Raw genomic sequence first — 144,179 nt, forward strand, 5'->3', positions numbered from 1 at the left:
CAACGTGACTTGGAATTCTATAAAAGCGAAAAAGCACTTAAACCGATTCTCTTTTTCCTGTAACAGAGTGATTTAATTAGCGCTGTGTTAGTGATGCGGAAAATGCGCTCGACGATGCGGAAATGGCCATATAGTCCATTTTCGTATTTTATATCTCATTTGGAGATATTTTTGTGTTTTCTATAAGAAGAAAACTGCTTTTACTGTTCTGTCGAGTTGAAAAGTCTTAATATCCATAAACTGAAATGTTATATTCAATTCAGTTCTTTAAATATATTTGATTGTTTTAAAGGTTATAAGGTATTTTGTCCCTCCTTCCAGCATGCCTTCGTGGTGTAACTGCAAAAACACTCGTCGCGTATTCGAGAGCTCCTGACGAAAACATTGCGAATTTTTTCAGTTTCCGAAAAATTCTGAATTACTCTAAAGTGGTGCTCGAACTAAAAGGTTGTGGACAATAATTTTTCACCACCGTGATTTAGCGATTGGGCTCCCTAATCCTCAGTCGCCCTTTAAAAGAGGCATATGTAAAGTATTTTCTCCCTCTTTCTAGCTTGCCGTCGTGATGCACACTGGGAGCGTATTCGATAGGTCCAGGTTTGAATCCCGGCGAGACACTGCGCATTTTCTCTTTCAAAAATATCTAATTTAAAAAATACCTAGTTTAATTCAAAAGAATATTAGAAAGCTGACATCGTAAAATAAATTCAACTTCCCAGACGCCGTGAATCGACAGCAACAGAACAATATGGCCGCTCATTCTTTCTGACTAGAGGAGTTCAAAGTTTGTCCCCTACTCAGCAGGTCTAATGACGCTAGAATCAAGGTACCCAGTTTCATTCATGTACTACAAAAATGTATAAAAGAAACAAAAACTTATTCAGAATGATTTTTATGCTCTTTAGATTCTGAAACTCACTGGAATTGTGTGCTGGCATTTTTAGAAATTTCTGGAGAATGACGTATTATGTTAGGAAAATATCTCACCGATTTAAATTTTCATGATATAAATTTTACAGGCAATAACCTTATATTACTGCTTGATACAGTACTAACGTTGCGACCGATAAACTCTGCTGTTGAAATGCTTTGCTGTAAAAATGCTTTATAATGTTGCTGACTTTACTTTGAAATACTATATGCTTGACGAACTAAGAAAGAAATGCATTGGATTTCTATTAGTGAATTTTAAAGTATTTTAATGCAGGCATTGGCAATCTTTTTTGGCTGTTGGTCAAAATCAGCCAAAATGGTATTAAGAAGACGTTTCGGATCTGTGGTATTTTCATTTTAAAACAGTCTTTTTTTTGTTGAATGATATGAAAATTTTATTGCGAAAATAATTGCAGTAGGCTTTAAACATAAAAACTAAAATTATTATTCTAATTATCATAAAAACAATAATTAAATTGAATGAACTTTATTTTTCTTTTTTACATCAATGGCTCTCTTGATGCTAAATTTCTGACGTCACTTTAGTCAAGTATAGCTTATAGTTAGCCGTCTTGGGACGAATACAAAGGAGCTGAAATTTCGGTAGTTAAGCTTCTCATGTTCTTACTTAAAGTAAGTGAAAACATTTGCTCGCATTTATAAGTCGAATCTAGTGTAGATAAAAGAAAAAATCCAGATTTTTTCAGAAATGAAAACTTCGTAGAAAGTGGTGCCCAACATTTTGATTTAATGGAAAGATCATAATATTTTGATTTTCTAAATATTTCTAAAGTATCTTGAATTTTTGCATCCATAATTCTGAACTATTAAAATCAATTATTTCTAAACTAAAATTGTCAGCTTTAAGCTATTGAAAGTACTGCAAATTTAAAGCATTTTCATGTACATATCGTTGGCTCCTATTATAAAAGTAAACATTTCGCCGTGCTTCTTAAGATTTAAAATCGACTTTCAGATTCACTTTTAATACACTAAATCCAATTTTCGAACATATTAAAATTGCTCTTATCGATATTTTCTTTTTTTATATTGTCCTCTTAACCAGGGAAAGAAAGGAAATTTTTTCTTTTTTATGTCTGTTTCAAGTAGCATTAATTTTGTAGAAAAGCTCTTCCATTTCTCGTACATTTAAAATTTGTGTGGTTATTTCCGTGGAGTCGTAGTTTGAACCATCGTATTTCCAGATGTGACAGCAAATCCTCATATTTCGATTAACGTTCCGTCAAAAAAGCTTTAAAGTGCTTGCGTACTAATGCTGATCATGCCACTAATCATGTTATGATCTTACGAACCTTTTCAAAGATATCTTTATGTTGTTACGTAAGATGCCATTACAAATACATTTTATTCGTGTTTGATACAGTAAAACGATAAAAATTAGAGGACAAATTAATTTTCTATTACTTTCACGAATTCAACAATTTTCCATCTCATAGCTGGTGTAGACGCCATCACTTCTTATGTGCCAGTACTGGATTTAAAATGTAATCCATTACATTTTAAATCCAGTACTGGCACATTTTGGAAATTAGTAAACTCTTGTAGTTGACAAAAAATGTCAACGCCTGTGGTCGTGTCATTTATAGAAGCAAGAATGCAAAGTTCTTGATTGACTTCTGAACTATTTATTGATACAAATGCAATAACAATTGCAAGCCTACCCACAATATTTGCATCAGTACTTTCATCGAGTGCCATGTTAGTTACGTCATTACATAACAAATAATTTTTCTCTTGTGCATTAATATTTTCGGCCATTTCTTCAGTGCGACATGTCTTTAATACTCTCAATGATTTGTTTTCGTTTGCAAAGTCATTAAATAAATAAATATTCGAAAAAATTATGAATGTATTTATCAAAAATTCGTTGCATGTAAGCAGTTTTCCTTTGATACTAAAGCTAGGAGCTGCAACAAAGCTGGCAGATGTAGCGTGATTGTTGCTGGCAAGAAATTTTTTTACCAAGTTATTTTGCTTTCCAAAATTTAATACGCGCTTAGCAGTTATGTCCAGGTTTTTCTTCTTTGGCATTTTCCTCCCATTTCTATGATTTGAAGAAACATGTCGCTCGATATTGTAAGTTTTGGCGGTAACTATATCTCTGCATAAAGTACATACCAGTTTGTCGCCACGCTCGACTTTTCTTTCTGCACATTTTGAAGTAATCTCTTTTTTCCTTTTTATTTGATCATGGTAATAATTTATTTTAAATAATGATAATATTTCTCTGCGCAATTACAGCTGCGTCACTATTCTCACGCTATTGAACAACGAGGTAACTGAAAGTGAACTGAGAGAACGACACCGGTGAATGTGAAGGAATTATGAATTAGCGTTGCTTAACTTATCGATATCTTCTTGAAATTGCGTTGCAACCTAGTAACTACAACTTTTTAATAAAACAAAAATGTTATTACTTACTTTTAGTTTTATTTTTTTCATGTATTCTTCAAAGTGAACATTTTATATATATGTTTAACAATTTATTTTTATATAATATACTTAATTTTCGGAACTCAAGTGTGTCACTCGAGTGACCCGCTGTTTGCCGAGGCCTGGTATAAAACACATTGCATGAAAGAAAAATGGCGAATGTCTTATTTTAATGCTGTGTAATAGCTTTATGATTGCTATATCAAAAACTGAAACGACGATTATTACGATAATTTTAATAAAAGTGTACAGTACGTTAACTGCAATTATATAGAAAATCCTGAAATTTATTGGATTCATAAAATACACGAATATGCAAAAACAAAACAGATGCTGGTATATTACCAAAAATAATCCATGACCTATATTCCGTAAATTCTGTTCTTTATCATTCATTTCTACTTTGTCAGTGAAGGGAAAATTTTAATTTCTTATTCAGATAAAAACGAAGCAATCCGCGATGAAACAATTTTAATTAAAAGAAATAAAAAAATTCAGATTACGTCGAACCCCACAGGGTTTATTTATTTTTATACTTTCGCTGAGCTTGTAGTTTATTCAGTCTACTCTTACTCCTGCTGACTCAACATTTTGTCTTTTTAAAACATTGCAGTTATCAAACATTGCCTTCTTTGCATTAACATTATGAAAACTTCAACAGTAAAATTATAAACTTTTAAAAAGCAGCTTATTTTTGGAATTTTCCATAGAGTGCTAAATGTCACCGTACACTATTATATTTTTTTTCAGTCCTTTCTTAGTTCATTATATGAATCTTCGGTTTTCTTAATAAAATGACCTACACAGCATCGTTTTTACTTCCTTGTAAGAAGTAAAGGAAGTATTGTAATCGCGAAAAATTCCGGGTTTCATATTTCAACGAAAATATCGAGTTTGACCGCTATCGAATGCAATTTAAAGATGTTTTTGCTAATTACTAAGGACAGAATAAAGGACTCTTTTCCCCCAAACGCATTATAAAACTGATTTAAAATGGATTCAAAAGAGATTTTTTTCGTGGCGTCTATGTACATAAACTAACTGAAAAACGCATAACTGAAAAACGAATAGCCTGAGAACGTTGAAATTTTGTGTGTGGGACTGCTATACCATGCACATGTGCACCTCCCTTTTTGGTTGCAATCGGCTACACCAAAGGTAAGTGATAAGTGACGGAGGACGCGAGCACCACCTCTCTACCATAGCGGTTAATTGGTATAGCGCCACGTCCCCCTTGTCTATAGCACCACAAGATGGTATGGGGAAGGGTGAGGGGCCACATGAACCCCTGACACCAGTCACCGATTTAAAATACAGTGCCATACAAGGTCCTTGGCAGATAGATATATATATAAATATATATATATACACCCACTCTGTTACTCGGCTCTGTGAGATCATTTTTTTTTATTCTTATATGTTAGTAAATAATTGCATTATGTTATTCTTATCTTCCAGTTAAGGTTTTTCATTCCTTAAGTTAATCTGCATGCAATAATTGCAGAATTATCAGGAATTTAAAAGTTGTTTAAGTGCGGCTAAGCCTAATTTTTTTATCATAGCAGCCATATTTGTTTAGATTTGAAACTTAGCAATGTAGTGGTTTTGTTGCCAATTTGGCGAAACTAAGTTTCGCAACAACAAAGATAACGTCTTCTTTTAATATTGCGAATTAAATAATGCTTAACCCATTTTGGAATTATCATTTAAATTGTTAAATTATCCCATATGTTGATTCAGCATAACGTCCACTACAAATTAAGTCAGCTTCTACGCCTTTTTGTGTCTTTTTTCCGAGTGGGGCCAAAAGGAAACTGTTAGTTTTGTGCATCGAAAAACCTGCCTTCTTTGCTTGCTGGCCGAATTCCTTGTTTGAAGTTTTTGAAAATCTAATTTTAATTGTAAAAATTGTTTTTGAAGTGTTTTATGTTTTTCTATAGCTTTCAATTTTTAATGAAGATATTCTGAGTTTTCATGTATTTTGCCCTTGCCGCGAAATGAAAACTGAATTAATTGAATTGGAAATATATCTCTACAGAAATTTGAGGAAATAAGTGTTTGTATTAGCGGCAAATATTGTCGCCAGTCTGACTCGGACAATATTTGCCGCTAATACAAACGAGTAGCGCAAGCGCATTAGGTAAGCGGCGCTGAATCATCTGTGAAAAACTTTTTCTTTTTTATTTGTTTAATTTTTTTTATATATCGTTTTAGATTCATTATAGTATTTGAAAAGAACATGTGGCAACGATTAGATAATTCTTCAGGTGATATAATTTTGTGCAGTCTGAGTTAAAATAAATGAGATGTAACGCTGTTAAGCGAACCTAGCGCCAGAGTGTCGCTATGTTAAATAAATATGGTGAATTTTACAGAGCGCATTTATTCTATTGTGGTTTATGCGCTATCAACGAAGTATAATTCAATAAGTTTAAAAGAAGTGCAGGAAAAATTGCGCATAATTTAATATTCCGGAAGGTAGACCACACTCTATTTTTTATCCTTTAAATACTATCTTCTTTCTACCATATTTGAATATCATGCGAGCTAAAAAGTTACATTCTGAGAGAAAAATGGAAATTAGGAGGATAGGAAAGTTCATCCATATAACATAAGTGAATAAAAATTAAACCGATGATGCAAACAGTAATATTGTGAGCATATTAAATTAATCTTTAAACGAAGATATGCGTAAAATTCATTTCAACATTAGATTTAAGAAATGATCTAAATCGAGTTTAGAGGGGGGGGGAAATGCTTCACCACTTTATATTGCCATCCACAAAGAGTATGTGTGCAAAATCTGAGCGCAATAGCTTGTAAATAAACGGTTTAAAAATTGACGGCAAAGTTTTATCCTCAGTGGACCACCATGAATGAGTTAAATAACAGCTTATAAAATAAAATAAAAAATAGTGAGTAACGTTGAGATAGGTTTCTGTCAGGGTTAAAAAGGTTAAAAAGAAGGGCTAATGTCATTCCTTTGAGTGACCTCTCGCCGACGCGATCATCGTAAGGGGGTTAATAGGAAGTAGTCTGACGTCACTATGTTGCATCAGCTCTGACTTCGCCTGTTTAAAACAGTAGTCATTCTGCTGCGAAGCAATATTTTAGCAAAGTAGACATCTCAAATTAATTTTAATGACATACATTTGTTTTTTAGTAAAGCAGTAAGTCAAACTGGCGGTCCATGGGCTGCATGCGACCTTTGAAATAATTTTGTACGGCCCGCGAATGCATTTCCAGTAAATTAATTAGCATTATTATGACAAGAATATGAAGAAAACGTTTAAGATTTTAATGGTTTTATGTCCAGGTTTACATTATTTTCATTACCAAAAAGGAATGTACCTCATCGGGAAATCTAGAAATAGAGCTAATTAATTTGCAATGTGATATACATCTTATTCAAAGATCTGCAGATAAAAATTTGATTAACTTTTATTTAACTTTTATTAGCACTTGTAAAAAGATAAGTATCTTCGTTAAGAATTTTTGCTATATGAACACTTGCTTTGCTTTTCAGTATGTATACATAAGAACAGTTTTTTTTTTTTTTTTTTTTTTTTTTTTCCCGTAGTTAAAAATTAAAAGAACCGATGAGTATCTCCAGTTTGTGTTTATACTTTCTAGTAATTTACATCCAAGATTATAAATTTCATCAAAATCAAAACGTCGTGAAGTGTTGTAGTTGAAAGTTGCAGTAAAAAACAAAGGATGTTTACAATAATTTACATACAAATATTTTTTTTCTGTTTGTGTCATAGAAAAATCTAATAAATATAAGGAAGAAAATAGATTGTCGTTATTTATTCTCAAGTTTTATCCCTGCTGGGAAGCCTCCGTATATTTCTTTTTAGTTTAAATTAAAAGTTATTTAGTAGTTACAGCAATCTATTAAAAATAGTCTGAATCTTTAATTAATCTAAATTAATCTGAATATTTTAATATTTAGCTGTCTGTTTGAATTCCAAATTGTGATCAACAGAAATTCCTTGCAGATTCCAACCTCTAGATTTCAGCAAAATATAAGTATAAATTTGATATTTTTCTCAGCGTTATTTTAATTTGTATGTTTTAATAACTATCTAGTAAAACGTTTTTAGTCACCCAGACGGTATAGTGGTTAGGGAAGCCTACTACGGTACCGAAGGGCCCGGGTAAGATATGTTATATGGATGTTTGTAAATCTATAGTGTCGTTGCGGCATGGCGGCACTCTGAATATGCGGCGAGCCGAAAATCCTCTCGTGTGGATTGGTGGGTTGGGAGACCCCTGGATACCCCCGCCCGTGATGCTTTTCCTCAAAATTGGGGATGGAAAAGTCTAACTTCTCTTCGCAGTAGTCTAACTTCTAGAAGAAGTCTAACTTCTCTTCGCAGTAGACTCTGACAATCATTGTTCCATGAAATATGTGAACACGACAACAACAACTACAAAAAGTTTTTAATTTATTGAAAAACCTTGTTTTGTTAAAAAAAAAGATCTCACCACTTCTTTTTTTAATAATTGATGCCCCTCAGCAACTTTCAAATTGTGCATTGGCCCGTGTGCAATGTCAGTTTGAAACTGCTATTGTAAAATATCGTTTATGTAATACGTCTTCTTGTATTCTAGCAAAGTGCCATAAAAGTTTTTGGAAATGAGAAAGATAGAGACAATGTGTTTCATATTTTTCCAAAGGACAATTTGCTTTTGGGAAAAATAATGGATACATCTGTCGAAGACAGGATTTGATTAATACGAAGAACGCAAGAATTGTCAGGAAACATATTCTATGCAGTGATTGTGAAGATAAAATGAAAAATCGCTTACTTGGATTACCGCAAAAGAAACTCTTAAAATCCAATATTGTGCCGAAAAAAGAAAAATAATGAACAGTGCTTTTTAAAGACTACAGTAATTAAATTTAAAGAAAATTAATTTTGAAGCCGATTACGGAATGGAGGATAGAAAAAATAAATCAAATATGAATGATTTTAAATAGAACTCGCAAATGACGATGTAAATATATTGCTGAATGCCCTAAATGTAAAAATAATTAAAAATAAAGCTGGCTCAGCATTGTAGGTAATTCATAATCGTAAAAAAAAAAAAAAAAAAACCACTATCCTTTCTCTTGTCTCTCTTTTGAAAGATTAAGTAATTCTCTTTAGATACTGTGAGCAAAGTTCTTTAGTCAAACTTAAGACAACGATCTTGTATTTATTTGTCTAGAAGTGAGTATAAGTTAGGCAATTATTTAAAAAATATCTGTTATTATATTAAATCGGAAGGGAAACACGCCAATGTAAAACTTATAATTAGGTCAAAAGAGTAATCTTAGATTAGATTAAATTTTGAATAAAACTATCGATTTCAAAGGCAATCAAACATAAGTTCCTCTTCTTTAGCTGCAGAAATGAAAAAACTGACATATGTATTCAAAACTACAGCAATCTAGATCGTCTTTTTTCCCTAATTTTAAAAAAAAGCTGTTATGATTATTTTAGAAAGAGTAATAGAACTCACTCAGTATGCAGATGAAGAAAAGACAGTGAATCCCATAGTTTTTTCCTTTCACGACTTAATGATAAATATACAGGGAAGAAAACCTATAACTTTTTAAAAAAACGAAGCTGTAGTCTATTTCTATCTGTTATTTTAAAATTAAAATAAGTATTACTAACTTTTTAAATGTTACAAATTTATGCAGAATAACATCTTCTTTACTAAATTGTGGCTATTTTATAAGGTACAGTTTTTTAAGACTTTTTTTCAAATTTAAAACGATAATTTCTTTGTTTTTTGTAGGACTACGTCATCACTCCATACTTCCTATTTCAGGGGCAAAAGCTCTATGAACCAGTCCTTCTCTTCTAAGTCCTGGTTTTCAGTATTTAAGCATCTAACAGAGTACTCGATACTACTTACATAGATAAAAAATCATATATAAATATTTATAAGCAAAGGAGAATTTTAAAATTGGATTTTCCTCGCTATATTTTTTTCACAAGACCATCTAAAGAAACACCCCCTTTTCTTCGAGTATCCTTGCATTAATTCGTATAAAAGCGTTCTTTTATTGTTGATTTAATGATATTAAACTTTAGCATCTAATCGACTGCCATCACATTTATTGATATGTTTTGTTTCTAAAAGCTTCTGTGTCAGTAATTGTACAGTAGCTGACCTTCGAGTGGCCTTCGTTCGCTATCGCGTTTGCCGTCACACGCTCGCATAGTTAGAGATAATTGAACGCATGCTGAAGTTCTGTTTTTCATACTTGTTGCTTTCAGTAGATTGTGAACAGAGGGATAAATAGAAAGTCCTCTTCTAAGTGTTGTTGTGAACATGGAGGCGACAAATTTCATACTCGGGCCTCTCATAGCCACATTTTTGGCTGCATTTGCAGTCATATTTTTTTTGTATAGGTAAGTAAATCTAAGTTTTTATTAAATGCAACAGCTTTTTTACATTTTGCATAAAGCGATTCAATATTGAGTGCTTAAATCTTGAATAAACATGACAGTAAACTGCCGAATAAATATCGCTTAACAACATTCTGCAATAACAAAAGCGAGAAACAATTGTTTTCTCCTAACATGTGGAATTTTCGTTTAAAGGGAAAATGCATTGAAATATGTTAAGTGTACTTTACTTTGAAGTACGGTATGTTTCGCTAAAAGCGAAAAATACGTTACTTAATTATTAATTTATTAACTTACGTAAGGCGTTTTGAATTAAATTATTAAGTAAAGTATTGATAAAAGATAGCTTAATTATGAATTAAGTAACGTATCAGTAATTTTTTAAAGAATATAAATTGAATCTTTTAGTTAGAACGCTTAATTCTAAAATAGAAAAAAATTAAAATGCGCCCACATTCAAAATTTTCCTAATTTTAAATTCCTAAATCTATTGTATCTAATATGGGCAGCCACTTTGTTATATCCAAAACCACGTATAAAACCCAGCTTTATAACCGAGGCTTACTTTATTGCATTTTGCAAAAAGAATTAAGGACTTTGAAATTAAAAAATCTGATGTGTACACCACATGACTTCCTTGTACGGAATATTACATTATACCCATTTTTTACTTCATTTCGTTTAAACTTAATTTCTAGAATTTCATTAGAGATATATTTCTCATTCAATTAATTCAGTTCTCACTTTGCGGCAAAGAAAAAATACATGAAACCTCAAAATATCTTTATTTTAAATTAAATATAGAAAACATAAAAAGTTGAAAAATGTGATTTTATAAAATTACGCCCAAGGGGGCTTTTTTAACGTTTTGTGTGTTACCTTTATTTATTAAATATCATGTTCTTCGCACTTAAAATATAAAATTCAATTTAACAGCAAAATCCCCCCCCCCCAAAGGAAAAAATATGTCACATAAAAGAATTAAATGTGAGTCTCGCATGAAGACCACGTCGTCCAAGTTTTTCTAATTTTTATTCACAACACATCTCATACATAAACATATTAGATTGATATTGAAATATAAGTCAAGTATAATTAATCAGATAATCCCAGAAAAAGAATTAACTAACCTAGTAAGCAAAAAATATCCGTTATGTTCCGAATTTCAAATATCTGTTTGCATAAACATTTATCGCAAGGCCTATGGAGAAAAAGATATACTATTGCAAACGCACAATCGCCAAAGCTCATATGATCATGTTATTTTCAACAAATTCAGAAGTGAATCGGTGCAAAATGCCAAAATTATATTAATACCCTTCTGGGCAAATTGCCCCTTTGGGCTAACGCAAAAACAAGCAATTCGGCCAGCGGGCAAGAAGGTAGATTTTTCGGTGCACAAAATTAAAAGTTTGCTTTTGGTCACACTCGGCAGAAAGACACTGAATGTACCATCACTATTCTGCTAAGTTTCAAATGTAAACAAATATGGCCGTTATAGTAAAAAAAAAAATTAGGCTTAGCTGCACTTAAACAATTTTTACATTGTCGATAATTCTACAACTATTGCATGCAGATTAACTAAAGGTATAAAAACCTTAACTGGCAGATAAGAACAATATAATTAAATCATTTGTAAAGCAATAAATGCAATGCAGTATTAACCAATATATAAGAATAAAAAAAAAATCTGATGTGTACACCACATTGACTTCCTTGCACAGAATGTTAAATTATACGCATTTTTTCTTGCATTTCATTTAAACTTATTGAACTGAATTAAATCTACTTCTTAGATTAAATGCATTCTTTAAAATTCTCTGTATTTATTTACCATAGCGACACTCTAAGCGCGAGGTTCAACTAACGGCGTTACATTGAATTCATTTTATAACTCAGAATACCCAAAAATTATATCATCTGTAGAATAAACAACTAAAAAAGAAACAGTTTTTCACAGACGATTCAGCGCCGCTTACCTAATGCGCATGCGCTATTCGTAAACATTCTCCTCTGTCCGAGACAGACTGGCGACAATGATTGCTGCTAATATGAATTTCATTAGCGATATATTTCTCATTAAATAAATGCAATTCTTACTTCGCGGCAAGGCAAAAATACATCAAAATTCAAAATATTTTCATTAAATTTGAAAGCTATAGAAAAACAGAAAACACCAAATACGGCTAAAACAATTAAAAAATCAATTTTTACTATTAAAATTAGAGATTCTGTGCAAAAACAAACAATTCGGCCAGCAGCAAGAAGGCAGATTTTTCGGTGCCGAAACTAAAAGTTAACTCTTGGTCTCACTCGGCCAAAAAGACACTGAAGGTGCAGAAAGACTTAAATCACTTCACTATTCTGCTAAGTTTCAAATGTTAAAAAATATGTCTGCTATGGTAAGAAAAATTGGGCTTAGCCGCATGCAACTTCTAAATTGTTGATAATTCTACAACTATTGCATGCAAATTATTTAAAGGCATAAAAACTTTATCAGGAAGATAAGAACAACATAATTCAATCATTTTTAAAGCAAAAAAATGCACAATTTACAAGCATATAAGAATAAAGAAACTGAGCTCACTCAGCCGAGTTACAGAGTGGATAATATATGTATATGTATATATATATATATATATACATATCATTTATATGCTTTTGGTTACAGAGTGGATACAGAGTGGATAATATATATATATATACATATCATTTATATGCTTTTGGTTACAGAGTGGATAATATATATATATATATATATATATATATATATCATTTATATGCTTTTGGTGCGGCCGATTGCAACCAAAATGGGAGGTGCACATCTACACGTTATAGCAGGCTTATATACAAAATTTCAACGCTATGGGGCTACTCTTTTTTGAGTTATGTGATACATACATACGTACGTACAGGGGCCACTAAAAAGTTACTTCTGAATCCATTTTAAATTAGTTTTATAATTCTTTAAAAGAGTCCTTTATTATGTCCTTGCGCACAAATGTTACGCAAAAACATTGTTAAATTGTGTTCAATAGCGGGAGAAAAAAAAAAAAAAAAAATGAATATTTTCGTTGGAATATGATACCTGGAATTTTGCGTTTACTTATTACAAGAAAGTAAAAATGAAATAATTTTTTTGAACTAAATATCACCTTTTGAATACGAATGTATAATTTGAATTCTAATATTTTCTTTTGTTTAAAAGTTACGGCAGAATTAGTGTTACTTCTAAGAAGTTTAACCAATGTTTTTCGCATACTTTTAGGATTCAGCATAATTGAAGTGAAGAAATAAAATAAGTTTTTTCTAACTTTCACTTTCCGAACGTGGTCATGCGTTTTGTTTTCTAAGATTTGCTCTTGCTTAAATGTTAAAGCAAAAGTCGTGTTACATTTTAACACCCATAAGGAATGTTTTTGTTCTAATTTTGAGAGTAGTTCGGGATTCATATTTTTCTGCAATAAAAATCTTGTCTGCAAACGAGGTATTGTCTGCGAACGAGATGTTGTCTGCAAAGAGTTGTAAGACTGTGGGGTAAATGAACTGCTTGAACTGCTTGTTGGTGAAGAGGAGTGGTGCCAGCGAGGATCTTTAATGCTGCTTTTGGACGTTGTGCGGTACAAAGATTTGATATTACGGTACACCAACCTACTTTAAGGCTGGAACTCTTTCTGATTTGGTGTAAAACTACCATAGCTCTTATTTGGCTTGACATGTATTTTTACAACATTCATAATACGCTCATTAATGCATGGAAATCGGTAAAGACTACGCTAGAAGATATAGAAAAGTTTAAAACGCAGAATGTGAATAAAATATACATGTTATTGAACATTAATGGATAAGTACAGTATTAGTATGAGGGAAGGTGTTGGTCTTGTGATTGTCTCTTCAAAATAGCACTGTGTATTTAATTATGGCAAAGCACACTAGGGCTATCTGCCTAAGGGGAGGGATGCCTTCGTAGAGTACTTTCTAAGGAAAACTGGCTCGTATACACGTTACACATGGGGAAAACCACGAAAACACCCATGCAGCCAGCCCGTTCGCGGGATTCAAACCTCGACCCGAACTACCAGTGTTCAGCGACTTTACCGCTCGGCCGCTGGTGGGCCCAGCTCTGAAAGAAAGTTCAGGCACACGAAATCCACAAATCGGCCAATGGGCAGAAAGACTAGCAAGCGATGCACCCCCAAACAGGCAGAGCTTCTTTTTCCAACGTGCTTGAAGTCCTGATGCAGAAAACCTTCAAGCTCAGAGTTGATGCAAATCACACACTAAGGCTATATGCAATACAAAAGCGTTAATTATGTTTCCAGTTTCACTAAAAATCAAAAATACTAAGTCAGACTAAATGGAATATCACTTAAATTACATTTAACGCACAATATTCTAACTCAAATAAACTTAGAAGTACAGAATAAGAGCATAAACTAAAAAGCTCTTGCATGCAACACCCACCGCGTCATATACAGAACTCGACACATTTTATGTAGCTGGGCACCCCTGCACTTTATCCCTCCCTGTGCGACAGTTGTTGCAGGGGCGCTCTTTTTGCCTTCTGATTGCACTAATCTTAGCGAATGATTATTCCAAAAATTTTTCAACTAAAGTAGCGGGAGAAGAATCGAGAAGTCGCAAAAAGTAGCACATGACGTCACGCATGTTGTTTTTGTGACGTCATAGTTACGTTTATTCAGATGACCTCTGACGTCATCCCAATTCGGTCCCCATTGGTTTAAATCGATTCTTAGTAGTTTTAATTATATATCTTAATTTGACGAATATTTTAAAACTATATTGCTAATTTTCCATTTTTTAAATAACTTTAATTTTTTAAAATTAAATCTCAGTTAAATTAGGTTTTCTTTGAAGGTAACGGAAATTTTCCGCAAAGAAAACATTTTTAATTAATTTAGGAAAAAAAATGAAAGCAGTAACTTTAGTGCGGGAAGTAATCACCACAAAAATCTATGATTTTCTGCCAACGTTTTGGGAGTTTTTCAAAGGCTTCGGCCTAGAAACTTGGTGTCTACGAGTCCCAAAACAGATCAAACGCATTTCGGATATTCTGTGCAGAATCGGAGATAGCACCAGCAAGATGTAGCTTTGTGAAAAAAGGTAGAAGTCCGAAGGCGCGTTGTCGGGGCTATGGTGGATGTGGTAAAAGATCCCATTCGAGTCCATAAAGGGCAGCCTGTGAATGCAGACACATGTGGTCTTACATTATCTTGATGGAACTTTAACGTTTTGCGCAGGAACTCATTTCGACGTTTTTCCTTGATAGCAACGTGAACACGGACTAGCATCTCGCTGTACACCTTACTGTCGAGGGTTTTACCTTTTCCCAGGTATTCTTTGTGGATAATACCGCGGCAATCCCGCCAGGTACAAACCACGATTCTTTTGTTAGTCAAATTGCGCTTTGCGACGCAGTTGACGGGCTCACTGGGCGAAGAACAACTCCTTTTTTCGGTCTGTGTTTTGAAGTAAGCCTACTTTTTATCACAAGTGAAGATCAGGTCAATAATTTTGTCCTTGTGTTGATTTTTGAGCAGATTAGTGCAGGCTCGAACACGTCTGTCCTTATCTGCTGGAGCCGGCTCTTGGGCAACCAGCGACTGAACTTGTACGTCATGTTTATGAGAGGCATAGCGCGACTAATGGACAAATCACTAACGTCTAACTCCTTAGCAAGATCTCGAATGGTTGCATACTGATATTCTTCTGCAAGTTCTCGCAAGCGGTCCTCTTTAACATCAGTAGGCCGGCCAGAGCGCTTTGCTTCTTGATTGTCATCAATGGCATCCGGGACCCTGAAATACAGAAAGCACTGCGAATGGCGGATGTTAAAGATCTGAAAAGCGTTTTAGTGTACGCCATGAAATTCGAGGCAGCCCAGCAAGCCACCCGTCGAGACCGCCATTCAGTCAGAGCTGCTCAGGTCCAGGAGCCAGGGGATCAAGTCACTGCTCGTCTAGTCGATTTAACTAGACAACTGAACGCTCTGAGACGGAATATTGGTGACAAGAAACCTACCGTAAAGTGCTGGAACTGCGGTGCTGAAGGACACATACGACGAAACTGCAGAACACCCCAGGGTACGGATGTTAACACCGCTCCTAACAAACAGCAGGGAAACTAATTAGTGGCCATCTCGCGGAGCGGAGGTTGCCAGATAATGAAAAGCCCCAGTTTAAAGCGCTTCAGATTTCTGCAGTGAGAGGCGGCAGTAATGGACTTTTCATAATAGGACATATTAATAGAGTTCCCTGCAATATGACGATAGATACAGGAGCCAGCGTTACCATCATCCGAAAAGATTTGGCTGAACAACTGGGAAACAAACTTATCTGGACGCCGCCCTGCGTTACCCTACAGACTGTGTCCGGTGAGAAGATCGACATCGATGGAAAAGTAAATGTTAACATCACGTTTGAAGTGTCGCTTACCATCACACCGCATATGTAGCAGAGATCACTGATTTTTGCATACTCGGATTAGACTTTCTAAGGAAATACAATTTTCCCTTGGACTTTAAAAATAACGAATTGCATTCTACATCTGAGGACATAGCGTTATTTGGAGTTAATGATGAAGAAGTTAAATCTGTTCATAAAATCATAGCACAAGACAATATCACAATACCGGCAAGAATAGAAATTTTACTTCCTGGATCCATAGCCGAAAACAGAAATTTCCGCTACGGCATCATAGAATATCCCAATAACTGTAATAGCCCAAAAGGAGTACTACTTCCTGGATCCATAGCCGAAAACAGAAATTTCCGCTACGGCATCATAGAATATCCCAATAACTGTAATAGCCCAAAAGGAGTACTAGAGCCTCAACACTCGTCGACCTATCCAGAACGGTTATTTCGGTGAGAGTCGCCAATGTAACTGAGAAGGGGAGAATTATTAAGAAAGGTGAAGTGGTTGCAGCATGTACTCCAATAACCAGCGTTGAAAGAAAAAGTAACATCCCAGAACCCGTGTCCTCAGAGAGCATTACATCGGAGTTATTGCAGAATGCACAATTAAACGATAAAGAGAGAAATGTTGCCGATCGCGTCATTAAAGATCTTCAAGTTGTTTTCTCCCGCTCGTCTTCTGACGTGGGTCGAACTAGTTTAGATAGCGGCGATCATCCCCCGATCAAGCAACATTCAAGATGTCTACCGTTTGCTAAACAGGAAGAGGTGCGAACACTGTTAAAAGATATGGAAGAAGGCGATGTCATCGAGCCTTCAGTAAGTCCATGGTCATCTCCCATCGTCCTAGTCAGAAAGAAAGACGGCTCAACAAGATTTTGCGTTGACTATAGCCGGTTGAATGAGGTTACGAAGAAAGACAGTTAACCTCTTCCTAGAATTGACGACATTCTAGACACTCTTTTTGGAAGCAAGTGGTTCTCAACACTTGATTTAAAGAGTGGGTATTGGCAGGTAGAAATACAGCCTGAAGACCGAGAAAAGACGGCATTTACTACGGGACAAGGGCTTTGGCAATTCAAGGTGATGCCGTTTGGACTGTGTAATGCGCCGGCAACATTCGAACGTCTTATGGAGACTGTTTTGAAAGGCCTTTCCTACGAAGCCTGCCTGATATACCTGGACGACATCATCATCGTCGAAAAGAGTTTTGAAGAACATTTAGAAAATCTTAGGAAGGTGCTTCAGAAACTGAAAGAAGCCAATCTGAAGCTGAGTCCCGCTAAATGCAAATTGTTCCAAAAGGAAGTGACTTACCTGGGACATGTCATCTCTGCAGAAGGTGTACGCACGGATCCTGATAAGGTATCAGCGGTTAAATGCTGGAAACGTCCCGAAAATGTCCATCAGCTGAGAAGCTTCCTAGGGCTTTGCACCTACTATAGGAGATTCGTGAAGGACTTTTTTTCCATCGCAAGACCCCTTCACAAGCTGACAGAGAGCAACCAAAAGTTCTTGTGGACAAAAGAATGCGAGGATGCATTTAACAACTTAAAGGAGGCTTTAACATCTGCTCCAATCCTGACGTATCCTCAGCTCGACCGACAATTTATTCTCGACACCGACGCGAGCAATGAAAGTGTCGGTGCTGTTTTGTCCCAAGAAATAGACGGCCAAGAACGTGTAGTGGCGTGCTGGAGCAAGTGCCTGTCTAAACCGGAGAGGAATTATTGTGTCACCAGGAAAGTGTTGCTCGCCTTAGTTAAAGCTGTAGAACAGTTCCATCACTATCTATACGGCAGAAAATTTTTGCTCCGCACGGATCATGCATCATTGACCTGGCTTTTAAATTTCAAGAATCCTGAGGTTCAAATAGCCAGGTGGATACAGAGACTCCAAAAATATGACATCACTATCCGTCATCGTAAGGGATCATCACACGGAAACGCCGACGCCCTGTCTAGAAGACCTTGCAAGAAAGCTGCCGATATTGTTCCAAGGTGGAAGTGAAATACGAGCTGCTGACTCCGGTCGCAAGACAAATTACAACATCAACATCGGCTGATCGAGAACCGTGGAGTGATGTTGAAGTCAGGAAAGACCAACTGGAAGACCGCGACATTAAACCCATAATTGATTTAATGGAGTCATCAACCAGAAAACCTACCTGGCAGGACATTTCTATCTCTAGTCCTACAACCAAACAGTATTGGGCAATCTGGGATTCACTTCACATTCCAAACGGCGTCTTATACCGGAAATTCGAATCGGATGATGGGAAGACGTTCCGATGGCAGCTGATACTTCCAAGATCCCGCATTCCTGATGTCCTTAAAGAACTACATAACAGCCCTACAGGAAGTCACTTTGGAATAATAAAGACCTTACAGAGAGTTCGTGAACGCTTTTACTGGAATAATGCAAAGGATGACGTGCAAAAGTGGTGCCGATCCTGCCATGCCTGTGCAGGTCGGAAAGGACCGAAGAGACGCAGCCGAGGCAAGCTGCAACGTTACAACGTAGGGGCGCCTTTTGAACGTATCGCCTTTGACATCTTGGGACCTCCGCCACGAATTGCTGATGGCAACAAATACATACTCGTTGTCATTGATTACTTCACCAAGTGGCCTGAAGCGTACCCTGTTCCTGATCAAGAGTGTCACAGTAGCTGAGGTAATGATACAGCACTGGATTTCCAGGTTCGGAGTGCCTCTTCAGTTACATTCCGATCAGGGAAGGAATTTTGCCTCGGCAGTAATCAAAGAACTATGCAAACTACTCGGCATTGACAAAACTCAAACGACGCCATTGCATCCCCAGTCGGACGGCATGGTAGAGAGGTTCAATCGAACCATCCTTAATAACCTCTCATTAGTGGTTTCCAGAAACCATCAGGACTGGGACAAGAAATTACCACTCTTTTTACTGGCTTACCGCAGTGCTGTCCACGAGACTACCGGCTATTCTCCATCACAGATGCTCTTCGGTCGTGATCTTCGTCTGCCTTGTGATCTACTGTTTGGCCGCCTTCCGGATGCTCCTTCTTCGTCTGAGGAATATATTGAAGATCTCCAGGCCCGGTTTGAAGTGATGCGCAACTTTGCACGAGAGCGAGTCAACTTGGCAACGGAGAAGATGAAGACCCGATACGACACAAGAGCTACTGAACATCAATTCCACGAAGGAGACAAGGTGTGGTTGTGGAATCCGACTCGACGGAAAGGACTTTGTCCGAAATTACAGTCACCTTGGGATGGCCCGTACACAGTCCTAAACAGGCTGAATGACGTCGTGGTTCGGATCCGTAAGTCTTCGAACTCTAAACCTAAAGTTGTTCATTACGACAGGTTAGCTCATTACTATGGCCATAGTACATAATGTAAATAATTGTAAATAGTATAAGACCATGGTCCATTTTGTTTTAAAATGTGTATTTGATTTGTATTTGATAGCATTTGATTTGTTTATGTATTGCATTTATTGTTCATGTTGTTTATTATTGTAATGTAATGCTTATTAATGCCACAGTTGTAAGTTTAGCTTCCTGTCCAGGGATTGTACTGCCTGGGACGTGCAGTCCTTGGGAAGGGGGCAGTGTTACGAATTTGGTATTTAAAAAGCTAATGTTAGTTCAATTATAAATTAAATGGTTTTATTTCTCGCGCAGTGCAGCGCGTGACGAATATTAAAAGAAAGCTAAGCCGGAAAATTGAAAATACAAGTGCGCGTGCATTAAATAAATAAATATCTCTTTTTGATTTCGAGAAAGTACTGGAAAATTCTAGCGCGTGATTTTAAAATCTTATAAAAGGAGGAAAACATCTCAGTTTGTAGTAGTTGCTTAGTTTGTTGTTTAGAAAACTGCTCTTGTTGATTGTAGCGAATTCGCGGATTAGCTTTCTTTAGCTGTTTTGAATTACGTTCTATTGAACATTTGAGTAGTTAAAAGATTACTACTGTGAGATATTGTAATACTGCATGATAATTTGAGAAATTTTAAGCATTATTGTTGTGATAATAATAAATTTTTGTTCATTTTTTTCATCGGACTTGTGCATTCATTTCATAACGAACCCGTACGCACGCAACAATATATTATTATTATAAATTAATTTTAATAGGTGCATTTATTTAACACATAAGCATTTTATGGTATATTTACCAATGTTTCAAGTCTCAAAACGTAACACAAAAATATGATGGAGTAGCAAAAATTTCGCAAAATCACAGATTTGTCAAAAGTAGCAAATTTGCGAAAAATCAGACGATGTGGATGACAGGTTACATTGTCAGAAGCTCAACAGTACTTCCTTGCATAGTCAGTTTACATAAGAACTGAACACCCATTTCCTCATGTGTTGCACTGAAACGAGAGCCATTCAAACTTTTTTAATGTAATTTTCGTGAGCAGCGCCTTCAAATTAATAAAGTTGGACACTTTCACTCATTTAACAAAATGGGCATGTCAGAATCAGAAAAACATTTATACATGACATTAAAACGATGTCATACGTATATGCCTCATTAAATATGACACATAATAAAAATGCCCAAATAAATATTAAGGTTATACATGGCGTAATACTGGAACCTGAATCCTTTAACCTTACTAGACAGATAGCGAGTTATCACTATGTCTAAAATAGCATGGCAAAGATTTACAATGGTTTATACAACTTTCTATTAAATTGAACTTTTAACAAAATGCAGCAAGTCGTGGTTGTTTTGTAGCACTAGAACACCACGATTTGTTGCGATGCAAAAATTAACAACACATTGTAGGTATAGGTAGAAGTTGGCGAGACTATAGAAATTTACTATTGGTCATACAGATATAGACCCACTTCATTAACTGTGCAGTTCAGCTTCATTAACTGTGCTTCTGTTTTGAGGAAGAACATCCGGGAGACGGCCCCGAGGGTCATCCACCCCCTTTCCCTACCTTCAGCCTCTCAAGAGGACTTTCGCATCGTCATATGTTTTGAGTACCCTTGCCGCACAAACACTATTAAGTTTAAAAACATTCGTACTTTTTCCGGGATTCGAACACGGGCCCATCGGTACGGCAGTCAGCGTCCCTAACCACTGTACTGACTGGGCGGTTAATATATATTAACTGTCAAATAAATTTAAACATTGATATGTAGTCTTAGATTATACAGTTATATATTAAGCTAAAAGCTGGCTTAAATAATTTACCAGCGCGTAAGTTTAAAGTATTGGCGCTGCGGTAGCATGCAAAGTAATTGCTGATGTAATTATATTTAGCTAGACCTGTCAGAATTTTAACAAGCAGCGCGAATGCCAGAAATACTCTCTCTCCCAAGATCCAAAAGCCCTTGGCTTCAATACACAACTTAATTTGTTTTCTGGTGAAGAATACGGAAAGAAGAAGTTGAAGTAAAGATCAAAATCATAATAGCTATTTAGTTTTACATAAGCATTACAAATATTATAATGAATTCAGCAAGCTTTGACATTAGAACGCTCAATGGTTTTGTATGCCTTGATTGCAATGATTACTTTGAAGTTTCGGTTTTTTTTCAGTTTGTTTTTAAAGGGTTACGGCAACTTTATTGACTTTTTTATCATTATTTTAGCTAACAAACAGGGATTCTGGTAATGATCAAAGTGCGTTGTATATGGTTTGTCTGCAGCTGTCCTAAACGCTTTGAGTACTCTGTCCCGAATAAATATAGCTTCATTAAAGTGTGTAACTATATCTGCCACTTTAGTTTACAACAAATTTCTACCCTGAAGTGTATTTTTTGCATTTATGGAAGCATCATTAAATGCAGTTAAAGCAACATTCTTCTGAACATTTCCTAAACATTGTATCTAAGAGATCTAATTCTGTAAGGAAAGATCTAAATGCATATTTTTCTCGTATATCAAATTTTATAATTATAAAAATATTGAGAGAATCCTTCTAATTTACCCATATAAAAATGGTCATGGTGTCGTTTGTTTACATCCCAACACTTTTCGTGGAGTAGGAGTTCCAAACGTATTAATTTTAAGAGCGCTCGTTTTTCTAAATCAAAACTGAAAACAGATATTTAAAATGTGTATGACTGTGAAATCTAAAATAACTATGATGTTATTTTAAAAATCTAAAACATTTTCCAGTTAGATGAAAATAATATCGAGAATTGTGATCAAATCTTTAATTATTAAAATAAAATTTGAAAGTTTAAAAAAATTATTTAATTAAAATAAAATTTAATATAAAGGCAGACGCTGAGAAACAATTTCCATTTGTTGATGAATTTAAAATAATTGTTATGCATATAAAGACTTTCTTGTTAATGCAAAAAAATTAAGAATTCGCTAATTCAGATCCGTAAATCACGCTAAGAATAATGTATATAATCATAATATCATCATTTTGTAATTAAAATTAAAGCTCTGTTTGAACTCTTAGTTATTTTGGTGGGTGTAACCAATATCTGGGTAAAGAAAGGGTAAATAAACTTACACTGAAAGAATGACTGGAGGCGGATTCGAGTTTAAATATTAAAATAATAATAATAAAAAAATAAATAAATAAAATAAAAAAAAATCTGAAATGTTTCAGATTTTAAATTACGTCCAAAGGGGCGTTTTTTAACATTTTGTGTGTTACCTTTCTTTATTAAATATCATGTTCCTCGCACTTAAACCATAAGATCCAGTGCAACAGCAATATCGCAAAATAGTTTTAAAACGAGCATATCTTTAGAATTTCCGATACAGAGACTCACGCGCTGGAGATAAAAATGTTTTTTCTGCACAGCGTTGCCATTGCTCGCTTTGAAATCCTTGAGTTTGTTAATCAAAAATTCGTCAAAGTTTTAAAAAATAGGAAATCGATCATAAAACAAATTTCAAATTTCAAATTTGGTCTTCCACATGCTCATATTCGTTGGAGGATTACGTTATTCAAAATTCGATGACTCTGTGTACCGTTATTTTATGACAATGTGAGAAATATACATACATTTACGCAGATTTTCATTATTTAATTTCTTCAAATATAATGCAGGACTCTAACATTTTATGGCAACAGTTTGAAAAGTGAACCGACATTTATCCGTCCGACGCAAAATGCCAAAACGAAACTAATAGTCCTTCGGGATTCAAATCCCTTTGGACTAAAAAAATCTGAAATTTTTCAGATTTTAAATTACGTCCAAAGGGGCGTTTTTTTAACGTTTTGAGTGTTACCTTTATTTATTAAATATCATGTTCTTTACACTTAAACCATAAAATTCAGTTCAAGAGCAATATCGCAAAATAATGTTAAATTAAGCATATCTTTAGAATTTCCGATATACACAGTCTCGCGAGCTGGAGATAAAAGTATTTTTTTTCTATATAACGTTGCCATTTCTCGCTTTTAAAGCATTGAGTTTGTAAATCAAAAATTCGTTAAAGTTTTACAAAATATAAAATCTATAATAAAACAAATTCCAAATTTGGGATTTCAAATGCCCATATTCGCAGTAGGATTTCGTCATTCAAAATTCGATGGCTCTATGTACCATTGTTTTATCACAATGCGAGAAATAGACAATCATTTATGCAGATTTTTCATTATTTAATTTCTTCAAATATAATGCAGGACTCTAACATTTTGTGGCAACAGTTTGAAAAGTGAACCGACATTTATGAGTCCGACGCAAAATGCCAAAACGAAAGCAATAGTCCTTCGGGACTGAAATCCCTTTGGACTAATGACATTATGTACATAAGCCTGAGCAGACATTTGTTTACGGTTGAAAACTGGAAGAAATGGCTAAACAGATTATTGCGAAAATACGTTTATTTTAAATTAATATTCAATATTTTTTTTCACTATGATACATTTTCTTCTATTTGTGCTAAAACATTTTAGACCGAGGTTACTTTGCTAATTCTAGGCTTTCTTTAAAGAGCTTTCTATGCTTATTTTATATATATACAACGCCCCATTCAAATGATTATTTCTGACTGCTGCGAGTAATCAAGTTTTTACTTCGTGCAATGCACTAAACGAACGCTCAATGGTACTCGTTGTACCTGATTTGGACGGATATATCTCGCTGAAAATTGACTCTTTTACTAATTCTTCTATTTTTCTTTCATATTATCGTATTACGCTTTTCTCTTTCTTCAAAATGTTTCTCAAAGTCCTACTTGACTTTCAAAATTCTAAAGATCTTAGAAACACTACCATTTTCTGCATATTTCTGTAATTTACATTTTCAGTAAAATAACAAGGAATCTACGCCATGAAGTGATAAAATGTGCTTTAAATTCTAATAACAATCCAACGTGTGTCATGAATATGTTAAGAAATGTGTGGGGTTTAACCTTTTAACTGTCATGCCCGAGATTATCTCGGGCACAGCACTGGTGTTCAAAAATGTCACGCCCGAGTATTTCTCGGGGTAATTTTTTTTTGAGTGCATTGTATTGTCATACCCGATTATATATCGGGAGATGTTTATTTCGGCTACATTTGGTTTTTCCAATAAAAAAATTTGACAATTTGTGTACCCAAATCATCAAAATAACTTGACAGTTAAAGGGTTAATTTGTATTTGATATAACAAAAAGTTTCCGATAAATTTTGTAACAGGATTTTTCTATTCAAAAGGCTCATTTTTTATTTGAGAAAAAGAATGATTAAGTTTAAAAAAAACTTTATTTTATAGTTTCAAATTAATGCATTGAAAACTGTGACGTTATTTTAGAAAACTAAAAGAATCCCTTGATTTTAGCTTTTTTGTTACCTTTCTACCCTTTTAATATTTCACCACGTTCTTCGTTTCTTACAAGATTAAATCTTGAAAATTGTTTTTGATTTTGAGGAAAGATCATAATATCGTTATGGAAATTATTGATAATAGCACTTTTATTTAGCGGGATGAATTTACTCGCTCCTGTCCGTTTCACTAGCTACGCCATGATTATTTTTTCAACCATTTATTACGCTTATTGATAAAGAAATTCAGTTTCTATATCATTATGATGTACTGAAAATTACAAAAGTAGTAGATATAATGAATTTAAATGCATCCATTGCTGCTGATTGTTTATTTTGATACTTTCTTCAGATACTCGACTAGGAGCCACTCTTACTGGAAGAAGAAAGATATTCCATTCGTAAAGCCTTTTCCCATATTTGGTTCGGTTCTTGAAAATATGTCAAAGGTAAACTCATTTATTTACTAGTGAAATACTTTAAAATTCACGAAATTTATTTGTTAAATTTAAATTATTCTAATCTGCATTAAATCCAATGTATTAAAAAGCATTATGATTACGACATTCCTTAAGTATTATTTTGACTGAAATCCATTGCGTAAGTACAAAGAACTAAAAAATTACATCTCAGAAATGTGATGCATTAAAAATGCATCACATTTCTGAGATTTTCTTGGTTGCTGATGTTTCTTTTTCTGCGTATACAGAAATTCCGATTATTTGAATAAAGTTATCCGGACTGTTTAACTCTTCGATTATTCCAATATTAAACCGCAAATCAGAAAAATTTAGAAATGGTACGGTAAAATATCTAAATTAAAGAAATTGTGAAGTTAGTTTTAAGTAGGAAAAAAAGTCATAATGAAATAGAGGAATATTAGAAATGAAAAATCTATGATATTATTGTAAATTTCAATAAATATTAAAATAAATTTGCTTGCATTGTTGATTTTGTGCATTGTATTATTTAGTTATTGTTTATTTGTTAATACTCTCAGCGTTTATTTTATTTTTAATTGAATTTGAGACCATATGCTTTATATATAAATGTGTATTTCTTGGAAAGAATTGTAGATCTTAAAAGCCAACGACGTTTAAACTGTAAAAATAGCTTAAGTAAACCACAATATGGATAAATACACTACTTAGTTAGTCTTAAAGGCAATATTTATTGCCAAGTTGGCAACATCTGGAAAATTCTTTTCAACTTAGCGACTTTAAGAAAAGATTTGGGGGAACATATTTTGGAACTCCTGCGATCGATTTTTCTTGAAGCTTCCAGAAGCTCTTGCTACATTATATAAACGTTGCTCCGAGAGATGAAAGAGTTAATTCACAGAGAATTAAGTTTTAGCCTTCACTTTGTGAGTCATTTGGGGATTTCAAGATATTTCTCATGCGCTGAGGAGGAATTATTTAAAACCACGTTCTCCTTGAACTATTTACAACTATTTATTTTGTAGTGCACCAGTAATTACTTTTATAATAAATTTATGGCTTTTTTCCCTGCTAACCCCGAGTGATAATCCGGAGACACAGCCACGAACCCGTAGACAATATGAAGGAGATTTTAAGAAAGCTAAATTCTAATGAAAATGATGTTAATGAATTGTTAAATGTCAGTGCAAATGATACCAAATTTCAAATGTCGATCGAGTCATATTATCTGCAAACAAGATACGCAGAAAAATAAAATATTTTGTTATCATAATGATTCAGAGGGGTCAAATACTGAAAAGTTTTAAATGTTTAGGAAGACTTACGGAGTGACTGGTGAGGTCAGAGATGTAAAATTTCCCACCAGGAATCTCTCTGTAAGTAAATTTCTCACCATTTCATAATTGAGCCTGTAAATTCCGAACCAGAAATATTCGACTGGTTTTTGAAGTTTTCTTTACAGTTTTTGCGATATTTTCTTCTGATTCGTGGTTCCATTTGCTTTCCTAAGAGTAGCGACCAATCGCGTTATATTTTTCACTGGTATTTTTAATTGATTTCTTGTTGTTAAAATTTTAATTTACAATGAGTTTCGAAATTTGAGCTTGGAATATCTGAAAAATGCTTACTAAATCTAATGGTCTTTATTTATTTCTATTTATATGTATGTAAGATATAACAAAACACGATGGCTGCTTTAAGAATGATTGGCGACCTCAAAATTAACGATTCTGGATTTTATTCTCTCCCCCTAAATTCATCTGTTCTCCCAAATTTGAGATCTTTCCATGTTACATAACGCTGCTTCAAAAAGGTAACTAAAATTAACCAATCACAGATTAACTGTACTTATGAACCTATCTAGTGTAAATAACTACTAACTGCGTAGTCTCTCTCTCTATTTCAGCTTACAATTCCTTACCAGAATGAGGTTTTAGAATCGCGTTAAATGCAAATGAGAATTTGAAAGTATTTAAGTCAAAGTTCCACTGATTTCGAGAGAGAGAGAGTTATTCCTGGAATAGCGCAAGTTTGTCTTTCGGCTACGTCTCTCTAACTGCTGCTACGTTCGGCTGTATTACGTGCCTTTTGATAGTTTCGTTGGCTAATTTAATACTACGGCAAACTAGCTTAGAACTGTGTGAACTTCGGCTAAATGTCTTTAGTTAGTTCTTATGTTTTACATTTTGAGTTTAAGCCCAAGTGGAGGCTTATTGTACACTTTGATAAAGGGGTCAACTGTAAATCTTTATTTTGAGCAAATAAAGGGTAACAACCCTTCTGGAATTTACGTTCCTGTTCTCGGACTTAAGCGATTATTCGCTTAAGTAGTTCACTAGGTTCCTCAACACTTAGTTTAGTAGAATAAAAGGAAGGAGCGCTACAAGTTAAAAGAAAAAACTTCTCTAACTTTATAAATTAATTCGTAGAGATATTCAAAAGCGAATTTATTGACTTCGATTATTTTCTCATGTTTGTTACGGACTTAAATCTAAATCTTTTGATAGCAAACTTTAGTAGCTGCAAAATAAAAGGAAAAACAAAGAAACATAATCTACACTGTAAAAATTAAAACAAAATATGTTTGTGCAAAACCGTAACCTGTTCTGTAAATTCTTCTGCTGAAAGAAAACAGAAAGTTACTTTTATTCTTCTAATATGTCTCTTTGCAGCCTTTATCCGAAGTCGAATTGGATAGATACAAGAAATATGGTCTTGTTTATGGGTAAGTTTATTCTATTCCTATTGCAGTAATTTTATATAATTTAAGTAATTCTTTTTGCAGACGGCATGCATACAGTAAATGTTTGGTAATAAACATATTATATGCATAATAAATTAACGAAAGAAATTCCATCATTTGGTATAAAATCAGTACAATCAGTATCAGCTCAACACAAAACATAATGCGTAATTATATGCATAGTAATAATTTTATTTGAAAGCTTTCGAGGTTGTGAAAACAGGCCAATTATATTCCCACCATAGACTCCGCTTATTACGATCGCGGTTAGTGTTATCATGCATATATTGCTATTGAGTTGCATATGCCCCGCCCATTTGTATAATAAAACACCGAAAATACTTCGCTCATTGTTTTCAACAGTTCGGTTAATATGATAAAACTGAAGTAAAGTCGTCACATAAGGTCGAAATAGATTATAAAAACTGCCAAGTGTTAGAGAAATATCATCAAGTAAAGGATTAAGTTTCCAACGGCTTGATTTCGATTTCAATCAAATATTTAAAATAAGGCAAAAAAGTAATCTCAGTCTGACATACATATGCGTTAACTCTATCGATTTTGAGGAGCGTTGAGACACAGGTCTCTCTTCAAGAGTAAAAAACAATTATGCAGAATTTTTTTTCCATCTAAAAACTTCTATTCAAAAGTAAAATTCCTTTTTTGCCTAATTTTAAATTTTATCCTGGTATGTTTTCTTTTAATGAATGATGCCGTCCGAGTATTACGATTAGGGTTGCAGCATTTTTCAAATTATTTCCAGAAATGTTATGAACAGTTCGTAAATGAACTTTTGCATGAAAGACATTATGAATAATTCATAAATAATTATCTAATCTTTCTAATTAAAATGCTGTGGAAATACTTATTTAGATGTTTCTAATTGTATTTATATTAAATTAGTTAAATTCCGCTGCTATTTTGAAGGATAATTTTTCTCATCATTTAATGTTATCATTCGATTACTGTTATCGAAATAGGTGAATAAACGCGATTACATTAGTTACTGTCATAGTTATTTTCTAAAATGTTGACAAAATCATGTGTCTGGAAGAGAGATTTTTCAAGTACCGACAAATCTACGATTAGATTTTTTTGATAAAAAAAATCGATAAAAAACCCCTTTAAAAACAATAAAATAAATTGATTATTGTAATTATCGTATTTAAATGAAAAATGGTCGGCATAAGTTCTAATAATGATAACAGACTAAATCGTTGTCTGTTTATCTAAGCACTATTTCCTTTTGCTATGTTCTAATCCTTTATCAGGCAAGGTCACCTTTTGTTTGCTTAGGGGCGTTACTTAAAAAAATGGATGAATTTTTTTAAATAAAGTATTTATATATGAATTGCACACATATTCATCTTGCGTGGAAAATATTTTTACAGATATTTGCAAATTATCTTAACCTACCTAACTATTGCCCTTCATTTTGATTTTATGTAACATGTATGTCATATTTCAAAGCAAATTTATTGACTTCGTATATGTTTTCATCTAGAGTATTATAAACTGTTTTAAAAGTATAATATTTTTTTATTTGATCGGCATTAGGAAATTATCTGAATTAATTTCATCACAGTAAGTACAAGTCTATGAACTTAATAACTAAATACTTACGATCTTTTGTTTATTCGTCAGAATGTATAAAATCATCAAGTTCTTAAGTTTTAAATTAAGTTAAACCATAAGTTATTACGCTAGTGTACAGATTATATTAGGCTGTTAGATTCGAAACATTCTGATGAATAGTGAATTTAAGACTGGAAGTATTCGTTTGTTGACATAACCAGTTAAAAGATACTGGAATTATACGTTTGTTGACATAATCAGTTAAAAGATGCAAAGTATCAAATTTTAGAATGAATAATGTCTGAACTTTGATTATTATCGCTTATACGTTGTTCATGTGACACATAGCGTTCACACTGAATGCGTGTACAAATTTGTCTATGAATAAAATTAAATTGCGAAAAATAGTACCATTTATATTAGAGACGTTATGATAATTTAAAATTGCCTTAACTCTTTTCTGGAACATAAAACATTGAACAATAAATATAAAGAATTATTATTATAGTACGAGCTACTGTATTTACAGTACTCCAAGACCAACCCTTTTGACTCAACTCTTTTTTCGGCAAGGCGTTATTATATTATTTATACGTTATGTTTTCATGTTACGTTTATCACATATCTTGTTAGCCTGGGACAGGGCTCCGGACCAGGAATTCGTGTTTCATGGTCTGCGGCCACCTGAGAAGGTTCGCATATAAATTATAAAGAGCAACTTATAAATTCTGGCAGATTGATTGTTGGCCTTAACCCAGTCTTGGATGGACACGCTATCTCAATAGCTAAGGATAGATGGAGGCTACCATACGTACTGTCGTCATCGCACTGAACTGCCCCGTGAGATCATAAATAGGACTCCGGTTCATCTATCTTATGCTCCCACAGCTGATACTGTTAGAGTAGAAATCTCATTTGTACATCAGTACATTAGACGACCACAGGAGGCAACATTATGTAAAGATAACCATCTATTTTGCTTACCATTTAGGGTGAATTATATTATTCGGAGATCTCTTTATGCAGTGATAAATTTGATTTTATATGTTGGAAACATTATGCAGTCAGATAAATTCTTGTCTTTCAGGCATTACGAAGGTAACAGAGCCGTGCTTTCAGTTGCGGATCCAGCTCTATTAAGAGACATATTTGTGAAAGATTTTCAGTTTTTTACCGGGAGACGAGTGAGTGTTCGCTTTGTTATTTCAAATCATGATCGCAAGAAAAGCAAACTGTCTTTCTTATTTTGTAAGTGTATTCTATATATATTTACTGCGTATGGAGTGAGAGAATTAGTTATACCTTTATTTCTCATAGAAGGACTTGAATAACATGAATTTAGATATTTTTTGAATCAGTTACTTATAATGTCCTATCATGCTGGTGGTAAACCAGTTGCAACGGTATTATAAATAGTGTTACGAAATACAATTTTTGATTTGATCGTGATAAACAGCCAGAAAAAAGGACAAACAGATTTAAATACTTTTCTCGAGCTATCACTACATGTGAAGCCCCAGATCGTGGTAGTCAGTGCCACAATCTGGATCAGTAAATGGAATATATGGCAACAAACCTTCTGAGTAAAACGAAATTGGCAATAATGTTTTGCAGCTATAAATTTTTGTTTCGTTTTGCTTTTGAATATATGATCACAAGGAGTCTAAAGACATCAATTGACATCTGAAGACATCAAAAGGAAATGGGAAATCACTCATTTCGTTTTGAGCTTCAAATCCAGATTTTCATAACAGCATCAAGGGGAATCTTGATTTCTTACTTTTAATTTATAGTACTAGATTATAATAACTTAGCGAGAATGGAGTTACATTTTGGGAGCTCACGTAAAGCTTGAACGTGGTGAAAATTTCATGTCATCATCAATTGGTTAGGTAAGTAAAGAACGAAATTCAATCTAAAATTCAATATAAATAAGCAAAACTGATTAGAAACTTCTAGTCGATCGACGTTTTATTGAAGTACAGCGTAGCTTTATCGCAATGCTATTCCTAAGACGAAAGCAGTGGAAATTATACTGACTCATGCGGAATTTGTAGGGCTTGCTCCAAGTAAGAGAGTTTGGTTTTGGAACTAGCTATAAATGCCTTCGACAGGAATGAAGATGAAGCAAAAGCTGAATCACTTACGAGATTCTACGAGGTAAAATTTTGAAAGCCTCTAAGAAATCCAAACTGAGCGCGAATAAATGACATTAATAATTTTGGCCGGCGGAAACGAAAGTAATTGTTTTCATCCCAATAATGAGATGCTTCTGTAATCATTTTATTTCTTTGTATATATTCTTAAATATATTTTATTCTTAATGTAGCCTTCTTTTAACCTGGAGTTAAAAAAAAATCTGAAGGTTTGTTATTATATACGCAAAGCTCCATTCACAAGTAAGTTTCGAAACTTTCTAATGAATGAAGGTCCGATATTAAGTCTTTTTAATTAAGGTACAAGGCAACCAAAAACATTCTTGCCGTTTTCGACAGTCAAAAAGAAAAAGTCATAAAACAAATAATAATCACCGCTAATCCTCAAAGTAATCACCATCGGCATCCAATGCCTTATGGCAACGAGTGGTTAATTGTGCGATCCCATCGCGGTAACACTCAGGAATCTTGGACGCAAAGACGTCCGTGAGAGCCTTTTCGAGGTCTGGTCGACTGATGAAGGATCTACCACAAAGGTGGTTGTTCAAGGAATGGAAAAGGTGGTAGTCTGTTGGCCTGGGGAGTATGGTGGATGGGGTAGTGTCTCACAGCCCAGTCGCTGGCCCAGACCCTGGCCTGCCGAGCACATGCTGCCTCGCATTGTCATGGAGGAGGAGTACACCCTTACGATTGACCAATGCTGCCTCTTTATGCATCAGTGCCAGATGCACACGTTCCAACTGCTGCGAGTACGGGCCTACCGTGATGGTTTGTCCTACTGGGAGGAGCTCATAGTGCACCACTTGGCGACTAATCTACCAGATACAGAGCATGATCTTGCGTGGGTGAAGAGACGGTCTCGCAATGTGAGGAACATGGTCCCGTGATGACATGGAACGCTTGAGTGTATCATACTGGACAGACTTTTCATCGCTGGTGAGTACTCGATCAAATATGGATGCATTGCAGTGCTGAGTAAGCAATGACAAACAGGCAGCGACACACTGTTGCTTGTTTGCATCGGACAATGAGCGGGGCACCCACTTTCTCAGCTTGCATGCCTTTCGCGGTGCAAATGGAGTCTGATCATTTCATCCGATACCTGGGATGTGTGCAGCAAGCTCACCACATGTTTGGCTACTGTCACTCTTTATGGCTGCTCTCAGGGCCTCATCGTCCAGCGCTTTATTACCCTTGTAACCTTTCGTTTTTTTAGATCTACCCTTTTAGTGTTAAAAAGGAGCGAATATATAGACAGTACGCTACATGTTTTTATAAGCCTATCAGTGGCGAAAAGGTAAAATCCCTGAACACTATCCTAGTTCAAATCTTAGCGAACGGGCCGTCTGCGTAGCAGATTTTATTGCTTTTCCAGTATGTAACGTGATTACGAGCTTTTTTCCCTTAAAACATGCTCTGCGAAGATATCCCTCCTCATGAGGCAGATAGACCTGGCGTGCTTTGTCATAATTCAAATAAGCTAATCATCAATCATATTTGCTGTAAAAATTTTTAATATTATTAAATATCATTTTAGATAGAGGTAATAGTGTTAAATGGGAGAGAGAAATTTTACAGTGGAATTATATTATGTGCTTATATTATAAACGTTTTTGATTAGTTATCAAAATACTGAAAGGTTTTTATTACTTCTTAAATAATAATAATGAACATATTTTTTTTTTAGTATTTCACATTTAACACTTCGGTCTGAGATTTGGAAACAAAACCCCGTGAAAACTCTTTCAGATGTGAATTAAAATTCAGAGGGAAAAACTTTAATCCGAGTGAATTTAAAGTTAGGTACTTTTTATTAACTATTACACAGGTCCTCTGCCAGGTTAATTACCGACCTAGACCTTTTTTTCAGCAACAATTCTTTATTTTAGCAGACTGGTTAACTGGTTACTTTTACAGAATATTATTATGAAACGTTTGAATAGTGATTTGTTGGAAATGATATAATAAGTATAAAATTACTAAAACCTAATATAAGTAAAATTTATTCCATTTATATTAAGTTTTATGAGGAAATGTTGTAACTTTGTAACACAAAAATGGTCTTTTTCCTCTCTCTAGCCCATTGGTACTGGCAACCCAGTTACAGAAAATATGATGTCTACTTTGCGAGGAGAAGACTGGAAGAGGGTTCGAACTATCGTTACACCAACTTTCACTACAGGGAAAATTAAGAGAGTAAGAATTATTGTTTATTTCTTTAAATTACTTAAAAAAATTTTGTTAAAAATTATGAGTTTCTAAATTTGGTCATAAAGATGTATGCAAGATATTTTGACTTTTTGATTTATTTTTACATTTTGTTGTGATTATTGGTGATGCTTTTCTGTTGAACAGAACTGGTATTTGTATTAAACACAAATACCAAAATAGCCAAGTGGAAATAATTACTGAATGTTGGCAAATTTGTTCTAAGAGCGGTTTTCTGCAGCTGAAGAAGTTAGCTGTATGGTATTTCATAATTTGAATGTGATTCCATGCTCTTAGAATATTCTCCTTAAAGACCTTTTTTAAGATAAACAGCTCTTGCATGCTTCCCCTAATTACTAATACAATAAAAATAGTATTGATTAGGAACTAGAAGACGTCAAAAAGTAACAAACGACAGTAAATCATTTCAGTAAGAGACATTAGAGATGGGGCAAAGCACTAAAACTACATGCATGGCTGAGTGCGAGAAGTCTCGAAAGTTTACAGAAATAAAAATGAATAGTGAAACGATCGACTACTCTTTTGTCTGTGCAATGGGAAGACGCAGGAAATTTCCGAATCTTTTGGGCTTATGTATGAATCTAAGATGAGGCTCGGATATTTGCAACATTCGTTGCTAAAAATCGACTCGGACATTTAAATGTATGCATCTGCCATGAAAGATGATTACAAAACCCTGAGACATCCAAGCTAGAGGGGGATATATTTTCCTTGCGTCTATACAAAATGAGACAGGAGTAAAAACTTGTTGCTTTTGAATGCGTCTGGAAATTGCGCGCAATTTTTTTTTTTTCAATTTGTTTCATTCCATTTCTGATTAAGCTTCCTTATTTCTAGTAACTCTCTTCTACTACGTTTCCCCAATGAGCGATTTAAACCAATGTTAAGAGTTTAAATTCTCTTCGCTATATTATCATATGTATCAAAATATATTTATAAAATTGTTTTCTAAAATAAATGAAGCTGTACTGCGTAAATATGTGTTCGAATGTCATTAAGGTTGTAAGGTTTATCCTAAGTTCATAACAGTTATTTTTAAGCTCCTTTCATATCTCTCCTAGTTTCAGCTTACAAATTCCTTACAAGAATGTGTTTTTAGTATCGTGTTTAATGCAGATGAGAAGGTGTAGTGCTTAAGTCGAAGTTCCACTGACTTCGAGAGAGAGTATCAAAGTTTCTGACTAGCGCTCGTTTGCCTTTGTGCCACGGCTCTCTAAGGTGTTACTACGCTCGGCCGTATTACCGGCCCTAGATAGCTTCGCTAGCTAATTGGACATTTAGGGGCCAACTAATTTAGAATTGTGTTGGCTTCGAATAAATCTCTTAGTTAGTCATTAGTTAAGTTCTTATATTTTTAAGTTTAAGCCGAAGTGGAGGCATTGTTGTACATGCTGAGAAAGGGAATGTCTGTACAACTTTAGTTTGAGTAGTAAATCGTAATTAACCCTTCTTGAGTTTTACGCTTCTGTTTCTGGACTTTTCGATTATTCGCTTAGTAGTCCACAAGGCTCCTCCACACTTAGTTAATAGGTAAAAGGGAGAAAGACTACAAGGTAATGAAAAATTGATAATAAGTCATTGAACTTTTAAGCACTTTTAATTTTGACCCACTTCTAAGTGAGGGAATTTTCCGGATCAAAAAATTTCGTTTGAGAATTTTAATTGTTGTAAGATAACTCTGGTAAATGAATGTGTAAATTTTGTTACAATTAATTTACATCGTTGTAAACTAATATTAATATTTGCTTGAATTTTCTATGTACTATTTTTTATTTGTCCGTAATATTGTGAATCAGTGACTATCATTTGTTTTGTTACCTGCATTTTTATAAACGTGTATCGATAGTAGAGCTTAATTGTGATTCATTTTCGGAATTCTATGTATAAAATTTAGTTTTTAGAGGTATTAAAGTATTTTACTTCATGTGTTCGTAGATGCTTGCTCTATGTCTTAATTAAAGAACCTTATAGTTTTATTTTAGATTTATTGGATTTTTGAATTCAAAATTTTATTCTCATTAAAGATGTACATTTTTAGATGATGAGCATCCTTAAAGATTGCTCTAAAACGTTAGTGGAAAATTTTAGAAAATTTGCCGAAAAAGGAGAACCCGTGGAAGCTAAAACGTAAATATTATTCTTTTACTTGTGCATTTCAATTTTAAACAAAATATGATTCTAAATTGTTGAAAATATTTGCTTAACCATTTAATACAATGTTTAAATGCTAATACCACATAAGGAATTTGAAAGGACACCCGAAGAAATTTTAAATGCTTTTTTTTTTCACTTTAGTATAATATAAACCATCTTCAAAACAGATTTGACGCTTATACCGCCGGCGCGAAATCAGTTGTTTCGTTTCAAACATTTGTTATAAAATATAGGAATGGGGGAAAATATGTGCTACCGAATTACAAACTAATATTTTGAAAATTACTTTAGGCAGATGGCCTAATGCACGGAAAATTAACATACCCCAGTTTTACAGGTCGTCAACAATAACCGTAATTGACGACAAACTTTTTCTACTAACTTTTTCACTTTTGACCTATAACTGGATTTAGATAGCATCTAGGCCAAAAGGTCCTACTTCTTGAGAACTATCTTTACTTCTTGTTTTGCATTTTTAGATTTCACTACTAAAATGAGAGAGTCGTGGTGCGCTGGAAGTCTAGCCATATTCATAAGTATTTTTCGCTCTCAGAAGCCTTTCTTGTATTCGCAAAGTTCGTGAATTCATTGCTTCGTATCGCACCCATTTCGAGTGTTTTCACCGAATCCAATGCAGCATTTTGAGAATGTACATAATCATGTTTACTAATGATGAATTGACGTCAAAAGAAACGTTGCACTTCCGTCATAGACTTCACTTTGTAATAACTACTAACATTGGTGACACATTGTTATATGGAACATTTACAATGCTTCATTTCAAATAACTGTATAAAATAGCGTTTTCTCCTATATCGTTTCCCTTTTTGTCAACAATTAGATATTGTGTCGATGTAATATTTAAATTTGAAATGGATCAATTTCCTCCGAATTCAAATCACAGCCACTTAGGAAGTTGATTGATGGGAAGAAGCTTACAAGATATTCAGATTTCGGATGTGAGCAAAATCCATCCTGTAGAACTCTCTCAGTCACAATTGTGATGGTAAAGGCAGACAATCCCTCTATGTTTTCCCTTAATTAAATAATCCAGTTTCTAAAAGATGATCTTCAAGCTGCTCGAATGAATACTTTTAACATATTATTTTTGACAGCTGCAATCATTCTTGAGAGAGTATACTTTAAAGTAGAAAATTTTTTTTCCCATTCATGTTTAGTTCTCATTCACTGGAGTCAAGGCTAATTAATGCTGTTTATTCCCATATAATAAAATGAAATCATGTGTGTTAGTTTAATTTTTATTTTTAGACTTTATGGAGCTTTTACAATGGATGTTATTGCTAGTTCAGCCTTTTCGACTAAAATTGATTCACACAATGACCCAAATAATAAATTTGTACAAACTGCCAGAAGTGTATTCAGAAGTACTGTTAGTTGGAGATTAGCACTTTTTGGTGAGTATCATTCGTTTCATCTACGATATTTCAATATAAATTAAGCCCCTTTAGTTCTTAGGACTTTAAGCTTCTGTTCTGAGTAATAGTGTTTGAAAAATATTTTAATATTTCACAAATTCTGTTATATCTTTTTCTTATTTAAGTATACCACTGTTCTATAATAAATCAGATTAAAAGAAGGAAGATGAACTGAAAGTTCAATTAATTGCTCAATTCAATTAACCATATTTTTTGGAAAAATGTATTTCTCATTAAATGCAAATAAAGAAAAGGAAAAGAAAAATACCTTCGCAATGTACTACTGCAAATAATTTACAAGAAGTAAATCTAAAAATTTATTAATTTCTCACTTCTCTGTAAGATGATTCTTTTAATGTTATAGTTATTCTTGCAAAGTTATTTGCACATAAACTAAATGCACATTTTTTTTTTTTGCTGTCAATAAAAATATATTGATTTAAGTTTGTTCTTTTGCTTCAAAAATGTGAACCGTTCTAAAATACAGACATGCATATACACATAGATATATGTGTTTCATTCTATTATTATATGCATAACAGTTAAATGATTTAACAAGACAAATGCTTGAGGAAGCGTACTAGTGAATATTTAAATTTGTTTATTAGTTAAATTATTTTTTGCTTTGTGAAGGCTGTAGCGTTTTAATCTCATTTTTGAAAATTCATAGCGAATTTATAAATTTCATACTATGAAAGGCCTAGAGCCATACTAATAGCATAGATGGAAGATCTGTGACATTTTGAAAAGCAACAGTGATTTCAATGACATGCACTATGAAAGCAATACCCAAAACATCAAAACTTCATTTCTGCCTGATTGTTGATTCAAAATGGATTCATGCGGAGACCAATTTTGAATATGGTATGGTTATTAGTCATAATTTTCTCTATAGGTTTCTGTGAGTCTCTGCAACGCTCTAAAAAGTGCTCTTTGTGGTGAGATTTTACTTTTCGCATAAGAAAACGTATCTCCACAAGCTAGATGTTGGAAATGTTTGAAAGCAAAGCTTTGTGCGACTTGGCCAGTGTGAACGTATCTATTTTTGTGAAATGTAGACTGCTGTTTTAATTACTAAATTGAACTAATTAACTATTAGTTAACTTGTAAGCCTCATGCTGTACATTTGTGGTGCACGAGAAGTTTATATGTGTACGAAGCAAATAAAGATTTAATTCGGAAAGCTTTGATTCTGCATGTATTTTGAACCCAAATTCTCAGTTTCGTAAAAGAGGGTGTAGAAGTTAGAAATATTAAATTTATTAGCAAAATATTTGGCGATATGAATAAGTTCAGTAAAACATTTAAAAAGTTCTAACACCATCGCGCATTTTATGTATACAATGTACTTATAAACACTGTGTCAAGAGGAAATTTAATTTCATCCTTTATCGTGAAATAACCATTCTGAACCAACGCATGTATAAAAGAAACTTGCGACGGAAAGAAGTTTAGCTCCTTTTCAAATTTATCAACTAAAAAAAAAAAATGACGAAGATGTATTTGAATATTGCCAACATTTGGAAGCATGGAACTTCAAGAATTTTTCAAGGTATTTTAAAACCGGATGTACCAGACTGTCTTTTGGATTCATGTTCCTATGTAATTTTGGAAGCATCTTCAAATTTAGAAGATGAATTTGTTATGAGCAAATGAATAGCTGAATTTAAATTTAAAATCTCGATATCAACAATTTTGACTGCAGAAACAGATATCTGAATGCACTTCTTAATGAAATGCTGCTCAGATATTTCTCATAGTCCCTTCGCTCGTCGCAGGACGCGGGTTCAGTATAGTAGCACATTATATATTCAGAAAAGAAATTGGCTGCAAATAACTAATCGTAGAGATCTGGGAACGTCATTAACCAAAGTGAAGCCGAATATTCGAAAACTGGTAGAAGCAAAACAAGCTCATCCTTTTCATTAAATTTATTTTGTTAGAATTTTTAGATTGTATTCTTGTGTGACAGTGTAACTCATTTTAATATGGTGCATTTACTGTTAAATTCATTAATATAGAAATAACACAACCTCTTCATTATTGTTTTACTATTTTCTCACATATTTTTAAAAAACATATTAGACAAGCATTCAGTTGCTTTCAGATTAGGAATTAAACAGCTTGAGAAACACCTTTTTAGGACGTCAGGTAAACATTTATTTGTGAATTATATCAAGAAAATGAAAAGCTATTAGCAGAATGCTCTTTACTTGAGACTTCTGTGACCAACGAAAATAATTTCTTCCATGCAGATGATTATCGTTTTGTTTCAGGGTCATAAATAAAATGCTTATTTTCGTCTTCATTTGAGATGTATTAAATAATTGGAATTGTTATTACATTTCGTTGTACGGTTTAAATTCATGGTCATATCATTGCGCGGTTTGAGTATATATCAACTACATAAAATTAAAAAAAAAGAATCGCAAGCAGATATTTTATAAAGAAAGCTAGTTCAGGTGTTTTAGTTATCATTATCGCGGATTAATAAACGGCATCTTAACAGGAAATAGTTAAAAAAGGTTTTAGTTTTAAAATTTTGTAGTTTGAAAATGATTCAGTATTAAAACTTTGCAGGTACACATAATCACCATGTGTATACATGCATTTCGTATTTACACTGAATATGTATGCTATTCTTGATAATAGTGCGGTCTATTATATTGTAAATTGCTTTTGAAATCAGGAACTTGAGCACTGAAATCAATGATTTCTTTATTGCAGCTTTATGGCCCAGCATTATGAGATTGTTCAAAATATCCGTCATTTCGCCAACTGGCTTAGCTTTCTTTAAGAATGTGACACTCCAAATAATTGAAGAAAGAAAAAAGACTGGACAGGTATTGTTTAAATATTTTTAATTAGCTTTATTTTAAATTTTTGTATATGATATAAGCATTTATGATGATTTGATAAAGTCTTTTAATAGGCATGGTAAAGAAGGAAAACATGAGGTGACTATAGAAATTGCTTCTCAGATTTTCAGCTTTGTTACGCAGTTATTAAAAATCAACTTCCATATTTGCATACAGTAATTCCATAAAATAAAGTAACAGAAGAATAATACATAAATAAATACATTCATTATAACCAAGAGGTAATAATAAACATTACAAAAGTAAAAAAGTTTAAAACTTTCCAAAGTTCACCAAAATGTTTTCCCAGAGACCGTTCAGTTTGGAAACTACTGTCATTGTGTAGAAAGTGAAACTTTTAGTAGAGAAAGTTTTCATCGAATTAAAAAATGTAATTGCATATAACTGCAGTAAAATTCAGTAATTATTTAAGATATATCAATATTGAAACTGACTGCTGAGAGCGAATATACTACCTAACTGGATATAGGTTAAAATAAATTGACGTGTACCTAGTTCTAAGGTAAGGAGAGCATACTGTTGTTCAGAAAATTACAAACCATTATGGATATGAGTTATAACAAAGAATTTATTGAATATCAAATAGTGTAAAATATGAATGCTTATAATTTCAAAACAGTAAGTGACATGATAAATTTAATAATTTGTTTCCTTTTAACATTTATAGCTGATTGCACACGGTGTGTTAGTATTGATACTGTGATACTTCTTTGGCAATATGAAGCAACTCCAATGATGGAACACCGGAAAAACTTTATTTAGCACTCAAAATGGCGACATACAAAACAAGAAGGAGAAAGAATTCTAACATTTTAAAAATAAATTACATTCTTCGTACGAGAGTCGCACGTGGCACTGGAGCCTGGTTTCAAATACTGCCATTCACAAATACCTTAATATTCATCTAATTAAATTATTTATTTTAAACTACAAGATTTTAATAATATTTAAAGCTGTTACAGCCCCTTCCCCAACGGAGAGACTTCTACCGAATGGTGATAACGCTGCATTGCAAAATGATTCTCAATATTAATTTCTTTATCGTTTTTCAAATTTTCGTGAACATCTTCCACGTTTAATTCCGGTGATTTAACTTCTTCTTCAAAGATATCTCTGGATGCTTTATTTTCTTCCTTCGTCGGTTCCAAGATCTTTTCTTCAGCTATTTTTCTTTTCCTTAGAGCTCTAGTAGAGACGGCATTAACCTGGTGAGGATGACTATCAGGTTCCTTTCTTTGTTTATTCAACAGTGCAAAAGTTCGATTGCCTAATAAATACCCATTTCTAATAATGGTAGCCCTAGTTATTACTCGCCCAAGATCGCAATGTAGGTCGATCTCAGCCAATGGCAAACAGGTTGGATTCAAATCTAATGGCTGTTGCACTCACACATTTTTACCTGTCAGCATTTCCGGCGTGATGTATTTGCGACAAACTACACTGGTGTGCAAAAATTAAGGACGAGACGGTTTTTTCAATATAACTTTGTACAAAAGCTTTCCACATCAACACATTTAATACCGTAAGATCCCCAATACGTAAGGACATGAGTAATGTAAGCAACACTTACTAAAAGAGAAATCAGAGGGATAAAAAGAAGCTTTATTGAAAAAGTAGCATGGAGCGCCATGCAACTGAAGGCCGAAAAATCCCTGTGATGGGTGTCCAGCAAGAAACATCCGGTCTTTAATAGGGGATATGATCTTCCCTGACTGTTAGGCAGGTTTCACAGCGTCTGCCCATGCTGAGAATGAGGGTGTCAATGAGTTGTTGAGGCATTGCTGCCCATTCGTCTTGCAGCGCCAATCGAAGCTCCAGAATCGTTACTGGTGGTAAGGTACGAGCTGCCAAGCGTCTGCCTAGAAAATCCCATACATGCTCGATGGGATCGAGATCCGGAGATTGTGCCGGCCAATCCATACGTTCAATATCCTCACTCTCTAAGAGCTGTTCGGCAGCTACTGTGCGATGACATGATGCATTGTCGTCGATGAAAAGGAACTGCGGACCCATAGCGCCTCTGAAAAGACGCACATATGGAAGAAGAATCTCGTTACAATAACGGGTCCCGTTGACTGAATCTGCGTCGAAGATGTGAAGGTCTGTACGACTACCAAGCATGATGCCTCCCCAAACGAGAACACCGCCACCTCCATACCTGTCCCTTTCAATGATGTTCGAGGGATGATTGCGGCTTTCCCGCTCTCTCCAGATGAGTATGCGATGAGAATCGCTACTCAGACTGAATCTGCTCTCATCTGTAAAGAGTACTCGTCCCCATTCATTGTCTCTCCAATTCCGGTGTTCCCGGCACCACAGAGAACGCCTTCTCCGATGGGCAGGCGTTAGAGGTACACACCGTACAGGGCGTCGTGCAAACAGACCACCACTGTGCAGTCTTCTGGCCACGGTAAAAAGCGATATCGGTCGTCATGTCGCCTGTGTCATGTATCTAGCGATTTCTCCCGCTGTCTGCCGCCTGTTTCTTCTGGCCTGTAAGGCAATATACCGGTCATCTGCGGGTGTGGTTCCTCGTGGACGACCACTACTAAACCCCCGGATAGCTGTTCCTGTAGTTTGAAATTCTCTCCAAAGTCGTGAAACGATGCTCTGAGCAATTCCGAACTTTGCAGCCACACTTGTCACACTGCGGCCTTCCTCCAACTTCCCAATGATTCAACCTCGGGTAAAAGCATCCAGATGTCGTCTAACAGATTGATTATTTGCCATTTCTTGCTGAGGCAGCATCTCGGTGTGATTTTAACTGCTATACGGCGTGCAATCTCTTTGCCAGAAATACTGATCTTACACCGACAGCATGCTTTATACTACTCAGACACTCCCTCATTACGTCTACCTGCATATCTGCGCATGTTCTACCGTACATCACCTTACTTAATCTCCTGATTGGTCTTTCTGTCCACTCTGCCTCTTCGTTCAGCTGATATGCTAATTTTTCGAATTCGTCCTTAATTTTTGCACACCAGCGTATATCAATACTAGCACTTGAATCCCTTATTTTGCGTGCGTACGGGTTCGTTATGAAATGAATGCACAAGTCCGATGAAAAACGAACAAAAATTTATTATTATCACAACAAAAAATTCTTAAATTTTCTCAAATTATCATGCAGTATTACAATATCTCACAGTAGTTATCTTTTAACTACTCAAATGTCTAATAGAACGTAATTCAAAACAGCTAAAGAACGCTAATCCGCGAATTCGCTACAATCAACAAGAGCAGTTTTTCTAAACAACAACAAACTAAGCAACTACTACAAACTGAGATGTTTTCCTCCTTTTATAAGATTTTAAAATCACGCGCTAGAATTTTCCAGTACTTTCTCGAAATCAAAAAGAGATATTTATTTATTTAATGCACGCGCTCTGGTATTTTCAATTTTCCGGCTTAGCTTTCTTTTAATATTCGTCACGCGCTGCACTGCGCGAGAAATAAAACCATTTAATTTATAATTGCACTAACATTAGCTTTTTAAATACCAAATTCGTAACACTGCCCCCTTCCCAAGGACTGCACGTCCCGGGCAGTACAATCCCTGGACAGGAAGCTAAACTTACAACTGTGGCATAAATGCATTAATAAGCATTACATTACAATAATAAACAACATGAACAATAAATGCAATAAATAAAACAAATCAAATGCTATCAAATACAAATCAAATACTAAATACAAATCAAATCAAATACACATTTAAAAACAAAAAGGACCATGGTTTTATACTATTTACAATTATTTACATTACGTACTATGGCCATAGTAATGAGCTAATCTGTCGTAATGAACGACTTTAGGTTTAGAGTTCGAAGACTTACTGATCCGAACCACGACGTCATTCAGCCTGTTTAGGACCGTGTACGGACCATCCCAAGGTGCCTGTAATTTCTTACAGAGTCCCTTCCGTCGAGTCGGATTCCACAAGCACACCTTGTCTCCTTCGTGGAATTGATGTTCAGTAGCTCTTGTGTCGTATCGGGTCTTCATCTTCTCCGTCGCCAAGTTGACTCGCTCTCGTGCAAAGTTGTGCATCACTTCAAACCGGGCCTGTAGATCTTGAATATATTCCTCATACGATGAAGGAGCATCCGGAGGGCGACCAAACAAGAGATCAGAAGGCAGACGAAGGTCACGACCGAAGAGCATCTGTGATGGAGTATAGCCGGTAGTCTCGTGGACAGCACTGCGGTAAGCCAGTAAAAAGAGTGGTAATTTCTTGTCCCAGTCCTGTTGGTTTCTGGAAACCACTAATGAGAGGTTATTAAGGATGGTTCGATTGAACCTTTCTACCATGCCGTCCGACTGGGGATGCAATTGCGTCGTGTGAGTTTTGTCAATGCCGAGTAGTTTGCATAGTTCTTTGATTACTGCCGAGGCAAAATTCCTTCCCTGATCGGAATGTAACTGAAGAGGGACTCCGAACCTGGAAATCCAGTGCTGTATCATTACCTCAGCTACTGTGACAGCCTCTTGATCAGGAATAGGATAAGCTTCAGGCCACTTGGTGAAGTAATCAATGACAACGAGTATGTATTTGTGGCCATCATCTGTTCGTGGCAGAGGTCCCAAGATGTCAAAGGCGATACGTTCAAACGGCGCACCTACGTTGTAACGTTGCAGCTTGCCTCGGCTGCGTTTCGTCGTTCCTTTCCGACCTGCACAGGCATCGCAAGATCGGCACCACTTTTGCACGTCATCCTTTGCATTATTCCAGTAAAAGCGCTCACGAACTCTCTGTAAGGTCTTCATAATTCCAAAGTGACCTCCTGTAGGGCTGTTATGTAGTTCTTTAAGGACATCAGGAATCCGGGATCTTGGAAATATCAGTTGCCATCGGAACGTCTTCCCATCATCCGATTCGAATTTCCGGTATAAGACGCCGTTTTGAATGTGAAGTGAATCCCAGAGTGCCCAGTATTGTTTTGTTGTAGGACTACAGATAGAAATGTCCTGCCAAGTAGGTTTTCTGTTTGATGACTCCATTAAATCAATTATGGGTTTAATGTCGCGGTCTTCCAGTTGGTCTTTCCTGACTTCATGATCACTCCACGGGTCTCGATCAGCCGATGTTGATGTTGTAATTTGTCTTGCGACCGGAGTCAGCAGCTCGTATTTCGCTTCCACCCTGGAACAATATCGGCAGCTTTCTGGGTAAGGTCGTCTAGACAGGGCGTCGGCGTTCCCGTGTGATGATTCCTTACGATGACGGATAGCTGATGTCATATTCTTGGAGTCTCTGTATCCACCTGGCTATTTGACCCTCAGGATTCTTGAAATTTAAAAACCAGGCCAATGAGGCATGGTCCGTGCGGAGGAGGAATTTTCTGCCGTATAGATAATGATGGAAATGTTCTACAGCTTTGACTATGGCGAGCAATTCTTTCCTGGTGACACAGTAATTCCTCTCCGGTTTAGACAGGCATTTGCTCCAGTACGCTACTACACGTTCTTGTCCGTCTATTTCTTGGGACAAAACCGCACCGGCACTTTCATTGCTCGCCTCCGTGTCGAGAATAAATGGTCTGTCGAGCTGAGGATACGTCAGGATTGGAGCAGATGTTAAAGATTCCTTTAAGTCGCTAAATGCATCCTCGCATTCTTTTGTCCACAAAAACGTTTGCTTGCTCTCTGTCAGCTTGTGAAGGGGTCTTGCGATGGAAGAAAAGTCCTTCACGAATCTCCTATAGTAGGTGCAAAGCCCTAGGAAGCTTCTCAGCTGATGGACATTTTCGGGACGTTTCCAGGATTTAACCGCTGATACCTTTTCAGGATCCGTGCGTACACCTTCTGCAGAGATGACATGTCCCAGGTAAGTCACTTCCTTTCGGAACAATTTGCATTTAGCGGGACTCAGCTTCAGATTGGCTTCTCTCAGTTTCTGAAGCACCTTCCTAAGATTTTCTAAATGTTCTTCAAAACTCTTTCCGACGATGATGATGTCGTCCAGGTATATCAGGCAGGCTTCGTAGGAAAGGCCTTTCAAAACAGTCTCCATGAGGCGTTCGAATGTTGCCGGCGCATTACACAGTCCAAACGGCATCACCTTGAATTGCCAAAGCCCTTGTCCCGTAGTAAATGCCGTCTTTTCTCGGTCATCAGGATGGATTTCTACCTGCCAATACCCACTCTTTAAATCAAGTGTTGAGAACCACTTGCTTCCAGAAAGAGTGTCTAGAATGTTATCAATTCTAGGAAGAGGGTAACTGTCTTTCTTCGTAACCTCATTCAACCGGCGATAGTCAACGCAAAATCTTGTTGAGCCGTCTTTCTTTCTGACGAGAACGATGGGAGATGCCCATGAACTCGCTGAAGGCTCGATGACATCGCCTTCTTCCATATCTTTTAACAGTGTTCGCACCTCTTCCTGTTTAACAAACGGTAGACGTCTTGGATGTTGCTTGATCGGGGGATGATCGCCGGTATCGATTCTATGTTGTGTCAAACTAGTTCGACCCACGTCAGAAGACGAGCGGGAGAAAACAACTTGAAGATCTTTAATGAAACGATCGGCAACATTTCTCTCTTTATCGTTTAATTGTGCATTCTGCAATAACTCCGATGTAATGCTCTCTGAGGACACGGGTTCTGGGATGTTACTCTTTCTTTCAACGCTGGTTATTGGAGTACATGCTGCAACCACTTCACCTTTCTTAATAATTCTCCCCTTCTCAGTTACATTGGCGACTCTCACCGAAATAACCGTTCTGGATAGGTCGACGAGTGTTGAGGCTCTAGTACTCCTTTTGGGCTATTACAGTTATTGGGATATTCTATGATGCCGTAGCGGAAATTTCTGTTTTCGGCTATGGATCCAGGAAGTAGTACTCCTTTTGGGTTATTACAGTTATTGGGATATTCTATGATGCCGTAGCGGAAATTTCTGTTTCCGGCTATGGATCCAGGAAGTAAAATTTCTGTTCTTGCCGGTATTGTGATATTGTCTTGTGCAATGATTTTATGGACAGATTTAACTTCTTCATCATTATCTAGAAATAACGCTATGTCCTCAGATGTAGAATGCAATTCGTTATTTTTAAAATCCAAGGAAAAATTGTATTTACTTAGAAAGTCAAATCCGAGTATGCAAGAATCAGTGATCTCTGCTACATATGCGGTGTGATGGTAAGCGGTACTTCCAAACGTGATGTTAACATTTACTTTTCCGTCGATGTCGATCTTCTCACCGGAAACAGTCTGGAGGGTAACGCAGGGCGGCGTCTAGATAAGTTTGTTTCCTAGTGGTTGAGCCAAATCTTTTCGGATGATGGTAACGTTGGCTCCTGTATCTATAGTCATATTGCACGGAATTCCATTAATATGTCCTATTATGAAAAGTTCATTACTGCCGCCTCTCACTGCAGAAATCTGAAGCGCTTTAAACGGGGGCTTTTCATTATCTGGAAACCTCCGCCCCGCGAGATGGCCAATAATTAGTTTCCCTGCTGCTTGTTAGAAGCGGTCTTAACATCCGTACCCTGGGTTATTCTGCAGTTTCGTCGCATGTGTCCTTCAGCACCGCAGTTCCAGCACTTAACGGTCGGTTTCTTCTCACCAATATTCCATCTCAAGGCGTTCAGTTGTCTAGTTAAATCGTCTAGACGAGCGGTGACTTGATCCCCTGGCTCTTGGACTTGAGCAGCTCTGACTGGGTGGCGGTCTCGACGAGTGGCTTGCTGGGCTGCCTCGAATTTCATGGCGTATACTAGAGCGCTTTTTAATTCTTTTACATCCGCCATTCGTAGAGCTTTCTGTATTTCAGTATCCTGGATGCCGTCGATAAAGTATTGCAAGGACAGGATTTCCCTTGTTTCTGTCGGGCATTCCGAAAAGGCGAGATGGGACAGCCTTTCAACATCCGTGGCGAGCTCCTGAAGTGTTTCGGTAGTCTTCTGTTGACGAGATTTTAATTGGAGCCTGCTGTAGTCTTTTAAACACTTCTCCCCAAAGCGCAGCTCCAAGGCGCCGGACAGAGCTTCGAAATCTGACCTTTTGTTTTCGGGAAGAGTCTGAAGGATATCCGCTGCGTCTGCTCTCAAAGAAGCGGCGAGATGACAGGCCTTAGTTTGGGAATCCTATCCATTCGCATCCGCCACTATAGCAAATTGTGTTTTATACACTTGCCAGGATGTCTTCCCATCATATGTGGATAGCTTCAGAGATGGACGAGTAGGCATCGGTAAGAATTTAAAACCATCACTATTATTCTCTGCCGTCGCTACGAATTTCTTTAAAATATCCACTTCTTTGGCTACTGCAGAAACCCTATCATCAATTTGTTGTTCGATTTGGTGTTGGACGGCACAAACTCTTCCTTCAATTCGTTCCTCCACAGCAGAAACTCTCCCTTCTATATGTTCTTTTACAGAAGAAACTTTTTCTTCTATTTCTTCTTTCACCGAAGAAACTCTTTCTTCAATTTGATCTCTTACGGAAGAAACTTTTTTTTTCAATTTGTCCAACTTTATTTTCAACTGTGTCAATTCTGCCTTCTATAGCTTCAAATTTATTTTCTATTATGCAGGTAATTTCTCTTTTCATTTCTTCTTGACCAGCTTGAACGGCTTTTATTTCGTCCTTAACGGATTCCTGGCCTCTTCCATCTTTTCTTGGAAAGCAGCAAATGCAGTCATCATTTGCCTGAATTGTTCTTCCATCGCTCTTGTTATTGGCATTCAAACCCCACTCCTGACACCAAAAATTGTTGCGTGCGTACGGGTTCGTTATGAAATGAATGCACAAGTCCGATGAAAAACGAACAAAAATTTATTATTATCACAACAAAAAAATGCTTAAATTTTCTCAAATTATCATGCAGTATTACAATATCTCAAAGTAGTTATCTTTTAACTACTCAAATGTCTAATAGAACGTAATTCAAAACAGCTAAAGAACGCTAATCCGCGAATTCGCTACAATCAACAAGAGCAGTTTTTCTAAACAACAACAAACTAAGCAACTACTACAAACTGAGATGTTTTCCTCCTTTTATAAGATTTTAAAATCACGCGCTAGAATTTTCCAGTACTTTCTCGAAATCAAAAAGAGATATTTATTTATTTAATGCACGCGCTCTTGTATTTTCAATTTTCCGGCTTAGCTTTCTTTTAATATTCGTCACGCGCTGCAATGCGCGAGAAATAAAACCATTTAATTTATAATTGCACTAACATTAGCTTTTTAAATACCAAATTCGTAACACTTAATATAGAAATTTTATGACCATTAACGTAATTCATACTAGTATAAGGTAATAGAAATTTATCCTCTGGTTTTGCACTAATTCTGTTAAGATTAGCAGGAGATTCAGCACTATTCTTAAGTTTTGGACATTGGAGTCTTAAATGTTGATAGGACCCACACTGATAGCATTGTGGCGTCTTTCGTTTTTCATATTTATCGTCTGGATGTGGACTTCTAGGACTATGAAACCAGCTTTGAGAATTAAATCCTGATGACAATTTTTTTCAGTTTTATTTCTATTATCTGAACTTAATTTACCTTGATTTAGTGCATTGTATCTTTCTTTCTGCCGATCCACTACAGGCGTTTTTTGAAAGTTTCCGCAAATGTTTTCATAGGCATCAAGGTTTTTAGTTAATTTTTTAGATGAAATCATCTCTACCCACTCATCAAGAAAATGATCTCGAATTTCAGGAGGAACTCGACGTTTAAGTAGGTCAATCACCATCAAATCTAGCAATTGATCAAAAGTCTTAACTCCTAGACTAGTCACCCATTCCTTGCAATAATTTTATATTTCATAATTGAAATCCAACCATGTGGATTCGGTACTCTTTTGATGTTTCATAAATTTCTGCCTAAACTTTTCCGGGCTTAGTTTAAACCGTCTTAACAATAAAGTTTTCACGTGTTCATAGTCTTTAGCTTTATCGGAGGGTTCTCTAGCTATTAACTGGGTTACTTCGTAAGGAAGTAGTCCTAGTAAATGAGATACAAATTCTTCTTTATCGATTTGATCCCATTCTGCTTGCCTTTCAAACAATAGTAAATATAGACTGATATCTCCTTTCTTCTCATCGAATTTCTGCATAAGGTGACGCAGCTCCGTTTTCGGCTGGATCTGTCCGTTATTTTGAGACTTTGTCTCTGCTTCAAGTCTTAATCTCTCTAATTCATACTGTTCGTTCCTTCTCCGCTCTTCTGCTTCTTCCTGTCTTCTACGTTCTTCTCTTTCCTCCCTCTCTTTCCGTTCTTTTTTTTCCTCCCTCTCTTTCCGTTCTTCTATTATTGTGTCTAAAATTCCTTTGACGAATACTTCATCATAATCTCTACTTTCAACAATTCTCTGTTTTAAATCGACTATTTTTAAATCTGCAGTCACATGAACTCCCAGTTCAGCCGCGAGATTTTGCAAATCTTCCTTACGAGCTCTTCCTAAGTAAGACATTGTTTCTATTAATACAGAAGTCAAACAACAACAGTACACTAATACAGTACACTAATACAACTAATGCAGTGTGTCTTAACGTTGTTTCTATGTTTAAAATTAACGAACACTGTGTTCTTTATACTTCCTCAAAATAGCTCAATTCAAGGTGCTACTTTGGTAGACGGTTGCACGAATTTTGGCAATTTTTCTTTTGGCGAGTAATACGACTTATGGTAAACCCATTGCTGGATAAGTTATTTATGGTAACCGATACTTTGTTGTCATTTTATTTAAAAAATAATGCGTTTTATTATGCATAAATTCCGTGTTTTAAATATTATTTATGGCTTTTAAATATTAAAAATTAATTTAATTTTGCATTTTTATTTGAAATAAAAATTTTGTTGTTTATAATATTTTATATAATTTTATGTTGTGGATGATGTAATCAATGACGTCACTTTACTTAAAACGTAATTGGTTTTATTAATATCTATAAATTTAATCTAATGTTTTAAACATTATTTATGGCTGTTAAATATTAAAATACAATTTAATTTTGCGTTTGTTTTAAAAATGATTTTATTATGAATGAATATTTAAATAATTTTAATTCTATGCGTAATGTAATCAGCCCTCTTATTGGTTACTGAATATTTGTGCATTACCGCGCCATTTTAAAATTTTATTATTCATCTCTTCGAATTCCTCAGATTTCAAATGGAATGAATATGTTCGTTTCGAAGATGAATGTTGTTATTGGTAATTACCAAAAATTATTAGTATCGGAATAAAAAAAAATTGTCCTTTGAGACCTTATTTTGTCCAACATGGCTTTCCTAATCAAAGATTTATTTATAAATTATTAATAGCATCAGAGGAAATTTATTTTAAATTTTTGGAGAAAACCTCGCTAATTGCTTCTCCAATGAAGTGCGAGAGATGTGGATCACACATGAAGATCGTTTTTTTTTCTGGTACTTATCAATATACGACACGTAAAATACTTTAAAAAAATCTAAGTACATAATTTTCTTTTACTTTGTAATTGCATACTTCAACTTTTATTAAAAAATGAATACAATATTTTCAAAAATTCCTGAGTTATTTAATGCCTCATATGTTTTAATGTTTAATAATTAAATCCTATAAAACTTATTTAAGTAATATTTTAATTCTTTTAAGCGTTGGTATGATGTTTTTAATTCGATATTCAATTTAAGCAATATTTTACTCCCGTTAAATGTTGGGCACTGTTTTTATAACGGTGTTTTTATTCTATTATATGAAAGTAATAATTTAACCTTGCTTTAGCATTTTATACTCTTAGTAAATGTATTTATTTACATTTGCCAGCCATCTTAAAAAACAACGTTTTCAACAAAAAATTAATCCATTATTTTTAACGATATTTATTTTTTTAAAGTTTCTAATACTTTACTATATGCGCAAAATGCGTAAAAACAGCATTTTTCAAGATGGCTGATGACTATTAAAACCGCGCCTATGTAAATCGCCAAAAATCTGTGCAACCGTCTACCAAAGTAGCACCCAATTCAAATACTTTAATTAATTAATGCAGTCAGTAATCACGAAATTAAATGCACTCTGTTAAATACGTATACCTCAAAAAAGAAATATTTAATTATATGAAGTTCATTCTCTCTACCACATTAATTGTCACTAAAATAAGAATAACAACATAGAGCAATATATATATCTACTGTCTGGACAACTAAAATGAATATTAAAAATAATATCCGATACGGTAGTAAAATAACACAATTCAATATTAACAGGAAGTAATAATCTGGTATCGCTAATATTATGTTCAGTGATGAACTAATAAAATAAAAATACGCACGATTATTCGATCTCGCCGGTGCCTCCAAAATAATTATGACTGTGATACTTCTTTGGCAATATGAAGCAACTCCAATGATGGAACACAGAAAAAACTTTATTTAGCACTCAAAATGGCGACATACAAAACAAGAAGAAGAAAGAATTCTAACATTTTAAAAATAAATTATATTCTTCGTGCGACAGTCGCACGTGGCACTGGAGCCTGGTTTCAAATATTGCCATTCACAAATACCTTAATGTTCATCGAATTAAATTATTTATTTTAAATTACAAGATTTTAATAATATTTAAAGCTGTTGCAATACGGATTTAGGTTGGTTGTATATGGAATTTCATTCAGTGAAAAATTAATACATATCGATGTCTCGTCAGTTGGGCGAAATGATTTACGGATCAAACCTTTAGCAAACATATCTAGCATGTCCTATAGGAAATTAACAGGGGCCCGAAAAATATTGATGATTGATGGTCACCCAAGAAATGACGCACAGTAACTATAGGAAGTATAGGATTTTCTTCCTGAAATGTAGCTCTAGGATGATTTTTGTAGCAATGTTGAAACTTTTGCTTTCAACACTTTACGAATGTATGCTATCCATTCGCAGAGCATGCAGTTCTTAGAAAACGAAAGTGGAAATGAAATGTGATAGCATCCCACACCATGTCTTTGGTAGCCATTATGATGCTTTGCAATGGATTAAAGGTGAAAACATCGCGGAGAAAACAACGGAAGAGGAAAATATTGCTGTAAACAAAACATTGTGGGTGGAAAAAAAAACAAGGAAAAAACATCGTCGTATAAAATACTTTGGTAAAAAGTAAAACACCTACGTTTTTTGCCTGAAAAAATTAAAGTGAATTTTTGTGCTTTCATTTGGGAGCACAAAAAATAAGTAGTATTTTTGCCTCTATATTTCGTATTTTTATATTAACTAAAAATGTTCATTGAAAAAGCAAGAAGGAAACTTAAGCATTCAAATCTGGAAATTAGTAAAAATGAATGCTATGTACAGCAGAAAATATAATTTTGAATTTTATATTTGTATGCCTGCAGTTTTCTAATCATTTTATACTACATTGTTTCATGAAAATCTACTTTATAAAGACATACGTCTTTATAAAGACTTTGTAACATTAATTAAGTAATGACTTTGTAACATAAGTTTGCTAGTCTATTAACTGCTATACATAACATTAATTTTAATTAATTTCCAGGTTTCGAATGCTTTAGCGTTTTCTTTATTTTTCAGAAAACATTTATTAGTTAAAAATATGAAATATACAAGTAAAAATATTAATTACTTCTTGTGATGACAAATCTTATGCGCAAATTCACTAAACATTTTGGTAATCAGTAAACGCATGCTATAATTTTATCATCACGCGATGATTGAGGTGCTTTATTTCTTACCACGATGTTTTGTGATGTTTTAAAGCTGAAATTTTTGCATCACTTTATTTTCTACCGTGATGATTTACATCACAATATTTTAGAACTGAGATGTTTTGTATTACAATGATTTCTTCCGCAATGCTTTGTATGACGCTATTTAAGTCTTGCTTTGTTTTTTGCGCTATATTTTTGTCCGCCATGTTTTCGGCGAATACCCTGCAGCAATGGTCTCAAATTCAAACTGCACGCACGTTATGAAAGCAGTCAAATTAAGCGGAATAATTTTAACAAGATAAAACATTTTTTTTAAAAACAAAATCAAATTTTTTATACTGTATTTCAAATTTTATTTATTAAATACCTATCAAAACCTATGCAAGCAATAATAATAATGACAGAAAGAAATATTCAAATTTATACTTGTTTTTTGCCTAAAGTTTAAAAGTTAATATCTGCAAGAAATTTCTATTGATTATACTATATTATATAATTCAAACACGTTCACAGCTAAGTATTAAATTTTTAAACTGACATTTATTTCGAAATGAGATATTAAATTAATCACTCAAAAACTTACCAAGTAGGACAATAAATAATGATAACTTACTTTCTTTTTTCTAGTCATTAAGCTTTTCTTTGACACGTACAGAAAAATACTTATAATTGTAGGTAACTAATTATAAATTTTATTTCTAATTATTAACTAAAACACTTCAGGACGTGTGAGAAAAATTGTCACTTTTTAGAAAAATTGCTTGAAACTATCTTTATCACGAACTGTAGATGTTCATCTTTCAATCTGGTTTAGGCTTATTGATTTTCATTTACGGAGGAAAAAGTGTTACATATTAGTATATTCGAAAGCACAACTATTTTTTTATTGAAAAATTTCGTAACTGAGGGTACATATCTTTTGACAAGCATGAATAAAATTATTAAAATCTGTACCTTCAAATCTAAGATTTATATGACAATGTAAATTAATGAGCTCTATTTTGTAGATTTCCTGGAGCATTAATCATGTTTGTTATTAGTAATTAACGGAATGTAAAATTGGACATAATAAAAATCTTACATTTTCTTCAAATTCTTGTACTACAGTACTGCTTTCCAGATGGATTTCAGCGAGGTATCAGCGAACGAAATTCTCACCGTTGTGTATCCTCAGATTTCGAATGGTTTCTTTTGGGGTTCATGATCTGTTTTTATTTATTTATGAATCTCGATGTCTTTCTATTCTAAGCATTGCAGTCTCTGACATCGATTGTAGAAAGTGCAAGCCTTCAGTCCATTGCAATGAATGGAATGCTTTCTGTCACAATCTGTTTAGCTCAGAGTTTTGTGAGCTTGTGAGAGTTGTCATACATCTGAGAAACAATTTATTCATAAAATAAACGCGGATGTTTTTTCCTGCATTTATGTTTTAAATCAAGTTTTATAAATGCAAATTACTTAGTGTTTTAATGTTTCAATAAATGTTAAAAAATACAAAATGTATAGAAATTAAAATTAATGCTATTTAAATTGAAAAAGAAAAGGTATAGTACTTTAACAATATATATTTCTAGTAACAAATGGGTTTTTTTTTTTTTTTTTTTTTTTTTTTTAAATCAGACCAGGAATGATTTCTTACAATTGCTGCTGGACATTTCTAAGGAAGTATCGAAAGAAGAAACAATGGATGTGTCAGAAAAGGAAAAAGAAGATATTGCAGAAAATTACGGGGAAGTTGATCAACATCATGTTTTCAAAGAAATTTATTCAAATAAAAGTAACTAATGTTCCTATGTTTAATTACATATGCTTGCTTTCGCATGTTAGGTACATGCTTGGAAAAGAACGTGTTCTATGACAAATAGGATAAAAAGGATTTGATTTTGAAGTATTGCATTTTCTTGAATATATAAATAAAGCATTTTATTGTTAATTTGATCAAAGCTATAAGGTGGCTAAGCCAGGTAGGGAGCCGAAACAATTATTGAAACACTAGTAGTTTGCCTCAAATTCTATTTCTGGCGACTGAACAGGGTGACTACATGAAGCATTTGTAGTTTTCCTCTTGCATAAACTTAAATATTAGCCTTTTTCTTTTGCGAAGTCCCCAACTGTGGCATTTGCATGTTTTATCATAAACAAGTAATATAAAAAATTTTTAAGTCAATTTCTACTTAGGTCAACACAGAAAATTAAAAAAAAAATAAAAAATATAAAACAAAATTTTTAAATTTAAAAATTAAAAAATGTTTAATATGTGAAAAAACTATATTAACATCAAGTGTCATCCACTACAAGTTTAAAAAAAAGTATTTGAACTTGAATGGATGTATGGAAAGTATTTTATTAACGATTAAAAATTTGAACAAGATATATAGGGAGAGTGTGAGTTAATATTAGGAATTTTAAAATAAGTAATAATATCCTATTCAGAGTGGCCAATAAATCTTTGATCGATTAAAAATTATTAACAATTTAACACAAACTTTGAAACACAGAGGCGGCTGTCTGAGTTAGTTTCTAAATTTAAACAAGAGGAAGAGGAATTTCTCGATAACGTAGTTTGGAGATTTTCAAACTCTTTTATCGAGTTTACCATTTCTTAGACATTAAATATCTGAACTTCTTGTATAGTTACATCGAGGAACCATTTTACGCATTTATGGTAAAAGTTACTGAAGAATTCAAATCACTGACAACTGAGTAAATACGGACTATATCACAAATGTGGAAACTACTTTTACTGAAATTAAATGTACTTCGAACAAAATTAATACAGAGGGAACATTTTTATTTACTATTATAATAGTATCTGTGAACGTATTGTTTAAAATGTTTATACTTTTCATTAATTAACGTTTTAAATTTAAAAGATTTCTGATCAACATTATGTTACTGACGTAATATTAAGGAATGAATTTCAGTGAGAGTTTTTAACACGTTTTTAATTATTGGCTTTCACAAATTTTTAATTATATTCAGTGAAATCTCTATCTCTACATATAATAAAAGAAAGAGTCTGTGTGTGTGCCTTTCGTTCGCGCTACGCGTAAGCTAATAGACCCACGGCTACGAAATTTGGTACATAGGTGCATCTAGACAAGCGAATTTTTCGAAATTAGAATTAGAATTTTTTTATTTTATGTTTTGGGATGAAATCGCGTCATTTTGAGACATAATGGGCTATAGAAAAGCGAGATTTTACTCTACATACTTCATTTTCACATCGTCATGAAACGTAGACACTTAGCTATTTTACGAACTTAAACAATTTTCGTGTTTCAATAAATTGATTAAATACGAATTTATTTAACAAAGGGAGCTTAACACCTTATCAACGGGATTTTTTATAAAAAAAGTTTATTTTTCTTTGATTTTTGGACACGTTAAACTTTCATCCTTGCGACTGCTTTAACAAAAAGAATTTTGGAAAAATGATAATGTTTTGTATTTTTTAAAATTTGTTTTAATGAAGCTTCCGAAAACACTTCTCACATCTTTAAAAATGTGATTTCGGCAACAATTTTCCTGTTGTTGATAGACGTTTGATAAAATCGCATCATTTTGAATAGTTTCATTCTTTTAGAAATATGGGTTTGGCAACAATTTTTCATCGTATTTCTAAAGTCACTATTTTTAAGAGATTGGCATATTTCATTGTCATTTTTTATATATATAATACGTTTTTATTGATTTTTTTGATAAAGCTATTCTGCAGATTAAAATTCTGCGCGGAATTTTATGTTTTTTCGAGTTACTTTCATGTTATTTTTTGCTTATTTCACTGTTTGTAAGATATTGAAAAGTTTTGCATGATTTTTTTTCTGCAGCGGAAAGTTGGTTAATTTTTTTATTAGGATAATTAATATTTGGTTTTATGATGCATTTTATGAAACAAAATAATAAAAATTATGAAGCTATAAATTTTAATTGGGGAAAATCTGTGATTTTACCATTTTTCCATACATCTGAATAGTGCAGTTGATCGTTTTATATTTGAAGTGTTAAAGTTAAAAATTCTGGATTATTTTAAAATCCCATTTCTTTTTGTAGGTTTGTCTCATGATGAACTAGTTGCACAATGTGTCATTTTCTTTTTGGCCGGTTATGAGACCACAGCGTCCACACTTTCTTTCATCACATATGCTCTAGCTCTGAATCAAGAGGTGCAAGACAAATTGAGGGAAGAAGTGGATGAGGCAATCAAAGCAAATAATGTGAGTTTTGAATGATTTATTCTTTACGGCCGCATTTTAGCTCTTACGCCAATAATGTAACGTTCCATTTTTAGCAATATCTCTCGTTCAGTATTAAATTTTAAGTCACAGAGACACGTAAAACGGGAAAATATCGTTAAGTATATTACTTAATACTTACAGCCAACATATACAGGACAAAAATAAGTGTGTAAGCATAACAATTAAATTTTCATATGCAGAATAGGTAATCCATAGAGTAAGATTTCGATTTTTATAGCATGACTTGTGTGTGGTACAAGGTTACTTTACTTTAATATTTTCAGATATGAGGTTCCATAAAAAGTAAGTACTGAAGATATCTGAGAAACAACATCCTCAGGAGATCTTCATATATCCCGGGACATTACGACTTGAACAGGACATTCTTAAGATGTTGATTTACGAAGTCCTCAGGATATCTGAAAATTAACATCCTGAGGAGATCTTTATATATCCCGGGACATTGAGACTTGAATAGGATATCCTCAGGATGTTGACTTAAGAAGTCCTCAGGATATCTGAGAATCAAAGTCCTCAGGATATCCTAACTGCTTCCTGGGACACTGCAACTTAAATAAGATATCCTGAAGATGTCTTGTGTTATTGGGGATATATATAGCATGTTCATAAACGTCCTTAGGCAAACTACATTTTCCGAGTATTGATCGCAGAATTTCTAACTTAAAAGCATTTTAAATGACCCATTATTAATGTTATAGTACTTTTAATTCAATAAATGAATAAATAATAAAGAGTTATAAGTTACGAAATCTAACTTTTCATACAGTCATATTTAGTAAAGTAGAACACAAAACGTTTGACTCTTATACTTCGAAAATTGTCTGAGGTATTTAATTTCACCATTTGGGATCCTTTTAGATTTTTCAATGCAGGATTCGGTTTCCTTGAAGAAGCGTTTAAAAAATAAATTAGCATAACAAGATTCATTTTTCCTTTCTCAGCTTTTCCGAACATTCCTTTATGATTCATTAATGTATCACATATTGTAATCTATAATTTTATCCCATTTCATATGTATAGATTTCTACATAAGTTTCCAAATACTAAAACTACTTTAATATTTACATGCAGTTTTTATTACTTTAGGATCATTAAGTAATAATCATACAAAGCATTTATTAGCTAGTAATATTTTTTTCAAGTTTTAATTAATGCCAATAATGTCAGGAGTGGGTTATGCGTTAATTATGGAAACCTGTGACTGTTTTTTAGAACAAAAATGTCTGTACGATTCTGTAATTAAGATCTGCTTCTTAAAAAGTACTGATCGAAGTTTTTGACGATACTCTGCTTAACAATGCTCGTCACTAGATATTCAGTACCAGAAACCTTTTCTAAACTGATATATTTTATTGTTTGCGCAAATTTAAAGGGACCCCCGATTACGCGTCGGACGGACTTCCAGTTACATTCCGAAGGCACACGGAAAGGAAATAGAGAATATCTTACATACTTTCCCTTTTAAAAGAGGGGACCCTGGTGAAGACAATTATAATTCACCCCCTTTTAATTTGGACGCCACTATAGAGTCATTAGGTGCTTTAATGCAGGAGACGTGAAAAATTTTCAGTGCCCTCCGGACCTCCTGATTACGCGTTGATCATGCTTCCAGTTACAACATGAAGGCATGCGGAAAGGAAGGAGAAAATACCGTTAGTGTAAGACCTCTAAAGTATCAGGAAACGCTATCTCACATTCTTAAATATATTGCATTTCAGTTTTTTCGTATAGGAATCAAACTGCTTTTTTTTTTTTTTTAATTTAGAGTGAGTGTTAACATTTACTTAACATAACTATAGGGCCCAGTAAGGAGGGAAATTTTAAAAAGTAACCAATGTTTTCGTGAAACACTTATTATCAGAATTAGTTTTACAGATTTCAGTTGAGTAAAGTATGTTACTTTACTTTTTAAAAATAACGGCGCTCATGTGAGAAGCATTTCTGTGTAAAATTCTTCTAATCTTGACAAAAAATTTTCCATCAACGAAGCAGGTCAGGTTGAATCCATGCAATGTCTTGCCTGATATTTATAAAATTCCGTTTGGTTGCGGTCAATCAATGCATACCCTGCTCTTCAGAAATTCTCAATGGAAGGTCTTGGAGAAAGATATGACATCATGCAGTTCGCTGCTGTGTTGATTAGAGGAAATAATTTCCCTATGCCCTATGCCCTATAGTAGTGATTTTTGTATTTTGGTGTTTCTGCGATCAAATATATAAAATAAAACATACATAAAACTTTTTAAAATTTCACAGCCTTAATTAAATGCATTAAAATATAAATCATCGCAAAATGCCATTTGCGTGTCTTGCTTTCTTTCATCTAGTGCTTTGTTTGCAAAAATGTAAACTCATCTAACATAATTGGCTTTGAATGTTTTTACGATCCCTTGATCTATTGGCTTCGTTAAGGAAGTAACGTTAAGCTGGAGGAATAAAGCAGGTTACGTTTGGTTACAGTGTTGTGAGGATTTAAGTACTGTATCTTAGAACATTAATGAGAATTAGAAAAGCTTTAAAACTACTTTGCTAGTAATATTTGACTCTTTTAACGAATGAATTTTCAAAGCAATCATTGTTTTTATAACCGAAGCTTTTTTTACCAGTTCCACGTTACGGGCAATTACCAGAAGTTTTTCTCCGCGTTTTAGACAGTATCAGTAGATATTTTAGACAGATAAATAATCAAAGTCGCCTAATACATTTCCATAAAAAGCAAAGTGAGTCTATCCTTAAGAGCTTTAAATACTGGGATCTTTGTGATGTAGGTTCGCTGTTTTCATTCTATTATAACATAGACCTTTCTTATCCGCAATGAAAACTTGTGTTGTTGTTATGACTTATGTAACTTGTCTGACAGAAACATCAGAACAAGCCCATGAAATTCATTGTGTCAAGGACTGCAAGACTGCGCCTATCGTTGGCAAGAGCCTTGAACACCATCCAGTACGACAGAACACAGTACGACTTCGCTCAGTTCCGTCCCCAAATTTTGATGGAGAGTACTTCCGGGGGGGAAGGGTTCGAGGATCTCCCACCCATCTTTCCCTACGATCAACCTCCTGCGAGGACTTTCGACTCGCCGCATATTTAAAGTGTCTTCATGCCGCATAGACGCTATGCATTTACAACATCCATGCCTTCTCCGGGATTCGAACTTCGGCCCTTCGGTACAGCAGTAGGTTCCCCTACGACTACACCATAAGGGCGGCAATGAAGACTTGTTGCGAAACTGAATCCTTCTCTTCATTGTATTTCAAAAATGGGGTTTGGATTTCTGTACCTCACTTTTATCTGCATTCTGTCTGAAGTTTTACACTGTGAAAATTTAAATGACGCTTAAAATTCCGAAGCCAACCGTTACTTGCTCAGAAGTCATTATTATTTCCTCTGATGATTGGCCATATTTAATTTAAACGAAAGAAAATAGTTCTAAAGCCTTCTTTCGAATAGCAACACCAAATTTATTATTCGAAAAACAACTCCTTTTTGTTTAATTGATGATTTATCCAAGCTATTAATATATTTTCTCAGGAATTCGTCTTGAAATTTGAGCAATCTTTGCTGAAGCATCGCCTGAAGTTTTGACGCTATGCCACATTTTCTTGATTTGTTTATAGCTATAGTTCTCTTTCAAGCGAAGAATCATATGCATTATTTTTTAACTAACCTAAAATACCTTTTTTATTATAATATCAAAAAATTTGCACCTTTTCGCCGCTTTTCATCTTTTCCCTCTTAGGTGTCATATTGAATTTGAATTAAAAGAAATGCGAACGAAAAAAAGACAGTAGGATAAATATGTGTTTACAGCTCTGCTAACTTGAATAAAATGATCGCAACTCGATCTGGGTCACTGGGCAGTGCCAATCAGGATTGCCAGATGCTTCGTGGGTTGGTCTTTTGTAAAGTACACGTTGTTATGGTGTCACCACCGATACTTATTTATTCAGGGCTTAACAGCAATGTTCGTTTCTCAAACTTTGATGTCGCATAATTTATTTCGCTAAAATATCTGAACCCAAAGAAATTTATAATGCCTCAAAATAATAATAATAAAAAAAATTCAGAGTTATTTTGATCACTTATTTCTTTTGTTTACAATACAATGTTTGTTATAATGAATAGAAATTTGAAACGTTTATAATTTCCTTTTTACATGTTATAGGGCGAACTTACATATGACGCTATACAGAGTATGAAGTACCTGGACAATGTTATATCTGAAACTTTGAGGCTATATTCTCCAGCTATAAGGTAATTAAATAATTTGAATAGTTTAAGAAAATAAACTAATATAAGTTAATAAATATGTTATTATAATAAATGCAATTTTTAACTGTTAAAAGTAAGTTTTATTAAACGCAAAGTTTTCGCTGCAGCATTGGATTAAGGAACGATTATTTCAGTGGTCGTCTGAAGTGGTAGACTTAATAATACGCCAAAAGCATAACTATTCTATTCAAATAATCTGCATTACTAGTCTTAATACTAATATTTAGTATGCGTTGTACGGCATAAAACCTCATCTTGATTGCCAATCTCAGAATTGTTGTCAATTAATTTACTTTTAAAATCATAAAAGGGCATTGCATATAAATGAAACAAACTGAGCGATTTCAAAACCGTAATAAACACTTCTTAAGAATTTTCGATACAATAAACTTTTGTAGTTCTGTCTTTTCATTTTTTGCATAAGTTAACGTTACTTTTAATTATAAAAAAACGCTGTCCATTTGAATTATACACGCGGCATTGTAAATTTCCGATTTTAAAAGCCTCTCGTTATCTCTCTCTCATTGAACTATATTCTAAAGAATATACACTCTCTAGCATATTTTAAAGAATGTACTATTCCTGAATTAATATTATTAATTCCTCATTTTATACCATTACTATATTGAAAGTATGTTTCTGAAATTATACATTATTTTCTACAAAACGTAATTTTTTCAGTAGCTTTATATATATATTTAAGTGATTTACAATATTCCGCATCCTCCTGTAGCGTAATCGTATGAAGGAAAGTCATAAAATAAATCATAAATTAACGTGATATATTTGAAAACAGTAATAAGTACTTTCCATGTATGTTAATAAGTGGTAAAACTGTCATTAGTTTCTAAGTTTCATTAGTTACTAAGAGCCATTTGCTCATGCGCAGTTTGAAAATGCCGATGGAACTCGATGACTTTACAAGAGAAGACTACTATGCTGTTATCCTTTTTTCGGGGGGGGGAGAGGGAGGGAGGGCGGCTTCATGCGAATGATATTCATAAAAGAGTACTTCCTGTTTATGGAAAGAATTGTTCGTCGTTTAAAGCCGGGCAAAATTGCATGCAGATATTTTTTCAAGGCCACTCCAAACTTTGCGATGAAAATAGATGTGGGCGTCCTGTTCAGCCTGAGATACGTTCACTAGCGCAGAGAAGGTTACGGTTTTGAAATCGCTCAGTTTGTTTCATTTATATGCAATGCCCTTTTATGATTTTAAAAGTAAATTAATTGACAACAATTCGAGAGGTGTACCGTGCGCTATAATAATTAAAATAGAAACACCCGGGGATTGGTTCACTAAAATTATATCTTGGACGCAAATGCTATGCAGATGATAAAGACATTCAAGATGTGGATGAGAAAGCGACCTAAAGAATATTATTCATTTGTTATTGGAGCACTGACAGAAAAGTGCATATATAATTACGAAGATTATGTTTAGGAATAAAATTAGTTTCCAGGAGAGTATCTCGTTATTTTGTAATTAGCTTTTGTGGCTTATTTACTGGCTTCCTCTCGTATATAGTTATTTATTCAGGTTAAAAGAGGCTTAACACAAGAAATGTACTGAAATTTCTAATAATTATGAAAACAAAATTTGTATACTTATCCTGAATCACATCTTATCCATTTGTAATAGTTTTGATGCACGTTCTGTTTATTTATGCAGGACGGAAAGATATGCAGAAGCTGATTACAAGTTAGGTGACACAGGGATAACTATTCCAAAAGGTATGGTAATAACAATCCCAATCTATGCTATCCACAGAGATCCCAAATATTATCCTGATCCTGAAAAATTCAATCCAGATCGGTAAGTTTATTCATTACGCATATTAAATAATGTTAGGAAGAAAATTTTGACTTTTTGATCGTATCTCAGTAAACGATATTAGTAATTTGTTGGTCAAGCTTTAAAATAATCCAAAATAACGATACCAGTTTTGCATCTGAACAAAGCGGAGCTATTTCCAAATTTATTTACTTCACTAAGAAATTAGATAACATATAGTGAATAATATTGAAGGGAAAAAATCATGAAATTTTCATAGGTGAATAAGTTTATTTATAATGGCTAATATCAATTAGAAAATGCAAGTACGAAAATTGAAAAATGTTGTACCATTAATTTTATTTAGCGATGAAAGGAGAAATTTGTTTAAATTAATCAAACTTTATGTTACAAATCGCTCGCATAATTGATAAATGATGTCATATTTTCTATGCACTTTTTGATGAAATGAAAATATGATGGACGTATAAATCCAGCACGTCTCAACAGAAGGTATGAATTATGTCCTTCTATTCTTTCAGTTTTTTTAGTTGGGCTTTATGGTTGTGTGTTTTCACAGATAATGTGCTGTCCACTTTATAGTAACTTTTGAATAGCTTCTCTATAAGTCTGGTAATGATTCAAGAAACCGTTAACGCTAATAGAAAAATCTATCCAAAGAATCTTCGCCGTCTTGATGTATTTCTTGGAGTTATCCTTTCCTGTTCTACTTTTTGGTTCCGACCCAATGTAAATTTGTGATGAAATTTTGAAATTGTATAAAAGCAACCGACTCTGCATTTAAAGAAATGTAAATAGGTATTTTTCAAGTTTGGGAAAGGAAGGAGGAAATAATCTACCATATAGCAATGGTAACAGGAATGCATAGGGCAAAAAAAAAGTTTGACAACCACTGCTCTATATTAAATATACACTCTGTCACAGAAACATATATGTGCCCAGAAGGAAGCGAACTACTAACATGAAACTTAACATGTGTGTAGCGTATGAGGAGATAAACACATGATTATAAATTCAGAACAAAAGGTCTTTTTATTAAGACGTTAATGCAAGAAAAATATTACAAATCAGTGAGTAGTATAGCCACATCTGGCATCTATACAAGCCAAAACATTGCGTGGCATCGAATCAAGTAGGTCACCTATGACCCCTCACGAAAGATCATAGCATAATCTTTGCAACTGGGCAGTTAATTCACCAATATTCTGAGACGGCTGCAGTTGCCTTAAAAGCATGTCCCAAACGTGCTGTTTGGGCGCAAGGTCTGATGACCTGGTAAGCCACGGGAGTACATCATATCTCTTGAAGACACTGTTGGAAGATTCACCCAGTATGTGGACGAGCGTTGTCTTGCAGATAAATGGCACCTGGCCGATTTGATAGCATAGGGAATACAACTGGAGTTAAAATGTCATCCACCATTATGCGAGCCGTTAGAGATGATCGTTTGTTCCAACAAATCGCTCCCCGCACTGACACACTTTATGTAATCGCCGTATGCCCCTCGACAGACAACAAATGCCGTATCGGACCACTGGCCTGACCGCCTCCACACGCATGTGTTGGTCATCAGCACAGAGACTAAATCGGGATTCATCGCTAAAGATCAAATGCCTCCAGTCGATACACTCCAATTTGCTTTGAGTTCGGCAAAAATCCAATCGACACTGCCTATGTGGGGAAAGTGCTGTAGGCATCTTAATGGACTTCGGCACGCCCCTTCTCAAAGTCTGAAAACTGTTCGTACTGCCATCGGTTACTCTCAGAGGCATCTCTAGCCACAGTTTCATCCAAGTCGACAGATTCTTTTGAATACCCTTACGGTGCAAGCAATCATACTTTTAAACTGTCCCAGTTGCGCATGTCATATGCACATAGCGCGCTCACCCTTGTCTCACTGGTGTCTAAATTTAAATCATTTGCATATCTCTTACCAGACTACATTCCTGTGGAGTTTCATGATTGTGGCTCGATTTTTTTTTCTGGATGCATAATTTTTTTATGACAGAGTTTATATATGTATATAGAACAACTGCATACTTAATTACTGCTATGTATATAGTTTGGATTAGTGCTTTGGTCAGTGCGCGAGGGTCGTGCGAAATTATATACTGGAACATTTTTCATTTACATTTGTACTAAATTTACCTATTTTATTAGAATTAAAAATGGTGCATTTAACTGTGCCAAACTACTAACTGAGTTATAAAAGATCGAAAAATCAGAATAAGAAGAAAGCATTAAGTTTCACTCTTAAATAATTATGTTCAAAGCGCACAGCGCTGCACTGTTTAAAGTAAGTATTACTGGGATTTAAAAAATACCGAAATGTTTCTTACAAGAAAAAGGGCTTTAGAAGTTATAATGACTTTTATCGACATTAGCTAACAATCCGTATTTTATTATCGTTTATCGTGTGAAAATAAATTTGTTTTTAATGAAAAAAATTACCTTGGCTTTTATAAAATAATGAATGTAACTAAGTAAAGATTATGTGCTAAATGTTATATTTGCTAAGGAAGTTTTGCTATAAAATCATTTGAAATGTTAAGGAAAGTATTCGGAGACAACACTTTATTTTAGAATAATATAAAACGTTCATGGAAAGCAGAAAATATCTCGAAAGTGAATCATGCTTATGGCAGATCATCCACTTCACTTAATGAGAAACACGTAAATCAAGTCAGACATTTGTTTCTCAGAGTCATCGCTTATCTGTTAAGGATTTTATTAAATTTCTGTAGAATTTGGAAAACCTATCAAGCAATTTTAAGAGATTTCTGCGCGTCCATTCTCGAGTTTTTTCCAAAACAGCAGCAGGCTCAAGTATTCTAGAAGATGCTTTCTCAAGGTGAGTCTTTCCCGCCTTAAAACACATTACCACTGATGAAATACCCGTCTTTGCTTATAAAGAAACAGCTCAGAATCGAGTGATTGGAACTCGAAAATTTAAGCAACAAAGATTGAAAAGTCCGCTACGTCAAAGTCGGTTAAAAATCAAGGTAATGTTGACTGTTTTCTTCGAATATCGATGTGTTGTACATCATGAAACACTACCTAAAGATCAAACGTATGAAATATTTCGTTGACGACGATTTTAATTGTGATTAATATTGTAAATATTTCGTTGACGACGATTTTAATTGTGACAAAGTGAATCATAGATTTTGTACTATGAAAACGTATTTCCTCAAAATACTATCGTTGTTCGTGAAGTTTTAGTCAAAAATTCTATAAATCCATCCATATTCATCTAAAATGGCACCATGTAACATTTTCAGTAGTTCCACGGCTAAAATTGCTCCATTGGGGTCTTCGCTTTGAGTTTATTGATGGAAACTTCGCTGCAAATGATACAAGGGATTCACAAAAACCACTTCAAAATGTGTTTTTTGAAAGAATGAAAAAATCATTAACGTAACTATAAATTGGAATCTTGCATTTTATGAAATCGTTCCTGATATTTTTTCACTACAAAAGTAGGCTTAGCAAAAATTAAACTAAATTGCACCAGGATTAAGTTGTAGATAGTTTTATGTACAAAATAAATTATAAACTGGGAGAAAATTTTAAGATGTGCGAGTACATAACAAAGTAAAAACATAATGTTAATCGTAAAACGTTACTAACGTAATTTCGTTCTTCAAATAAAATGTGATTATTTGTAGATGTGTCCAACGTACTGTTGTACAGTAAAATCTCTGTACGTAATTATTGGCATTTGGTACATGGAATGGTGAACACAATTGCTTGGCAACAATTGTGGAATGGAATTAATCTGATTATGAAATAGGTGTATCAAAGTGCCGACACGAATTATTCTTAGCATCCCTGTAGTTATGAAAGTGGATAGGAAAGGCCTGAAGATAACGACGCTTCAAATATATGTTGAAAATATTTAATAGATTTGGGTAGAATCGGTAATATTCGTAGTATCAGTAAAGTACTCAGTCTGAACTATGGTATTAACATAATTTAATTTTAAATTTAAATAATTTTAAATAAAATAAATTCTTCATTTTTTTACATAATTTACATAAGTTTTGTAAAATTTTGGAAGTTTCACAGCAGTAGAGTTTAATAAAGTATTGAAAGAAGTACTTTTATTATAGATTCAGTCCAGAAGAAAGAGCTAAACGCGATCAGTACACTTACCTACCTTTCGGTCATGGGCCTAGGAATTGCATAGGCATGAGATTTGCTCTCATGGAGATTAAGATCTGTCTCGCTGAAGTCGTGAGGAATTTCAAAATCAAAAGATGTCCACAGACAAAGGTGAGTTAGATAGTTCTTTTCTCGCAATATAAAACCCTATTCGATATTAATTGAAAATATTTGCTTAGTAAATTTTAGAGATAAATAGGTAAGATGTATTGTTTCACACTTAAATCATGAATTATATAATTCGTTTGTAATGATTTATTTATTTTTCTTACCAGTTCTTTATCTTCTTTAAATTTCAGTTCTTCATTCTTCTTTTAAATTTTCCTGTCAGAATGCTAATTTTAGTTCGCGCGTCTTCAAATGAGGTAGAAAGAGATAAAAGAAGGTTTTAGATTCTTTAATTAGAACGGTGTTCTGCCTGCTGAAAACCATGCTACTAATTAAATCTCTTGGATAGCTGTCTGCGGCGTTGCGTTATTCTTGCCATTAGTGCTTGTCACGCCGATTTAGGTTGAGCCTACTTGAGCGTATTGATTCTGTGTCTTTGGCTAACTTACGACTAGCCTTTGGTTTTATTAGCCTTTGGCTAACTTACGACTTAACTGGGTTTAAATCTGAATTCATTACTTTTACATCACGCCATAAATGTTGGCTGGATTTGTGCTTTCTGTTAAATTTCCGAGTTTTAATAAAGGAGTCGTTTACACTTTTCTTAGGTTTCTCTGTCTTCGTACTTGAACATAGCGATAAGTCGCTTAGCTTTAGCTTGAGTCTCAATTTAGTTTATGCTTCCAAAGAAGGTAAGCATCTACACGTTTCTAGGTTGCTTCTTTGCATTGAGATGCTTTAGCAAAATTTCAAAACTTATGTATAAAAATAATATTTTAGAGCTGACTTGGAAACGTGTGCAACGCTGAGCATTAATATCGTAATGTCCTGCTTCCAAGAAAACAAACAAATACAAAAGACAACAAAAGGGAAAACTGGTTTTCTGTTATTAAATGTTACATGTGCAACATTTAAAGGATCTACACACATACAAAAAAAAAAAAAAAAAAAAAAAAAAAAAAAAAAAAAGAAAAAGAAAAAGAATAAAATAGTAGAAATTAATTGGTATCGGTAATAGTTCTATCTAGGCAAAAAGAAATACACATAAAGTTAATAAAACCTTAGCCCAGCGGCTCTCAACCTTTTGACTAACGCGTACCTCTAAACATAAAATTGCAAACCTTTAATACCACCACTACAAAGTACTACTAGCACTACAACTCTTGAACAAAGCTTTCAGATCGCATAAATTTACGAGGGTTAGAGAAAAGACTCAATCAGGATGTTGGATTTTATTTTTGAATTTAATAGTTAAAAATACTTCTTTGCGTACCACCTATTTTTCTCTTCCGTACCACCGGTTGAGAACCCCTGCTTTAAATAGCCTCGTATTAGCCTGTCATATCGCAATTATGGCTACAAAACTCGAAAGGTTTCTTGCAAACTTAACAAATTCAGCTAATTCATTAGAAATTTTGAAAAATTTAAATTGGGAAATCTTTTTCTCTGTGTTATGGACAAGATCAAACAAAATATCTGCGGCACTTCACAATGTAAGCCCAATGTTTTCAGACAAAGATGATAGCAATAATCTTATAAAAAGCCTGTGGTCTATAAGAATTTATTTAGAATGTTGATTTTAAAGTGCCTTAAATTGCCTTTGTTTTTATCCGAGGAAAGTATATTTTGATTTCTTCTCAAAAACAATATTTATATTCTTTCATAGCCATCATTTTAGCGTATCAGCTCCTAGAAATATAAGAAATTATATTTAAGCAGAAAATAATATTTTCCTTCTGCTTTTATATTTTACTCAGATCATGTTGTCATACATTCATTTTAATATAGGTTTATTATTGCAATTTGAATGCCTAGGAAAATAACATTTGTAGGAGAAACAAATAAGTAATAGAAAATAAAAAGAGGAAAGTCTGTGACATTAGACCATCCAGGTAAGTAAAGTCCATAATCACACAGCACAAAAAACATGATAAGGAATAATAAAGACACAGTTTTGGGCAGCAAGAGATAGACGTTAAAGGAAACTCTCGGCCATCCGTTGCTACTGGAACTCTTATTACAGACTTAGAACATTCGTTTAGGAACTTTTGGGGTCGAGTGGAAAAATAATGCCCTTCCAAATGTCCTGGTCAATCTGGAAGGAGAAAAACTATATTCCCACTGCAACAGTAGGACACAGCAAGATTGCACTTTCTACAGATGTAGTCAGCATCGAAGAGAACATCGCTTTGATAGTTTCAGATATATACAGCTTCGACGGGAAAGCTCCGTCACTGTTCTTATATACAAATGTCCCTAGGACCTCACATTCAGTTTCAACTATAAAGTTCCAACAGTAACTGCACTCCATATATTTATACACATTACATTTCCTTATATAAAAATATTATTTAAAAACTTAAGACTAAGCTAAAGAATATTGCAAAGAACAATTTTTAACGAAAATTTACTGAGAGAGTTTGATTAAACAACACTTGAACTGCTTTTGTTATAAATGTATTTGTAACTGAATTATTTTGTTTCTTTTTTCTGCAATTCGTGGCAGACTGAATGATGCTCTAAAATCTTTTTAAGCTCCATCATCAGTATTTAAAATACAAGTGCCAAGATTGTGAATTAGGCATGCGGTCATGTCACTGTAAAATTCAAGATCACAGTACAACTCGCTCAGACTCAGTCTATTAGACCAAAATGGTGAGACCCTAGCTTGCCAGGCATCCTTTAGCTGTCGAACAAGAAAGTCCAGATGACGAATTCCTATACAAACATAAATTACGAGTTGATAATAGAAGTATGATATAAAGGAAGTAAGGTATTATCAAAAGTATAAACAAGTTTTAGAATATTTATATATTGGCATCAGAAAATTTTCACCCAAATTTTGTTGCTGTTATTATTTGTCAGTATTCTCTTTTATTTCACGAAGTTATCGTATTATCAAAAACTAAAACTATTTAAATGCTTATATTAGTAATTAAAGAAGTAATTAAGGGATTTTAGCGTTCTAGTATTTTCCATTTATAAGGCTGCATATGGTCTAGTTCTAGAACTTTACTCTTGTAATCCTAACAGACATGTAGGGGGTTATCCTATATATGAGATAGTACGACAAATCTTACGAAGGTTTAAAAATAACCTTTTATTTAAACAAACCTTTGAACATAAGGACACAACTTTGCGTTACAAATAACCACAGCAGTTTGCGATGATAAATAAAATTAGAGCAGTCAATTCAAATTAAATGTTGATCCGTATTCTAAGACTACACAGACAAATACTAAGCTAAGACCTGGCTCAATAATTTAATGGCGTATATCTGCGGCGAGAAACGCTAGGCCGAGAAAATTACAACAATCTGGAGCTTTCAGAATCTATTCACGCAGCGCTTATGCCCCAAACATTCTCTCTCTCGTAAGATACAAAAAACTCAGCTTAAATACACAACCCACTAATTTTCATTCTGGTGAGAAATACTGAAAGAAGATGTTAAAATAAAAATTCAAATCATAATAACTAGCAAATTTAAAATACGGACTTTTACATTTTCCTCAGAGGAATTTAAATAATCGCAAACAAAAGTCTTGAGCCACCTTGACAAATATTTTAAATCCTAAAGAGCTAACTCTTACAATCATCTAGTTAAATATCTAAATCTAAATTTAAGTTGTTATAGAAGTTGGGATTTTACTTGGACAAATTTCATGCAATCACTCTTCAGTTCATATCTCATCTTCTTTTAGGAATCTAAAAGAACAAATAATTTAAACAAGCAATTTTATAACTTATGCTTTTCAACTTGCCTTTAAAAATTTTAGAAAACTTTTAACATTTTACTTTATCTAAATGCAATTTCTCACTCCTCTCCAGCATTGTAATGCCTGAAATGCTGGTGTAAATTTGTGCAGAGTTTCAGCAACTACCTGTTAGAAAAATCATGTATTATTAATATAGACACACTAGAGAACTCAAAATCACCTTGTTTCGAGAATTTATAACTAATGTTCTAAGCTTAAATTTCATTAAATCTCTGTGCTGGCTGCAGAGCCTAACTTTCAGCTAACATCGATTACATTATGCTAGTTTTAATGCTAGCTTTTACTTTACATTACGCATCTTCAAAATACTTTTAACTTTTATAAAACTATTAACAAAACATACTTCACGGTAAATATTAAAATTCATTTGCATGATATAATTCAAAAGATTACTGAGTTTGAACTCCACATCATATATACAGAAGTCGCTAATATTTATTTTTCTATCGTGCCAAAAATTTACTCAATTATGCAATCTCTCAGACTAAAATCATAATCACATTTAACACTCAAAATGAAAATTCTTCAACATGGATGCATAATTAACTGAAAAAGCTATTTGCTGATCCTCGCTTGAGGCAGAACCTCAACGTAACATAGCAGCTATTACACTAAGACATAAAATAAGCTGAATATTTAAAGATATAAAGCAATTTTGTATTTATGTTTGTTTCTTTCGAAATCTCCCATACTTTTTGGAATGAATTCCTACCAGGATGGGGAACCATTGGTGTGATGAATACGGATTTTCCTATTCAATCGATGATTCTTCTTGTCCTCTAGTAGTCGCTTGCGTTCTGTGAACAGCTCCTTATCTGCGTAGTTTTCGCTGACGCTGTGGAAATTCCGACGTATCAAGTCGTTTCTTCAAAAACAATCTGCCGTCGGAAATGTCCTCTGAATCTTCTTAAGACTTCGACTGTTGACCTAGCTTCTCTTCTAGGGATCTCTTGCAACGTAAATTCTGGCTCGGCTAACCTGCTGTTTTCCCGTAGTTGAAAGCCTCATTCGATGCTGACATTCTCTCTCACTCCTTCTGTTCACTGACTTTCCAACAGTCATTGTTTGAACTAGGTTGGTGTTCACATCTGAGAGATCTTTAATGTTTGGATGAGTTCCTGACAGTTTTCTTTCCTTTTGCCCTCCGTTCTGTGTAGCTTTGCTCTTTGCTGACTCGCCGAACTTCGGCTTTTTCTTTTCTTTTCAACCATTTCCGGCATCCTTTCTTTTTTTGCAGATCTTTTACTCCAGATGTTGACGCTGTATCCACCACATTCCTTACTGCCCTTCATTGCTCAAGGTCAGTGATTCCTACAGAACATCTCGTAGCAGTGGCATAAAGCACTTATGATAGCGCTTTATCTGCTCTACTTCGGCTTTCGCACATTCACATTTTGACCTATTAAAAATAGCACTGTTTCCCTTGTTAATTCAATTAGATGGGCCTTAGAACTTATTACAAAACTTCCGACATTTTCCTTGTAATGGACAAGAAAGATAATGTTTAATTTTGCAAGACTATATAATCGTTTTTTTAATGTCACCTTAAAATCAACTTCCGATCTTTTCTTCTCATAATAAAATTTTTATTTCGCCCAGGCTATGTCCATATTTCTATTTGTATCATCCACTAATTTCTGAATGTTTCCTATCCTAAATTCGGCAGACTTCATTTCAAGAAAAAAGTTTATCAAGATGCGTAGTGAACTTTCTTCGAAGAAATAATTCAGCCGGTGTCTTCTCCGTTGTATCACGAATGGCCTTCCCAAAGAGAATACCTGTTCATTGGCGCAGTCATCCCAACGTTGTTGATAATTTCTTAAATATCTGCCGATAATTTTAACTATATTTCTATTTACCCTCTCTGCAATATTCGACTGTTGTCGATAAGAAACTATCTTAAAATATTTTATGCCATAATGTGTGAATCTTGTGTAATGGATTTACGCAAGAATTTGGCTTACAAACTGCTTTCCGTTGTCCGATATTATGTTAACTGGAGCTCCCTACTTGAACAAAAATTTATTTAAAAATGAAGCTGAAACAATTTTAGCGGAAGCTCATTTGAAGATAATCATTTCTACCCGTTTTGAGAAATGATCAGAGATAGCAAATATCTGTTTTTATATTTTCCATTACGTGGATAGGAACCTATGTCAATTCCTGTTATTTCATTCTGGAAAGTAACTTTTATGTTATTTAGATACCCGGATGGGCTACAATTAATATCGATAACTAATTGACAGAACTTGACATACCGAACTGCAAATTTTTATAGCTGTGAAAAATAAAAAGCTTCTTTATTATTCCGAGACAGCTGAAACTGGTGCATAATGTAATTCCTATAAATACTGAAACTAGCTGGAATAACCAGTCTTAGTTCCACATTATTATTTGCAGTTGTGGAATAGAACACGATATCATCAATAGTTTATTAACTTTCAGCTCTGTTCCTAATACTTGTCATTTCACAGTGATCAAAATGATCGTGATCTCTTAAATACGCATTAATATCTTTAAATACTCGGTCTATTTGTAGTTCTGAGATAATAGTTTTTCGTGTATCTAAAATTTTTGGAGTAAACATGGCACATTTAATTTCTTTCCCCTCATAATCTAATTTATTTCGCTGTCTAATTATTATTGTATTATTACAATTTAAGAACATGTCTTATGAGTCTGGATGATAAATTCTTCACGGAATAGAAACGAAAATGTCTGCATGTTAGGAGTTAATATGCTAAAGTTACGAGATATTCTGCTATAATCTGATGGAAATAATCCCAAACTGTCAGTACAATCACATGGAATTAAAGAATAATGTGATTAAATTTGATCTTCCACCGAGAGAATATTTTCCATATAGAGATGGAATTCAAAGCTGCGATGCTGTAGATGGAACACATTGTAAGAACTGAATCGAGTTTGACTTCTTTACACACATTATTTGAGATTGAATGCCATAAAGAAATTATTACCTGCGGTTATTTTGCTCTTTTGAATTGAAAAATGCAGTAGTTGTTTATATGTTTTTTCAGACAAGAATGCTGTAAATAATAGACGTGTGTTTTACCTTTTAATATCTCTTTTACAGGTTCCTTTAGAATTTTTAATTGGTAACGGACAAGGTCTCTTACAGCCTAAAGAAATCGTGGTCCAATTCGAGATTCGGAAAGATAAAATCTGAGTCAGGAAATTTAACATAAAAGAACTGAAAACATCAACAAGGAAAAATACTAGTTCCACATCGTTATAAAACCCCATATCAATGAAGATTCCACTTTTGGTGTGATTTTTAAAAAATGGCCCGCCTATGAAATAAAAATTTGCAGTGGAGATGATTTTCTATGCTTTAGAATCTTGAAATCTTATTGCCAAGTTAAAGAAGTGATAGATTTAAATCCACTTTAAAAATATGGATTTGCCCAGTGCTTAATGTAAAGCATTACAATTTTTTTGTTTTGAAATTGCGTGCTCGAATGACTGTACATTAAAACAAATGTTTCACTGTACATTAAAACAAATGTTTTGCATTTATTTTCACGACGCGGCATTTTATTTCAAATTTTGTCGCAGATTACTGCCGACATTTATTGAAATTAGAAACAAAGTATCCAGGCATTTCCAATGTAACACTAATATTATGCTTGTAGCATTTTAAGAACATCGGTCCGAAATTGAGACAACCTCACGTGCAAGACGTTTTATAGAGGAAATATACTATGAGTTTAATACACAGATGGTGTTCTGCAAGAATGCTAACGAAATGCTCTGCGTACCATACTTTGGGCATAAATTTAATTTTCTTTTAAATAAAATGTTAAGTGTTGTATTATGTTAATAATATTTCAGGTATCTGGATGCACATTGGTACATCCAAACATTTAAATAATGGGCACGATCTTGAGAAAGGAATTTTAATGAAAGAAAATGAAATATCTTATATTTCGGCCTATAAAGTACTTTAAGCTTAAAGAAAAGTAAATTTATACTTGACCCCTGTGGTATATCGGGCTGCATATCTCTATTTTTCAAAATATATTTCTTCATTTACATTCATGTTAATATTTTTTTATTCATACAAATATCTCTTTTTTATTATTACACAAATTTGGAAACTGCTCAAAGTTTGTAACTAATGTATTGCGCTGTTTTATTGTCTAAGTCATATTTGTGAAACTTTAACGAATTTTTTATTAATAACCTCAACGATTTCAAAACGAGCAGTGACAACATTGTACGGAAATGAAGAATTTTATCTCTAGCGCGGGAGACTGTCTATCAGAAATTTTATAAAACATTTTATAAGTACATTGTTTTTAAATATTTTTGGCACAAAGGTATATTAGCCCAATTGCTCTGGAAACGTGTATGTTTGCATAAATAAAAAAAGCCCTTTTGGACGTAATATAAAATATGAAAGCTTTCAGACGTTTTTTTAAAATTCTTCCCTTTTTATCCTAAAAATACGTTAGTCAGTCAGAACGTTAATTACACCCCTTTGTAAAAATTTTCTGGCAGTTGATGAAACTGTCTGGCAACACTTCAGACATTTAGTTGTATTGTGTGACGTAGTGACTTTCACTAAACAATTTTCGTTTGTCTGATAATCAGTCGTAAGCATGTTTTGACAGCTGCAAGTGTCGTCCAAATTGGAAATGCGTGCAGTGATTCGATTTTTGTGGGCGGAAAGGTGTAACTGCTATGAAATTTACCGGCAGTTGCATGAGTTTGTTCTGAAAATGCAATGTCACGTCAAACTATCGTGAAGCGGTGCGATATGTTTGAGAACGGACATACAGATATTGAAGACGCTCAGCGCGAGGGAAGACCATCAACTGCCACAAATTCTGAAATTGCTGCTCTTGTGAATGAATGCATTTTTCCAAAAAGACGCATAATAGTAGACGAAATGTCTAATGAACTGGATATTTCGCATGGAAGTGTGCATAAAATTATTGCCGATCAGCTTCAATTTCATAAAGTTTGTGCTGGATGGGTACCTTGTCTACTGACGAAGGAACATAGAGGAAAATGTTTTGAAAGTGCGTGGAAATTTCTGCAACCTTACCAAAAGGAAGGGAATGAGTTTTGGGACAAAATTATGACCGGAGATAAGTCTTGGATTCACCAATTCTCACCTGAAACGAAACACAGCTCCTTCGAGTGGAAACATTCCACTTACCGACTCGAAAAAAGTGTCGAACTCTTTCACCTGTAGGAAAGTTGATGCTGACTCTATTTTTCGAGAAAGAAGGTTTGGTGAATACAGACTTCATGCCGAAGGGTGCCACAATTAATGCATCCTTTTATTGTGAAACACCAAAACAATTGTGAAAATCACTTAAAAATCGATTGCCAGGTAAGCTGTCAAAAGGCATTGTGCTCCTGCAAGACAATACAAGATCGCCTGCAACAAAACAAACGTGCGACCTTCTGAAAAAGTTTAGGTGGGAAGTGTGAGATCACTTTCTTTATAGCTCAGACTTTGCACCATGTGACTTCCATGTTTCGGTCCCATGAAAGCAGAACTTTCAAAGCGACGATACCGCTCAAATGATGAGGTGAAAGCTGCAACCCAAGAATGGTTATCGGGCATCGGACGGGATTTCTTTGCAGCAGGCATCGAAAAACTTGTACCACGCTTTGAAAAATACTTGAATAAGAGAGGTAATTACATTGAAAAGTAGATTTTGAATAAACCTTTAAGATACAAATAAAGTTATTATAAAATTACTATCCTGTTTTGTTTTCTAAGCAGTACAGCTAACTTTGTGACTGACCCTCGTAGCAATATGTTACAATAAATCTCTCTGAAACATGCCGTTTCAGAATTAATCCCTGTTACATGATTCTTATATATGTTGCTAATAATGCATGTACTTATAAAGACAAAAATGGAACTGAAGTTACTCAATGTAAAAACGTATGGAAACGACAAATTTTAATTAACCAAATAGAAATAAAGGTATATTATTCCACTAATGTAATGTAATCTTAATATCGTAAGAGTAGGAAATGCCTGCCTCTGTCCTTATATCGCCGCTTCTCTTCATCACATGCTGTGATGCTGGAAATATCTGGCTTCAAAGAGTTTTCCGCCAAAAAACGTACTTAATAAAGTTAGGAAAAAGAAACATGAAAGCTGTACTTTTTAGTAGAGGTAGTAATCACCACCCAAGTCTATGATTTTCTGCTAACGTTGTGGTATTTTTTCAAAGTATTCGACCGAGATGGCCGCGAGTCCAAAAATCGATCAACCTCATTTCAGACATCCTGCGCAGAATGGAAGATAGCATCCGTAAGATGTAGTTTGCAGGTGTGAAAAAAGGTAGAAGTCTGAGGGAGCGATGCTGGGGATATATGGTGGGTGTGGCAAAAGATCCCATTCGAGTCCATACAGAGTCCAGGCAGTGAATGCAGACACATATGTTCTTGCATTATCTTGATGGAGCATTAACCTTTTGCGCCGGAACTCAGTTAGACGTTTTTCTTTGATAGGAGCATCAACACGCACTAACATCTTGCTGTGCACCTTACTCTCCAGGGTTTTACCCTTTTCCAGATACTCGTTGTGGATAATACCACAACAGTCCCATCAGATAAAAAGCATGATCTTTTTATTAGTTAAATTGCGCTTTGCGGCACTGCCGACCTGCTCAACGGGCGCAGATGAACCCTCTTCTCGGCCTGTGTTGTTGAAGTAAATCCACTTTTCATCATAAGTGACGATCTGTTCCAGAATTTTGTTCTTGCGTTGATATTCCAGCAGATTAGTGCAAGCTCGAACATGTCTGTCCTTATCAGCTTGAGCCAGCTCATACGGCACCCAGCGATTAAACTCAAGCGCCAAGGTTTTGCGATGCATAACGTAACTAATGGGCATGGCACTAACGTCTAGCTCTCGAGTGGTTGCAAACTTCTCTTCTTCCACAAGTTCTGGCAGGCCAGCCTCATCAACATTAGTAGACCAGCCAGAGCGCTCTGCTTCTCAAATATCACAGTCCTTGTTTTTGAATTTTCGGTATCAAACCTTCACACTGTATTATGATACAAGATTAGTACCTAAAGCTGTGCACATGATTTAGTGAAATTTTGTAGCTGACATTTTGCGACAGAACTGAAAGTAAATGATGGTTCTAATCTGGTAGTGTGATAGTTCCACTTCAGGCACCTTGTACTTAATCATAACGATAGTGTTTACAAATTTCACAACACAATGTTCTAAAACAAGTCTGTTTTTTTCAAATGCTAAAAATCGTTTGAGAAAATATGATTAAACACACCAACGAGAACTGTTTGCGCAGATGATATTTGTGGTGGCGGAAAACTTTCATTAAAACCCGAAAAAATGTATTGGAAAACATGATGCAGGTCTGCTCTCTGTTCAGCTGTATACGCTAAATTATTATTATGCTAAATAGCTCGTAATTGACCATGGGAGCAAACCTTGCATGAAAACTGCGTCTTCATTTTACACAATCTATTTGTAAGTTTTCAATTCGAGAGAAGTAATGCCTTGAACTAGACATTCAGAGAGTAATCAAGAATTTTGATGAGAAAAGAAACTTATATAAAAATAAATTTGGTTCGTTCAAGGTTTCGAAAGGATGTTTTATCTTGAAACTGCCTGACTGCTCAATGTATTTACCAAGTAAATTTTTGGACTTCTTTAGAAAGTGCTGAAGACAGCAGAAACAGAATTGATAGAAAAAAGTTTATAATGTGCACCTGTCTTACCACTAAAACTGTTTATGATAAGAGAAAATGTTTTAACACATTTTCAGTTTCTATTGCGCATAAAACCTGAGAAACTTTCTAATACTTGGGCAATTGTATTCGAAGAAGATAAAGTCCTATTTTATTTTTGATACTCACTCTGCATCGATTATCGCAGCTAATTGTAACATAAAATCAAAAGCGTAGTGTTCTTAATCGCAACTCAGAATTGAAAATAAAGTATAAGCAATTATTCTAAAGTAAAAAATAATGTGAATTTTGTTTTGAAATTTTAGATGCTTTATTTAATATTTCTAAGCCACAAAATCAAGATTTTTTAAAAATGTTATAAGAACATCTATTTTTGTATCCAAAACTGTTAATGACGATGACAGCGGCTAAGCAGAAAATTTTTGAACAACTTTCAAATCTTACTTGTAAAAAGAACGGTATTCGTTATTCACCACACATCAATATTTCTGCGCTACTTTGTATACATTTGTCCCAAGCATATAAATTTTTTTATAAGAAATACATTGTGGATGGTTTTGAAACACCTAAAAATTTGAAAAGTAAATTTGTAGTACTTTTTTCAGTTTATAATTAGGCGTTATTCTTGATTGAACTAATTATACGATGAGTTTGAAGTTAGTGTTCAAAGTAAAGTTCAAAACTGCATAAACTATATTACATTTTTTAGAACTAGTTACTATATATTATGATAGTTGAAAAACTGAAATGTTTCGAATACATGGTGTCCGCCGTAAAACAGCACGGCAAATACATTGTGGATGTAAAGGTCACGGAGAAAACAATGCAAAGCGAAAACATCGTTGTACAAAACATCGTGGAAGAAAAGAAAGCAAGGAGAAACATCGCAGTTCTAAAACATTATGGTACAAAACATCGTCATTGGAAATGAAGCATTTCAAAAACATCTCAGTTTTAAACATCGTCGTCAAAAATATCGTGGTAAAATATAAAGCATCTAGAAATCATCTCGTGACGATAACATCATAGACATGCTTTTTCTGGCTTTAAAAATGCTCATATTACCATAAAGATTTGTAAACGCAATAAGGGAGAAGGAATATCTTATATTTCACACTTTTGAATTAACTAATAAAATGTTGCTGAAAAAATAAGTAAATTTAAGCATTCAGAAATTGAAAATCAGTAGAAAAATAGAGCTACCTATGGCAGTTAACAGAATCTTAAATTTATATAGTTAACTAATAAAGGTTATTAATTAATTAATCGCTTTTATAAAGTTTTATTAGTAATTTATAAAAAGTATAGCCTAAAACAGATTAGAAAAAAGAGAGTAACTTCATATGTTTACCTCTATTAAAGCTGTTTAAATGAATCATCAAATTATAAAATTTTGTTAACCTCTACTAACTTATACTCACTTTCACTTTTAGAATGCTTAAGTTTCTTTCTTAATTTTCCAGCAAAAATTTGTTAGTCAATTAAAAAATATAAAAGTAAAAATATTAAATATTCCATATTTTTTTTTTTTTTTTTGAGCTCACAAATCATTATGCGAATATACATTTACAACTTTTAAAGCTCGAAAAACGCATGCCTGAGATGTTATCGTCATGCAGAATTTTTTAGGTGCTTTGTTTTCCACCACGATATTTTTGACAATGATGTTTTTAAACTGCGAAGATTTTAATTGCTTTATTTTCGATTGTGATGTTTCGTAATACTATGTTTCAGAGCTGTGATGTTTTCTCATTGCTTTCTCTTCTTCCACGATGTTTTGTACGACGACACTTTCGCCTTGCATTGTTTTCTCCTTGACGTTTTCGCACGCTATGTTTTCTTCTCTAACCAAATAAATCATGTTTGAATGGAAACAAATGTTTGATTAATCAAGCTGTTTCATTAAACGTTTCTGTGAATCGCGTAGTATTTGCTTTGCTATAGATTTGCTTAACAAGTACTTGTATTGCAAAAAAATGTGAATTATTTAAAATCAACCTAAAATTTAAAAATGAATTTATAGTAATTTATTAGAAAAAATTCAGTAAATTTTTTTAATTCGATAATGTAAAAGGAAACACGCTCAATTAATAGACTATTCTTGTAGATATTGAGCGACTGGAAGTGGGAGATTTTTAACAACGGAATCAGTCTCATTTCTAACATATTGCAGCATTAACTAGTAGGTGTGAGCGCATTCTTTAATTTACTCGCTACTAGTGACGTCACAGTCCCAGTGCCAAGGCCTTGTTCTATCGGTGGAGACGGTTCGAATCTGGCACGAATGTGCGTTACAAAACCACGAAAACGTCCATGCAGCCTGTTCATTCATCTGGAATAGGGCCCAGGTTGAACTGCCAGTGTTAAGCGACTTTACCACTCTGCCAATGGTGAGCTTTATATTAAAAAAGAAAACCTAATTTAATTACTTAATTAATTTTGTGCGACTATCCTTTATGGAATGGCATATTGGATACTGTAGTTACGTCCTTATAGTCAATTAGCCTTAGAATTATTAATCATATTTATGAAAGTAAATGTAATTGTTTTCTCATTGCATCAACTGTTCGTAAACACATGTAATTACGCAAATAATTTATATTTAATTTTTTTGTTTGTTTAAAGTCAGATACAGTAAAAAATTTTGAAAAACATTTCTTTTAAAAAAAGTTTTTTTTTCCCTAAAATGATAATTTCAAAATTAAGTCAGGGCTTAATTTGGAAATTAAGCCATGACTTAATTTTGAAATAGACTGTTCTTGTAGTCTATTTCAAAATATAAATACGGGTAAATATGGACAATGCTTTTCTAATTTAGAAATATCTAGTTATAAAATATTGCTGTAAAATTTGCAGGGTGCATTTATTCATTCATGAACTGAATAAATAGATTTAAAACTAATATAAGCAGAAGAATTAACATATACACAGGTACCACTTTTTGCAAACTTAAGCATTTGTTTAATATCGCAATGCATTACTTGTTTAACAGCTTTGAAACTTTGAAACGTATTTTAGATTCAATTCTGAGTACCTTTTTCAATTTTGATGTTTTTTGTTTTACGTAATTTGGGAAACTTCTAATATTCTATAAAATATTTTTTAACATTTTAAATAAACAATTCCGAAATGATATTTTAAATATACGTTAATAACAACAAACACAGAAAAGTTCAAAATACGTAGGTTGGGGCAAAAGTCATGGGAACTATTTTTTTTCTTGAAGATACCAGTCCGGTTGGAAAATGTGACATATACAGACGAAAGGACAAGGTCTTAACTACATATGTGGACAATGAATAGCACTGAATTATCGTAACACACGAATTTATTACGGTAGTATGCAGGGCAATATGGCCTTCACCGTGCATAAGAATGATAACACAACACACGTAAGAAGTTGACATGACAAACCTGAGCCTAAAGACCCTCAATTGTTCAATAGTTCCCTGCTATTGTCATCACATGCTGCCTACGATGGAGGCGCTGAATACCATCAGCCTCAGCATTTGCCGCACCATGTGTGACTCGGGTCATCTGTTGGCGCTCAGCATTAGCAATGTCCTCTCGTGTTGCAAACCGCCTACCTCGTATTGGTTCCTTAATCTTGGGAATGAGATTAAAGTCACAGAGCGAAAGGTCAGGAGAGTACCGGTGGGTGCTCCAATTCTTACATCCCCAATGTCGGAGTATCCGTACACACTCTGCTTTATGTGGCTTCCATTGTCGTGCAGAATTATTGCACTGTCCACAAGATCCGGACGTTTATCCCAAACGCCACGTCGTACCTGTCGCACCAGGAAGTCCCTGTAGTACTCTGCGGTCACTGTTCTGCCATGAGGAACAAAGTGGCAAACAATGACACCCCTGACGTCATACACGACGATCACCATCAATTTGAGTGGGGAAGGATTCTGACGCTAGCTCATTACGCAATATCCTGTGGACGATGCGTTTTTCGATGCCACTTGCCCTCTCTAACTCTAGTACCGTCCATCGTCTGTCTTCATCCATGAGGTGCTCGATGACGGCAGGTGCAAGTCGGTCTACACACTCACCGGTCGTCTCGAACGTTGCTCATCACTGGTCCTTGCCGAAACTTTCCTACTCACCGTGCTACTGTACAATATGGTAGGGCATTATTCCCAAGGGCTTCTACGCTGCTCAACACGGGTTACTTCCATCTCTCACGACACTTACCAACTGACTGATTTCAGAACCCTCGCTACAACAGAGCCAACTATCACAGAACCATCTGTTGTTCTGCATACGCACTATGCCTGCAGAACTTTCAAACGACACATATACGTTTTGTGATCCGTTCACATATCTACAAGAAAAAAATAGTTGCCATGAGTTTTGCCCCAACCCTCGTATTTCAGCATTTATATTCTGAGCTGTAAAAACAATAGCAAATACAAAACTGAGAAAACTGTACCTAAGATTTTCAATTTAGTAATATTCCTTTACGTTTTTACGGTAACGTTTGTCTACCTCCGGCATCCCCTAATATACTGGCTAGCGCTCGTTATAGTATTTGGCATCCACAAAATGGCCCATACTGGCTATTGCCGGTTACATTCAACATCCACTGAATACTCCATGCTGGCTAATACGGGTTATATCCTACATTCACCTGTTGCATTCGGAAATCACTGAATGCGTTCGGCTAACCATCGAACAGTTGCAGTGCCCAGAATTTGACACCAAGCATTTATTTACCACAAAAGAAAAATGTGTTGTTTGTTGTTACTTATGCTCACTTATCTGACTGTAACATCAACCCAAGACTACTAAATACGTCGTGGCAAGTTTACGTTTATCGTTGGCAACAGCCTTAAGCACCTTACAGGTGACAGTGCTATTTTGCTCCATTCCGCTTCCAATTTTGATGGAGAGCTCCCGGGGGGATGGGTCTAAGGGTCTCCCACAACTCTCCGCTTAAACCAAACCACACGAAAGGACTTTCGGCTCGCCGCATATTTAGAGTACCGCCATGAGGCACCGAATCTATACATTTACAAACATCCATGTCTTCTCCGGGATTCGAACCCGGGCCCTTGAGCTGGATAGTCAGCGACGCTAACCACTATATCAGCTGGGCGGCAAAGAAAATGCTCTTAATACGAGTAAAGTGTATTTTTTCATAATTTTATGAGTGTCATAATTAAAACTGAACTAATTAATTATGAATGACATTACATAAGGAAATGTAGGTGAACTAGCTTGGTTAGTTTTACGGCTTGAAGTTCTGTGATTCCACTTACCTGTTTCACATATTAATAAGTGGTTTACGATTTGTTGTGCTTAAGATGGCACATAAAAATCTGAAAAAAGGCAGTTGGGGTGCGAGATTGATTTGGAAAGCTTTGAAGAAAATGAATCATATAAGGGAAAGAAAAAAAACGATTAAATATACTGATATAACCATGAAAATCTTTAAAAAAAGGGCTGATGACGTTATCGTACGAAGCAGAAACTTTCAAATTCATTAGTACCGATCTGATGGCTAGTTTAGTCATTGCGAAAGGAATAAATACGGACAATGCTTTTCTAATTTAGAAATTATCATTTCTAACATGTGTTCTAGTTATAAAATATCGCTGTAAGATTTACAGGATGCATTTATTCATGCACGAACAATATTTTGATTCGAATTTAGACGAATGTTATTTTAAGAGTTGCGTCAAAAACTAGGTTACTCTAAAGAAAATACTTATATGTTTCAAATTTTACCTCATTAAAAAAGGAATAAATGAAAAAAATGTGTTTTGTCATGAAATGCTGTTTTAAGAGACTAAATACAAACTAAAGTTGTAGAGATATTAGGTATTTTTGAAGCAGGAGACTTGAAAAATGAGCAACACCTTCGCCGCGAATCGAACCACGGACCTCTGGAATACGCGCTTAGTGTGCAGACCTTTACATCACGAAGGAACGATAAGAAGGCGGGAGAAATTCCTTGGAAAGTTACAAAATAAAAACAAAATGAGATAAAGCAAAATTATTGTTTACCTTACTAAAATAAATCAATTTTGATGACAAGAAAAGTGTTCACTAAGGTTAACTGCCGTATACATGAAAAAAAGAAAATGAACAAAATAATACCTTCTGTCGTGAACAACGTTGAAGCAAGAGAAAAAATGCGCCGCTAAAGGCCATCGATTTTAGCCTGTCGTCATAGCACGTGGAGAAATATTCCTGTTTTCTGTACTGTCATTAAATGAACTGCCATTCCTGGAAGCGGGAGCAATTTTTGGAAGGTCCGGACTATTCCAAATATCACGGTTTGGTCCTTGTTATGGTAAGCGAAAACAGTTTACTTTCTTTCAATCATTGTTATTGTTATTTTTATTATCATTATTATGATCATTTTTATATTTCTTGAACAACTCCTGATGAAACATACTCTCTCAGATGTTTCCAGTTTCATATCTAGAAAAGCAATTAATTTCATTAATTCAAAGAAGAAACTCTGTGGAGTTTTACACCGTAGTCTGAGGTAAAGAAAAATGTTGAAACGTTAACGCACTAACAGTGTTAAATAATTATATTCTCCATATCTTTGCATTTTAAAAATTATATTATTTGCGGTAAAGTCTATAAAAGAGTCTTTATTTTTGAAGCAGGAGAGACGGTGTAAAACTCCACAGAGTTTCTTCTTTGAACTATGCATTTGTATTATGCTATGCATTTGTTTAACCATGATATGACTAAAAGACAAATTCAGCCGAATAATAAGAAGACAGTGCGAATTGCATTTAAATCTAATGAGCAAGAAACATAGTTTTACTGCTGACCGAACTTTATGGGTTTTAAGTACCATAATTTTCAATTATATGTTAGAAAAAACGAAACAAATGCGATATTTTTGAGGCATTAAATGCTTTGCAAATGAGGGTTTAGAGCGCAATTTTTTGCATTATAAATGTCGGTCTTTAAAAATCTAATTTTTAAGAATTTACAAACCCAAATATAAAAAAGATCCAGTTTTTAATTCACTCTCTTGTTTTATTTTAAATGAATAACATGCAATTTAAATAATTCATACTATGATCAGTTGATGAGAGTATATGTTTTTAATGTGAGTTAGAGAACGCGCATTCCAGAAGAAAATGGGTTTAAAATTTGAACCTGTGGTTCGAAATTACTTTTTCCAAAGAGAAGACTTTCCTAGGTTAGGAAAATATGCTTATAGGCAGGCAAAAACTACGACTATAAACTGTTATTTTTCTTCTTTGTTTAGGAATCTTAGGTCAGAGAACAAATTTTTTTTTAGTTTTAAGTTTAGGATTTGGACGGATTATTTAATTATGGCAAAGCACACGGGGGCTATCTGCCTAAAGGGAGGGATGCCTTCCTGGAGGACTTTCTAAGGAAAACTGGCTCATATACACGTTACACATGGGAAAAACCACGAAAACGCACATGCAGACAGCCCGGTCGCGGTATTCGAACCTCAGACCGAACTACCAGTGTTCAGCGTTTTTACCGCTCGGCCGCTGGCGGGCTTTTAAGTTTAGGTAATAAAAGGATGGTAAGTTTTAAAGTGGAGAAAATTATTTCAATATATTTGGCACTTATGAACGTGATCATCGTGTAAAAGAATTGTTGTTAATTAAAAATCTTTACAGCTTTCCTTTGCATTTTCTGATTAAGAATTTTGCAATTATGGAAAACAAATGTTTTCTGTGGTTTTCTGTGATTTATATTTTCGGGAATAAAAATCTTTTATTCAGTTTTATAAAACAAGTATTTTACAAATCATAATTATCTTCTAAAAATAGAAAACATAGATAAAATAATTCATAAATAATGGTGGAATTTTCTAGCTTCAGATAACTGACCGTCTTTAATATTACATTGAAATTTTATTGTTCTAGTTATTGTAATCTTAAATTAATTTAAAAGTTAAAAAGTTGAGAATTAAACATTTAGTTAGAGCATTTTAGTGACTTGAAATAAAAAGACTGAAGTTTAAATGAACTTGAGTTTTTACTTTATTAACTTGAAAATGTTAATCAGTTTTCTTTTACTTCAAACGTTTTTCTTCAAAATGTTGTCTAGTGTAGCACCAATGTTCTTTCACTATTATTATTTTAAGTCATACCCGTTGTCAAGTGATCAGTGCTTTAAAATCAGTATTTATGTGTTAAAATAAAAAGATCCATTTTAATATTACTATCAACTATGCATTTAATAAAATAAATATGTAAATACATGCCTTTAATCAGTATCAGAAAAGGATCAATGATTGGAAAAATATAACGAATTCAGTTCTTCTGATTGGGAATTTATCTGATTAAAAAAAAAGACTTTTCTTAAGATTTGAAAATTAGATATTGACAAATTTGACACCAAGGTAGAAAATCAATTTTAGTTTCTGCAAGAAGCCAGAATTTTTTACTATAATTTTAAGTTAATAATCGAAAGTTACTTCTCATTTTTTAAAATATTGTTATTCCTGAATGTTTAACTATTCAGAGTTCAAAATATTTTCCAACTGAAGCACATACACACGAAATTTAAGCATTTATATGTCAAATGTGTGTGTATATGTATATTCTAATTCGCAAAATCTAATTTAATCTAATTTAATCTTCTCTTTGGAAAAAGTAATTTCGAACCACAGGTTCAAATTTTAAACCCATTTTTCTGCACTTCTCTTCATTTACTTCAAAACCTTCCAAGGATAATTAAACTGCTAAAAGAAGAAGAGTTTAATGAATTGCAGTCTCATGAACGTGTCGTATAACATACCGAAAACTTTTTTTAAACTTTAAAAATTTCGTTAAAAATGTTATATAAATTAAAGGATACAAAAACATTATGCAAAACTGAAAGAAATATGTGATCTGATTTTCCTAGTCAGATTCCAGTTTAACACTTGAAACAATTTTAAGCTAAATAGTTACGATGGTCTACTGAATTAATCGCCAACACTTCAAAATGCATAACATAAAATCATGGAAATTCAAAATAGCAACGTCGAACCACACGTAATGTTTCTATCACAAATTAAAGCCTGATGGGGATTTTGCACTTAATTAATTAAACAAAAGTTATTCAGGATATAATCGTACATTCTTGTTCCACATAAAGGCTTGTACTTAAAGTTGCAACAAATAATTTCTGCCCTATTTCTTGCTACAATCTGTTCTATTTTTTATAATGCTTAGCAATAACACCCTTTTTTGCGATGCGAATTTTAATTCATATATCATATTCTGAGTGCAGTATGGTTTTATGAAGTACTTCTAATTCTCTCTTTAAATACATAATTGAATTCTCAGTAATTTTACTCTCTGTAATCTCTTGAACTTTTATTTAATGCATTTTTTTAAATTTTACTTATTGGATTCTTATTCATTCTGCGTAGTTTTAGGAATTTTATATTTTTCTTGATAGTAAAATTTCAGTTTCATCCTTGATATTTAGAAAATTAAAATACTTTTATAACGTGTACCAAATAGCTTTCTTTTTTTTATCTACAGTTCATGTATCAAATTAATTCTGCTTTTCTTTCAGATAAAAGGGGAACTCGTATGGTTTCTTCGATACGAATTATGAGTTATTTTTCCATATTTAGTACCCGCCCAATGAAATGGTTATATTTTATTTCCTTATGTTTACTTCTATTAATCTATGGGCATCAGCATATTGCTGGAAACAAGTCAAATGGACCCATTCATCGAAAGGATAGCTGTAAGAAAGGTAAATAAATAAACATGATATGTATTTAAACTTATTGCTCTTCAAATAACTTTCTTTCAGTTAATTAAGTAACAGATAATTATTGCCAGTTATTTTAATTTTAACTTCTGCTTTCCAGTGATAAACTTTCTTAATTATTTTCGTAAAGTAACAAAATTTAACGCATTTATTAAAATTATTGAAGCAATATAAAAATTTGCATAGTAGTATACTATTACATTGAATGCAGTTCAGTTTATGCGTATTTAAAATTTTAATATTTATTATTATTATCCTTTATTTTTTTTTTAATTTAGCTATTTGAATTAACTTTCTGAAGTCCGTAAAACAAGATGTAAACTCTTTCACAAAGATGCAAGCAGGCGGTTTTTGTAGTGCTTACACCTAACGCACTTCTTTGTTAAAACCTGTTAATATGGAAATTTTTTTCTGCGGGTTAATATGAGTGCGTACGCATATTCTGTATCCACCTTTATGCTAAGTATTGTTTCTTTTTTCTAATATGCTAATTTTTTTATTTATTCCTTAATTTTTAGGACACCAAATGCACTTTTGCTATTCATTTGCTTTTTGAATTCTAAGAAATATCCTGTAATACATGTAGATAAGACATGTCTCATCCTTTTACGTGCCAGAGCATGAACATAACGACATAAAATGCAGGCAGTGGCTTTTTAAATGCTACTATATATAACAAGTGGCTTACGATATTTTCCACACTTTTGGAGGATAACCAAAAATTTTATCTGCTGCTTTGTTCGTTTGGATCTTACGATATTTTCTACACTTTTTGGAGGATAACCAAAAATCTTATCTGCTGCTTTGTTCGTTTGGATATAACGAGCATCACAAAGGAATGCATAGGATTAGCTTATTCGTAGCAAAGATTAAGTTTATTGGAGAATTCAGGTCGGATAAATTTATAAATCGTACTTTTGATTATATACTACTTTTAGCTACATTAGGACAATGTTTATTTGAAACATCAGCATCTAATATTCATCACAAAATTTTTTTGTATACTATGTCTCTGAACTTTTACACACGCAAATATACATAAGTATGCAGATTTGGAGTATGAGATTACAACCTCACATTTTTGAACAAAAGCAAAATGTTAATAGTTCAAACTGTATTTTTAAAATCAAGCTCATGTTATTTCAGCTTCAGTATCACCCTTGCAGAGATCATTGAAAATGTGAGCGTATGAAACGCTGGAAATTAACAGCTCCGTCGCGGGAATTCGAATCATGGATCTTCCACCTGGTAGCTAATCACGTACGCTGTGATAGCATGTATTCCATGCAATAATTCCTCGTATTATCCACCCACTTAAAAGCCGACTAAATAGATACACCAAACCAGACCAAATCCATGCGCTAAAGAATTGTCACCTTTTAGTTCGTGTGTTTCCTATAGACTATAATCATTAAATTAACAGAATAGGAAAACGTTAAAAAACAGCAGTGCTTTTACTAGGATTTGAAACATATGTTTCCTATTTGCTAGTTAGAAATTAAAATTACCGATCTCCCCTTTGCTAGAGCGCATAAAGGGGAACGCGTTAATTCTTTACAACTTAACTTTTTAGTACCTTCATGTGTTACTTAATAGTTAGTAAAATGCCTAGACACGAGTCAGAAATATGTTATACGAGATAAAAAATAGTCTACGTACTGTACCATTACAACATGTGTTTACAATTAATGAGTTTCTTTTTTTGATGAGAGTGAACCAAGCTGTCCGTTCAACTTCTATCGCGGTTTACCTGACCGAAAAAAAGAAGCTCCAAATGAGAGTTTGTATCTCCCCTCTCTGCTGTTACTTGCTTACTTGCTAGAGTGCAGGAAATATAAAGGGGTGAGAATGATTTGAGACTTTCTAGTGTTCAATCTTTCTGCGTCTGCAGAGGTTATTTCTCTATGTAAAAAAAACTATATTATTCCCGAGGTGTATAACATGACCTTCAACTGTTAAAATTGAATAAAAAGTAAAAGAAAGAAAAAAAGACACACGTGTTTTTTTCATCTAGTCATCGACCGCATCAAATCGCTATGAACTTAAGAAAATTACGAAGATGTTAGAAGTTATTTTTTATTTATGGTGGCAGCACAAAGAGGAGTACTCTCATAAGAAATTTTTAGATTTGTTATAAAACGAAAAATTATGGAAGTGGACCGTCAGCGGCCGAAAGTTATCACCATCTTAAAGGTTTGTTGAACCGTCCCGTGTTTGCAAATATTTGAGTGTATAGTAGTGCAAATATTTTATCTATTAAGAAGTAGACAGTCAGTGTGCAGAGTCATTAGGTTACATAGATGCAGGAGACGTAAAAATCGTGCAATACCCTAGAGGGAATTTGAACTCCAGGCCTCCCGATTATGCGTCGGAAGTGCCATCCAGTTACACCACTAAGGCACGTGGAAAGGAGAGAGAGAGTACCTTATATAAGCCCTTTTAAAAAGAGAATTGGGTTGAGGAGACACAACCATCAAATCCTAGTGGTGACGAATAGGGGTTCCACTAAGTATTCTTTCGGGTGCCGTTTGTAGAGACCTTTTAGACCTTTCGAAGCGAGTAAACTGAAGAAATCCGCAATGACCCCACCGGAACAGTGCTGCCAGAAAAATTTCGACTAAAGTAGCAAAAGAAGGCTAAAAAATCGGGAAAAAAAAAAAAAAAAAATCGCAAATGACGTCAGAGATCACGTGATTTTTGTGACGTCATAGGTACGCAGGCTCACGTGACCTCTGACGTCATCTCAAATTTACCGTCTATTGCTTCTGTAAGTTACAGACTGTATTCAATTCTTAGTCTTTTTAATTACATATCTGATCTTTAACGAAAATTTTAAAACTATATATTGCTCATTTTCAGTTGTTTAAAGATCCATTTCTTTTTTAATTAATTCTCATTTAATTTAGTTTCAACTTTTAAATTAATTTGCAGATATCCACTCTTAAGAAATTCCTCACGCTTAGACTGTTAGCTCTTTTCTATTAATTTTTTTCAGTTGGCAGTTAATTTTTTTAATTCATTGTTTTTTGCTTAAGGGGACTTATACACCTTAAAACCCATAAGATGTTCGAATAGGTGACTGTTGCAAGAATTGGGATAACTTATTTATTTTAAAAGCAATTACTACCAACTTTTTACAGCTGACTATATAATATAGCTGCTTTCTGAAATAGTCATTAGAAAGTTTGTGTTGCCACAAATATTTTTATAATTTAATCCGCTTTGTGACAACATTTTTCGTCGAGTTTCCAACTTGCGCGCACAGTTTAAAACATTCTGTTTCATAATTTAATTCCATATTTAATATATAGCTTCTATAACGTTTGGAAACTACTGTGAACCTAAAATTCTAAAAATTTCATGTTCAATTTTTATTTTATTTTGAGTTGAGTTTATAAAATGTATTTTATTAAAAAAATTTGTAATGTTTTCGTCCATAAAATTTTTCAATAGTAAAACATTCATCAGAGTGTTGGTTCAGTTAGAAAATAGTGCCCATATAAAGAATTCCATCCGATTTCAAGTATGTACCATCAGCCATTTTTAAAATATCATGCGCGCAAGGTGGAAATATGGCGAAATATTTTGTCACAAAGCGGATTAAATTACAAACATATTTGTGGCAACACAAACTTTTTGGTTACTAGTTTCCAAAGCAGCTATATCATGAAATCAGCTGTAAAAAGTTGGAAGTAATTGTTTTTAAAATAAATAAAATATTCCAATTCTTGCAACAGTCACATATTCGAGGATCAGGAGGGGTTTAAGGTGTAGGAGTCTCCTTAATTGTGAACATTTTAATTGAGGAATGCTTTTCAGTGAGATTTCCGTTCTGTGTGGTGGATTTGTTTCAGATTCTGATTACTTAAGATATAAGGTATTTCTCCCACTTCTGCAAGTTCTTTGGTTCGATTGATTATCACCATAGAACTGGGGGGGGGGACTGACTTAAAAACAAAACGCACGGGGGACGAGGAAGGATGGTGAGAAGTCCCGAAGCATTATTTTCTTTCTTTTTTCTTTTTCCACTTTCCTTACCTCTTTCTTGTTATACCGGTATCAGGCTGTGCAGGCTTGAAAAGGAAAGCCCACATATAAATATGATTGCCAGATGTCAACTTTTATTTAAGCCTAAATAAACTATTTTTTAATATAAATTATATTTAATTGATAAATTATTTTAAAATAAAAGCATTTTACGATATATTAAAAAACTCTTTGAAGTCGCAAAAAATAGCATAAGAAAATGATGGATGCCGTAAAAATTTCGCAAATCGTAAATATTAAAATTTTAGTAGCACACCAATTAATAATGTCAAAAGTCGCAAATTTTAATTGAGTGCGATTTTGCGCAAATTTGCGCAAAATCGCACGATTTGGCAACACTGCGTCCGAATTCGAACTCTGGATCTCCGGATTACATATTCGACGTGCTATCTAGTAGTTACACCACGAAGACACGGGGAAAGAAGAGAGAAAATACTTATAAGTGTCCAAAAATCATCAACATCTTAAAGTTTTTTTTGGACCATCCCGTCTTTTTAAGTATTTTCGTATAATGAAATGAGGAAGTTTAATCTATTAAGAAAGAAGTGGAACGTTCGTTTCCGAAGATCAGTATATCTTAAAGTTTTGTTTGACAGTCTGCGGTCATAAATATTTTAAAAGAGAGCCAGAGAAACCCCAATATTAGAATACGAAAATTCTCTGCGCTTCGTACATATTTAAACTGGAATTCCAATGAGAGATACAAAAGTCAACTTAAAATTTCAAAATTTAAATTTCAATTTACATTAAAGAAAGAAAATATAAAATAAAGGTAAACTAAAATAGTGGAACACAATATGTGTCGAGTACCAGTAAAAAGGAAAATTTGGAAAACTAAAGGAAACGGCTAAAACGGTAATTGTCCTTTCTATAAATATAAATATTAAGGAGAAAAACTTTATTTAAGTTCCCAAACGACGAAATCTTGTATCTATTATGCACGAGTGTAAGTGAACAGAGTGGTTGTATTATTCGAAAGCGACGATTTAGTGTAGCTAGTCTGCTTAATAAAAATGAAATGACACTCATCTATATCCAGTGAATTTAGGTAATAGAGAAAGAAATTTGTTTATCTGGTGACCTTTTTGCTACTTCTTCAGCCTTTGTATCCCAAAAGTTCATTGTTATACGAAGGTCTGCAAAGTTTCCTGTAGAAAATATATCCATAGCCTGTAAAAAAAACGAATGAAAAATTATTTTCTATTATTCAGTGTTATAAAAAGGCAAAAGAAGAAAGTGATGATGATGATGATGACAATAATAGTGGCAAGAGGTGACGAAATGGCTAACTCATTTCTCATAATTTTCTCCCATGCATGTTCGAATAAGTTAAGGTAGCATTGCCAGGAAAAATAATACTTTGGTCAATTTCTGTAATCCGTAGCCTCCTTTTCCTGTTTATATACTGATTTTATATTTACCTTCGCTGCAAAGTTTTGTATTAAATTTCAAACTAGTTTTCGCTTCTAAGAAAAGTAAGAATCGCTTCATCTGTAAAGCATTAAACCATTTACCAATGAATTTTAAGACTTATAACTACTGACTTTTGCCAGTCAGTAACGGCTAACTATTAACTGAAAAATATCAAGATAATTAGAGAATTTAATCAGCTATTAGATTTAATGCTTTCCTGTACTTCATTCTACATCTTTCTCTTTTAGTGAAACGTAAGTTCCGTACCGTTTAATATAATTTTTGATTGCCCCGCGGGGTGAGTAATAATTTTTCATAAAGTTACATGAAAGCTAATTTTAAACGCCAACAGAGGGTATTAACATTGTAATTCCTTGCGTACAATAATGTTGTTTACCAGTAAAAATTCCCCTTCCCCGGGTAATAATGTTGTTTACCAGTAAAATTCCACCCCCAATTTTTCCTCAAAATTGGGGGTGGAAAATAGAAGTCTAACCTCTCTTCGGAATAGGGTCTGGAAACCATTGTTCCATGTAATATGGCACGACAAAAACAACAACCAGTAAAAATATACATTAATGCTTATTAGATCCCTATGCATTGTTATATGAATACAGGCGAAGCTCTTTCTGTTTGTTTGCAAGGTACCTAATAATAATGTTTATAATCTTCGAACATTAATCAGTAGCAATATTATTAATAACTAATTTTATGTTGTCATTTATCTTAAAGATCTAAATGTTCTTCCAATGGAAACAATATAACGCTGTAGAACAAATCAACAGATATGATTCTAGTGAGAAGGGAAACATATTCATTCTTAATCTATGTGTCACATTATCTTGTGTCCTTAGTTTTGTGACATACATGTTGAAAGTATTTGTTTTGTTTGGTATTGTTGATGAAACATCCTTCCTTCAGATCATACACGATTCCTTTCTCATCAAGCTAATCCCGCAATCTCGTACTTGTTAAATATGACTGATACGAGCCCCATCAGCCTTGCAATTCGTGCACATTCTCAATTTTCCGATACTCCTTAAAATTTTACTTATGCTGTTTGAAACAAAGCAAATGAATATCAGAGGGTTACAACCCTCTGATATTTAGTGTATACCTATGTCTCATTTTAGAGTTATGGAAATATTTCTGTTATTATGGAAGGGAAAGCAACAAAATGCCTACCTGCGCTCATACATATTCAACCCAGATATTGCAACTTTAAATTGCCAATCAGTTTTTCTTTAGTAACTTCTCTGTTTCTAAAGTTCAAAAAGTGTAAACCATTATGTTAGGACACTCGGTAGTTTTCTAATATATACAAATTTCAAACAAATCTTCCATTGGGTTCTTAATTATCATTTTATTTACTCACACCAATTAATAAGTTAAAATTGCTTACTATGTGCTAGCAGTCATCAAGTATAATTTTCCAGCTTCAATTTGCGGTACTATATATATGAAATGAACACCCAGTTTGAAATTTAAAATGCAAGAATTTTAATCTTAGAGTGACATTAGTTTTGTAAGAAATTAAAGCACCCCGAGGAAGTATAATATGGGTCTCCCAGAATATATAGATATTTCTTGTAAATTACAAATTATAAGAAACTTAAAAGAGAAAAAGGCAGGAAAAGAAAAAAGTCAAATGTAACAGAATACAGAACTCACTAAAGAGGACTTGAGACTTGACAACTGAAGTAGGTCCATTGTTAATAAAAGAGGTAGATGATTATTACACAGTCTAATATAAGTTAAATTTTTGTTATCCAATGGCGGGCAGTTGTCTATTCAGCATTGGCCACTCCTAAGGCCATAAGTGGTGGCCATTTTATTGTGAAGGCACTTAATAGGCGTCCAACGTTGCGTAAGCGTAAAAGGAAGGCAAGTTACAATTATGCCTTCTCCAGGATTCGAACCCGAACATTTCGATACCGCAAAAAGTTCTTCTACCCAATATACCGTCTGGGCGGCATATAAATTAAAATTAATGTAAACATTTTGACAAGAATTCCTTATTCAACTGAATTAAGAATATGAAGACTATAACGCCATAATGGTTTAGGTACAGCCTATCATGAAAAACTGCAGTTTTGTGGTGAAAACAGTTTTTGGATTGGTCACTATAGTTTAACTACCTTTTTTATGAAATTATACGAAACGGAAGATGTAAATATCTTTTCACTTTTGTTTTTGGCATTTTCTGCGTCTGTCATACAGCTCACCTCTGTGCTTTAAAAAAAAAAAATATTCTGTGTCGAACTGGACATGGGATGTATTTTAAACGCATTTTTATTTTAATTTACTTTGTATAAAAATTATATACATATATAAGTCCTTTGCATGTATATTATATCCTTTACATTATATATATGTGTGTAATTATTTTCCAAACCTGTTTTGTTTTTATTGATTGGAATTAAGTTTATTTTTTACCAGGAATTTGAATTATTACAATTTCGTCATGAATAATAACAATTACATGCTACATCAGAAACAATTACAGTTATGCTTCCACGGTATTCAAATTTATCATTGAAAACTGGGGATTTTTCATTCAAACACGTCTTTCCACTGGAAGCACTGACACATTCATTTGAGTGATTGGCCACGAGAGTTATACTTACCGCTCAGGCAAAATCCGCAGCATATTATTCAAATGAGATTGTAATGATGAACATCACGTTCTGTCATACTTGGCTGAAGTCGAACAATTAAGCAAAACTTAAACCCTGCATGGCAACGAAAAGTTTCGCTAGACCGCTATTTTAAGCTGGATAATATTACCTTCATGAAAATAACTGTGTGCGAAGAGAAGTGGTGTAAAATTTGGATTATAACCTTTCAGCATCAATTGAATTCTTTCATCAACTTAACTTCTACAGCTTTGTGATTTTAATAGAATCGTTTATGACATTTTAATGATAGAGTAATGTTTCGAAGCTTTCAAGTATTCTACAGCTTTCAAGTAACTTTATTGCACAAGTGTTATTTTTAGCACGAAATTGGTTGATTTCGGATTAATCAACGCACCAGAATACTTTGCTTCTGCATTTCGTCCGTTCTTTTCATTGGTTAATTTTAAACTCTGTTGAAAGCAAATGCAATCAATATGCATTATCTTAGCAATCAAAAAATTTTTTTAAATATGACATAACAGAAACTGTCGAAAATATAATTATGGTAACCTGTAAATTAATTTACTGGTGTTTTCTAAATAGTCTGTGCCGCCCAACCGGGATAGTGGTTAGCGACGCTGACTGCCAAACCGAAGGGACCGGGTTTGAATCCCGGAGAAGGCACGGATGTTTGTAAATGTATGGTGTCTATGCGGCATGGGGGCACTCTAAATATGTGGCGAGCCGGAACTCCTCTCGAGAGTTTGGTGGTAGGGAAAGAAGGATGGGAGATTCTCGGACCCATCTCTCCGGGAAGAACCCGACCCTTCTTCAAAATTGGGGGCGGAACTTAGCAAAGTGGTACTGTCACCTACATGACCAATTGCAGGCACAATCTTGCCTCCTTGCCACGATGAATTTTGCGGGCTCGCTCTGATATCAGACAAGCGGGATTAGTCACAACAACAACAACAATTATTCCTTAGGTTCGGCATTAGAGAATAGCTGAAAATCAGAAATAGTGGGAATGGAACATACGCCTTTTAACTTTGCAACTACACAACTTTGCAACAATTAATTAAAATTTGCTATATAATACAAAGTCCGAGATCCGAACTTATCGGGACTTCGGCAATCTCGGATTTGGGATTTTTTTAAATATTAGATCATCACTTTAAATCTAGTAAGATGGTATATGGAATTATAAATTAAAAATATGAAATAGTGATTTATGAAATAATGATCTAAGGGGTATCAAAATTTACAAAAAAAAAAAAAAAAAAGCTTAATGTTTGTTTGTTTACTTGATTGAACATTTCGTTCAATATAAGTTGTTTAATTGCTTCGTTTTTTGCGCTAATATTTTCTCTTATAATTTCTTATTCAGTTACAAAGTTACATTGTTCAAGTCCTGTAATTCCCGTGTCGAGAATTCCGACTAACTTGTCAATAAAAATTTTTTCGTTTCCAAAACTTCTCTGGCATTTTCTTCACTATCGGTAGTGGTATTTTCTGGATCTAGGAGCATACTACAGATTTCGTCGTCTGTTAATTGATTGACGATTAGGGCATTGTCATGGCAATGAAAAATTCTACTGTATCATCTTCATTTATCACCTCTTCTCCACATTTGTTTACAAAATCCATTAATTGGAAAATTTCACCTTTGGTTTGCGATATCCGAAAAACCTTTCAATTCGCGGCTGTTATCTTCATCAGCCTCCCCATGAAATATGGCAGATGGCCATAAATTATGCCAAAACCTTTTTAAAGTATCTGGAGACACATCCCCCCACGATCTTGCGATGCTGTACATAGCAGATTTTGTGCTAAAATATTTCAAAAAGTTCTTAATACTCTTGCCATTATTCAAGAAATTTAATATGGGCTGTAAACATGCTACTTTACATTTGCATTTCAGTGCGCCCATTATTCCGATATCTAAAGTCTGAATGATGGACGTACGATTTATGGGAAAGAATAATACCGATAACTTTAAGCGAAGTATGAGCCGTACAGTTGTCTACAATCAGGATAGCATTTGCGTCATCAGGTAAACCAACCGAATTCAAATGTTGCCGAGCCTCGGATATGAAATAATTTTCAAACTAATCATTCATTAACGCTTGTGTCATCCATTCTGTTTTATTTGCGCGATATATAACGGGGAACATCTTTATTACTTTAAATGCTCGAGGTCGTGTGTTTTTTCCGATTACGAAACGTTTACACTTGTGCGCTCCTGCATTATTTGCGCATACTAAAGTTGTTAGTTTTGTTTTCGAATCTTTGACACCTGGAGCCTTCTTTTGTAGAGGTTGCAAGGTATTTCGCGTTACATATTGCTAGGAAAAAACCAGTTTTATCAGGGTTGTAAATTTGTTCCGGAGAGAGAACTTTTCGTTATTGGTGAGTTCAATAACATCATCTGCAAATACATCAGCAGCTTCAGTATCAGCTGTCATGAGATTGGAGACGAAAATCAAGGTTTTCAACTAAATTTTATCTTGCTTCTATCGGGCACTGAGACAGTTAAGCCTGAAATGCATCGTTTTAGTTATTTATTATACTTACGTCTATTTCTTGCACATGTTTAAGGCTTATCTGAGCCCTGCATAAGTAAATTCCCACATACAATTAAGGCCGAGCGCTAGCTATCTTATCCCCTGATGCAGTCAGTCGATTCCTAAATTCTGCTATCAAGGGGCTCCCTAAGTTCTAAATTTTTACCGCCCTTAAATTCTGGGTCCCAGTGATTTCCCTAAATCCAGAAAATTTTGTCATTCTCTTAATTTTGTTGATCGGTGGTTCTCTAAATTTCAAAAATTTTGTCTTTCCCAAATTCCGCCGCCCGGTGCGGCCATACGAGCCCTGACCCTGTTCTGGGTTTATATGAATAACAAATCAGTTATTCTTAAACCAGTAGCCCCTTTGGGCCTGTTAGTATCATTCACAAAATCTAATACCGAAAGAAATTTTTGTTAAATTAGTGTATGTAAGTTCACTAATGTCAACAGGAAAGGTTACATTCTTGGCTATTCAATTACTAATACATAACAAATTATTTAGGCATCGCTACGTGAGTCATTATTGAAGTTATCATATTCTGATAAACATACGGTGATGAAAGCTAAATATAATAAATAATGATTCGGCAGGTTGGGCGTCAAAGAAATAAAATACTGCGTACGATTTATGTTGTCGACGATGTTCCTATGTTGAATGTTCGGTTTGAGACGTATGCCAAGCTATGGAGTCAATTATTGATCACACAGATTTATGCTAAAATCATTGTTTCTTCAAAAACGAGGTATTTTATTTAGTGCCGAAGTGAAATTAGGAATCGGGACTCCCCGCATATTTTATTATGGGGGGGGAAATCAAATACGCATGCGTAAAGCATACAAAAAAAATCCGAAAAAAAAAAAAAAAAAAAAAAAAGGGTTGTTGGTGGCTTTGAGTTCCGAATTTTGGACTTCCGGATCTTGGACTTTGTACTGTATTTATCACTTGTAAACATACAAAAGTTCAGTGTATATATCACTTTCCAACTTAATTAAACACAGGTTTTGTAAGTATACACACTAACTGCTTGATTTTAAATCCACAAAACTGCTTTAAATGTACAAAGTTTCTTAAAATAATCCGCTTTCATCCTTAAAACCTTTCTCAGATGGACGATCACCATTGCAACTAACTACTTCTTTCTGTAGGAGTTAAAATAAAAATTCAAAAAGAAAAATTAAAACTTACTAGTTTATTTTCTGTTATGTAGAAGGAAGGGTAAAAAACTCAAGTTACAAATTCACATTGTTGTTCACTGATATTCGCAAGCGTTGAACAAAAATAAACTGTAAGATTTAATACAAGAAAAACATAACCAGATCCTTAACTTAAAAAATCTCGTGAATTTAAAATTATCAATAAACTAAATATTAATCAAAAAGGCTTATTTTAATTAGCATATTATTTACTAAATTAAATTTTTCCTGAACTTGTACTGTTTCGTCTACTTCTCCAGAATGAGTTTAGAATGAGTTACCTGGACCTCTCGAATACGCGCCGAATGTGCTAACCATTACACCACGAAAGCACGCAGAAAGAAGGGAGAAAATGCCTTATAAGGATATTTAGGATTTCCAACGGACACTTTATATCATGGAGACATTCAACCACATCTGGCCAGAGTGAGTCGAAGGACTCTTGAATGACTATAGCGATAACAGACGTATGAAGCTAATTATTCCCGTTCTCCGTGATAAAATCGAGTAGTTTATTCAAGGAAGTCTGTGTTGAGACTCCTTGTACTGTAGATCATGAATTACCGTATTCCTGTTGAGAAAGTAGTTGAGACCTTGTAATACCACCAGTTCTATAATTCTGCTAATGGAAGCTTACTGGTCCATACGACCCGGGGTCATGAGGAGCTTTTCCTGTCTTTAAAAAAGTGCAGTTTATGCATGCTTCATGATGGCCGGGAAGTGATGCAACCATCCAGACCATCCGTTCTAGGCGCTTTCCATTTAGCCAAAACACTTACAATTCGGACTGCTTCCTTTCTGGGCGGCGGAGCTAAGTCATGCACTCTTGTAGACCAACTCCTCCTTCTGTAACGTACTCTGGTCTGTCTTCAGTGTCCTCCTGAGGATCTTTGATGATTATGCAACCCAAAATGTTGCAAGATATCCTCACAGGTGATTCTCAGCCGAGAACCCACTAATTTCCAGACGTTTAAAAACTTTGTTGTGTGCGATTTTGTGCACCCTACCGTAAGTATCCATTACTGTACCACAGTGGAGTTTCCAAGCTTCTCTTTTCGTCTTTTTAATAGTCATCTTACATAAAGTATTTTCTATTTTGTGAGATGGAACTTTCTCTGCCTGTTTTTAGGATTTTTCTCTGCCTGTGTCAGCCTTCGGTACGTTCGTAGCCTTCTGCTCTGTTCCATAAGTTTTGTATTCCATCAGGAGATGGTGTCCTTTAATTTGAAACGCTTCATCTTGTAGGTGGCTTTGGCAGCTTTAACGAGGTCTTATAAATCGTATCATAGATATTATATAGCTCAGGATCACTTGTGCAAGCGTCCAGATCATTTAAATGTTTAAGCAGAATTTCGTTACATAATTTTGTGAATTTTGAATGACCTCTATTCTTTGTTTTAAACCTTTGTTTTGTGTAGTAATAAACTGGAACTCCTAGCTTAAAAGCTATTAATTCATAGTCGCTGGAAGTAGGGAAAGACTACTGGCACACACGTCTACTACAATTGGCAAACTGTGGAAATGTATTCAGTTTGCCCAGAATAACTTTCTGCAGACAACTACCTAAAATTTGTATTGGTCATTACCATGCTATGCGCTAAAGTGGGACAGATAATGCTCATATATTTATGTAACATCATCCAAATCTCTGTTTGTTCACGCGACTTCACAGAGAAGCAAATACATTTCTGAGGTAGGTCTCCTGGGACTCGGGACCTGCCCGTTCAAGATTGTGGAAGGCGTGGGACATGTACTGCTTATCTTTGTTAGACATCAGATGTCCCCGTCCTCCGTCACCTGCTAAAGTGGGGCAAACAATACAATAAGTTTAAAATACACCTCAAATACAGTTTCGAAATTTTAATCATCCAAACGCTACATCACGCGTATTGTCTCCAGTAAAAATCTTCGCTGTAAATCAGTTCTTTCTTAGTGCTACATTTATTCTGGAATAGCAGTATATTATACATCAGCGTAAAATGTTTAAATCGTGTATCGTAGGATTAAATTTAATTACAATGACTTACATATTTCTGATGCCTCCCTTTTTTTTTTAAATTTCTTAGGTTAAAAAATATTTATCTAGCATTTTCCTTTCTACCCTAAGATTGAGTGGATTTTAATTTGATAGTATTTCACAGGACTCTTTCACATTTTTAGAACGGTTGGATAATGAATTAAAAACGCATGTCAAAAGCTTATTATTTGAAATGACAAATATAGTCTGCTACTATTAAATTTATTCTTCTTTCAAAAGGTCATACGTAAAATAGCTGCGGATTGAAGGATATGTTTTTGCGCTTTCCAAAGAGAAATATTTATATGCCATTATTCAAAATCTTTGTGAAATGCACGGTATTTGCTAGTGCAAAATACGCAGTATTATTAATCGGAAAAGGAAATACCGTCAATCCAGAGGCGTAGCTAGGGTTTTCAGCGCCCGGGGACAACTGAAGTTTTGGCGCCCCTTTTTGTGTGCCACGAATGGAAAAGACTTCATTCTAAAATTTCGTACCATCAATTTGGCGCCCCCTGGATGCTGCGCCCGGGGACAGATGTCCCCCTTTGCCCCACCCTAGCTACGCCACTGCATCAGTCACTACTTCGACATGGAAAGATATGCGAAACAAATATCCGACAAAGATGAGTACTGTTTCTAATGTTTTCCAAGTTAAATCGTTGGTAACAACAGAAAATCTGCCGACGTAGAAATGAATTGCAGAGTCTTTAAATACATCTATAGAACAATAAGTAAAATAATAAACCCAGATTTACAACTTAAATAAGCTAAAAAATTAATGTCCAACAGCTTTGCCGAAGCATGCGGCTTAATGGAAAACAGTTTGTAGAACCCTATATGAAAACTATTTAAACTATTTATCGGGAGATAAACGGAAATACATCGCACTCGTTGATGAAGTATAGATTTACCTAAATGACTGCAACAGAACAAGATCTATTTATAATCGAAAACGAAAAGAAAAAAAATGTAGAAACCTGGCTTCGTCAATGCAAAGAAAGTTTCAGTAACGGGTTTATGATTGCCAACAGGAGTCTCATACAACGGGAAATAAAAAAAAAATCAACTAAATATGCTATCAAAAAACGTTTTACATCTGATATTTACAGAAGAAATTCCATTTCTTTATCTCAGCGGCTTTCAAACAGTGAAATTTCATGAAGACAAAACAAATCATACTTCGGAAAGTACCTCTGCATTCCTTGATAAAATGGGGCATGATACAGGTATTGTATGTAAACCTTTTCAATGTATTACTACAAAATCTCCTGACTTTTCACTTATGGACTATTATGCTTTTAGTCTCTTGAAGAGAGCTGATCCTATGCGCAAACTCATCACGATTGATAGTCTCAGGGAAGTAGTGGAAGAGAAATGCAAATTAGTATTCCTGGAAATTTAACAAAAAGTCATTCTGCCATGGAAATCACGATGAAAACATAACCCAGAAAAAAGAATATTAGATCGAACATAAAAAAAATACTTTTAACATTTTATCATTAATTAAACGCCCCCAAATTTGTTTTAAAAATGTGTAAACACCCTCTATACTAACGCATTAGTGTACATTGCATAATATTTTAGCTATCTGGCACACAAAGCAATTTAGCAAACTAAGAGAGAAAGTTTCAAATAGAATATGATAAAGAATAAAACATAAAAGACAAAACAAAAAGTACTTTGTAAATTCGAAATCTTGTTAAAATTAATAAGAAATGCCGATAACTGAATTTGAAAAATTCTTGAAAAGCTATGAAAAATTGATGGCAAAGGAGCGTTCACAGACTTGCTAAGCTCTTACTCCTGCAAGATTCCAATTTTTGAAATCAAGTTACCTGTGCGAATGTGAGTTGAAAGCAAGAATAAGCAGTTACGAAGCATGTCTGCTCGCTAAAAATCAAGATTTTTAAATGTCATGTTTAGGCCTTTCAATCAACTTTCATTTCAGACGCTGAAATAATTTTCTGGTGTAAGCTACGAAATCCATCCGAATTTTAAATTTGTTTATTTGACTATTATGCCAAAATTACAGAATTTTAATACACCCGCCTATAATTTCATTAAACTCAGAAAATGGAGTACAAAAATTAAATAACTTGTTTTGAACTGTCATTAAGTGTCGTTTTTAAATAAGTTTGCCCAATATATTAAGCTGTGCAAAATATAGAAATGAGAAATATGATTGTAGAAAGTTATCTAATCATTAAATACAATAAAACACTTAAATCCGGCATAATTTACGCAATTTATGTAATAATTTCAGCTTACGAATATTCTGATTTGATTGTACAAGAACATTTGTCATTAAAATTGCAATTGTTTCAGCTTCTCAAATTGTCATTGCATACTACTATGCATTATAGGTAGAGCATCTTAATGTAAATGTTATATGAAAGGAATGTCAGGCTTTAAATAACGTCAGCCATTTACAGCTGTAACTAATTATATTTCATGAACCTTTTGTCCCAAAGAATAATTACTGCATTATCCAGAATATGAAATTAGATACGACTCGTGCCACTTACCGTCGAAGCTTTCCAGTCATTCAATTATCACTAAACGGAAAATTAAACATTACGGCTGGATTTACAACTATGCGCGTCATATAATCATACCACTCTCACAAACACTAAAAGCTCTTGAATTATTAATACGCCGCAAAGGTTGTTCAGTAAATTTCGCTGAAATTAGTAATTCAATAACGTGTCCAAAATAGCAAATTGTACACTTAAGTTTTGCTTTAAATAAATCAGTAAAAGTTGCGAAAGAAAACGCGCTAATGAATTACTGAAAGTTATTCAGTTGCATTTAATGAATAAGCTTTTGAATATACTCAAGATTTCCCCAAATCAGCTTTGTTTTTATGCTGCGAATCATTTTGTGTTTTTAGTAAAGAGTATGTAAAAAATAGTATAATTCGAAAGTGTATGCTTAAGAATGTTTTATATTAATAAAAATATTCTTTTCATATGCTTTCTTATTCCAGATATGAATAAGGGATATCCTAAAATAATCAGAGATGTTTTGAAATTATATTTGATTTACATATATTTTTGCCTCATTCAAAGCGTTCTCCACCGATATCGCGCACTTTCCGCTGAATACTGGAAACATGAAGACAGTTGTAGAATTTTTGACATGGAATATTATTCAATGCAAGCAAAGACATTCAAAGAAATAGGATAAAAAAATCACACTGAAACAGGAAGTTATAGATTGCGTTAGTAAGACACTAATACCATGGTTTTCTTTCCCAAAAAAATTGTCGGACGGAGGAGATTATTTTTAAAACATCTAGTCAATGTTATTTTGATAATCTTCATTGGTAATCTGTCGTATTTTTTTAATGTTCTACACTTGTCTTCTGTTCAATACATGTCCAGTCTTCATTTAATATGTTGTCAGTTTTTAATCTGGAAAAGCACTCGCACCTTTTATTTACTCAAATCATCATCTTTGAATGTTTGTCGGAAGCATAACAATAGTTTCAATTGCAGTTTACTTCTACAGCATATAAATGTTGATGAGCATACATTTTGCTCTTTTCAGTCGTACATTACATAATAATGGCAAGATGCTGCTAACATCCACCAGTCAGCGTTGAGAAAGAACTGCTGCACTAAGGTTGATATTACTTAATAAATAGGTCGAGCCAATCCTAGGCAAACAATGCATAGCGGTACGATCCGCAATTACGAAATGCTAACTTGCAGTATTTATCAAAGAATTTCTTTGGTATAACCTGCCCATTTATTTTTGGGCATCCTAGAAGTGGAGAGACATTGGAAGCAGGAGAAATGAAAAATGGACCTCTGGAATATGCGTCCAGCATGCAGACCACTACACCACGAAGGCATGCTAAGAAGGCGGCAGAAATTCCTTACACACTCTCCTTTCAAAGGGAGACTGGGGATTTTAAGGGACCCAATAGCCAAATCCTGGGTGTGCAGAATCATCATCCACCACCCTTTTAGTTCGGGCTCCACTGTAGAGACATTGAGTTAATTGGAAGCAGGAGAGATAAAAAATTAGCAAAACCTTCACCGGGAATCGAACCACGTACCTTTGGAATACGCGCCCAGCGTGTAGACCACTGTACCACGAAGGCACGCTAAGAAGGCGGGAGAAATACCTTATATATTGGGAAATACATTTTTTTCTTTTTTCTTTATTTTATTTAGGCCAATCATGCAACCAAAGGAAGTTGTAAATTTTAATAAATGTAAAATAAAATTTAATTTGGGCGTTATATTTAGTTCCAAAATAAGAATAAATAAAACAAAAAAGGAAAAAGATTCAGCTCAATAGATAGCTCCATGATTGTAGCTTTATTTATTATGGATCTTTTTCGTTACAGCACAATGCGTCAGAAAGTTTTCTCGAGAAAGATACATGCGCGAAATTGATATTTCCAGCGAGAAAACATACGTTTGTGATCGGCTGTAATCAGACAGCTGTGTTTGTGGCGAAAGAATCCCACCAGAGCACTACTTATTCTCGTATCCATTAATACAAGCATATAATAGTCTTAGCAATCCAAAATTCCATCACAAAAGAATATGTTGTAAAGTGCCTTTTGGAACAAAGCGAAGATACTTCTGAGTAATAATTATTGAGAAACAAGCCTTTCTCTTAATGTTCGTACACTGCGAAATAATAACTGCACGAAAATGTTTTCTAAAGATAAACGCTATCACCTATAAGGTGTCACATCGGATCAGTAGCAATTTCGGGACAGTTCTTACATTACCATTTGGGAAATTCCTGGTATTCCGTATGCATGTTCCTGTTCTGACCTGTGGTTAAAGTTTCCTAACCATAAAAAGTTAAAAAATATCAAGTTAGCTAGTTCAATAAACAATCATAAGAAACGTATCTCTCAAGGTAGCTGTTTCAACATACAAAGTGCAAAATAAAATGGTGCACTTTAATAACTTTTTGATGAAATACTTATTTTAAAATGTTGTATAGTAGCTCTGGTAACCTTTCAAAACCCTTAAAATGTGTAAATTAAAGTGTTTCAGCAAAGGGTTACGTTGCGCTGTCTATAATATACACTGCTGGCCACCCAAATTGCAACACCAAGAAAGACAAGAGATATCACAACAAAATTTATTTAGTAGATAACATGTTGACCAGGTATCAAATGATTAAATTTATAGACTTCTGTGAAGTGTGGTTCCTCCAGAATCAGTAGCCAGAGTAGCCGCCACTGTTGGAGATCACCGCTGCCACACGCCTCGGCATTGATTCAAAGATACCTTGGATGTGTTCTTGGGGTACAACAGAGCAAACAGCTTTCACAGGTTGCCAAGGTTGATCTGGTGTGTCAGCTTGGGATGTAATCTGAGTCAATCATTCAGCAACCATGGGCCACATGTTTTCTATCGGCGAAAGATCCGGAGATCGAGCCGGCCAGGGAAGCAATTCAATCTGGCGATTGACGAAGAACCCTTAGTCAATGCGTGCCACGTGTGGTCGCGCATTATCCTGATGAAATATGGTTGTGGGCAAGCCCTGAAGATAATGAAGGATAACTGGCTCCAACACCTCGGAGATGTAGCGCTGGCTGTTTAAAGTACCCGCAATGCGTATTAGAGGAGTGCGAGAGTGATATCCAATACCGCCCCATACCATAATACCCAGTGCGGGAACAGTGTGGCGGTGCATAACGCAGCTGTTCAGCATCCTCTCTCCACGGTGTCTCCAGACTCGAATCCGACCATCGTGGTGCTGCAGACAGAAGCGTGACTCGTCAGTAAATACAATTTCATTTCATTCTCCCGTCCACATCCTTCTTTCATTGCACCATTGGCGGCGGAGACGTCTGTGGCTCTGCGTCAAGGGTAGGCGAAGCAATGGACGTCTTGTGGACAGACCACTCACTCTGCTGTAAACGGCGTCGAATGGTACGCGCAGACACTGGATTATGCGTTACAGACTGAGGTGCTATGGTTCGTGATGTGACTGAGCGATCCGTCACTGCCAGTCGCACAATGTTCCTGTCATGACGTGAAGTGGTGCACTGAGGTGGATGCGATCGAACACGTCGGTCCGTCGTACCCTCCTGCATCGAACGGTCACATATCCGTATTGAAGTTGTTTGGTTTCGTCCAACACGACTACCGATTTCCCTGAAAGATAATCCATACTCTCGGTAGGCCACTGTCCTTCCTCTGTCGAACGGATACTTGATCAAACGATGATCGCTGTTTACTACGAGGCATAATTGATCGTTTTTTGAAAAAACCCTCAAGAAAAACACAATTGCCGAACTTGAAATCGTCGAAAACTCCAAGCCTTAAATAGCGCTTTGAAGTGGCGCCACAGGCGCGCTTGATGTGCGTCTGCGCTGAAATTCTAATCATTTGCATATCTCACCTCCGCTAATGCATGTTGTAAATTCCATGTTATTTGCATGCTTCCTTCAGGGTGTTGCATTTACGGTGGCCAGCAGTGTAGTTAAAGAAAACCGAAAACGTTATATGGAGCACCAACACTGGTTAACAAGAGTGTATAAGTGTCTGGAAACAAATATAAACAACTCATTTCATCAACCAAACTAAATTATATATGTTTAGATCTCTTTAGTAAACATGTCATGCTAGTGTTCTTCCGGGAAATAAAGTAGTTAAGTATTTTCAAACATACTTATAGAAAGGAGTAAAAGAAGATTTTACATTTCCTCATTATGACTAAATTACAGTTACTATTTCTCTTAAATATTTTTAAAAAATTTATGAATAGGAATAAAAAGATTTTACATTTTTGTCATTAAGGTTATTATGAAAATTTCTTAATTATTAAATGGCAATATTTTTGTGTTAATTTCTTGTATATTAATGTCAGTGGATATTGGGAAGAAATGCATCGTTATCACAAAAACTGGAAAAAAAGCTTCGTAATCAGTTATCGAGTGGTGTGTAAAACACGAACTAATTGCTTATCTGGACAGATTGATGATCCGTGAGTTATTTCTAACCACAGCTCTAGTAGATTCCATATTCGCAAGGTTTTGTAAAGATACTTCAACAAAAAACTTGAAAAGTTACACCGAATGGGCTCGGGAGTCCCATGCGGAAGGTCTGGAGGTGGTAAAGAGGCGTATAGTCACTTCGAATGGAGAGATCTTACTGTGTTAGATTGATAGCAAAAGAGCCGGGAGGACTTCTCACGGCATCCTATTCATAGCCGGTGCATACGAAGTATGATAAAGACCAACTCCGTAGCCAAAAAGAAAGAAAATGTTACAAGGTATTTCTCCCTCCTTCGTGGTGTAGTGATCATCACACTTGGTGTGTATTCGAGAGGTCCGTGGTTCGAGTCTCGGCGAAGGCATTGCTTATTTTTCATCTCTCCTGCTTTCGAAATAATCTAATATCTCTACAGTAGCGTCCGAACTAAAAAACGGTGGTGGATGATTCTCCACCACCAGGATTTGGTGATTGGGGCCCCTAATCCCCAGTCGCCCTTTAAAAGGGAGAGTATATAAGGTATTTCTCCCACCTTCTTAGTATGCCTTCGCGATCAGCACACTCGGCGCCTATTCGCGAAGTCCGTGGTTCGAGTTCCGGCAAGGGCATCTCCTGCATCTCACATCTCCTGCTTCAAAAATAAACTAATGTCTCTATAATGTTAATTACAAAATTTCAGTATTCTGTTAAAAATTTTCGTTCAAAAAAACATTTCCTTTTTGCACGCATTCATGGAGAGTGGCGTAGTTGTTGAAAGCCGAACAATCAGATGGGGGGGGGGGAGAGTCCTCTCTCAAGAGAGAACTCAATTTTTAAAGGATGAATTCTGTCACATTCTAGACAATACATGAAACGCGGTGAGAAATTTCAGCATCCACGCCAAGAACAAAACAATGCAAAAATTTATTCTTTTTCGTTTTTTCGATTCAAATCTTTTAAACGCCGACTTTGACGCTGACTATGCAAATTAATAAATAAATATATAAATGTGGCATAATTGCAGCTCATTACAACCTATTTCTGTGCTAAATAATGCCTAAAATTCTTTATTTTACCTATGTTTACCAATTTATTGCTCCAGCTAATGAACGGCTTAAATAAACATAAGTTTTTCTAACACGTAATTAGCTCTAAATAACTCTTTTTATTTTAAGACAGAAAGTTGCTTTCAAACGAAGTAAATGTTTGCTGTTCCGGAATAACTTTAATAAAGTATCTGAACTAAACTGATATTTGAAAGGAATACGCTTAATGTTTTCTCAACACACTCAAGTATAAAAAGTAATTTAAAATATCTTAGGTCCCCCAGATTTTAGTTCTTCTGAGCTGAATATTAATTTTTTATCGCATCTTCTCTCAGTGTTTGTCATAGATATCATGTTTCTCGAAACATGAAATTTGACAGATTCTTTGAATTTCCACTAATGAAAGGACTTGGGTCATTCGGAATTTGACGATGTGATTTAACTGACACCAGCAACTGTGTGCTTCCTACAAAAGATTCGCAGTTTGGCTAAGTGCCCTCTTTATAAAAAATGTCTTTTAATAAGTATCTATTTATCCTCATATATGTTTCCTATCCTTGCTTTCTTTGCTTTCTAATTTTTATTTGCACAGAAAATTGAATCAGTGAGATTTTCTCGTTTAAAATTGGTTCAGAACTACAGGGCAACTGTATTAAAATATTTCATCATCAACATATAGGTACTTTTATGCAAGTCTACCAATATTCTCAGAGACTTCTTAATGGTGCTCCGGTATAAAGGTACCAGCATCCTTACCAAAGCAAGTCTTAGATTCTTGGAAGCTACCTTCTTAAAAATGCTGGGACTTTAGACGCCGCCTCCATGCAAAAAGAGTAAGTTTGCCATTTGATTAATAAAGCCAGCGAAAACGCTGCTTGCGCGATGATGCTCCTACGTAAAGGCTCCGGTGATTTTAAGTAGGTTATTTCCCTCAACTTCGAAACTGATTTTCATAATGATGCCGGGACTTCGTCATAAAAGTTTATATTTTATTAAACAATAGGACCTGGAACAGTAATGACGCAATTATGATAGGCAGTGCTATGGCAGCGCCGCGGAAGCCTCAATGTTCGCTAATGATTTTAATTGAAATTCATCCTCAGCACTCATAGATGAAGAAGAAAATTTTTCTAATCTGTTCAGTGTTAAGGTATTAGAAACTAATTTTTCTCTTTGCTTATTTCGCAACATTACTATGAGTTATATCTACTGTGTAATGTAAAAAGCATTATATGTCTTTCATTTTCTCACACATTTTTGTTGCAGGTTCCACTTGCAACGCACCAATTCGCTCTACTCCTAAGTTAATGATACTAAAGCCAACAAAACAGAAGAAAAGAAAACCAACAAGAGCCCCTTACTTAGTGCACATTCTTCCAAACATGAAATACAGCAATGAGAAAATCACAACTAGCAAATTAAATAAAGCAAAAAAAGTATTGATAATTTCTTATTTCAACACCAGTCCTTTACACGTAGCAGATATACTCAAGAACCACTCTGATATATTTTATTACGATGAACCTCTCTATCCTTTTGATTCTACTTCCTTGAAAGATGGGGAAGAACCGATTTCAAGGAGGATTATTTATGATGCAACAGCATACCTTTCTGATCTCTTTGAGTGCAATATTTTAGAATCAAAGATGGGATATTCTGATCAAATCATAAAGAAAATAGCCCCAGTTGCTTATTCTTCTTGCAAGTTAATTCAAAGTAATGTTTCTGAATGCATTGAAGCAACTTGCAAATCAAAACCTACAGTTGTTGCCAAAACAATTCGAATTTATCTTCAAGACGTCCAGGAGTTTCTGGCACAAAACAAGGACATAGTGAAAGTGATCATCTTGCAACGAGATCCAAGAGTGAATCTTCACTTGCATAACAAAAAAGCTCGCCCAGGATGGGTTTCTGGCACAGATATGTTTTTTCAAGGTAGAAGTTTATGTTCCAGAATGCTTCATGATGTTCAGACAGCAAAGAGACTTGAAGGCAGTGGATATAAAAACTTTTATAGAATTGTACTCTTTGAGCATTTTATGAAAAATCCAGAAACAGTTATGAGTGGCTTGTTATCTTTTCTGGGAATGACAACAGATCTAAATGGTGTTAAGAAACTTCTTCGTGCGTCTAATGTGTATAAGCAATTGCGAAAAGCAAAACTAAATAAATGGGAATCGATACCTGATGATGATGCTGGAATGAGCATAGATAAAGCATGTACATTCTTTTACAGAAACTCACTCTATAATCCCATGCAACAAGCCCTCGGCTTCGTTCAAAGATACAATTTGTGCCAATATTGTGAATAAATGATTTTGTAACAAGTTCTGAATGATTTTTGTAATCCAACATGAAATTCTAAGCACACGAATTCTTATTATATTTTCTCAAAAAGTAATCGAGCATATTGACTTTAATGTAATTACATCAAATAAATTACAAGAGTGGATACAATTTTATGATGAAAATCAATATGCTACTATTAGGGATTTTATTACGCTAGTGCCTTGAAGACTAAATTGTAGCTTCCAGTGTTCCAGTGTAAACAGTGTTTGTTGTTTTTGTGGGCATAATACACAGAAATTTAATTTTCGTCATGATTATATAATTATGTTACCATTATTTTTTAATATTATGGAACCACAGTCTGTGAAAAATAAATTATGCAGTTTTGACTAATAATATACTCTAAAGCAGCAGAATAGAACATAAACTAAAATATTTAGCAAATTTCGAAACTTAAGGTTCTGAGTAAACAATAAAGAAATGAACCTTTATCCAATGTAAGTAATGAATATAATTACAATTTAATTAAAATGGTTAAAGCACATCGCTTTATTCAGAGATGTATGTACCAGAGATGTATTTTAAAAAGTACAAAAATAAACTTGAAAAGAAATACTCCAATATTAAACTTGAAATTAGGCAAAAAAATCATTTTAGTTGGGCACAGATTTCAAATAAAATTCTATCGATTTCGAGGGTTTTTGCCTACTATTAAATTTCAAGAAAGAATTAAGTTTTTTAACATTTTAAAGAGTTTGTAGGATAATATTGACATCATAGACGACACCGCTCCATGATATCGTAAAAGGCGCAATAAGATCAATAGCGTGCAAGTTATAATTACTAGTTTACTGATCAAGTCAGCTTCCTATATGAGGCTAGAGTACCAAATAGAATTCATCAGCAAGTCCCTCAAATAATTATATGACATGAAAGGATATTAATGGTCAGTAAGAATTTTCACATATACCATTATTGCAGTGGTATGTTCTACAACACGCATCGGTCCCCCGAAATCCGTAGAGGATTATCCCTAAAGCAATCTATTTTTATCACAGGCGGGTTAACATGCGGCGATACACTTGCCGATCAGTTGTTGGTTTCGAAAATGGAGTATTCGCACATGGTCATCAAAGTAATTGTAAAAGAAATTTTGATTCACTGGACCAGCTAACACTTGTATTTTTCAATGGGCCTACTGTAGTCGTAAACTTCGATGGTGCCGGCTTTTACATTGGCACGTGAGAGGAAAGTCTGCTGAGGTATCCCACATCTAACAGAGTCCGATGAACTGGGGGTGTGCAAAAATATTTATACGTGCACTAGAATTATATTCTACTTACATATGGTCGCAGACAAATGATAGCCAACTATTTGCCTTTGCCATGCAAGACTGATCAAACATACACAGCCTACTGCAGATTCACTAGGAGTCTACTGCAGATTTCACTGTTCTCTTCAATTTTCATGGAGGTTAACAACGGCAAATCGCAAAATCGGAGGAGTAATGCAGTTTCGGAGATACTCGGCCTTTGCTGCTTAGGGGCACCTCAAACTGGCTTTCATTAAAGTCACTTAAATAAATAGTTTTTCCATTATACGAACAGGTATCCGATAAAATGATGTCTCAATATCTCTAGCAACATACCTTAACACATGTTACCTAATTATCTTAGTTTCTGTCTAGCAATTTCATCTTTTCATGTGCCATCTCATTCCGAATAACCTATTCTCACGAAATTAGTAGTCATCATCAATAGGGATGATCGTGGTATTTTGGTTTATAAGTATATAATGCATATATGTTATATATTTAAGAGACATTTAGACATTAACTAATAGACATGCATATTATTACGTGCGTACGGGTTCGTAATGGATTGAATGCCCAGAGAACCGATGATAGCCTGATAATATTTATTTTCCCAAAAGACGCAATTTACTGTTCTGGGACTGTTTACAAAAATGCTCGTACAGCTGTTCTCAGACGGAGCACAACCAGTAGTTACTACTTCTGGTAAACTGCCAATAATGTTAAACACACGAAAATATATAAAATCCTCAAATGCATTAAGCTCGCATAGTGATCTATCAGTTCTAACGATACTATGAGTTAATCTCTGAACTAAACTGAGAACTGATGCTCTATCCATTCTTATATATTTTCCTCGGCCGCCAAGTTTCCAGTGGATTTGATTTCTTGAAATTGTTGGCTTATACAGTTATAGTTGTATAGGCCTGGATACGTTTACAAAGTGACAGTAGTACACAGAGTTCGGACCAAAATGTCACCAAGTCTGATGACATTTCTTCTGATGGCGATTTCTTCCCAAATCTGGGGATACAAATTAGTCGATGAAACAACTGTCAGCTTGCGCTAGTTTGTGATTTTGGCAAGGTAGACATTTATTCAATGGTAAACGGACCTGCCCCTGTAATGTTATTTTTTCGGCGAAGCTACATTTTGTGAAACCTTTTATGTTACATTATACAAGAGATACTATAAATTTACGTATAATTTCGCTAGAATTATTTATTATACAAGCTTCAGTGGCATTGCTCCCTTCGCAAGGGCTGCACTTACCGGGGAGTATAATCTCTGGACAGGAAGCAATACTTAAGAAAATCACTGACTACTTACTGTGCACACCCCTTTGGAGGGGACGATATGTCCGAGGTAAGTCACATTCTGTCTGGGCAATTTATATTTGGCATTACTTAACTGTACATAGGCTTCCTCGAAATTCTACTATCATCCTGGTATATCAGATAAGCTTCGTAGGAAAGACCTCTCAGCACTGTCTCCATAACGAGTCCGAATCCTGACTACGCATTGCGCAATCCAAACGTTATCACCTTCAACTGTCAAAATCCTTCTCCGATAGAAACGCCATCTTTTCTCGGTCATCAGGATGTATTGATAATGGGTAATATCTACTCTTTAATTCAACCGTCGAAAACCGCTTTCTTCCAGAAAGCGTGTCCAGAATGTCATAAATTCTGGAAAGAGGACAGTTGTGCTTCTTTGTGTTGCAGTTCAACCTGTGGCAGTCAAAGTAAAATCTGGTTGAACCGTCTCTCTTTCTGACCAGAGTGATGTAAGAGGCCCAAAGACTTGCTTATGGCTCGATAAAATCATTTTCTTGCACGCCCTTTGAGAGTTTTCATACCTGTTCCTGTTTAACAGTTGGTAGGCCTCTTGAATGTTGCTTAATTAACAGAATATATCCTATATCAATTTTATGCTGCGCCAAACGTTTTCGACCTACGTCAGAAGGTGTGCGGGAGAAAACATCTTGAAATTCTTGGATGACAAGAACTGTAGCTGGTGACGTTATCTGTTCGGTTATCATTTTACTCTTTCGTTTCAGAAAATTTAATCATCAGCTGGACTGCTTGAAAACCAAGTAGGAGTTTTTTAGCTGTATTTTTAGTTTTTTTTTTTTTCAGATTTGCAATACATTCCGAATGAAAATTAAGATTGTTTGATTGTAAGAAAATGTCTATAATTACTTGAATTTCTTTAGGAATTTGGTCATTTTCAGTAACATGCCGCTGCAGCTATTTCTTAAGATGCTAGGATTTTCAGTAAATTTAGAAGGCAAAGCCGAAAATTCTGTTGAGAAATTTTTGGTGGTGAGAGTTTTTTCTTTTCTTTTTTTCTGTAGTTCGGCTAATCGATTTTGATACTCCGGGCATCCTATGTATAAACTTACATGATTTTGTTTGCACAAGGTGTAGATGAGATCTTTTCTGTGGTGCATTCTGAATTTCTGTGGTTCTTCGGGCATTTACAACATACCATTTAATGGAAACATGCTGTGTATGCTTAAACCGCTGGCATCGACAGCACTGGGTTGGGTGTTTTGTTTTCCGTTGATGTGGCTTTATTTTAACATTAAAGCTTAAAATATTGTTTACTTTAAAGACGGCTTTTACGGCTTCAGTGCCGTCTAGTATAATGAAATAAGTTTAGAGTTCAATAATATTGCATCTACTTTTCTAGTGAATTGTTTCACTTTCCTGATGGGGAAGTCTCTGTCTTTTAAACTTTAAAACATTGCTTCTACCAATATAGATTTCAAGATACTTTTAATAACTATCTTCGTTGTTCTTTCTGCTTACAGCTAGTACGTATGGTCGAAACGAAGACATTTTATTTTGTTACATATACTTAATTATTTGATTATAATCTTCCAGAGTTTTGGTTAATAAGAAAATGGATCTTCCTCTCATCTGCGCCTCGTACTCATGCTTGCAAATGTAACTTAAAACCTGATCGGCCGAGATCCAACCAATTTCGTCCAGTTCTAATACAATTGGGGGTGAGAAGATTTTTTTATTTAACTTATTTAGGCTGATCTAGGGATATAATTTTTTCTACTTATTTTCTTGCGCTATTTCTTGTTTCCTAATTGGGTTAGGTTGTTTACAAGTCTTGGTGGCGGTTATCCATTTTCTTTCATTACAACTAGAAATAGTGGTTTTAATTGAGGGGGGTGTCTCATCGGCTATAGTAACTTCCATTTGGTAGTCACAGTTATCCTTGGATTCCTGATTACTATTTAATTCTTCAGTAAGATGGGTAAAGACGTTCTTGTGCTTATTGATTACTTCTTGAAACTTTAAGTTGCAATCTTTTTGGATTTATTCATTCTTATCCGTTCTTTCTATTTATCCGTAGCTTTTTGCAGAAACTCTAGTGAATTATAATAGCTAACAGTCGAATGATTTGAAATTTCACATTCTGCCTCTCTAACTATTTCAGCTTCCTCTGTGGGAATCTACCAAAAAGTAATGCCCTTATCTGGTGGTTGTTTAGCTGACATTTTTACTCGTTCTTCTAGAGGAGAACGAGCAAAAAACATTACTTACAAAAATGTCAAGTAGAATCACGCGCCGCACAGCGACGATCACGAATCTCAGGTTGATGCACTGAGAACTGGTGCTTCATCTGATCTCATAGTTTTCCATCGGTCGTCGAGAAATTTCCTGTACTTTCCATTTCTCGAAATTGCTGGGATATACAGGCATACACATTTACAATTACATAGGGCGGGATACGGTTGTAGTTATATAGTGATAAAACCAGATATAGCTTTACAGGAGTGCGAGCAAAATGTCGCTAAGTTTGGCGGCATTCGGGGATTTTTTTGAGATATTGTGCAACAAAAAGTAGTCTCCAAAACCATCTCCAGCGTGGCTGCGTTACGTCCATTTAATCAATTTTAAATGGACTGTCTTGAGGCCCTTTCCTATTGTATTATATAAGATATATAACAGTTTTAAATAAAATTTGGCTAAAATTATTTACGTATATACGAAATTAGTAAGAAAATATATTATATATGTCAGATTACATTTTGATGTTCTTTTCTGACATTTTGATACTCTCACAAAAGTCTATCTTCGCATAAATATCATCGTATAAAAACAACAAGAAAATTGTTAAATATATCTTTTCACTCAACATACAGATGAGCTTTCGATTTGTCTCAATCACAAAACATTAAGTACCATGGAACATGAAATTAGTTGATTATCTCCAGAAACCAATTTTCATTCTCATTTTACAAAATCTAATGTGGACACCTCATGTCTTTCTTGTACGGCCTATTATATTATACACATTCTTTCCTGCACCGCATTTAAACTTATTTCAGTGAATTTCATAGAAATATATTTCTTATTAAATCAGTTCAATTTTCACTTCGCGGCAAGGAAAAAATGCATAAAAACTCTAAATATCTTCGTTAAAAATTGTAAAATACAGGAAAACCTAAACACTAAAGACAGTAATAAACAGTTTAAATTCTTTTTGGCAATTAAAAATAGAGTTTTCACACCAAAACAAGAAATTGGGCCAACTTGCAAGATGAGAAAGTTTTCGATACAGAAAATTTAAGGTTAACCTTTGGTCCGACAGGGAAGGCGACAGGTGACGGAGGACGGGGACGCCTGGTGTTTAACAGAGGTAAACAGGCATATGTCTCGCGCCCTCCCTTATCTGGTGGCAGCAACTCCCTGGAGCTTCATGAAGCCACCTCGAGAGTTTATTGAAGAATTTTACACAATTGTGCATGGCTATACAGTGGCGTCTTAAGAATACATTAGTTTTGATCGATAGGCGAATGATTTGTTACATCTTGGTTTGTTAGACACAAATTACAGTGCATACATACACATATACTTGCACATATAAAGACACGTACAAAACACATATAAGAGCACATATATAACACATATAAAACATGTAAAAACATCATAGAATAATAGAAATTAGATATTAGTTTGCACACACCTATACAAACATATACTTATAATGAAGACATATACTTATAATGAAAGTAAAGTAAAACATATACTTATAATGAAATATAAATAAGCTAATATATAGTATACACTTACACATTTAAAGACGCATATAGATCACGTGCAAAATGCGCATATAAAACATGCAGAATATACATGTTTTATGTATGAATGTGTTATTTATGTTTTATTTATTACACATGAAACTTTACGTTGTAGAATACATTATGCTTCTTAAGTATTATATCAGGTACACAATGCTTATATAATTTGAATAGATATGCAGCGCTATTTATATACATAATGCTTACAGAACTGATACACAATGTAAAAACGGATACACTATGTTACAAACAAAATAAAACACTACACTACTACATACAACACTATTATGGTGTACAATTATGCAAACACAATTATACTAACAAATTAAAATACAAAATAAGACATTATACTGCCACATACAAAATTATGGTGCACAATTACACTAACAAATTAAATCACTATGCTCTTATATATAACACAATTATAGTACGCAGCACCATGCATGCTATGTTGTGTGATGTTGCCAAGTTATGTATTTCTATGCGAATCTATGAGATTATACAGGTAATGCAGATACAATATTGATAGGTATAGATGAATTATACATTATATACATGTCAGATGCAGTGCAGATATAATACAGATATGATGTGCAGGCAATAACTGTAGTGGAGACAATATGTTATAGAATGCGCGGCACTTATTAGATATTATATTAGATGCACAGTGTTTATTGAATTAAAGTAGGTACACAATACTTTTTATATACACATTGCCCACAGAACAGATACACAGTGCAAAGTCAGATAAACAATGCTTGCAGAGTATTAGATGTCAGAATTTAGTTTGCGAACAGTTATAAGAACAGAATAAAACAAAATATAACACTATACAACTATATACAGCACAATTATAGAGTACAATATAATGCATGCTATGTTGTGTGTTGGTGCCAAGCTAAATAATTCTATGCAAAGCTATTGGATTTCACAGGTATTGCAGATAAAATTCAGGTTGTAAGATATTGCAGGTAATGCATATTATACTGATAATGCACACACAATGTAGATAGATGCATAGTAATTATATGCTTTATATATAGCAGATACAGTGCAGTTATACAGATACAGAGCAGAATTTGACAAATTCAGGGCAGAATAGGGTGCATATATGTTGCAGAAAGTTTGTATAACGCGTTTATGTTATGAGTTACACAATGCTGTGGGTATTGGATAATGTTTACTCACGGCTACTCAGGCAGAGGCAAATTCTGTATGACTGTATAAAGCGGTTACTATAGCCTTCCAATGCTTTGAGTATGGACATACAAATATGAGGCAGATTAAATTAATCACTATAAATGTGATTAGTCGGCGTACAATGGTATGCAGTACTGTAAAACAGTCATAATAACCAGCATAATGCGTGTGATGGTGTGATGTAATCATAATTAAGTTACCATCATAATTATTGGTAACTTAATTACGATGACCAGTTTGCAGTGTGCCAGTTTACCATACAAACTTTAACATTGTGTGAAATTTTGCAAAACTACAAAGTTTCACACAATGTTAAAGTTTGTATGAGTATGGGTCCGACTGGGCAAAAAGACACTGAAGTTGGAGCACCAGCTGGATTTAATTCACCATTCTATTTCAAATGTAAACAAATGGCGGCCTCGTAAGGCCTAGTGCCACTTTTAAAATGCTGATAATCCAACAAATACTGCATGCAGATTAACTAAAGGCGTTAAAGTCTTAACCAGATCATAAGAATAACATAATTAAATCACTTTTAAAGCAAAATTGCACAGTTTAACAACGTATAAGAATGAAAAACAGAGCTCATCGAGTCAGGTAAGAGGATGAGAGTATATATATAGGTACCAAAAAAGGGAGTTGCAGATCTAGATATTATACAGTCCTTATACAATATTTCCCCGTTCTACGGTAAATTCTTTTTGAGTTATGCAAGATACATACTTACTTACGACGTACAGACATCACGAAAAAAATCTCTTGTGGAACCATTTCAAATTCATTTTGGAGTCCGTTTCGTAAAAATTAGTCTTTATTATGTCCGTACGTAGTCTTTATTATGTCCGTTTCGTAAAAATTAGTCTTTATTATGTCCGTAGATATCACAAAAAAAAAAAAAAAAAAAAAAAAAAAAAATCTGAAATGTTTCAGATTTTAAATTACGTCCAAAGGGGCGTTTTTTAACATTTTGTGTGTTACCTTTCTTTATTAAATATCATGTTCCTCGCACTTAAACCATAAGATCCAGGGCAACAGCAATATCGCAAAATAGTTTTAAAACGAGCATATCTTTAGAATTTCCGATACAGAGACTCACGCGCTGGAGATAAAAATGTTTTTTCTGCACAGCGTTGCCATTGCTCGCTTTGAAATCCTTGAGTTTGTTAATCAAAAATTCGTCAAAGTTTTAAAAAATAGGAAATCGATCATAAAACAAATTTCAAATTTCAAATTTGGTCTTCCACATGCTCATATTCGTTGGAGGATTACGTTATTCAAAATTCGATGACTCTATGTACCGTTGTTTTATCACAATACGAGAAATATACATACATTTATGCAGATTTTTCATTATTTAATTTCTTCAAATATAATGCAGGACTCTAACATTTTATGGCAACAGTTTGAAAAGTGAACCGACATTTATCCGTCCGACGCAAAATGCCAAAACGAAACTAATAGTCCTTCGGGATTCAAATCCCTTTGGACTAAAAAGAAAATAAAAGCATCTAAATGGATTTGAGAGTGGTCAAAATGTATATTTTCGTTGAAGTATAGTACTCGAAATTTTCCGCGCTTACAATACTTTATACAAGGAAGTAAAAATGAATAAATTTAGAAAAATTAAATGTAATTGCCTTTTAAGCATGTTTTCTAGCCCTACGTTTTATAAGATTTAAGCATTGTTTTCAGTTTTCAAAATTTTTATATTGTGTGTAGGTGACGTGTTTTAAATGAGATAAGTTTTGTTGATTTGACAAAATTTCCAAATGCTTTTTCCACGGAAGGAAAGCAGTCTCAGTGCGCCCACAGATGGCGCCACATGATTTGCTTATTTAATGTAAAAATTACGTAAACTTATTTGGGTTTCTTTTTCAGTTTAAAATGAATTATAGATACTTTTCAATTAGAAGTACTGTTACTGCATTTTATATTGCTTAGACGAAAAAAATGGATAAATAACAATCGGTTTTATTAATAAATGTTACAAGAAAATATTTATCTCAATTAAGTATTTTAGTTTGCATCTTATGCTGTGCATTAATTTTTTTTTTTTTTTTTTTTTAAATATGCTGCTTACTTTATACGTTCATTAAACGTTTTTGCGCTTCCACATGACTTACCTAATATAACATGCTATTACTGAGTTATAAACATGTATTATTACTTTATTGTTTCAAAATTAGAACCTTATTCGGTGATATTCTATTTAGTAATTATAAAGAATTGTTTGGAATTATATCCTTGGAAAATTTTTATTTATAGATTTCTACCTTAATATTGCAAAATAAGAGTTACCACTAATTAGAGTTAGTTTACGCAAATATATTCAAATAACTTAAGACCTCGGAGCGACATTAACATTCAAAATCCGAATATTCGTAATTGAAGAAGAGAAAAAAAGTATTTTTTATGCTTTTAAAATTGAATATAAAATCCCAGAAAAATAATGCTTTATTTTGTAAAGTATAATATTTGTTCTAATGCAAGTCATGAAATATTACATTTTAGTATTCTGTATTATTCTTTTACAGTACATTTCAGTATTCTGTATTCTATTTTGGCATGTAATTACTGATTCTATTTTGTGATATTGTGAAGAGTTGTGAGAGTATTTTTGTGGAAAGTTCCAATATTGTGAAGTTAGCTCATTATTGTAAAATAAATTTTACAATTATTCATTTTACAAGGATTATATTTACAAGAATTTTGTAAAATAAATTTAATGACACTATCATCAGTTCTATGAGCATTCAGTCTATTACGAAAACCCGTACGCATGCAACAATTTTTGTGTCAAAAGTGGGACTGAATGCCGGTTACAAGAGCGATGGATGAGCAACTGCGGCAGCTTGTGGTAGCCTTTGCTACATTCAAAGAAGGGATGAAAGCGAGCAAAGAGGAGATCAAAGCGAGCCCAGAAAAGATGAAAGTGGGCTAAGAAAAGATAAATGCGGGCGTAGGATCTGTTAAGGATGAAGAGAAATGGGAAAGATCAAGAAAAGATGGAAAGGGCCGTAAAATCACTTAAGGAAAAGCAGGTCAGTTGGAAATGAAAAGAGAAATTACCTGCATAATAGGAAAAAGAAACTGAGGCTATGGAAGGCAGATTAGATACGGTTGAAAATAAAGTTAGAGAGTTTGAAGAAAGAGTTATTCACAACAAAACAAAGAAACAGTTTCTGCAGTCCATAAGTAAATCAAACATCAAATGGATGACAGGGTTTTTGCTGCTGTCGCCAAGGGAGTTGAAAGTTTACGAAATCTATAACTACAGCTGTTCATAATTCTAATGCGTTCAAATTCGAACCTATGTCATCTCTATCACCTCTTTATAGCTATCCTTATATGACGAAACGACCTCCTGGTAAGTATACAAGACTCAGTTATCTATAGTAGCAAACGCAAATGGATGGGATTCCGAAGCCGAAGCCTGCCCTATCGCCGCTTCTGTGAGAGCAGACGCAGCAAATATGCTTCAGTCTCTTCTAAAAACCAGACACTAGACTTCGAAGCTCTATCCGGCATGTTAGAGCTGGGCTTTGAGGAGACATCTTTAAAAGACTATAGCAGACTTCAATTAAAATCTCGTCAACAAAAGTCCACAGAAACACTCAAGGCGTTCGCCATTAATGTAGAAATGCTATCTCTTCTCGCTTTTTTTTGGAGTGCCCGACAGAAAAAAGGAAATCCTATCCCTGCGGTACTTCATCGATAACATCAGGCATCCTGAAATACAGAAAGCACTGCGAATGGCGGATGACCGTAGGATCTGTGGTGGTGAAGGCAACGTATTAAGAAACTGCATAACACTGCAAGTCACGAATTCTAAGACTGCACCCATCAAGAACAAGGAAAACGAATTAACGCCACCTTGCGGAGCGGAGATTACTAGATAAAGTGACGCCACATTTTAAAGAGCTTCAGATTTCTGCAATGAGTGGCGGCAGTAATGGACTCACGGGACATATAAATAGATATCCTTGCATTACGACCATCGACACAGGAGATGATGTTACGATCATTCGAAAAGATTTGGCTGAACAACTGGAAGGTAAACTCACCTGGACGCCGTACTACGTTACCTTCCAGACAGTTTTCGGGGATAAGATCGACATAGATGGAAAGTTAAATTTGAACATCACGTCAGGAAGTGTCGCCTACCGTTACACGGCATATATAGCAGATATAAGGACCCTTGCGTACTTGGATTAGACTTTCTAAAGATATATAATTTTTCCTTGCTCTCCAATAACAACGAACTGCACTCTGCCTTTAAAGACATAACTCTGTTTAGAATTAAAGAAGAATGACTTAAATCCGTCAACCATATAATAAGTTAAGACGATATTACAGTACCAACAAGAACATAATTTTTACTTCCTTCATCCATACCTGGAAAAAGAAATCTCTGTAACGACATCATGGAATATCCGAAGAACTGTAATAGCCCGAAACGAGTACTAGTAGCTTCAGCACGCATCGACCTATCAAGGACCATTATCCCGGCGAGATTTGCCAATGTAATTTATAAGGCGAAAGTCATCAGGAAAGATGAGTGGTTGCAGCTTGTACTCCAGCGACCTGCGTTAAACGAAACAAGAAGCTTTCAGAACCTTTGTCTTCAGAAAGCCTAATATAGGAGTTATTGCAGAATGCGCAGTAAAGTGATGAGGAGAGAAATGCTGCAGAACGTGTCATTAAAAAAATTCAAGGTGTTTCCTTCCGTTTATTTTCTGGCGAAGGCCGAAACAGTTCATTTTCTGGCGAAGGCCGAAACAGCATAGAATTGATGCAAGAGATCATCCACCAATCGAGCAACATCCAAGACATCTACCGATTGCTAAACAGGAAGAGGTAGGCAAACTTCTAAAACACATCCAAGAAACGATGTTATTGAGCCTTCCGCAAGTCCTTGAGTCTCTCCTATCGTCCTGGTCCAAAAGAAAATTGATTCGAATAGATTTTGCGCTGATTATCGCTGGTTGAGTGAGTTATGTAGAAAGACTGCTAACCTCTTCCCAGATTTGACCGTCATTCTAGACATTCTTTCTGTATTCTTTCTGTAAGTGGTTTTTAACGCTTTATTTAAAGAATGGACATTAGCAGTTAGAGATGTACATCTTGATGATAGAGGAAAGACAGCTTTCACTACCGGACAAGGAATTTGGCAGTTCGAAGTGATGCTGTTTAGATTATGTAATGTACCGTCAACGTTCGAACGCCTCATGGAGACCGTGTTGAGAGTTTTTCCCTACGTAGCTTGTATGATATATCTCGATGACATGATCATCATAGAAAAGAGTTTTGGAGAACATTTAGAAAATCGTAGAAAGGTGCATGAGAAACTGAAAAAAGCCAATATGAAGTTGAGTCCCGTTAAATATGACAGGAAGTGAGTTACCTCAATGTCTCGGGCAAGATCCAAAAAAGTGTCAGCAGTTAAATGCTCGAGACGCCCCGAAAATGTCCGTCAGCTGCAAAGTTTCTTGGTGCTTTACAAATATTATAGGAGATTTATGAAGGACGTTTTTTCCTTCGCCAGATCCATTATAAGCTGAAACGGAACATTCCTACAAGTTATGACTCCTTTATTACATAAAAAATAATTTTTATTTACCCAAACTTAATCATTATAATAGAATCTACTGCACGGTATTTGAATTTTACGGAGCAGATGGCAAAACAACTAACGTCGCATGGCAGTGGGCGCAACTGCGCAATAAATAACCACAAGCTCATAGGCTATCATTTCGGGAAGATGTTGACCATTTTTTCAGAAATAGGTAAATTCTCAAGTCAAATGTAAATATTTGTCTGTTTAAATGACACATTTGTGCTCAGTCAGTTGCTTAGCTTCTCTTCAATTTTGCTCAATCGTTTGCTTGCGCTACATGTCGATATATATAACTTCTTCAGAGGAAAAAAAAAAAAAAAACCTAACACAGAAAACAGGAAATTTACGAGGATCAAGTCCGTAAACTATCTTGGAAAACGAAAAATAGAAAAAAATAAACATCAATTAAAGCTCATAAACTTTGATAAAAGAATAAAATTTTAAATAAATTTAATTAACGAGATAACCTTCATAAAATAACTTTGACATTCAAAATTAGTGAAAAAAAGTGAAGAATTTATAGTTTGATTATATCCAAACAAAAGTTCAAGAAATGCAATCAAATCTACTTTACCGTTTTTTGGGTAATAACTACTTCCATTTGGAAATGAAACAATATAACATTAGTATAAAATATAATTTATGGTTTATAATCTTCTTGACAAATATTTCAGAGATTTCAAAAACTTGATTTAATCTCAACAGGCATTGCAATTAATGAAGTTTTTATGTTAACGCACTTAGACCTTATCAGGTACCACAAGGAATTACGCAATAGTTATACCTACACTCAACATTTACATTAAATTTCTACACTCATAAAGAAAAGATAATAAAAACATAAATTAACTAAATTAAAGACCATAAATTAATTATCATAAACGCATAATTAAGACAAATATCTCGAATTATCTCAAAACATATTAAAAAAAGTAATAAAGATGAAATTTAAATAAATATCGAGTAGTACTGCAAAATATAGTTTGTCCTAAATTTTAAGAATATCATTGTGAAAGCAACAATGTTATAATTTAAAAGATAAAACAAATTTATTGAATATACAAATAAAAAGGTTTCTTTAATGTTATAAAGAAATCTCATCCTCAAGCAGAAATTTTCTAATGAAATTAAGTCTTCTTTATTTAATAAAAGTGATTCTGAAGATGTTTGCCGACGGAAAATAAAATAAAAAAAAAGGTTAAATATTTACAGTATCGCTTCTCGTGCTTTCTTGCAAAAATATTTTGGAACTGAAATCATGTGTGAATATTTAAAAAAAATTTTAGTATATGAAATGACTTAAATATTTTGATAAAAATAGGGGATGCTAGATGATTACTTAAATTCTCACTTCGAGGAGATGTACATATATAAGCTATTCCCAGTTTCTTGTTATTTTTAAGCTATGTCGCTTTCATGTTCAGGACTGCAAAAACTTCTTTTCCAAATAATGTACAACATTAGCTGTTGACTTTATGTGAAAGAATTTACTGGCTCAGTAATTTTCTGCATTAATAATGCTTTCGGAGGAATTTTGAGGCAAAAGTTTCTTGGCTTAAATAGATTCCTTAACTCACTAACTTAAGGAAAACGGAACGAAAGCGAAGCAAAGTTTTAAAGAAGGAAAAGAAGACTTAAGAAATAAAAGTGATCCAAAATGCTTTTAAAAGAAGTTATGAATATATAGTTATTAAAAAACTGATAATTAAAAGTTAAAATAACTAATAATTTCTGTCATTATTCTCAAAGCCAGTGTACATATTACTTGTTAAATAAATAGCGTACCGAAAAAGCAATTTTGAACCTCTATTTTGCTTTGCCTTTGTGTAACATTTAATCAATAATAAATTATGTAAAAACAAGCCTAAAGGTTACGCTGCACTGCAGTGAATCATATACTGCTTTTCATGCTATTGCATGTACCGAATTTCTCGATACATACTCTGCTAAAACCTACAAAATATTCTAAATTTTGTTGGTTGAGTTTCAAAAAACTGTTACGTAGAAAAAAAATAATATTTTTCATTTAACTTTTATCTCTTTACATGTAACTATCTTTTCTCTTGGTACCGTGACATAAAAAAAAAAAAAAAAAAAAAAAAAAAAAAAAACTAAAACTAAAACTAACTACCAAACTTTGTACTTACATAATCAAAACCTTTAAAATATAAGAGACATCAAAGAAAGATATCCTGCCTGGTGTTTTGGTACAATCACGATTAATTGACAAAAACAAAATTCGAAAATGCACTTCCACAACAAAATCTTTTACAGGCTATCTCTCACTAAATGAAAACTAATTTAGATCTCCAACCTGAAAACACATAAATTTCAATCTTATATCTAGAGATAAGCTTAAACCTTGAACATTTCAAATATTACACAGAACTCTTCAAAACACCGGGGAAAGATACAATCTCCCAATTAAGAAGTCTACTCTTCAAATCAAAATAAATTCAGCAAACCGATCGTATAGTCACCAACACTAAAATTATTTTTTTTTTCTACTACCGCAATATAATTACCCAGGTTCGGTTGAGAAACCATGTTTCCGTAAGGATCACATGGGTGACCTACAGTAGACCACAATTAATACACACACAAAAAAAAATACAATATTAAAGATAATAAACACATTTATTGAAAATTCCCACACATTATAACTTAAGATAGCTGGCCAGACTACCCCTACAAAATCTTTTAAAGTTACGCATAGTTTTTTTTTTCATATCAATCTCATATTTAACATTAATCCATTAATACAAAAATCATCGTGAAACATTTCACAGTTCTTAATCATTTTAAGCAGGAACTCAAGAATATTAAACTCATTTAAAAAAACTAATTTAGAATAAAACATATTGAACATAGCACTTAAACATTAAAACAAAGATTCACTTCCTCCAATTAGTTCAATTGACTTCTGACTATTAAACATTAAATAAAAAATTACTATCTCAGCTGGAAATTTGGTAAAAATATTCAATTTTTTATCTACTTAACATGTCAACTCTTGCCTTAGTATCAAACATTTCCAAATTTTAAAAAAGATTATGTATCAAAATAAAAAGTCACTCACGAAATCGGCGTACCACCTTTGAGAGACTCAGGGAGCTGCCCAAATCCATTGATCCAATTTCAAATCACCGAAACAATAACTACTAAATCTTCATCGTTGTTTTCCGGAACCGGAGCCTTTTCATAGTTCATAGTTTTCAATTTCCTCCGTTAAGCAGCACATTAACTCAATCAACTTCCCGTTTACGAAGTTCCACGGGAGATAGCTTAAGAAACCTCGGTTTAACTCTCCAAGAAACGCCTCAAAATTACTATTGGTTCAAACAACACTAAAATTAAAAATTTAGCCAATCTTAAGGAAACTTAGAATCCCTTTCGCCAACTAGAAGAAAGGTCATAAATCGCCACTGAAATTCTCAGAAATTCAGAACTTTCTACAAGAAGACAGACCCTTTCTTTCCCACGCAACAGAAGAATGTTTCCAACCTATAACTCTGTCAAAATATCGCTGCCTCTTAGAACTATTCGCCTCTGAACGAGAAAAACACGTGTTTTCAACCCCCGCGAAAAAAGGGGAAAATGCAGCTGGACAGAGACCTCTAACCTCCAAGGAAGCCGAATCGTGAGAAACAGAAATACACCCGCGCCCTTTTAACTGTAACACAATTCTGCCAAACTTAAAGGGAGTTTTGCCGTAAAGTTTAACAATATTAAATATTAAATATTATCAATTTTAAAATAAGCTTAATACAAATTCATTAAACACAGTAAAATATTATAATAACTAAGAATACATTATGCACAGTAAAATAACACGCAATAATTATACACAACAAAAAATCATAAGGAATTGTTATGGAAAATTGTTGTGTATAATTATTGCGTGTTATTTTACTGTGCATAATGCATTCTTAGTTATTATAATATTTTACTGTGTTTAATGAATTTGTATTGAGCTTATTTTAAAATTGATAATATTTAATATTTAATATTGTTAAACTTTACGGCAAAACTCCCTTTAAGTTTGGCAGAATTGTGTTACAGTTAAAAGGGCGCGGGTGTATTTCCGTTTCTCACGATTCGGCTTCCTTGGAGGTTAGAGGTCTCTGTCCAGCTGCATTTTCCCCTTTTTTCGCGGGGGTTGAAAACACGTGTTTTTCTCGTTCAGAGGCGAATAGTTCTAAGGGGCAGCGATATTTTGACAGAGTTATAGGTTGGAAACATTCTTCTGTTGCGTGGGAAAGAAAGGGTCTGTCTTCTTGTAGAAAGTTCTGAATTTCTGAGAATTTCAGTGGCGATTTATGACCTTTCTTCTAGTTGGCGAAAGGGATTCTAAGTTTCCTTAAGATTGGCTAAATTTTTAATTTTAGTGTTGTTTGAACCAATAGTAATTTTGAGGCGTTTCTTGGAGAGTTAAACCGAGGTTTCTTAAGCCGTTGCACGGAAGGCAGGAGATCTTTTGGACTTGAAAAAAAAAAAAGCGATTTTTTAGAGAAGACTTAAGAGGTTTTTGGAGCCTTAGGGGTTTGCTACCTGGACGGCGGCACCTACGGGGGCCGGCCGCGGTCAGGAGGTGCTGAGATGGTGCGGAGGAAAAACGCGGCGGTTCTTCGGTGGTCGACCGCGGTATACAGTTAAGTTTTATCTCCGAGATTTCTGGGTACGGAGGGTCCGAGACAGTGTGGGTGCTCGACACGTTTGACGGCGGCGATTCTTGCGGCCTATTATTTTCAATTACGTCGCCGAGATTTCTTTTCCCATTTGTGGAACAGTCTGAACTGTTCGTTCGTGCTGGAGTATCTATTTTGCTTTCGAAAAGATGGAAATATGGAAAGTCGTCATCGCCTGAGGTCTGCTTTGGTCTTTTGTCTCCAGTTTCGACCCCCTTCTCTTATCTACAGTGGAACTTCAAAAACGGGAAGTTGATTGAGTTAATGTGCTGCTTAACGGAAGAAATTGAAAACTATGAACTATGAAAAGGCTCCGGTTCCGGAAAACAACGATGAAGATTTAGTAGTTATTGTTTCGGTGATTTATAGTAGTTATTGTTTCGGTGGATCAATGGATTTGGGCAGCTCCCTGAGTCTCTCAAAGGTGGTACGCCGATTTCGTGAGTGACTTTTTATTTTGATACATAATCTTTTTTAAAATTTGGAAATGTTTGATACTAAGGCAAGAGTTGACATGTTAAGTAGATAAAAAATTGAATATTTTTACCAAATTTCCAGCTGAGATAGTAATTTTTTATTTAATGTTTAATAGTCAGAAGTCAATTGAACTAATTGGAGGAAGTGAATCTTTGTTTTAATGTTTAAGTGCTATGTTCAATATGTTTTATTCTAAATAAGTTTTTTTAAATGAGTTTAATATTCTTGAGTTCCTGCTTAAAAAGATTAAGAACTGTGAAGTGTTTCACGATGATTTTTGTATTAATGGATTAATGTTAAATATGAGATTGATATGAAAAAAAACTATGAGTAACTTTAAAAGATTTTGTAGGGGTAGTCTGGCCAGCTATCTTAAGTTATAATGTGTGGGAATTTTCAATAAATGTGTTTATTATCTTTAATATTGTATGTTTTTTTTTTTTGTGTGTGTGTATTAATTGTGGTCTACTGTAGGTCACCCATGTGATCCTTACGGAAACATGGTTTCTCAACCGAACCTGGGTAATTATATTGCGGTAGTAGAAAAAAAAATAATTTTAGTGTTGGTGACTATACGATCGGTTTGCTGAATTTATTTTGATTTGAAGAGTAGACTTCTTAATTGGGAGATTGTATCTTTGCCCGGTGTTTTGAAGAGTTCTGTGTGATGTTTGAAATGTTCAAGGTTTAAGCTTATCTCTAGATTTAAGATTGAAATTTATGTGTTTTCAGGTTGGAGACCTAAATTAGTTTTCATTTAGTGAGAGATAGCCTGTAAAAGATTTTGTTGTGGAAGTGCATTTTCGAATTTTGTTTTTGTCAATTAATCGTGATTGTACCAAAACACCAGTGAGGATATCTTTCTTTGATGTCTCTTATATTTTAAAGGTTTTGATTATGTAAGTACAAAGTTTAGTAGTTAGTTTTAGTTTTTTTTTTTTTTTTTTTTTTTTTTTTTTTATGTCACGGTACCAAGAGAAAAGATAGTTACATGTAAAGAGATAAAAGTTAAATGAAAAATATTATTTTTTTTTCTACGTAACAAAACTCAGACTCGGTCACTGAACAAAAGCTGAATAAATGGAGTACTTGAATTCTACAGTCGTATGTAAAAAGTTTAAGACAACACATGGAAAAATCAGATTTCTTGGAATTCCGCAACAAAAAACATATATTATAAATGAAAAAAATAGACTTACAAGGTTACTGAAGTATAGTCAGTATTTGGTCGGACTTTCTTAATTTTTTATCACTGTTGCAATCCTTTTAGGCATGCTATGAACAAGAGACTGGCAGTAAGCTTGAGAAATCTCTGTACACCACACATGCTTTATTGCTTTAACAAGCTCTGTAGCACTGGATGGTAGTTTCTCAGCGACTTTAATTTTCCCAATACACCACAGATTTTCTATGGAACTCAAATCTGGGCTGTTACCTGGCCAATCAAGCACTTGGATTTGAATAGCCCTCAGATAGTCCTTAACTTGCCTTGCCCTGTGACATGGAGCCTCATCATGCATGAAAAATGAACACCTCTGAACCAAAGAATCTTTAAGGATTCTTTGTCTGAACATCCATGTGAAGCTTCAACTTGTCACGTAATAAATTAAGGTACCGATTGCCTTTCATCGTAGTTTTAGGTGGCAGGAAATATACAGCAGCAGTATCAGACACAGGTATTGCACCCCATGTCATCTGGCTCGGAGGGTGTTTCACTGTCCGAATCGTATATCTGTCATCATATCTTTTTCCAAATGAGCGGCGAATACATTTAGCCCGTGCAGAAAATTGCTCAGAATGAAATGATAGTTTTGTGTTATAACCAGCGTACTCTCAGAAAAGGATGAAACAATTGTATCACTCAAATTCTAGTAAAAGGAATATCGACGATATAAACTGTTTTACTTTCAAAGTGAATGCTGCATTAAATATTATTCTCTACATACATATATATTTAATGAGAAACATATTGTCTTAAACAGAATAAGGTTTGGAAAGATATCAAAGACAGCATACTGAATAGAAATTAGTAACATATTATGAGAACAGTACTTAATCATTTCCTTACGAAAAGTACTGTCAGAAAACAGAATAAAATATCTAAAATTCATGTATGATAAGAAAAGGAAAGAAAGTAGGAGATAACTGCTAACTATACTTTGCTACAAAATAACACTTTTAAGAACATTTGATCAATTTTCATGTAACTGATACTAAGCAGGTAGAAGAGATATACAGTAATTTTAGAATCAGTGTATGTAAAACGTAATATTTATAACGTTATAAGGCTGTTATTTTTAACTACCCGGTTATCATGATCTGGATCTGTAGTTTAACTTCTTTCGGTATTCCTTGCCAGAATGCAACTTAGTTGTTTGTAAATTTAAGCTGAGGTTTCAGAATCTTGAGATTGTTTGGGAATTTAGCTCAGAGTTTTTCTGGCATTGTGAGCTGTGTGGTTATATTCTGCCAACTATGGTTAAATATAAAATTTAGGCCTTTTTTCTCGCCTCAGATACTTAAATCTGACTTTCGTATAATTTTTTGAACTAGCTTATGACTTAGTATTTACCTGTGTAGTCTTAGTTACTGATTAATGTTTAATTTGAATTGATGTTGCTACGAGCTGTGGTCAGTTGCAGCAGAATGTTGTGCCTCTATGTTCAAAGTTCTGTTTAAATAAAAAATCTGATGTGTTCACCACATGATTTCCTTGTACGGCATATTAAATTATGTGCATTTATTCCTGCATTTCATTTAAACTTATTGAACTGAATTAAGTCTACATCGTCGATAGCACATAAACCACAATAGAATAAATGCACTCCTTAAAGTTCACTATATTTATTTACCATAGAGACACATCGGCGCTAGATCACTTAACAGCATTACATCTCATTTATTTTATAACTCAGAGTGCATAAAAATTATATCATCTGAAGAATTACCACACGTTCTATTCAAATACAATAATAAATCTAAAACGATATATAAAAGAAATTAAACAAATAAAAAAGAAACAGTTTTTCACAGACGATTTAGCCCCGCTTACCTAATGCGCATGCACTACTAATTAATTCAGTTCTCACTTCGCGGCAAGGCAAAAATACATAAAAATTCAAAATATTTTCATTAAAAAGTGAAAGATATAGAAAAACATAAAAAACCATGTGCAATTAAAACAATTTTTACAATTAAAATTTGAGTTTCTACGCAAAAACAAGCAGTTCTACCAGCAGGCAACAAGGCAGATTTTCTGTGCACAAAAATGAAAGTTTGGTCTCACTCGGCAAAAATTCACTGAAGGTGCAGAAAGACTTAATTCAGTTCACTAGTCTACTAAGTTTCAAATGTAAACAAATATGGCTGCTATAATAAGAAAAATTAGGTTTAGCCGCACTTAAACAACTTTTAACATGCTGATAATTCTACAACTACCGCATGCAGATTAACTAAAGGCATAAAAACCATAACAGGAAGATAAGAGCAACATAATTCAATCATTTTTAAAGCAAAAAAATGCGCAGTTTACCAACATATAAGAATAAAAAAAATTGATCTCGCGGAGCCGAGTAACATACATATATATATATACTTTTGGCACTGCCGATTGCAACCAAAACGGGAGATACACAAGTACACGTTATAGGAGTCCTATATAGAAAATTTCAACGTTATTAGACTACTCGTTTTTGAGTTATGCGAGATACATACATACGTACGTACGGATGTTACGAAAAAAACTCTTTTGAATCCCTTTTAAATCAGTTTTATAATTCGTTTGGGGAAAAAGAGTCCTTTATTCCGTCCTTACGAACAGATGTCATGCAAAAATATCGTTAAATAATTGCATTCGATAGCAGTCAAAATGAATATTTTCATTGAAATCTGATAGATCTTTATAGAGCTTATTACGACAAATTTCTATTTAGAGACGGCAGACTTGATTTTAAGGTATATGGCGATGTACTGATTACTAAACATGCATTTGAAAAATTCGAGAGGCTGCTTGTTCATCCTGCAAGCAATATTGTTTGTAATTTTGATAGAGAATTGCCTACCACTGATATGTTTGACATCTATACCGACGGTTCGGGCATTAATGGAAAAATCAGTGCAGCCTTTGTCGTGTATTACTGTGGCACTGAGATTTATCATGAGCACTATAGAATGAACTCATATAACTCGGTGTTTCAAGTTGAATGCTGTGCTCTAGAAAAGGCTTTATTGTATGTTCAATCCGAAATTCCATGTTCTTCTATAGTTAATATTTACAGTGACTGTCTTTCTTTATTACAGGCTTTATACCGTCCCATATCAACAAATTATACTATTTTTAATATCAAGAAATTGTTTGGCGATATTTTTAGTAATACTATAATCAGATTGCAGGATTAAGGCCCATGCCGGATATGTGGGCAACGAGAGAGCGGATGTGTTGCAAAGGAGGCTGCTGAGAAGAATAGCAAATAGAGTAATACTGGAAGATTGTTTGAAAGAGTGGGAAATCCAGATGGTCCGAGTCTGAAAAACATAAAGAACATCTACGGTTTATACAGATTAAGAGATATATGACGCTTTACAACAATATTGATGTTAACCAATTCCTTACTGGTCATGGAAGATTTCCTAGCTATCTGAAAAAATTTTGTTTACAAGAGACAGATCTATGCCCAAGGTGTGGGGTCCTTGCAGATTCAAACCATTTTTTCTATCGCTGCGAAATTTTTACAGACTTAAGAAACTTACACGGTATTACAGATGGACACGTCTTGGACGTACGGAAATATGTTAAATACGTGGAGGCCGTCCTGAGCTACATAAATGTAAATAGAATTGAATGTGGAATTTTAATGTAAAATTTTTAATTTTATTATGAATTGTGTTTGTTGAAAATTTTAGGATATTGTAATTTAGTTTTAATGTTCTGTGTTTTTAGAATTTTTATTATGGATCTTAATGAATTTTAATAATTCTTATGACATTTTTTTTATGGTTTCTTTGTAATTTTACTTGTGACTTGTCACATTTGTATTTTATTCTTGATATTCTGAATGCTTTCAGAAATTACTATTTTATCTTTTTATACTTATTTGTTTTATACATTCTTGTTTTATATTTTGTAATTTTAATTGTGATGTACTATTCATGTATACCATGTTTTATATTTTGTAATGTATTATAAGACTTATGTATTGTGTTTTATTCTTTGTTCTAAGAATTCTATATTTTGAAAACCCGAAAGAGTTTTATTTTTGATTTGTCTTTGTATATACACACACATGATTATCAGTGAGGATTTTATCTATGTTTAATTTTGTTGATGATAGCTCATGGAGAATATAACCAATGTTCAACTAAGTGCTTTAAATATGTGAATCATTTCTGAAGAAATCTATGTTTAATCTTTAATATAACAACTTAAATGCTTAAATATGTAATCTTTAATTTAATTGTAAGTTATTTTGTATAGAATCACTGAGAACTAGAGTCTCAGTGGTGAAATCGGAAATGATCTTTCTGCTAGTTTGAACTTGGTGTTGGTTTGATCTTCGACATAGTTTGGGAATTCCTCGCTGACGTTTATTCCTGGCCCTTCCTAGTGTTTTATTTTTACTGTGTGTGTTTTGATTTTGTTTTGATGTTTTGTGTGGTTTTGTGTGGGTGTTTGACATATGTTTGTTCGTTGATGTTTGTTTTTCCTTCTCTCTTTGGTTTATTAAACTAACAACATTATTTTGATTTAATTATTTTTTGTTTCTCTCTCTTTCCTTTCTGATTGGATGTTCTATCAGATTTGCGGCCATATAGGTTTATATTTTTACGTTTGCTTTTGTTTCTTTATTCTAATGTTTTAGTTACCGGACTCATCCCTTGGTTTCTGGTGGCTTATGTTAATCTGTCTTTTGCTCGGTGAGCAGGGCCGGGCCGCTGGTCGCCGTCGTTTCTGGTTTGATGGAAGGAGCTCCGATAACCATATGGCAGCAATGCCAGGCGGGTGGACTTCTCTCCTCTTTCTTACCCGGAATTTTTCGTGATTACAGTATTTTCTATACTTCTTACAAGGAAGTAAAATGTTGTTGTATTACCTTCCTAAAACTTTTGTCATTCTATTGGAGGCATGACAATAATTCGCTATCTATCTATTAGATTTTTGGAACTAGAGTAAAGTACTAGGTTTTACTGATAAAAACCTGACAAAATTTTTATTAATTAAATTAGTCACATAAAGGTTGTTATAGAAATGGGTTTTATTATGTTATTATTATGTGTTTTGAAAATTATTTTGTGTTTAAAGTAGCAAGAAAACTATGCACAAAATTCTCTATTTTAACTCATTATGTTTCTTCTTATTTGTACATTTGCATTTAAAATTATTCTGCCCTTTTAATTATCCAACCAACCAGAAGATGGCGCTACATATGCATGTCTTCAACTTCGTGATATTTATCTTTCGTAGGCGAAGTGGAATGAAAGAGCTTTTGTTTCATGCAGTGTTGAGCTATGATAATTTTAAATTCTAATTAAATGTTTTTGTTTCACAAAAATAAAATAATACAAATATTTGTGCAGGAACAAAAATGCATTTTATAATAAAATAAATTTTTATAGCTGAATTTTTTTTAAAATCACAAAATGACAGAAAAATTACATAAAATAACGAGTAAAATTTAATCATTCAGTATAATTTGTGACAAAAGTTCCTTCACATTCTTTTCTTCTTCTTTAATAGATTTTTTAGGAGTTCTAAATCTAAGCGATGATTTTCAAAAGGTTTTTAGCATAAGGTTTTGGATTAAATTCTCTTAAAAGTTTCCTATGTAAGGTGAATGTCGTTAAACCTGAAATTTGTTGTGCTGTTAAAGGACGATCTTTTTGTTGTTCAACTATTATTAATCAAACTGAGAGCTTTTTCAGATTTGTCCTTTCCGCTGTTAGGAATTTCGTTGTACACTTTTTTTCCTGTTAAAGTCTGTGAATGAAATTCTGAAAATAATTATATTTTATGTTTTAAGATAAAATCTAATTGTTGTTAAAGTACGATTATGACACACAAGATGTACATTTTTCTTGGAACAAATAAACAGGCAAATAATTAGAGAAAAGCTCGCAAATTAGAGGAAAAATTTAACAGAGGGTTCCCGCGAGCTCCCCATAGCACAGCACTGCCTGTAAGCAAATACTAATGATAACAACCCAGGGCAAAATTTTAATCATATAAGACAGGCTGAAATCATCATTTCGGCTAAAATACTGAGAACAGAGATCATTAACATTATTACGTGGAAGAGTAGACGCGAATTTGAGATTTATAAGAAGTTATGATTTAAATGGACTGCTTCTTTCTTTGAGGCGATGGTACGTTTGAAAAGAAAGGTTTATTTTTATTTGTTGTATGATACAATTTATTTCCAGAGTATTCTTTTGTTTCTAAAAGGATATGAATTGCAAGATTTTATTTTTTCATATGCTTCCATTTATAGATGCTGAACGTTTGCGGACAACTCAAGGAACCTAGGGGGGTTTGGAAACGAAGTTACGCATCCCCTTACTTGATTAGAAATGTGAAAGTTAAGGAAAGACAGACTTATCAATTTGGAAGCGAGACTGTGCAGTCCTATGGTGAGACAGAAAATGAAGCAAAGGCAATTCTAATTTTTTTTTTGTTTTGGAGAAAACGTGAAATAAACGCTGTATCACGTATTACCCGATTACATACCGAAATCTGTTCTTTTTTCTGTTGGTTGATTAATCTATTTTCTTGAGGGATTCTTTTTTTCTTGCTTGCTCGGCAATCTTTGTATGCTACCTGTACAATCCCTTCTTCTCCTCCAACTATCTTTTCTTCTTACGAGATAACAGTCTTTTCATTTTATTTTTAACTTGCTTTCTTTCTAATTCTAACATACTTGAAAAACTTTGCCCTGCTTTTTAGAGTCTATCCATTCACTTTCTGTTTACATGGGAACTAGTTCAAATACGCAAAAATATACCATAGAAATCGAGTAAAAATGACAGTTGTTGTTATTGGGTAATTTACAAGCATCCTTTGATTTGTCAAATACTTCTACAGATCAATTTTCCAATATACTACGAAGTTCTTTGAATCCTTTGAATGAGACAGATATTACCAACTATCTTGGATTAGTCTCCAGACCATGGAATTCGTGAACAGTATGTTGACTATTTATCCTTAATATACACAGAAAACGTTCTTGTTGCTTCAGTACTTAAATCTTGTACATTATATTTGCGACAACCGCTATTTTTACGTTAACTTACAATTCCATTTCCAATTTATTATGTCATGTGAAAAAAAATTTCCATTTTTATGAAGTTTTTTACTCGCGGTCAAAGTCTTAACAACAATCATTATCTGGGACAAATGTTGGACAGTCCAACAGACAGTAGGTAATTAACGTTGTACTAGATCCTATTTTCTGTCGTTTCGCCCACGTAAAATTTTTTGTATCATAAGATATAAATTTTCTTATCACACTTGCTTTCTTACCTTGCCTAACGAATAAATAAAAAATATATTCTTCTGTTCATATGCCTATAAATTGTCAATGAATTTCAAATGACTTACCTCACGGACATTCAAACATCGTCATGAACTCTGCATCTGTTATAACTAGCTTTTTTTGAAATTATTAAAGCTTTTATAAAACTTGGTTTCCATTAAAATGTGATATAAACAATTTACATTACAATGTATCTCTAAAATGTAATTTGAAGCTTTCTTATGTAGTACATTTTATTTAGCAGAAACTACAGAAATATAATCTGCAGATGGTTATATACGTTTTAAAAACTGTTTGTTATACATACGTTGTCTATAAATGTGTATAATCAGCCTTTATAATCTTAACCTTTGACCGTTTCAAATGACACAAATATTCATGGTTTGATATTTTTGTATTAAAAAAAATATTTTTGTTTTCGAAATCTAACTCCTTATACGCTTTTTAAGCTCCTATAGTTACACATAGTAAAAGTTTATACTCATTCTAAAAAATAAAGCAAAACATGTTTGATTCATATGCGCCAACAGTTAAACGTGCTATTGAGGAGTGTTGGAACCCAAAAATCTTCAAAAAATGGTGATTTCGGATTTTTGCATTTTCAAATTCTCTACACATTTATCTTTCTAAAAATACCATTCTTTAACCTATATGAAAATTAGAACTGTAAGAAATCTAGTTTTAATTTGTCATCGAATGGTTTGATAAATGAAGATTTTTGCATAAAAACGGGTTTTTCTCCAAACGTGATTCTTTTATACTCTACCTTTTCTCAGGAATTACTGCTCACAGATATCTAACATTTTTATGGCTTACTTATTAGGTTTCCTAATATTTACTGAAATGGGCTTTTTGTGATAAACTAAGAAAAAAAATTAAAAACCTTTTTTTTTTGTGTGAGAAAAATTTTACTATGCCTCACAAAGTATTCTGTATATTATTTTAAAATTAAAAATGTGCAAAACCTCATTTCAGTATAATCAAATAGGTATACTTTATTTAACACAAAAAATTTCAAGCGTGTATCTACAGCAGATTTTGAGAAAAGGTACATCGAAGAATGGCCAATTTAACATTGTCGGTATATTATTTTCTGACACCCCTTAAATTTTAAAGTGTGATGTTTTTTATAAATTTTACAATGAAACAAAATCAAATTTATCTGTCTCTTTAAAGGGTTGATTAAAAAAATTAGGATAGTTTGAGGTTGAATTTTTTCCCCTTTTAATGCAGTTCAAGGATTATTACTTTGTGATATACTAATGTGTAATATTCTTTAATTTATAATTTTGTTACTTCTGATATGCAGAATATATTTTCAGACAAGTAAGTATAATTAAGATACAATAACACGCCGAACAAATACTAATTCAGAAGTCAAACAACAAAAGTCAGCGTTATTGAATCAGCGAATTTGAAAATATAACGCTGATTTTTGTTGTTTGATTTCTGAATAAGTAAGTATAAGTTTTTAATGCTAAAAATACGTTAATAACATATGCATTATCTGTTATTACATTATGATCAAAATATAAAAGTCATATAAAAATGTCATTGGGCTAGAGGTATTTTTTAATTTTTAATTTATGCGAATAAGATTACAAGTTGGCTATGTGCAAGTAATTGAAGTCTGTCCTTATTTTTAGAACACGGATTCTATAAAAGTAAGAAAATAAGTTACTTTTTCTAGGGAAAAAATTACATTGATCAAATTTTTTTACAAAAGTTCACATATAAATAAATATTCGTCGCTTAAATTATTAACATCAAGAACGATTTTCTAAACCAATATTTCATTTTAAGTTACACACATATTTAAATATTCCGTCCTCGAATTTGTAACAGCCTTTCTTCAATTTTCAGAAAACATGTTATCAAACTGTAAAAAATTGTAAATTTTTATCGTGCAGTGGAGAAAATACGGAAGAGAAGCTTTTACGTTTTACCTGTCAAAATCAGATTAAAATTTTGGTAGATATAAATATAGTGTCTGGAGGATCGTATAAAAGGTTTAAAATTTGTAATTTTAAAGAACAGATTATTTTGTAACTAAAAATGGCAAAATATGAATGCTATCGAATTTTATTTAAAACGTATATATTATATTATGTCTCATTTAAAAACATTTTTGTACCTGGGAGTATATATCTGTAGTCAACGGTTGCAAAAATAAGGCAAAGTAACAACTTCAATAAACATTGTGTATAACAATTTTATTTAGCAATTATTCTAAACATTGAGAGAGCTGAAAATGCGCTAGAGCCAGCATCAGTGTCTCTAAGATGACAATAAATCAATAAATACCGCTTCTATTTATTTTCTAAAATGCAAATGACGGAGCACAATGTTATAATTAATGCCTGAAAGAGGTTGTCAATTCTCCCTTCCCTTAACTAAAAACTGATCCTATTGAAAAAGCAGAGCATGCTGTTTCAAAATATCCAGTCTAAGTGAATGCGGTTTCTTTCTGCTACAGTGTATTTGTTTAGATTCATCTCACCTTTCTGAACTTGAAGTCACTTCCAATCTTTAGTTTATTATTAAAATTGTTTGATGCTCTAAAATGTATTAGAGCTTGAATAAATAGATAAATTATTAAGAGAATTAGTTGATCTTGGTCCGTTATTTATACATTAAAAACTATTTATTTTGGTCCTCACGTACTTTTGTGTTAGCTATAAAGAAAACTATCTCCGATAAGTGGAATTTAGAACCAATAATGTATAAGTGTAGATTGCAGGACGACATTCAAGATATTTACGGAAGCATTTGTTGGCGCGAAATAATGTTCTTGGGACGTTAGTTACCCCGGTTTACTTTTCTCATAAGAAAATTTGTAAAATGGGATAAGAAATTATACAAGCTCCCCTTTCGTACATTTTTTAATTGTAAAAACTGTTTCGTTCCACAATGTTTTTTATTGCAAATAACTTTTTTCATGTATCTGCATGATTTTCTACTGTAAGAATGTTTAATGGTTTCGCACACGATGGCTTCGTCTAGTAGTTCTCAAGACATCCTTACGATGACAACATTACGACCGTTTTGTAGCT

At 34.0% G+C, this 144,179-nt stretch overlaps 2 protein-coding genes across 4 annotated transcripts; both read left to right on the top strand.

Annotated features, from left to right (window-relative positions):
* Positions 1 to 9,640: 9,640 nt before the first annotated feature.
* LOC118191811 (cytochrome P450 3A8-like) lies at positions 9,641 to 75,950 on the top strand. Of its 2 annotated transcripts, XM_085815731.1 has the most exons (14): positions 9,642 to 9,800; positions 25,314 to 25,410; positions 28,074 to 28,126; positions 30,807 to 30,903; positions 33,955 to 34,071; positions 36,143 to 36,231; positions 37,528 to 37,673; positions 40,422 to 40,537; positions 55,858 to 56,014; positions 58,291 to 58,454; positions 62,665 to 62,753; positions 64,444 to 64,587; positions 68,679 to 68,841; positions 75,709 to 75,950. In XM_085815731.1, exons 1-14 carry the CDS (start codon positions 9,721 to 9,723, stop codon positions 75,799 to 75,801), a joined length of 1,605 nt encoding a protein of 534 aa, XP_085671857.1. In that variant the 5' UTR covers positions 9,642 to 9,720; the 3' UTR covers positions 75,802 to 75,950. The 2 variants fall into 2 exon arrangements, with proteins under 2 accessions (XP_085671858.1, XP_085671857.1); XM_085815732.1 differs by lacking the exons at positions 68,679 to 68,841; positions 75,709 to 75,950 and having other exon boundaries at positions 9,641 to 9,800; positions 64,444 to 64,591.
* Positions 75,951 to 85,137: 9,187 nt separating this feature from the next.
* On the top strand, positions 85,138 to 114,606 carry LOC118188629 (carbohydrate sulfotransferase 1-like). Of its 2 annotated transcripts, XM_035359121.2 has the most exons (3): positions 85,138 to 86,628; positions 89,853 to 90,038; positions 113,181 to 114,606. In XM_035359121.2, the coding sequence occupies exons 2-3, from the start codon at positions 89,870 to 89,872 to the stop codon at positions 114,224 to 114,226; spliced, it is 1,215 nt and encodes a 404-aa protein (XP_035215012.1). In that variant the 5' UTR covers positions 85,138 to 86,628; positions 89,853 to 89,869; the 3' UTR covers positions 114,227 to 114,606. The 2 variants fall into 2 exon arrangements, with proteins under 2 accessions (XP_035215012.1, XP_035215011.1); XM_035359120.2 differs by lacking the exon at positions 85,138 to 86,628 and having other exon boundaries at positions 88,253 to 90,038.
* The last annotated feature ends 29,573 nt before the right edge of the window (positions 114,607 to 144,179 follow it).

Source organism: Stegodyphus dumicola, chromosome 4 (assembly GCF_044657685.1).
Source record: "Stegodyphus dumicola isolate Sdum_Otavi_A_Nest chromosome 4, ASM4465768v1".
In the NCBI taxonomy this organism is placed as follows: Eukaryota; Metazoa; Arthropoda; class Arachnida; order Araneae; family Eresidae; genus Stegodyphus; species Stegodyphus dumicola.

What these genes read in the sequence shown, in the direction of transcription:
- LOC118191811 (XM_085815731.1), top strand. Translation starts at nt 9,721, where the DNA reads ATGGAGGCGACAAATTTCATACTCGGGCCTCTCATAGCCACATTTTTG. An exon ending in AAATATGGTCTTGTTTATGG is followed by an intron (nt 28,127 to 30,806) that starts GTAAGTTTATTC and finishes CTTGTCTTTCAG; the next exon opens with GCATTACGAAGGTAACAGAG. An exon ending in CTACAGGGAAAATTAAGAGA is followed by an intron (nt 34,072 to 36,142) that starts GTAAGAATTATT and finishes GTACATTTTTAG; the next exon opens with ATGATGAGCATCCTTAAAGA.
- LOC118188629 (XM_035359120.2), top strand. Translation starts at nt 89,822, where the DNA reads ATGTATCAAATTAATTCTGCTTTTCTTTCAGATAAAAGGGGAACTCGT. An exon ending in AAAGGATAGCTGTAAGAAAG is followed by an intron (nt 90,039 to 113,180) that starts GTAAATAAATAA and finishes TTTTTGTTGCAG; the next exon opens with GTTCCACTTGCAACGCACCA.